The 121,896-nt window shown below is 36.9% G+C and overlaps 2 protein-coding genes, 1 long non-coding RNA gene and 1 other non-coding gene across 20 annotated transcripts; 2 read left to right on the top strand and 2 right to left on the bottom strand.

The window, feature by feature from the left end:
- Positions 1 to 2,920: 2,920 nt before the first annotated feature.
- On the bottom strand, positions 2,921 to 22,015 carry ZNF567 (zinc finger protein 567). Of its 2 annotated transcripts, none has more exons than XM_032488078.1 (6): positions 21,883 to 22,015; positions 20,557 to 20,661; positions 18,474 to 18,547; positions 9,019 to 9,145; positions 8,670 to 8,759; positions 2,921 to 5,293 (listed from the first exon to the last, which is right to left on the bottom strand). In XM_032488078.1, exons 3-6 carry the CDS (start codon positions 18,480 to 18,482, stop codon positions 3,573 to 3,575), a joined length of 1,947 nt encoding a protein of 648 aa, XP_032343969.1. In that variant the 5' UTR covers positions 18,483 to 18,547; positions 20,557 to 20,661; positions 21,883 to 22,015; the 3' UTR covers positions 2,921 to 3,572. The 2 variants fall into 2 exon arrangements, with proteins under 2 accessions (XP_032343969.1, XP_032343970.1); XM_032488079.1 differs by having other exon boundaries at positions 8,670 to 8,756.
- A 133-nt stretch (positions 22,016 to 22,148) lies between these two features.
- LOC116666062 lies at positions 22,149 to 59,043 on the top strand. 5 transcript variants are annotated; one of them, XR_004322936.1, is made up of 8 exons: positions 22,149 to 22,287; positions 23,186 to 23,255; positions 36,104 to 36,408; positions 37,960 to 38,050; positions 41,255 to 41,380; positions 42,741 to 42,836; positions 48,859 to 48,930; positions 56,043 to 59,043. It is a non-coding gene; the product is annotated as an uncharacterized LOC116666062 (long non-coding RNA). The 5 variants fall into 5 exon arrangements; XR_004322935.1 differs by lacking the exon at positions 56,043 to 59,043 and adding an exon at positions 50,801 to 50,851; XR_004322934.1 differs by lacking the exon at positions 56,043 to 59,043 and having other exon boundaries at positions 48,859 to 50,792.
- On the bottom strand, positions 22,279 to 117,202 carry LOC116666059 (probable G-protein coupled receptor 158). Of its 12 annotated transcripts, none has more exons than XR_004322922.1 (5): positions 115,832 to 117,202; positions 88,210 to 88,315; positions 28,730 to 29,444; positions 23,063 to 23,208; positions 22,279 to 22,499 (listed from the first exon to the last, which is right to left on the bottom strand). XR_004322922.1 is itself a non-coding variant. In XM_032488104.1 (3 exons), exons 1-3 carry the CDS (start codon positions 116,521 to 116,523, stop codon positions 22,362 to 22,364), a joined length of 918 nt encoding a protein of 305 aa, XP_032343995.1. In that variant the 5' UTR covers positions 116,524 to 117,202; the 3' UTR covers positions 22,279 to 22,361. The 12 variants fall into 12 exon arrangements, 5 of the variants coding, with proteins under 5 accessions (XP_032343995.1, XP_032343994.1, XP_032343998.1 ...); XR_004322927.1 differs by lacking the exon at positions 22,279 to 22,499 and adding an exon at positions 104,398 to 104,564 and having other exon boundaries at positions 22,636 to 23,208; positions 28,730 to 29,308; XR_004322924.1 differs by lacking the exon at positions 23,063 to 23,208 and having other exon boundaries at positions 22,279 to 22,481.
- On the top strand, positions 108,974 to 109,045 carry TRNAT-AGU. The gene has a single exon. It is a non-coding gene; the product is annotated as a tRNA-Thr (tRNA).
- Positions 117,203 to 121,896: the final 4,694 nt, after the last annotated feature.

Below are 121,896 nucleotides of genomic sequence, written 5' to 3'. Positions count from 1 at the left end.
TGAAATGACCTGAGATCAACAAAAATTATCCAATAAAAGAGGGCGAGAGAGAGGAAGAGAGAGAGAGAGAGACAGAGAGAGAGAGAGAGAGAGAGAGACAGAGAGACAGAGATTGAGAACAAAACTCAACAAAGCTTCTGAGACCTGAAGGACAATACCAAAAGGTTTAACATTTGTGTCACTGGAATTGGGAAAGGAAGACAGTGCCTTGAATAACAGAATTTCTCATCAGAAAGTACAAAGGCCAAAGGGTAGTGAAACATTTTTTAAGTGCTTTAAGGAAAGAAATGTCAACTCCAGATTTTGTCCAGTGAAAATAATTATCAGGAGTGAAGGGTAAATAAAAGATATTCTTAGATAAAGGCAAACCAAGACAGTTTGCTACCTGCAGCTAAATGAAGCTCTTTGGATGAAAGGGAAATGATACCAAAGGAAAACGAAACTTCAAAAATAAGAGCAACAGCAATGGCAAATTGCCATGTAAGTAATAATTTTTTCTTTTTATGATTAAAATATTTACTGTGATAAAAAGCAAGGTGTGTTAATATTGTCTGATGGGGTCTGCAATATATGTACATATAGTATGATAATCGTAACATTTAAAGAGGGGAAGCTAAAGGGAAATACATGGTGGTAAGATTTCTTTATTCAACATGCAATGGTAAAATGTTAATTCAAAATATGTTGTATTATAAATTTTATGTATTATGTGTATTATAACCCCAAGGAACCACTAAAGAAAATAAACAGAGAAATAATAAAAAGCAAAATAGATAAATTAAAGTGGAATAAAAAATATTCAAATGAAAAAAGGAAACAGAGGAATTGAGAGAGATGACACAGAAAAGAGATGTCATCTAAACTAAAACCAAACATATCAGTGTTACCTATATCTATAAAATGTAAATGGTTTAAAACAAATATTAAGACACCATCAAACTGGATTTTTAAAGACCCTAACTAAATGTTGTCCATCATAAAGTGGCTTTAATATAGAGGCATACTTCAGACATGTTTTGGGTTCAGTTCCAGACCACCACAGTAAAGCAAATATCAGCATACAGTGAGGCACACACATTTTTTGGTTTTCCAGTATGTTATGTTCATACTATAGAAGTTATGTTTCTACTATACTGTAGTTGAACAAGTGTGCAATAGCATTATATCTAAGAAAACAATGAACATACCTTAATTTAAAAATGCTTTAATGCTAATAAATGCTAACCATCATCTGAGCCTTCAGTGAGTTGTAACCTTTTTGCTGGTGGGGGGTCTTGCCTCCATGTTGCTGACTGATCAACATGGTGGTGCTGGTTGCTGAAGGCTGAGGTGGCTGTGGCAGATGTCTTACAAGAAGAGAAGTGAAGTTTGCTGCACCAATGGACTCCTCCTTTCATGAACAATTTCTCTGTAGCATGCAGTGTTGATAGCATTTTACCACAGTAGAACTTCTTTCAAAATTGGAGTCAGTCTTCTCAAACCCTGTCATTGAAATGTTTATGTAGTATCCTAAATCTTTTGTTGTCACTTCAACAGTCTTCACAGCATCTTCACCAGTAGATTCTGTCTTAAGAAACCACTTTCTTTGCTCATCCAGAAGCAACTCTTCATCCGTGAACAATTTATCATGTGATTGAAGTAATTCAGTCATATCTTCAGGCTCTAGCTCTTTTGCGCCAGTTAGCCAAGTTGTGAATGCAAAGGAAAAATTCTTGAAGGAAATTAGAATATAGATCCTGTAATCTTAACTTACTTGTAGCTGTTTTATTCTAATATGTTCATCCTGCCTACACTCAAAAAAAAACAAAACAAAACCTCTAGACATAAATACTGTTCATCAAGGCTAAATTTCACAAAGTTCTGTCCAGTCAGACAAAGCATTTATCTTTTACCTTATGTCCCTTTCAAGTCTAAATTTTTATCATGTCTGATTTCCCTCATCACCCACTGTTCTGTTTTTAGTCTGAAATTATCTGCAAGACCAGGACTGACAAGTGTTTCCATTTACCATCCACTGGCAGTTGCTGCCCCTTTATATAGGCCAGGGGGCCTGTTGACCAGCCAGTTCCCTACTTACTTAGATAGTTTACAGTTCTACTGAATGGCAGGGGTTGGGTGCTTATTTAAATTTCTACTGAATTTTAGTGCACACAGTAACTCCATGTTCATAGTAAATACTGGTTATGAATAATCCTCAAGAAGGGTCTTTAGTAACTGTTCAAATTGCTGATATCATAGAGTTATAGATGGTATTTATCTTAGCAGATTTCCAATTCTTATACATCAAAATCTCCAGTGACTTTTCACTTGGGATTTTCAGAGACCCACATCTCCTGTGAGATAAATCAAGGTATAAAATGCCCATTTTATATAGGACTACATTATACACAGGCTTACTTACATATATTTTTCCTAATTCTATTAGACTGACTCCTACACTCCCAAATTTTATTTAGCTATGCAACTTCTCAACTTCTTTTTCTTTAGTATAAATTCTTTGACGTTGAATAAGGTGTAAGCTATTGCTAAAAGTACCCCTATAATCGTAACTATAGGGTTCCCTCCAATATGAATTTTCTGGTTTTGTGTAAGGCTTAAGCCACAGCTGAGGTCTTTCTACATTTATTACACTTAAATATTCATCTACAAGTCTTCTCACAATCGTAACAGTATAAGGATTTCTTTTTAGTAGGAATTCTCCAGTTGAATGACTGTTAAAAGACCTGTCTCCACTTGAATTACAGAGCTGTTACTCTCCAGAGTGAATCATCTCAGTGTTGAGAAAAGTCTGAGGGATGTTTGGCAGTATCTACTATAACTGAAAAATCTTTACATATACCTTGGACTGAGTAGCTGCAGTCTTCATATAAAATCAACAGAAATATAAACACACACACAAATGCACAAAGACATATACAAGTATATTTATAGCAGTATTTTTATTACAACACAAAATTATAAAAAATAGAAATAACTATCAAGAGGATAAATAGCAGTATATTCCTAAAATGAAATACTATACAGAATGACAATGGATACACTATTGCCACATGCAATAATGCATGAATCTTAAAAATACTGAGAGAAACAAGACACAAAAGAATTCATAATGTATCATAAAATATATATTAAGTTTAAAGCCATGCAAAAACTACTTCATGTTAAAAGCCAGGGAAGTGGTAATCTTTGGGGAAGTAACAACTACTTTTTATTCCAGAGTGCAATGAGAAATATACTTCCTATTTTTTTCCTCTTATGGAGACTGATGCTTATAACCATTTTGTATCTTGCCTCTGTATTATATAAACATTTAAAAAAATAAACTGAGTCAGCAGGAGAACCTGAAAACTTAAAAAATTAGCTTCATTGCTGATCGATTTCAGTATCAATAATACCCATTTTATATGCTAGTAAACAGTAGATAAATAGTTATGTGGTGTTGTACTTTAATAATTATTATTACATTTGTGGTTAAAATTACCTTATTAACATGTTTAAGCATGCTTTTTTTTTTAAAAAAAAAACTAAAGTTTTACAATAATTTAGGCTTCACAAAGAAATCATATCATTTATTATTGCATTTCCATGTTTTCTCCCTTGTGAGTTCTCTGATGGACAATGAGGTTTCTCTTATAACTGAAGGACTTCCCACACTCATTACAAATATAGGGTTTCTCCCCTGTATGAGTTCTCTGATGTACAATGAGATTCGTTTTCTGGCGAAAGCACTTTCCACATTCATTACACTTATATGGTTTCTCTCCTGTATGAGTTCTTTGATGATGAATGAGATATGACTTCCTGCTAAAGGCTTTCCCACACTGAGGACATTCATAGGATTTCTGCCCTGTATGTATTTTCTGATGTACGGTGAGGGTTGCTTTCTGGCGAAAGGACTTCCCACACTCATTACAAATATAGGGCTTCTCTCCTGTGTGAATTCTCTGATGTAGATTGAGATTTGTCTTCTGACTGAAGGATTTCCCACATTCATTACATTCATATGGTTTCTCTCCTGTGTGAGTTCTGTGATGATCAATGAGGTAAGACTTCATTCTAAAGGCCTTCCCACAGTGAGGACATTCATAGGATTTTTCCCCTGTATGTGTCCGCTGATGTGCTACGAGGGTTGTCTTCTGGCGGAAGGATTTTCCACATTCATTACAAATATAAGGTTTCTCCTCATTATGAGTCTTCTCATGAAGCGCGAGGGTTGTCTTCTGGGAGAAGGATTTCCCACATTCGTTACAAATATAGGGCTTTTCCCCTGTGTGAGTTCTCTGATGTACAGTAAGGTTTGCCTTCTGGTGAAAGGACTTCCCACATTCTTTACAAATATAAGGTTTCTCTCCTGTATGAATTCTCTGATGTAGGGAGAGTGTTGTCTTCTGGCGGAAAGACTTCCCACAGTCATTACACTCATATGGTTTCTCTCCTGTGTGAGTTCTCTGGTGGCGAATGAGGTGTGACTTTAACCTGAAGGCATTCCTACATTGTGGACATTCATATGATTTCTCCCCTGTATGTGTTCTCTGATGATCAGTGAGGGCTGTTTTTAGGCGGAAGGACTTGCCACATTCATTACAAACAAAGGGTTTCTCTCCTGTGTGAGTTCTCTGATGATCAATGAGATATGACTTCCTTCTAAATGAATTTCCACATTGATGACATTGATAGGGTTTTTCCTCTGTGTGAATTCCCTGATGCAGAATCAATACTGACTTCCTGCAGAAGGACTTCCCACATTCAGTGCATGTATGCTTTTTTTCAATATTGGTTACTCTTCTCCTTTTAGTATGTTCAGATGGGTTTTCCCTTCTGTAAGCTCTATTATGTGTAATTAAGCCTCCCTTTTTAAGAAATGATTTCTCACAGTCACTATATCCAAATGACTGTGCTGGAGTTTCCACCTTATGATGTTGCATAAGCACTTCACTATGACTGACAGTCCTGGCACGCTGATTATAGGCTTTGACTCCAGAGTGAGCTGTCTCTGGCTTTGTAATGAAGAGTGATTTCCCATATCCATTATACTCACTAAGTCTCTTCCGTGTAGGACTTAGATTACTGATGATTAACTCTGAAACATTTTTAAAAATCTTTCCATGAGTGTCATATTCAGGAGGTAGATTTGTTGAATTAATAGGGTTTTTGCTTGATGTAAATGTCTTTTCATAGGTATTACTCTTCTCCTTAATCAGTTTTTTGTGGTTGATTAATGCAACTGATCTAGAATACTTATCTTGTTGTTCCTTGAATTTCACTAAAAAGTCTTCAGCTTTCCAGCTTTCTTCTAGAAAAGAATATAATTAATAACAGTCTGTGAATCTTCACACAATTGCCATGGAAAGGAATTGCAATAGGGTCTAGTATATGAGGCCAAAAAGGACCAAGAACAAATTATTCCTTGCCTGGGAAAAGACAAGAACCAAAATAAAAACTCTTGCTTCATTGTGAAAAAAGATGAAAAATAAGTAATGAACACCAGGAACATTTCCACCTTGCACCAGAACTTCACACAGAAAGTGAAACAAACACAAGAAGCAGTGAGAAGACAAAAGCATGGTGGAAGAAGAATTCATGCTTGGGTAGGCAGACTCAGAGGCAATCAAAGTGAACCTATCAAGGGCATTAAGCTTCAAGTAGGATGAACAAGAGAAAATAGCAGAAAAGCTTGTTCAGGGAAACTATTAGAGGAAGGCTTCTAGAGGATACAGATCACAGCCTTAACTTTTATACATTCATCCCTAGATTGTAAGGTAAAAAACATCCAGCTGTTCCACCACCCGGTTCCACAAAACCATCAGTGGCTGATAAATCTTTCTAAGCATCAATTGTTTCCTAGTGTTTAGAAAAAACTCCTATAGGCTCTAATTCTCCATATAGCTGGGGGTCATCTTCTGTTGTGAGGAAAGTACTAGGAAAACACTTCCATCAGGAACTTTAAAACAGACTAGGGGCATATTCACTGGTGTATTCAGACTGCTGTTACTATCAATTCTTTCAAGATTGTTCAGTAACAAAACTCTCATGACCATTAATTATAACTATCCCTCTTTTCAATTGTTAACTTATTTTTTCAGATTTAAAGAAACACAGGTTCAAGTCTTTTCCCAATACAGTAACATTCCTTAATTCCACTTTTCCATATGGTGGGCCAGAAAGATTGTTCACTCTGGTTCTAGCTCATTCATTAACCTTAACCTTTATTTTTCTTATAAATTTATAACTATTTGACTCTGTAACTTTGCAATCATCCACCTCTAGTCAAACAATGTTAAAATCTAGGCTCAAAAATATGTTTCTTCCTTGAGTCCATTACCCCCAATATTAACATACAAGGTATTTCTCCTATAAACAAAACTTTACAGCACCCAGACTCATTTTGTACATTCAAGTAAGTTTTCAAGGTTGTCCACAAATCTGACAAGTCTCACCGTAAGGCCTAGTATTTACTGCCCTATAAATACCTCACTTCTTCTTAATCACGTGCTTTGCTCATGTTCTTTTAATCAGTTGACTTGCCTTCCAGTCTTATTTCCATTCATATTTAGAGAATCTTCAAGAAAAAGCTACCACTCTGTGATATCAAAACCCTTCACATATATTCCACCATCACTTTAAGCACTATTTCTTTATAACTTGAGAATAATTATGGTCTACAGAAATCATTTCAACAAATCTTTTCACAAACTTACACTGTGTCATAAATATTTCATGAAAAATGCAGACTTCAATGATAATCCTTTCTCATAAAGAAATGCGTTATTGGTCATCTCCTTTGTACTTTTCTGAGTTTACATTTCAATCCAACCATTTCAATGAGAACGTATAAAGCCATGGCCTGAGTAAGTACTTCTGAAAGGACTTACCAGTACCTGCTTTGTGAATGGAGGAAAAAAGATACCTCCTCTGTATAGCTCCACAAACAAAAAGAAAAGGAAGCAACTGCTGAGTACCTAACATGTTGTATACTACGGCAAGGAAGATTCATAGGATCTTACCTTTGAAAGAAAGAGTCCTTAAACATAAAACCATGTACAATCATGTATCAAATGATATATAGCCAGGAGTTGTGTGTGTTACAGCTAGTAAGTAGCATGGCAACTCAGCAAAAGGAAAGGTGGATATGATGGGGAGCCATCAAGAAACAGAAAGGAGAAGAAATCTGAAGTCTTAAAAGATATATACTACATGCAGGAGTGAACACAACACAATGAAAAGTACAGACATCATGACAACTCCTACGTGTACAGGGAACATTTAGGAGACCAGAGCAGGTGGAAATTAGCAAGAGTTTTCCACAAAAGAGAGAAATAAAGTCAGAAAGACCAGATGTGGGTTTATTATAGTAGTCCTTGTATGAAGGAGAATTTCAATTTCATGTAATAAATCATAAAGAATAAGGAACAAGTAATAACGTATCTTGTCAGGAAAGTAACAATATAAATTGAAAAAAATTAGGACAAAAATTATAGCAAAGCCAAATTTTAATTACAGTATTTAAGACATGAAATAAGAGAGTTGTCATTTTGTATGGTGTCAGTGAAAAATGAAAATATGGGAGGATGTAATTATCTCCCACAGGCTGATGAACACAAATTGTGAAGAGATCCACAAGAGATTATGACAGGGACAATCAAGCTGGTATCATGGCAGGAATAAAATAATCTGGAAACAGTTAATGGGAAGAAATTTAAGAGCTAGGAAAGTTGGTGATTTTCATTTTCAAAACACTGTCACAAAATAGGTGAGACATCAGAGTGGAGGACTCTTGAAGGACTAGAGTGAAGGTGGGAGAAATGTGCCAAGCATGTCAGCGTTAGAGGCATCCACGTGAATCAAAGAGCTAAGTCCTGAGAATGGATGTGATTACTATAATTTAAAAGTGTATCCCTTGAGGACAAATTAGAGAAGTAAGACTGAGAGTCCAGTGAAATAATATACATTAAAAAATTTGTGTGACTGTTATGTACGAGGCACTGTTCCAGGCAACAGGGTCAGAGCAGCAAAGAAAACAGACCAAGTTGGAAATAAATAAGCACTCAGAGAGTTAGTGTTTTACCTAAACCAAGGGTTGATTTCAGGAAAGATGATCAGCCATACAAAATGAACCATGAAAATTTAATGGAAGAAAATGGTAGCTGTGGCATTATTAGTGTAGGCCAAGGCAAATGAGTTTTAAAACAGCTAGATTTGTGGTGAGAATGAGAACTTAGACTTGGCATAGAAAACAAACCTGAAGTAATATAAAACAAAGAGAAAGAAAGAAAACAGAAAGCAACTAAGAAAAAAAATATTAACCAAGAATTTTTTCCCTTAAAGATAGATTTAAGAATGCCTAAAAGAAATCTATACAATGCAAGGAGATAAGGAACTGAGAATGCTAGAAAAAGACAAAAATTGAGAAAAAAGATCTAAAAGAAGGAAGGCTTATAGGACATTTTGATCAAGAGGGACAATTATCTTGGATAATATCAAAAAAATTAGGAAAGTCTATTATACAGGGAAAGCGATATTTGAAAGTTTAAGTTTTTTTGTAGGTACAATGGTCCTTTCAAAGGTTAGGAGCCTTTAAAAAAAAACTATGAAAATACTTCAAAGTGTCACCCACCACTTAAAAATGTATTTTCCAGTAGATTTCATCTGCCTGAGAGTCAGAAACTCACCTAAGCAGGTATGACCTGTACATGATGTCCATGGCTCTTCTCCCCGCTCCAACTTGAGGATCACATCAGGCTTGGTCATGTGACACCCTGCTTAAGGGAAGATTTGGATTAAGTTGCTCAGGCTTCAACACATTTGAAAAATTAGTAAGTGAATTTTCAATACTGCAAATTAAGATATTCCTTTGTGTAAGTCAGCTTAACACCTTGTACTAGGCAAGTGAAGACACAGTCATCCTTTCTGTCAACCAAAAGAATTCATCACCATCCTTGAAACTCAAGATTACACATAGAGTGGGCACTTTGAAAGGAAATGCACACTACTGTAACTTTCAAAGAGAGTTTTTCTCACCCACAGAAATGAGATGGCAATAGTTTTCCAACATCACATCCATGTATAGTGTCTTCTGAGCAGGATCCAGGTGCTGCCACTCCTCCTGAGAGAAGTCCACAGTCACATCTTTGAATGACACTGATCCCTGCAATGGTTTGGAACTGTGATCAGCACAAGCTGACTAGATATTGAGGACTAGCTTTAATCCTGTTCCTTTGTGACATTCGTATGAAAACTTGTAAAGAAAGCCTACCATTCTTCTTGTTTTGTGATTTACACTGTAAGGAAAACAAAAATCAAGGCAGAAGTACTTGTCACCAAATTTAATTAAATAACTCATTCTAAAAATATTTACTGTGAAGTCACTCTGTACCCTAAAACTGCAATAGTTTACCAGGGTGCCACTGTCGCTGTTAACAAGAAGTTATAGCCTCAAAGAATGTAACATATACCTTCAAGATAGTATGTGTCAACACAAATCTACAAGAAGGTGTTATGGTACTACAACAGAGGTATGCGCAAGATACAGTGTTTTACAAGGGCAGAACAATTTGTCAGGCTTCACTGAGGAGGTAAATTTTTTTCCTTTTCAAGATTAATGTGTTATGCAGGAGGAGTATGGTTTTAAAATGCAGGAGAGTAACTTTCGGCATATAGCAATAATAGAGTGAACTGGTTAAAAAAACAATCCCTCAGGTAATTTTAAAATCTGTACACAACACAAAATAAATAACTAATAGAAGGCACCTGGAAAGATACAAAAGCAAGCAAAATATGGAAGAGAGTTTATCCTTAGAGGACAGCAATGAGTAAGAATTGTTAAGTTTGTGACTTTTTTTTTGCATGAAGGTACCCCAAAGCCCACAGCTCATCAGGCAGAAAACCAGTATGCTTTCTCAAAGGTGATAGAGGACAGAATTAAGGGCTGGCAGATGTGCAGGAGATTTAGAAATAAATTCTGGAAATGAGAGAACTACAGAAAGAACGAGACCCAAAATCTGAGTATAAACCCTGTCAGTAGTCCAGGTTGATAGTTAAACTAAGCAACTGTTGGAGAGATCACAGGAGGCTTAGCAAAAAGCAGACAGAAAGATACCAGAAAGACTTCTGAAAAGCAGAAGTGCGCCAGTGAGATCTGGAGATTTCTCTATTTTTGATTAGCAGCATTCCACAACCTGCTCACAGCTTAAGCAGAAGAAAACCAAGCCTTACTGGACTGAGGTGTCAGAAGGTGGGGCTGACAAAGCAAAATATATTCTGTCTTTAAGAGACACACTTTAAATACCATAGTCAGAAACAGGCTTAAAATAAAAGGATAGAAAAAGACATACAAACATCAAACATGGGAAAGCTGATATGGCTATAGTAAAAGCAGAACAGATTTCAACTTGAGGAGTATTACCACTACAGACAAAGAGGGACATTTTCTGATGAAAAAGAGTAAATACATCAGGAAAATATAACAATTACAAATATATTTGTACATAAATAACAGTTTCAAAATACATGAGGCAAAAACTGACAAAAGTAAAACGAGATTTTAAAAAGTCCTAAACCATGGTTAATGTTTATGTTTGTCAGTAATTGTAGAGAACTAGACCAAAGGGGGAAAAATCTGTAAAGATTTAGAATCTCTAAATACTGACGAACACCCAACTCATCTGATATCTATAGACCACCACTTTCAATAATTTCATAACACATTTTTTCAAGACTAAATGCACTAAGAACATAAACAAATCTCAATAGCTTAAAGATAAGTCATATAAAATATGTTTTCTGACCACAATTAAACTAGATATCAATAAAAATAACAGATCAGGGTAAGTCCTAAATGTTTGGAGAGTAAACAATACACTTCCAACTAACCAATTTAGGGTCAAGGAAAAAAATGTTTTAAATTTCATAAAATATATTAAACTAAATACAAATAGACCAAATTTTGAAGATGCACTTAAAATAGGCTAAGACAGAAACATGTTTAAATGCTTATATTAGAAATCAAGAAAGACTTACTATCAATAATTTAAACTTTTATTTTAAGAAGCTTTAAAAAAAAAAGAGTAAGTTAAAACCAAAGCAAGTAGAAGGAAATAAGATAAAAGCAAAAACCAATAAAATAGAAAATAAATAAGCAACAGGGAAAAATAAATGAAACCTAAAGCCAAATCCTTGAAAGGATCAATAAAACTTAAAACCTCTAGTTAGATTGATTAAGAAATAAAGAGGGATGTCACATATGGCCACTATCAGATCCTACAGATATTAAATAGACAACACCTGGGCAAATATACAGAGGGAACCTTAATTCAAAAAGATACACGCACCCCAATGTTCATCGCAGCACTATTTACAATAGCCAAGACATGGAAATAACCTGAATGTCCATCAACAGATGACTAGATAAAGAAGCTGTGGTATATTTATATATACTACTCAGCCATAAAAAAGAATAAAATGATGCAATTTGCAGCAATATGGATGGAATCTGGAGATCAGAGCAGAAATAAATAAAATAGACACTGAAAAAAAAATAGAAAAGATTAATGAAACTAACAGCTAGTTCTTTGAAAAGATAAACAAAATTGATAAACTTCTAGCTAGACTCACCAAGAAAAAAAGAGGGCCCAAATCAGTAAAACCAGAAATGAAAAAGAAGTTACAACTGACATCACAGAAATACAAAGAATCATGAGAGATTACTATGAGCAACCATATGCCAATATAATGGACAATCCAGAAGAAATGGATAAATTCCTAGAAATACACAATCTCCCAAGACTTAAACCAGGAAGAAGTAGAAAATATGAACAGACCAATTCCCCATAATGAAATTGAATCACTAATAAAAAAAAAAATTCCCAATAGCAGGGTGGGCATAGCTCAGTGGTAGAGTGCATGCTTAGCTTGCACAAGGTCCTGGGTTTACTCCCCAGTACCTGCACTAAAAAAGAAAAATTCCCAACAAACAAAAGTCCAGGACTAGATGGCTTCACAGGTGAATTCTACCACATATTTAAAGAAGAGTTAACACATATCCTTCACAAACTGCTCGTAAAAATTGTAGCGTAAGTAATGCTTTGAATTTCATTCTACAAGGCAGCATCACTCTGATACCAGCTACACAACTAGACATCACACAAAAAAGAAAATTACAGACCAATAACACTGATAAATATCAGATGCAAAGATCTTCAAAAAAATATTAGCAAATTCAACAATACATTAAAAGGATCTTACACCATGACCAAGTGGGATTTATCTCAGTGATGCAAGAATGGTTCAATACTGGTAAATCAATCACACTGATCAAACTACACCAACAAACTGAAAAATAAAAACCACACTATATAATAATTTATTTATAAAACTATAATTATAAGCAAACCACACTAACTGAAGAATACAAACCATATGATCATTGCAATAGATGCAGAAAGAGGTTCTGACAAAATTCAATACCTATTTATGATTAAAAAAATCTCAAGAAAGTGAGTATACAGGGAACATAATTCAACATAATTAAGGCCATAGATGATAAGCCCACAGCAAACATACTCAATGGTGAAAAGCTGAAAGCATTTCCTCTAAGATCAGGACAAGACAAGGATGCCTACTCTCACCCCTTTTACTCAATATAGTACTGAAAGTTCTAGCCACGACGATTAGATAAGAAAAGAAATAAAAAGGAATTCAAATTGGAAAGGAAGTAAAACTGTCCTGTTTGCAGATGACATACTATACATAGAAAATCCTAAATCCCGGCACCAGAAAACTATGAGAACTCATCAGTGAATTCAGTAAAACTGCAGGATACAAAATTAATATACAGAAATCTGTTGCATTTTTATACACCAACAACGCATTTTTATACACTAACAATGAACTATCAAAAAGAAAAATTAAGGAAACAATTCTATTTACAATTGTATCAAAAAGGATAAAATACTTGAATAAACTTACCTAAGGAGGTAAGTCTTATACTCAGAAAACTATTAAGGCACTAATAAGAAAGTGAAGACAACACAAACAGATGGAAAGATGTACTGTGTTCATGGACTGGAAGAATTAATATTAAAATGCCCATACTACCCCCTGGCAATCTACAGATTCAATGCAATCCCTATCAAAATATCAATGGCATTTTTCACAGAACTAGAGCAAATAATTTTAAAACTGTATAGAAACACAAATATCTTGAATAGTTAAAAGAATCTTGTGAAAGAACAGAGCTGGAGGTATCATACTCTTTGACCTCAGATTATACTACAAACTTACAGTAATCAAAACAGTATGCTACTGGTATAAGAACAAACACATAGATCAATGGTACAGAATAGAGAACCTAGAAATAAACCCATGCAGTTATGGTCAGTTAATCTGTAACAAAAGGAAGTAAGAATACACAATGGAGAAAAGACAGTCTCTTCAATAAGAGTTGCTGGGAAAACTGGACAGCTACATGTAAAAGAATAAAATTAGGACATTCTCTAACATCATATTCAAAAATAAACTCAAAATGGATTAAAGACCTAAATGTAAGACTAGAAACCATAAAACTCCTGGAAGAAAATACAAGCAGAACACTGATATAAATTGTAGAAATAGTTTTTTGGATCTGTCTCCTAAGTCAAAGGAAACAAAAGTAAAAGTAAACAAATGGGACCTAATTAAACTTAAAAGCTTTTGCAGAGAAAAGGAAACCATCAACAAAATGAAGACAACCTACAGAATGGGAGAAAATACTTGCAAATGATATGACCAATGAGGGGTTAATATCCAAAATATATAAGCAGCTCATACAACTCAATATTAAAAAAAATCCAATTAAAAAATGGACAGATCTAAATAGACATTTTTCCAAAGAAGATATACAGATGGCCAATAGGCACATGAAAAGATACTCAATATCGCTAATGATCAGGGAAATGCAAATCAAAACCACAATGAGGTATCACCTTACACCTGTCAGAATGGCTATCATTAAAAAGATCACAAATAATAAATGTTGGTGAAGATATGGAGGAAAGGGAACGCTAGTACCCTGTTGGGGGAATGTAAATTGGTGCAGCCACTGTGGTAAACAGTAAGGAGGTTTCTCAAAAAACTAAAAATAGAACTGCCAAGTGACCCAGCAATTCCAACTCCTGGGTATACATCCAAAAAAACCCAAACTCACTAATTTGAAAAGATATACGCATCCCAATGTTCACAGCAGCACTACTTACAACTGTCAAGATATAGAAGCAACATAAGTGCCCATCAACAGATGAATGGATAAAAAGATGTGGTATATATGCAGTGGAACAGTACTCAGCCACAAAAAAGAATAAAATTTTACCATGTGCAGCAACACAGATGGACTTGGAGGGCATTATGCTCAGTGAAATAAGTCAGACAGAGAAGGATAAATACTGTATGATCTCACATATATGTGGAATCTAAAAAATACAAACTAGTGAATACAACAAAAAAGCAGCAGACCCATAGATATAGAAAACAAACTCATGGTTACCAGTGGCGAGAGGTGGGGAGAGGGACAATATAGGGATAGGGAATTAAGAAGTACAAAACTACCATGTATAAAATAAATATAAATAAGCTGCAAGAAAATACTGTATAGCACACGGAATATAGCCAATATTATATAATAACTATAAATGGAGTTTAACCTTTGAAAATTGTGAATCACTATGTTGTATACCTGAAACTTACATACTATTGTAAATCAACTATACCTCAATTTTTTTAAAAAAGGAGATACTCTAGATTAAAAGACACTGAAGACATATCAAAAAAATTAAAATTATAAATAAATACTAATTGTAAGGAAGCCAGAATGACTATAATAATATCAAACTAAGTAGATTTCAGAAGAAAAATATCATCAGGGATTAAAAAGGCATTTTAGAATGATTGGGGGAGGGGGGTTCAATTCATGAGAATATATAACAATCCTAAAGGTGAATGGACCTAAAAACAGAACTTCAAAATACAGTAAATAAAAACTTACAGAACTGAAAAGGAAAAATACACAAAACCAAATTTATAGTTGAAGATTTTGACTTTCCTGTCATTGCTTTAACAAACAGACTGAAAATCAATAAGTATATAAAAGACTTTACCATCACAATCAACCAATCTGACATGGATATTTAGAGACCACTCCACCTAGTAACACTAGAATATACATTCTCTACAAGTGCACACAGAATATTTGAACTATGGTCAGGTTGAACTACGATCCATGCTACAAAAGAAGTCTCCATAAATTTAAGAAGAATGAAGTCACATACAGCATGTTCTATGTAAACTAGAAATAACCAAAAGCTACCTGGAAAAATCTCCAAATATTTGAAAATTAAACACATTTCCTCTAAACAACCAATGCGTCAAAAAAGGAAATCATAAGAGAAATTAGAAAATATTTTCAACTGAGTGAAAACAAAAATACAACATGTCTGTATTTATTAGAAGGAAATTTACAGCATTAAATGTTCTATTGGAAAAAAAAAAAGGTCTCAAATCAATGATGTAAGTTTCCATGTACAAAATAAGAAAAAGTTAATTAAAGTAATGAAAAGTATAAAGTATAAGAGCAGAAATGAAGAAATGGGAAACAGAAAAACAATGGAGGAAACCAATGAAACCAAAAGTTGATACTCTGAAAAATCAGTGAAATTGATAAACATCTAGGCAACTGACAAAGGGGAAAAGTAAGAGTCACAAATTACCAGTAACAGGAATGAAAGAGGCACATTGCTACAGACTGGACAAACATCAAATGGATAAAAAGAGTAGATTTTGAGCAACTTTATGCCAATAAATTTAATAACTTGGATGAAACGGACAAATTCCTTGAATGACATAAATTATAAAAGCTCACTGAAGGAAAAAAAATTGATAGCCTGAATAGCCATAATTCTATTAAGGAAACTGAGTTGCTAGTTAAATACTTCCTGACAAAGAAATCTCCAGGATCAGATGCCTTCACTGGTGAATTCTAACAAACACTTAAGGAAGAAATAATATCAATTCTGTAAATATTCTTTCAGAAAATAAGAGGAGAGAATACTTCTGAGCTCAATTCTATAAGGCAGCATTACCTTGATACCAAAACCAGACAAAGATATTTACAAGGAAAACTATGGACCAAATTCTTTATGAACCACATACAAAACAATTCTTAACAATTTATTAGTAAATTCTTCAAGCACCATATGAAAAAATGATATATCATGACCAAGTGGGGTTTATCCTAGGGCTAACCTGATTTAATACTTTAAAATCAATCAATATAATTCACCCTGTCAATAAGAAAAAAGAGAAAAGTCATATAATGCAGAAAAACTAACAGATGCAGAAAATCTTTTGAAAAAAGTCAACATCCATCTGTGATAAAAACTATCAGCCAACTAGAACTTCTTTAATCTGATAAATTTGATAAAGAGCATCTATGTAAAACTTATCACTAATGTTACTCTTAGTCAAAGACTAAATGCTTTTCCCTTCAGTCAGGAATAAGGCAAAAATATCTGTTCTCACCACTTCTATTCAACACTGTACTAACAGTTCTAGACAATGTAGTACAGCAAGACAGAAATAAAAGGAATACAGACTGGAAAGCAAAAAGGGCAACAGTCATTATTCATGTATGACATGACTGTTTATGTAGAAAATCGTAAAGAATCTACCAAAAATTACTAGAATAAGTAAGTTTAGAAAAAATGCAGTTAATATACAAAAATCAATTGCATTTTCACATACTAGCAATAAACAATGGGAATTTGAAATAAAAATGAACGGCATTTACACTAACATAAAAAAATACCTAGGGATTAATATAACAGAACATTTGCAAGATGAATACACTGGAAATAAAACATTACTGAGAGAATTTAAAGAGCTAAATAAAAGATGTGCATCATATTCATGAATTGGAAAACTACATTATTATTATTATTATTAGTGATTACTATTCTTGAATTTAAACTGTTAATGAGTATTTTAATATTTTCCTCTCCCCTAATGGACTGTCTTAAACATTCTTAGAAGCTTCGGGTCTGATGCTATGAAAACTCTAAGAGTTACTGTTTAATGTTACTACAGAGTTGCTGTTTGGGATGTGAAAATGTTCTGGAAATAGATACTAGTGATGGTTATACAGCATTATGAATGTACTTAATGGTACTGAATTACACACTTAAAAATGGTTAAAATGATAAAATTTTATGTTATGTATGTTTTATCACCCCCCCCCCACACACACAGTTAAACAGAAAAGTGTACAAAACACAAACATCTGTAAGTGAGCACTGGGGTGAATACTTGGAGGACTGGAAAAGAAGCAAAGATGTTAATTGTGAAGACAAGTTGTCACAATGAGAGACACCCATGATGATATCAGTGGGAATGAAGGAAGAAGGTTCACCACTAAATGGTCGTGCAGTGGAAGAAGAGACATTTAACTCAAGTTAGCTGTGTTTGCAGGTGGGTAGGGGCTGGGGCTATAAGTAGACTGGGGGGAGGGGAGAATAGAATGGGCAGGAGATAATGAAGTAAATCGTGGGCATGTGCTGAAGTTATCTGTGGAAGACACACTTGGTGATATCTAGCCAGAGGCTAGATACGGTTTTGACACTCAGGGAAGAGTTCTAGGATTAAAATTATTTGAGCAGACTGAATAAGAACAGGGGACTATAAAGTGAAGAGAACCAATTCTGGAGAACACCAGTATTTAAGAGGTCCAAATATAAAGATGAATTTTCTTAAAGAAAGAATCAGAAGAATAATATCTTTGAAACCAAGAGCAGAATATTTGAAGAGTTACACTACTAGTTTAGTATGGTGATCTGAGTATAGACAGTTACTTCTGTATCTGAACATAAAATTAGAAGAAATGTAAAAATAGGAATAAATCTATAACACCATTTGTATTAGCATACTGTGGGAGTGTTACAGGCAGGTCACAGATTTTTAGGAGTTGTTAGCAGCTATGAGCAGAACTGAAGGATCTGAGAGGAGAAATACAGTATTCTCAGTTTTTGTTCAATCTGCCAAGCATAGCTCTATTCTCAAAGCCTCAAGACAGGACTTCTTGCCCCTAACTAGTAGCAAACTGTCAATTCCATCTCCATCTTGACTGTTTTTATCTTTGCAAAGACAAGTTCATGCAGTAATATATTCTCATTTAATATGAGGAAATGCATTTTTTTTTTGCACTTTTTAGCATTGCTTCTGGGTGAAGACTGAGAAAGATTTTGAATGATTATAGTCACTTAATGTGTGAACCCTGGTTAAAATAAGAAGGAGCACTTAAGGAAGGTAAAAGCTGATCTGACCAACATAAGAACTGCTTCCCTGAAGGGGAAGATAAGCAGGAGGATTTTAGTACAAGAAAGGCAAATACTCAAATATCCTTTAAAAAAAAAAAACAAACTATTTCAGAAAGGAGAGAGGAACCATCACCTCACCTGAGCCATGGTTTTGAGATTTGCAAGAGATGACCAGCCTTCCTCTGGGCTCCTCTTTAGAAAAGGGACGGTTCCTAAGAAGGCAAAGCCGAGATGAAAAGAAGCCACATGACACCACATAAGCTCTCTTATGACTTACAACTCAATTAAAACTGACTCCATTTCCCTTGCTTTGGCCCTTGTCCACCCTGCACATCCCACATAAATACAGGGAGAGAATGAACTAGACAAATCTTATTTTATCCCCAAAACTAGAGATACAGGCTCCTGGTGGCAAGAGGTTAGATTTTGGGCAAGCTCCCTTCCTCTCTAGTACCATCTTTTCTCTCCTAAGCTGCCTACTGTTATTAACTATTCCCAAGCTGTTCTCTGTTAAGGCTCTACCACTTACACAGGGACCGCAATACATGCAAACACCCATCACCCCATATTCTGATGAGTACCACTGATACAAACTTCTTGATGCTTGCCTATCTAACAGATATATATTGTGATTCTAGTTTTAATTTTTCTTCCTATGGGAGCAGATAAGCTTCTATTCATAAGCTTAAAAAAACTTTAGTTTCTTATCTGTGAAAGGGCTCTTATAATTCTTTCACTTTTCTATTAACTTATTTTTTTCTTGATTGAAATTAGATCTTGTTTAAAGGAAGGAAATTAATCCTGTAATTACTTAAAATAATTTCTTTATAGTTTTCCATTTGATTTTGTGTTTTTCCCATGCAAAAAATAATTTAAAAAAAAAAGATTATTGGTGGGGGAGGGTGTAGCTCAAGTGGTAGAGTGCATGCTTAGCATGCAGGAGGTACTGGGTTCAATCCCCAGTACCTCCTCCAAAAATAAAAAAATAAATAAACCTAATTACCTCCCCTGCCCCCCCTCTCAAAAAGATTATTAGGCCATTTGGTTTAGTAGCATAAGGGATTCAATAATCTGTATCAAATCACTCATCAAAACTGCCATCTTTATTATATACTTTACTTCCTTTACATACTTGAGTAAATCTGGACTTTAGTTCCACTGATCTGTTCATTTAACTGCCAAGATTACTCTGTAGGTATTACAGTTTTAAAACATACTTCAGTATCAGTAGGCCTACCTCCTCTTTTATTACTTTTCTTCCAAAATGTCTGGCTTGTTCATTTTCTCCTAAGAAAATTAAAGTAAAAAAATTTGTTGAAATTTTAATGGAACTCCACAAAATGTTAGGGAGTCTTAACACTATCATGTGTCTTCTGGTCCTTTTATTTGAGTCTTTAATTTTTGAGTCCCTTAGGAACACCAAAAATTTTTTTACATATCATGCAATCTTTTGTAGCTTATATTTTTGATGGCCACTGGCCACTTTCCATAGGTCCCTGATACGTATATACACATATGCATGGACACACGTATGTGAAGCCTATTGATTTGTTAATGTCTTTTCTAGCAAATCTCTGAGTTTTCTAATTGTTGTCATTGTTTTTTAGCAGGATGGTAACTTAGAAATTTTTCTGCCTCAGTCTCAGCAGATGTCCCAAAGATGGTGAGCAAAACAAGCTTCTAATTGTCTCTCATTTTAAAATAAAGTCTTGCAAAGCAGCTGACTATAAAGTTTTGCTACCATTAATTTAACTTCTACTTCAAAAGGCTGGAGAAGCTAAGAAAGGGAATGTCTTTTTAAGAGAGCAAATTATTTTTAGAACATAGTTTTATAGAGGGTAGAAAAGTAGGTGCTTCTGCCTTCCTTATATCAAACAAGGGACCCCTTGGACACTGATGCCACTATAAATCAAAGTGTTGAGAGAATTTGGGGGGGAAATGTACATGTTTCCAAGATTTGGGTGGGAGCAGGGGTGGCAGTGGTGACTGAGGTGGCTAATTCTCACCTGAGCTCCAGATGGGGAACCCATGGATGGAGCCTGGCTAGGTTGGCTTGGATCCTGTCCAAGAGAACTGATGGGAGACACAAGACCAGCCAGAGTAGGTGGGCCACTGCATGCCAACAGGAGGCAGCTGATGAAGTGGCTGTGCCCAGGAAAAAGGGAAGTGTATCTGGAAGTTCCCAGCAGTTGGTTCTCTCAGAAGGTAAGATATAACTTACACTAAATTATAATGGTATCAGTCATGTTAGCCTCTTCTTGTCCCTGCCTTCTGACTTCTCTTCCTTTTTCCAGCTCCCAATCCATTCCAGCTGGAGACTATCCACCTAGAGGGAGTAAAGATGGGACAAAATACAGGTTGAGGAATTAGAGAAGAAACTGATCATATAGTCTTTCACACAGCAGACTTCCAGCAAGGAGGGAGAGTTTCTGCTTTAAGATAAGTTTGAAGTATTGATTACTACAGTGAACATTTTATTTAGCTAAATAAGACTGATCTTGTGTTTAAATGTTCAACAGATAATTAAAAATTATCTTCACAGTAACTGAAGAAATTATTGAAACTATATCGTCCAGGAATCCATCCAGCAGAAGAAAAAAATTCACCCAAACAGACATTTTTAGAGTGGCAGTTATGGGAGAAAGTTTTTTGTGTGTGCGTCCAATGGTGTTCTACTTATGACAACATACTGCTCATTAGTCAATATTGGGGTTTCCCAATACACAGTTGTACCGTCTGGAAACTATTTTAATTTTACCTCTTCCTCTGTTTTAAAAATCTATTTTTTTCACCTGCCTAACTGCCACAGAGTCAGATTTTACAGGCAAATACATAATATTCAGATAATCCAAACAATACATAGTACTTAACTGGTCTTGCACCCACTCTCTTAGGTGTTTACTCTCAGTCACACAATGAGCCAGCCACATTCACAGTCACCGTGAATTGTGCACACAAAATACTTCAAAAATTGGACACATTCACAGTATATCACCCACTACATAATCACAATCCCACAGACATAAGTAATGCATCATCTCAGAGCCCATAACATACTTCCACACAACGCAGCAAAATTTTAACTCACAAACCCCTTACTGTCGCCTCTCCAAAGTCGCACAGTCTCAGACTTCGCACCTAACCTAAAATCAGACGCACGCAGAGACTCTTACTGTCATAAACAATCGAATCCATAACGTCACAGACTAACACACGTCAAAAAACACACAAGGAGAGGCGCAAAAAGCTACGCAAATGGAATGCCTGTGTGTGCGAGGCCGAGCTCGCACCGCCTGGGGCTCCCGGTTCCCTCCTCGGCGTTCCCAGCCCTTGGCTCCCGGTTCCTTCCTCTGCCTAGGATCTCGCTTCCCTGCTCGCTTTCTCTAGGGCCCGGACGCTCGCTTTCCTCCCCTCCTTCTCGGTCCAGGCTCCCTCTTCCTTCCTCGCTTTTCCCAGCGCAGGTTCCCGCCTCGGTCCTCTGCAATGCCCCCGGCTCCCACCATCACCAGCCCACCCAGCGCCCGCAAGACCCACCAGCCTCACTCACCTTCGACTACCGGCCGGCCGGCCGCGCCTGCGTACTCCCCCGCGGGCCGCGCCTCCCAAGCGTCCCCGCGGCTCCGTCTTCGCCGCCGCCGCGCGCCTTCTCGACATCCGGGCTTTTGCGGCCTTGAACTACATTTCCCACAGCCCCTGGGCCGCTTTGGGAAAGGACTTTGGTCCCCGGTTCGTCTCTAGTTCCCCTCCCAAGTCCTCAGAGTCGGGCGCGGCGGGCACTCACGGAGAGGAAGCCCCGGCCCTCTGGCGCACGCAGGGTGTGGGGAGCCGGGCGCTAAGGCCTGTGCCGGCGCGCTTGTGGCCACAACGAGGTGGGGTGTACGCGCGGTCCTGAGGCCGCGACAGGTGCAGGATGCGGGACCCTTCGGGTGACCGTGGTCGGCGGTGGTGTGAGGTATGAGGGGGTGGGATTTGAGACCGCCCTTCAGAAGACAGTGCTGTTGTTACTCAGTGTGGTGGACGAGGCTTTTAATTCTGTGACCAGGCAGGAGTTTGGGTCACAGGGTAGAGCTTCATTTCTGCTGTTCTGGGCTTAACGTCGGGACTGAGGGGGTCTGTTGAAGATCTCACTTGAGAGGGTATCTGTGCCTGTGAAGACGGCGATGCCTGTATTAAGCAGAGTCGCAATCTAAGCATAGCCTGAGTTGCCTTTGTCGGGGCACCCCCACCTCTAGTGCCCAGACTCCAGTGCTTAACACAAAGTGGGTAGCAAGGTAGTGAGGGTTGCCCGCCTAGGGGCCAGTTTTAGGTTCTATCCTTTCTTGGGATCTTTATTCCTGTATCTCTGCTTCCTCTTTTTTTCCCACTTTATAGCCAGGACCCCAGCTACAGAGAAATAGTCACCAAAATGGGAGTCAGATATTTGAGTGGTAGGATTAAGGTTACATACAAGCAAAAAGCACAAAGCTGTTTTTGGAATGAGTTTTAGGTTGGGAGTCCTAGAAAGACATGGGGAGAGCCCAGGAGTAGGATTCCTTCCTCAGAGGATCTCCCTTGGGAGCTGAGGTCAAGTTCCATGTTTCAGAACCATGAGATTCCCAAAGCTGTATCCCAAGGGAACTTGCTGTGAAAGTTTCAGCTCTGGATACAGTGACCCTGGCCTTTCCCTTTGATACTGAGAAGGGTTAGCAGTACTCCCATCTCCCCTTTATTTCCATGTAAGTATGTACGTGGTAGATGATGTGAGCTTGTGTAGTATTGAAGAATTTCTTCCAGTTTAGCCAGTCTGTACTCTAAGAAAGGTCTGGTGTTCATGAGTCCTTACTACTCTCCTTCTCACTCTTCTCCTGCAGTGCAGTTCTTGGAGAGAAGAGCCCTGAGGAAAGGAAAACATTACAGAACATATCTGAAAACCAAGCTCAGGTCAGGGATTTTGTTGTTGTTGTTATTCTCTTTGTTTTTGTTTTTCAGAAAAGGGAAATACTCACTCTCCCCCTGAAATGCTTGGGTTATTATTAGGCAGGGGCCTAATATCTTGAAAATATTCCATAACCGTAATTTTTTCTACAACTTTGCATTTGTCTATGTATGTGTTCTTTTACATGGTTATTTTATAATTTATCTAACCAATAACTTTCCCAAGCAACTCCTTTTTGCTGTCCAGCTCCTCTGTCTTCACTAACTTTCTATTCCCTTTCAGGACCTTAAGGGGAACATGGGTTCCTGTTATTTCAGGGATATGCAAACATAGAAATGTGGCATTAACTTCTGCTGAGTGCAGTATAGATGACTCACCCTACTCAGGAATCTGTTCAAGGGTGTGATATAGTACTGATATACATTTAATTAACTAATCAACTGGTTCTCCCTGATTATAATATCTCTTCTATTTTCCAATTCAAAATCTGCATTCTGGGGCCATCTTAACTCTCATCACTGTGACTCACTGGGGAATGTGACTCGTTAGGGTGCTTAGCTGTCTGAAATACTCATTTAACATTCTTGGAGGTGGAAATGGGCATCCCTGCTGTGTTATTTCAAAAGTGTCATCCTAATGCTTGATGTTACTTTTTCAACTTCCTTTCTGCCTGATGACCAAGGAAATGGTCTGAATTAGCAACATCAGGCCTAAGTCCCATTTCTTCTCCTATAAGCAGGTTTTATTATTAATTAATTCCCAAGGAAAGTGTGATTTCCTTGTTGAAGCAATGGCTAGTGGAGAGGTTGGCTAACAAGAGATCCAAGCCTAGGTAAGTGAGGGGCAGCCAGTAAGAAGAATCCACTGTGTATAAAATCTTCAGACTTAAGATTTAGGACCTTTAAGGTAGTATTTGAGTCACACATTTGAAAGGCTTCATATCTATGAAGAAAGTTCTGGCCTCTTAAGCCAGAATTCAAACCACTACAACACTACATAGTGTATATTCATATCTCCTATTATTTCTTTTGCTCTCAAATAGGGAGAGATAGCTCTTATTATTTTTTTCTGATTATAAAATTAGTAGATTCTTAATAAAGAAGTTTATAGAGAATACAGAAAAGCTTAAAGTAAAGCTCACCTAGAAACAGCTTCTTTGAACATTTTATTCCAAATCATTTTACCTATTGCTCTGTGAATTAACACATGGATATAGGCATATAGGATTTTTCTTAATTTATTTTTCCTTATTTTTAAATTTTATTTTTAATTTTGTTGGGGGGTGTGTGGCATTTGGTTTATTTATTTATTTTTTAGTGGAGGTACTAGGGTTTGAACCCAGGCCCTCTTCCATGCTAACCACCACTGAGCTATACCCTCCCACAGGCATATAGGATTTTAAAATTCAGAACAAGTACACTGCAGTACTGTTTTATGAATCCTTCTTCTTCATCTAGCAAAATATAGTGAACAATTTTTCATGTCAACAAATTACAAACTTGCATAATTTTTTTACTACGTTGTTTGGATATACTATAATTTTTTAACTGTTTCCGTATTATTGTAGGATATTTTAGTTCTTTCCAGTGTTTTACCACACACTTCTTTTTTTTGTGCACATGTGTAATTGTATCTTTTGGACAGAGTCTCAGAAATACTGTTGACAATGAAGCTTTCATAGTTAAAACCAGATTTTCAGCAATATACAACATACTGTGAGACTATATAGAGATATCATCAGTCTTTTAAATCTACCGATCTAGTGGAAGTTGTGTTTATTTGATTAAATGAATTATGCATGCTCAGGTTTCACTCAGTGTAATAAAATCTGGGCTTCTGAGGCAAAAACCAGAATTGAAAGAGAACTGCTTTTGTAGTTAGAGAACTATGGATTCAAAACGTAGATCTGCCATTTACCTGAACATGAATTATTTCTTTTCCTTCATTTTTAATAGGATTTTTGTACAACATAGAGTGCAGATCTTAAAATCATAGCTTGGCAATTTGTTTTTTAAACCCATACAAGCATTTGATAAAGATGAAACTTTTCAACATCCTAGAAGGCTCCCTTCATGTCTCTTCCCAATCAGCATGCCTCAAAATTAACATTGTTCTGACCTCTATCACTATAGATTTGTTTTGTCTGATTTTGAGCTTTATATAAATGGAATCATACAGTATATACTTCTGTACTCAACAGTATGTACTCTCTTACTCAACATTTTATCTCTAAGAGTTATTCATGTTATTTTATATAGTTTAACATTGTATAGTTTTATATTGTCTAAATGCACCATAATCTATTTATCCATTCTCCTGTTGATAGGATATTTGGGTTGTTTCCAGTTTTTGGCTATTATGAGTAAAGCTGCCTTCATGAATGTTTTTGTACTGTCTTCTGGTGTACATATTAATTCAGTTCTGTTTGCGTTATATACTCAAAAATAGAATTGCTGGGTTAGAAAGTATATATAAATTTAGCTTTAATAGATATTGCAGAATAGTGTCTGAAAGTGGTTGTTCCATTTTATATTCCCACCTGCAACGTTTTTAGGATTCCAATTGATCCACATCATAGGCAATATCTTATCTTAGTCATTCTAGTGGGTGTGTAGTGGTACATTTGGATTTAATTTGGATTCTCCTTGTGACTAATGATGCTACAAACATCAGTTCCTATGGACAATGGGATAATTTGATTATCCATAGAGCTGGGAATGAACAAAATTGAAATAAGTGAAGTTTTACAATAAAAAGTAAGTACAGAGCTAACCATACAACCCAGAAACGCCACTCTTGACCATTTATCCCAGACAAATGAAAACCTAGGTTTACACAAATACCTGTACATGAATATTCACAGCAGCTTTATTTGTAATAACCCAAAACTGAATATAACCTAAATGTCCTTCAATGATAAATTGTTAAACAAACCATTGGTTAAAATAAATGGTTAAACTATACCATGGAAAAACACTCAGCAGTAAAAAGGAATGAACCATTGAAACACACAACTTGGATCTCAAGGGAATTTTGCTGAGTGGAAAAGAGCCACTGTTTGTAAAATTACAAACAGTATGATTCCCTTTATAAAACATTCTTTAAAACGGCAAAACTATAGGGATGGAGAACAGATTAGAGGCTGCCAGGGGTTGGAGGGTAGAGAGGAGGTAGCTGTGACTACAGAAGGGTAGCACAAGGGATCCCTGGGATAGAACTGTTTTAAATCATGATGGTAGTCAGGGTAGTCACATGACTCTGCACATGTGATAAAATTGCATAGAATGAAATATACACAGAAATATACACACAAATGGGGCATGTAAAACTGGCAAAATGTAAGTAAGTACTGTGTATGATATGAATATCAAAGTCCTGGTCATGATTTTTTTTTTTTTACAGGAAGTTACCATTGAAGGAAATTGAGTGAAGTTATGTGGCTTATCTGTATATTATTTCTTAAACTGCATATAAATCTACAATGATCTCAAAATAAAAAGTTAAACTATAAGCATATAGCTGGGACAAGCAGTTTGCCATCTGGAAAAAAATAAAGTTATATCTGTACTTCATATCATACCACAAGAATAAACTCTAAATAGATCAGGGATGTAAACATTATAAATGAAACCATATAAGTCCTAGAAGAAAGCATGGAATGAATTCCTCTTTAACCTCAGGGTAGGAAGAAACTTTCTCATTATGACTCAGAAAACAGACACAATAAAAGAAAATATTGAAAATTTTGAAATATTCAAGATTTGACTACATTAAAAAAACATAATCAAAAGACAATTTATAAATTGGAAGAAAATATCTGTAAGATTTATCACAGATAAAGGCTAATATTCCTATATTAGTGTGCTAGGGCTGCCATAACAAAATACCACAGACTGGGTGGCTTAAACAACAGAAATTAATTTTCTCACAGTTCTAGAGGCTGGAGGTCCAAGATCAACATGTTGGCAGGTTTGGTTTCTCCTGAGGTCTCTTCTTGACCCGTCACTGTGTCTTCATAGGGCCTTTTCTCCTATGCTGGCATCCCTGGGGTGTCTCTCTCTCTGTATGTCCTAATCTCCTCTTCTTCTAAGGACACTAGTTAGATTGGATTAAGGCCTATCCTATCAGCCTCATTTTAACTAAATTACCTTCTTAAAGGCCCTATCTCCAAATACAGTCACATTCCAGGGTACTGAGGATTAGGGCTTCCACATATGAATGGGGAAGGGAGAGGACATAATTCAAACCATAGAATTCCTAATATTTAAAGAAGCTCTTTATTTCACATTGTATACCAATATTGAATCATTATGTTATACATCTGAAATATAACGTATATGTTAATTATACCTAATTAAAAAAACCCTTAAAATTGAAGGAAAGACTAAAAAAGCTTGACTGAAAAAATGGATAAAAGAAATGAATAAACAATTCACAAAAAAATGTAAAAGTGACCCTTAAATGTATGAAAAGAGAAATGCAAATTAAAATGATACTGAAATCATTTTTTCATCTATCATAATGGCAAAAATTTTAAGGTATAACGACGTATTTTGTTAGTAAGACAGGGGTGTAATGGGCTGAATGGTGACCTCAAAAACAGATGTCCATTTTGTAATTTCTGGTAATTTATTTGGAAAAAGGGTTTTTGTATGTCTACAAAATGAGGAATTCATCTTGGATTGTCTGGGTGGACCCTAACTAATCTAATGACAAATACCCTTGTAAGAGTGAGACAGAGAGAGTTTGACAGAGCAGGAGGAAGTGGCAGTGTAGCCATGGAGGCAGAGATTGGAGTGGATGGGGCTACAGGTAAAGAAATACCTTCCACCAGAAGTTGGAAGAGGCAAAGAATAGATTCTCCCCTAATCTCTAGAGGGAGTCTGGCCCTGCTGACACCGAGATTTTGGACTTCTTGGCCTAGAACTATGAGAGAGAATAAATATCTATTGTTTTAAGTTACCCAGTTTGTGATGACTTGTTACAGCAGCCATAGGAACCTAATAGGAGATTAGTCTCATATATTGCTGGTACAAGCCTTATAGTGGGGAATTTGGCAGCATGTATAAAAAGTATCTACATGTTTACCTGTCATCTAATTTTAGAAATTTACCCTGAAGGTATGCCTTCATCTTTTCAAAAATACAGCCATTATAGTGGATGCACTAGACCTTTACCTATTGGCATGGAAAAATGTTCACTAGATTTAAGTAAGGAAGGTATGTTTCAGAACAGCAACATTTAGCCAATTTTGGTTTTGAAAGGAAAGTCTATGTATAGAAGGAGGGTAAAGAGATTTACAATAAAATGTTTGCAGTGGGCAATCATTATTTTAGGATTCTGTTTTCTGAATTTTAACTTAGTGTCTATTTCTTTTATAATCATAAATTCTGAAGGCTAATCCTTCTCTCTTTGGAACTGGAGGGAATTACAGAAGGAGCTATGGACACAGTGACACATGGGGATGATGGTGACATACCTTTGGGAACTCAGGCTGGAGGGACTTCAGTTCTCTCTGCTGGCTTCTGAGAAGTCTTCTCAAACAACAACTTAAAGTTCTGATTCTTCACACCAGCTGAGCTTTTATTGCAATGGCTTCCCTCTTTCTGGAGCTGGCTTACTCGCTGCTTTCTCTAGCATTCAGGGCTGTCTCCTTTTTAGCAATGGGGAAATCACATCTCCCTTAGAGATACAAAGTGCTGTATTTAGGAAAAGAAGTGGGACTTGGATCTGCTGTGGTGATGTCAACCAAGGAAGAGGAAGAGAAGGGCCAGAGCAAGACAAGGTCACCTTAGGTGTCAAGAAAATGAAGCCTCAGTAATAACAGTTGTTTGTTTCCAATTATATAAACGTCAAATCAGTTCTCCAAAGGCTCTCCAGAGAGTTGTAATGAAGCAAAGTACTTACAGCAGGCAGATTATAAATAATGAGGGGAAATATTCTCAACTGGCAAAACCAGACTCCAACATCAGATCCTTGTGGTTACATCTCTGAGCATGGTTCAGGCATTTACTTTCCGTCTGGGAGAACTTGATAGACATCTTCAGAAGTGACAGTCCTGCAAATGACAAAAACACTCCAACTCTGGAAAGCCTAGTCCCATGTGAGCCTGGGAGAACAGGGAGGGTGGGCCAGACACAAGAGCTTGGCAGCATGTAGAAGGAGTTTCTCTGGCATGGTTCAGCTTTCTGAGTCTGGAATAAAGTAGTTTAATAAATTCCAGAACTTCCTTACAACAACGTATTAAGTGGTCATTAAAAATTAAATTGTAGAATAACTAAAAAATACAGACAAATTCAAAATGTACTGACAGTGGCTAAAGCAGGTTACTACACAATATGTACAACAATCCCATTTATCAAAATCTACATATTACAGAGGGAATGTCAGACATCAACAATAAAAGAAAAACATCTGGATTTATACCTCTAAACGTTAACACGTGATTTGTAGCTTATGACAGCATCATTTTTTTTTTGGTTTAAGTATACTTCCACAAACTTACATAAATTTAAACTTAAGTATACTTCCTATTGTCTTTACAAGAACTAGGTACTTTAGGATATAGATTTTAAGGAATTTTATTAAAGGGAAGTTCTTTTTTAAAATAGATGAAAATACACAGTTGTAAATCTTTAGGTTAGATTCACAGCTCAGGATATTCTAAACACAGCTGCACGTGAATGATTTCTTGTATGTTTCTTTCCAACAAACTGTTGGTTTCTAAGCATGCCTGTGGGTGTTCTGCCTAGAAAAGAAAAGCTAAGAGGCTCAAAGTTTGGTCTTGCTGCTTTGTTTTATTTTCTTGACAGGATTTATTTCATTTCTGAAAAATTAGCCATAATGCCATGTATCCTGTGAGAGAATCGCCTTACTCCATTTGTTTCCCTTTGGACCCAACATCAAGAGATTCAAAACTATAAGACATTAACTTGACTAGAAAAAATTCATTTACACCCAGAATTCCTGTGAATTCACGATAATTTGGACATGGAAGCATGCAGGACACAGAGCAGAAGGCATAGAGTTGGAAAATAGTAGAATCTAGCAATTAAAGACTGAGGGCTATGGAATTTAAATTCTGGTTCTCTCTCTCAAGAACTCTGTGACATTTCACAAGTTATTTCAGCTCTTGATGCCTCATTTGTCTCATCAGTTTACTGGGAATGGTAATGATACCTCCCTCATAGGGTTCGCATGAGGATTAAATGAGATAATATATGTAAAATACTTGGACTAGTGTATTTGTCAGGGTTCTCCAGACAAACCGAACCAACAGGGTATATGTATATGTGTGCATGCACACGTGTGCGCGTGTGTTTGTGTGTGTGTGTGTGTGTGTGTGTGTGTAGAGAAGGAGAGAAATTGAGAGATTTTAATGAATTGGCTCATGAGATTGTGAGAGGGAGAGATTTTAAAGAATCAGCTAATGAGATTTCAGAGGCTTGTTAAATCCAAAATCTGCAGGACAGACCAGCATGTTGAACACCCAGGGAATAGTTGTAGTTCAAGTCCAAAAGCTCTCAGCTGGCAGAGTTCTTCTTGCTCTGATGAGGCCCACCCACATTATGAAGGGTAATCTATTCTACTCAAAGTCCACTGATTTAAATGTTAATCTCATTCAAAAAACATTTTCACAGAAGCATCCAGAATGATGTTTGACCCAATATCTAGGCATTATGGCCCAGCCAAACTGGTACATGAAATTAACCATCATAAGTCCATGCCTTGTCAGCTTGGCACCTATATGCATCTCCTTAAGCCGTATTTAATCTCTGAGTAAAGACAATAACAAGGTCCTACCTCCACCTTACATCATTCAACTATCCTGCATACAACCAAAAAATACACCAACCCTTTCCCCAGAAGAGGTTGCAAAGTCCTTGGGTGATGTTTACTCTTCTTGATATCTCATAACTTAAATATTACGATGTAAAGTTAATAGTACTTAAACAGAAAAGATCAGTACCTCTTATGTTACATGATAAAAGGATAAAAAAGGGAAGAAGACAAAGATATTTCCTATACACATATACACCAATACAACAAAATAAGCAAGATGACAGTTACATTCCTCATGTTTGAAACTGGTCACACAGTTGTAGTTGGCATTTATAACTACCTTCTCCCCCTACCCATACCGTATTCCCTTTGCCCTCAGCAAGCACCTCAGCTGGTCATGGTTCTTTATTTGATGGGGTGACCCAAATATTCATTCTTGAAGAATGTAACCCATCAGTCATCCTGCCTAATTAGTGTTGTGATTTTCCATTCACTTTAATCATAGGGCATGTTAATACTAGGAGATGCCCCAAAAGCTCTCCTATACTCAGGACATACTTTTCCTTACCTCCCTTGTAGAGTAGCAGTACAACTTCCCCTTGGTAGTCAAGATCAACCACCCCAGCCAACAGAGTAACTCCCTTGTTTGCCTGTTGATTCAGAGGGTTAAGGAGCCCCAAATGGCTGGGTAGCAGCCTTAACTTCCAGTTCAATGGAATCATTTTGTTTCCTGGTGGAAACATTCCCCTGAATGGAACTAAAGACCTCTGGGCAGCAGAGCACAGGTTGTGGGGACAGAAAACAAAAATTTTACTATTGGGCTACTAGGGGCAATAATGAGTGATTGTCACTCCCATTTCTTGATTCCTGGCCTTGTGAATCCCGGCCATGGGAGAAACAGCACCAGATATTGGATGCTGATCCAGAGCATATACAGCCTTCTAGAGAACCTTGCCTCAGCCCTGCAAGATACGCCACCCAGCTGGCATTGTAAACTGGGTCTTTAAAAGGTCATTCCATTGTTCTGTCAGGCCATCAGGATGGTGGAAAACATGGTAAGACCAATGAATTCATGTGGACAGGCCCCTTTGCTGTTTTTCATCTGCTGTGATACGAGTTTCTTGATCAGAAGCAATGCTGCATGGAATACCATGACAGTGCATCAGGCATTCTTCAAGTCCACAGATGGTAGTTTTGGCAGAAGCATTATGTGTAGTAAAAGCACACATCTGTATCGGGAGTATCTATTCCACTGAGAACAAGATGCTGCCCTTTCCATGATGGAAGCAGTCCAGTGTAATCAACCTGCCACAGGGAATGGTGCCATACTGGGGACTTACCGTTGGTCTCTGCTGTTGACAGATTAGGCAGTCAGCAATGGCTATAACCAGGCACAGCCTTGGTGTTGAACCCATGCATAAACTCCATCATTGGCACCATGACCACTTTGTTCATGAGCCCACTGGGTGATGACAGGGTGTCTGAGGAAAGAAACTGGTATCCACAGAATGGTCATCCTATCCACTTTATGAAAATCCTCCTCTGCTGAGTTCACCCATTGATGAACATTCACATAGGACACATATCTTCATTTTATTCATTCAGAGAGGTTTATACCTCTGCCAGACTTCCATGTCACCAACTTTCCAATCATATTCCTTCCAAGTCCCTGACCATCCAGTGAAACCATTCGCCACAGCCTATGAATTGATATATAATTACACATCTGGCCATTTCTCCTTCCAAACAAAATAAATAACCAAGTGCACTGTTTGAAGTGCTACCCAATAAGAGGATTACATGTGCCTTCACCGTGTGCTCAGCTCAGTCAAAATACCACTTTCATTTGATGATGAAGTGCTGCTATGTGCCCTCAACTTAATGGCTTGGTGGGTCAGATTACATCCGGTTCATGATGGGCAGCTCAGGTTGTGTGGTAACTTGGTGGCCCTTGGATAAGTGTTCAAGCTCTACAAAGGCCCAGTAGCAGGCCAAAAGCTGCTTCTCAAAAGGAGAGTACTTAACTGCAGAGGATGGCAGGGCTTTGATTCAAATCCTAAGGGCCTATGCTGTGATTCACCTATAGGTTCCTACAAATGGCCCCAAACAGCATCCCTATCTGCCATTGATACCTCAAGCACCATTGGATCTGCTGGGCCATATGACCCAAGTGGCAAAGCAGCTTGCAGTCGTCTGGACCTGTTGCAGAATTGCAGAGCCTTCTCATTCTGGGCCTTACTTTTAGGGGCCAGTCAATAAATGAAGGGAAGTAACACACCCAGGTGAGGAATATGTTGCCTCCAAAATCCAGATGCTTACTAGGCTTTGTGCCTCTTTTTTTGGTTGGGGGAGGGCCCAGATGCAACAACCTATCCTTCACCTTAGAAAGGATATCGTGACATACCCCACATCACTGAATCTCTAGAAATTTCACTGATGTAGAAGGCCCTGGAGTTTTTTTGTTGGATTGATTTTTCCACCCTCTGACACACAAATGTCTTACCAATAATTCTGGAGTAGTTGCCACTTCTTGCTCACTGGGCCCAGTCTACATATTGTCATCAGTGAAGTGGACCAGCATGGCATCTTGTGGAAGGGAAAAGTAGCACAATCCCTTTGAACTAAATTATGACACAGGGCTGGAGAGTTGATATACCCCTGAGGTAGGACACTGAAGCGGTATTGCTGACCTTGCCAGCTGAAAGCAAATGTTTCTGGTTGTCGTTATTAACAGGGATAGAGAAAAAAAATTGCCAGATTAGTTGTCGCATACCAGGTACCAGGGAATTTGTTAATTTGCTCAAGGAATGAAACCATATTCGGTATAGCAGCTGCAATATAAGTCACCACCTGGTTAAGCTTACAATAATCCATTGTCACTCTCCAATATCCATCTGTCTTCTGCACAGGCCAGATGGGAAAGTTGAATGTGGATGTGGTGGGAATCACCACCCCTGCATATTTCAAGTCCTTAATGGTGGCACTGATCTCTGCAGTCCCTCCAAGAATGCAGTATTTCTTTCGGTTTACTATTTTATTAGGCGGAAGCAGTTCTAGTAACTTCCACTGATCCTTTCCGACCATAATAGCCCACATTCAACTGGGCAGGGAACCAATGTGGGGATTCTTACAGTTGCTGAGTGTGTCTGTCCCAATTACCCATTCCAGAACTGAGGGGAAAACCACAGGATGGGTTCAGGCACCCACTGGGCCCACTGTGAGATGGAATTGAGCTAAAACTCCATCGATCATCTGACTTCCATATGCTCCTACTATGACTGGTAGGCCCCTGTGATGTTTTGAGTCTCCTGAAATTAGTGTCAGTTCAGAGTCAGTGTCCAGTAATCCCTGAAAGGCTATTTCCGTTTCCTCAACTTATAGTCATCCTGATAAAGGCTGTAGATTCCTTTGGGAAGGCTTATGGGGATAATTAACAATATCAATTGTTTGCAGTGTACCAGGATCTCTCATTCAAGGGGTTCTAGGTCTGTACAGTGGGTCAAGTCTGGGAATTGATTGAGGGGCCATGACTCTGTTTTTATTACTGAAGTTAGGCTTTTGTTCACTTGACCTAGGACTCTTCTACTTATACAGATCAAGTTAGGAATTTAGTAGACTTTGCATCTATTCACTTCCACCAAAGAATATCAACCAAACTCCCAGTTACCATATAACAGAGATTAAAAAAAAAAAAATCTTTCATGGTCATTTTGTGTTCTTCATCACAATAAATTGTTTCATATTTTTAAAATCAAGTTTTAAGTATTATTAGATTTTAAAAAATTTCCCTTGGAAATTTAATGTTCAAGTAAAACTGATGCTTCAGGAAGCTTAACCATTATCTTTTTAGAGGTAAGTAAAGTGAGGTTTAAAGTAGGTATCATCATCTCATACTCAATCTGACACACTCCTAATATTGCAGTCTCTCATATTCTTAGTAAATTCAGATCATAGCCACATACACTATCTTCCAGATTTTAACTTTGATGTATCGCATTCTAACACACACAAACACATTTACCAAAACTCTCACATGACCTCTTACTCAGTCATACTCAGTTCAAACAAGCTCAAAGTCACAGAGTTATAATCACCAGCCCTTTCATTGTCATACAATTCATCCAGAGACTTGGGTACTGTGGCTAACCACCTTCACATACTTCATATATTTCACTCAATACCCTCTCCCAAGTGCAAACCATTTCACATACATGGATCAGAAACAGAAGCACAACTACATGTACTCACAGATACTACATTTCTTCACACTTAAGAGATGGGGTTTCTGGCCTCTCAGAAAGGTTGAAAATCTTTACCATAGATGTGTCCCTTCTGGCAGATAATCTGTACTAGTTTCCATCCCTCTCAGTTAATTCCAGCCTCTCACACACACCTAGACACACAGTCACCTCACACCTCTCTCCCCCAACCCCCACACGTAAGGCTTAGAACCAACGTGACCTGCCTCAGGGATCTGTGATTCATCCACCTGGGTCCCTCTTAGTCCCGACAGACCAACTTCCTCCATTCTCCCGTGGAATTCACCTGCAGACACTCGCCACAGCCAAAGCCTCCGGGTGGTCAGAGGTAGACCCAGCACAAACAGCCTTCCACCAAATGTTACAAGGTCACTGACGGCGTAGCCCCGTCGCGCGCAAGCCTGTGTAATCAATTACATGGTCTCAAACCACTCACACATTAGTACCATCATAGTCACTGCGCGTGGCAGCTCACCTCCTGAACCTACAACAGTAGGCGGCCCATCCACTAAGTCAAACGGTCTCAAAACCATTTCACGTACTAATTTCCTCATGCAGGACACCTGCACAGTCGGTGTCATGTAATCCTCTCTCGATCTTTAGACGCACCCTCGGACACGTACGGACTCAATACACATCTCGCATCACAGCCGCACAGAACAGGCCGGATCACTCCGCGTCAGACAACCGCAGTTCTCTGAAGCCGGACTCCCACGAGTGTCCACGTGGAGAGGGTGGGGACAGCCACCGTGTTGGGCCTGAAATCCGTCCTCAGAGAAACCTGAGGTCCCAAATTTATATCCCCAAACCAGGTGTTAGCCACGCAAACTGGGCAGTTGTGGCGTCACTCCAGGCCCAAGTGAAATAACGGAGGTGCAGCCTGAAGCCTGGAGGAAAACACACCTCGTTAGCCTCCCGGACTCTTTCCTCTCGGACTGCGTTGCCCGGGGGACGCAACTGGCCGAAGCTACTTCTGGTGGGAGCGTCGTTTGAATGGTCGGCCGCAGAGGCAGCTGAGGGCTTCCCAAGACCGGTTGAGTTGGCAAAGCTCAACGTGCGGCCTCTCCTGGAATTGCAATCAGGATATGGACCAGAGCTCCTCCTGAGGATGCTGAATGTAAGGAATTGTGTAGCCCCAAGGCCAGGCAAGTGGAGTGTCTGGAGTGTTAGGCCTCTGAGTGCAGGAGAGGGAGAGTAGATTAGGTTGTTGAGTGCGTGACGGAATTTCGTCTTCAGACTAAGTGTATTTGGCTGTTTGTTGTGACAGCAACTGGATTTGTGCTTTTGTGACAGTGTAATTGTGTGCATGGCCATATGTGTAAATGGAGTTTGTATGTGATTGTGACCATGATTGCGGGTGGCTATTTCTGTAAGCCCCATTCACTTAGATAAAAGAAAATCACATTTACCAAAGCTTTATACCCAGACAGTTAGGGAGATTCTAGTAGCCACCTGTATTCATACATACATCATAAAGCCAAAATCACATAATCCACCTCGTGTTTATCATCATCACACCACCTCAGACAAAGCGACATATATAGTAAACAACCCCCCCAAACCCAAAAAACTACCATTATTCCTACTTAGGCCTCATCCCCAACAATTATCTGAAGAGTTAACACACATCACCAAGAATCACAGGAGCATAGTCTTCATGGCCAGACAGCGTCAACTCCGTATCACATTCAAGGTCACACAAGGTTGAGCTTCATGAAAAGCCTAGTATCTCATAATTTTTCTCTACTTCACTACTTCTGCCATTCCCTTTTAGAAAAACACTTAAAATATAGTTGGAAAGAATGACACTGTTGCACATCCAAAAACTGTCTTAAGATGACTAGGTGCTGCTTTTTTACCTGATTGTTCATATTAACCTTAAAAATTTCTTTGTTATATTGCTTCATTTAAAGTAAAAGTTATCTATAATTCTTCAACTACTCAGAACATTTTATTGCAAATGCTTTCAGCCTCCTTATGTACGCATATGCTTATGTACATTAGTCTTTTTTCCCAAAGATTAGACTACAATACACATTGTTTTGTAATTTCTTATTAAAAGGTATTTAGGTCTTTTTTCTGTACTTAAGGATAAATTTCAGAAGGTTTTCTGGAATGTGATTCTTTAATTTTCACCAGTACTTCAAACTAAAGACTCAAGTATTTATTTTGCCTTGGAAATTTTTGTTCTATTTATTTCTTCTTTTTTATTGGTGTTGTTTTTGTCTCTATTTTTGAAATTCCTATTACACATGCATTAGGTCTTTTGAGTCATTTTCTATTTCCTTGATCTTTTCATAATGTCCATTTCCTTTTCTTTTTCCTCTTAATTCAGTGAGAATCTAGTCAGGGTAGGTCTGAGCAGGCCAGTTGGGTCCATTTTATCACAGCGTTGGGACGCTGGCCTGCCTCTCTAAATCCTTCCTGCTAAATCCAGTATAGATTCAAGAAATCCATACTGGTATAGCTGAATTCCTTCCTTGTTTTAAGTAAGTTTGAGATTTGCCCAATTTCTCTTCAATCTTTTATGTATGTATGGGGTCTAGAGTAGGAGACATGAAGTGGGGAAAATACCATTCTAAATTAAAATTAGTACATTGCAAATGGAAGCTCAGAGGCAAGATCATCTCATTCATCTCTTGTTTTTTTTTTAAATCCCCTTATTCAGCAACACCTTCTTTGGACTATGAGTTTCTTCTAAAGTGGAACCAAGAAGAGGACTAATAAATACGTTGAATTCTAAAAAAGCTATGGCCCATGTAAGTTGGTGTTTTCTTGTTCCTCATTGAAAGAGCCTTTTTTTTTTTTCTATAGGTCACATGAATATCTGCATTCTTTATCCTGATATTATTACCTAGCTGAATGTCATACAGTAACTTGCCAGTGCGTGAGTAAGTAATGCTGCCAGAAATTCAGGGTCTTCCTTTTTTGTTCATCTCCTCTCTAACCAGTGTTCATATTCTCATTCAATAAATCCTTACTCATTTCCTGTATGCTCAGTCTTCTGCCAGAACAAAGAGAGAACAGAAACGGTATTCTTTTGAGGGAAATAATTGGTTTGATGAAGTGATTTAACAAATATTGATTAAGCACCTACTATGTGACAGGCACTTTTCTAGATAACTAGGAATAAATTAGTGGGGGAAAAAAATCAGACATACAAATCATTCCTTGTGGAATTTGTAATGAAAGAGACAGAAAATTAATGACTTATATAGTACAAGGCTTAAGATTTAAGACACAAATAAATATATATATACACACATGTCTGTGTGTGTGTGTGTGTGTGTGTGTGTGTGTGTGTGTGTGTATGTGTATGTATATGTATATGCAGTCAGCTCTCCATATCTGTGGATTTCACATCTATGGATTCAACCAACTGTGGATTGAAAGTATTCAGGAAAAAAAAATTTCAGAAAGTCCCAAAAAGCAAAAAACTTGAATTTGGTACATGCTGGCAACTATTTACATGTCATTTACATTATATAAAGTATTATAAGTAATCTAGAGATGATTTAAAGTATATGGGAGGATGTGTATAGGTTATACACAAATACTGTGCCATTTTATATGAGGACCTCGCACATCTGCAGATTTTGATATCTGCAGAGGTCCTGGAACCAATTCCCCATGGTTATCAAGGGATGACTATATATATATAAAATGAGCGACTTAATTGTATGGTAAAACTAAGACCAAAGAGCAAATATATGTCTTATCAATAACTGTATTTGAGCTTTAACTCACCTACTAAAAAAAAAAAAGGCTTTCAGATTGAGTCACGAATTAAAACTCAACTCTCTGCTTCAGACATTTAAGCAATTCAGAAAGTTTAATAAAAGAATGGACAAAGTATACCAGGCAAATTGAAACTAAAAGAAAACACACTAAAATTCAGGCCACATCACACTATTAAACATGGCAAAGAAGAATAGACACTACATAATTCTAAGGTGTAAATAGCAAAATGAAGATACAATGGTTATGAATTGCACATATATCAAATATTATAGCAGCAACTTTCCTAAAACAAACAGAAGAGCATATAGAAGAATAGACACTTGCCAGCAGTAGGGGACATAAATTAACCCTCTTAGTCAATGTCAGGTCAAGTGGACAAAATTTAGTAAGGATATTGAAGTACAAATTTACATACTCCATCAAACCTACCTTACTGATACATGTTAAATCCTAATAATGGTGAATATGCATTCCTTTCAAGTGTTTATGAACCATTCAGATAAAAATGACATATTAGGCCACAGTAAAGTCCAAAAAGTACAAATGATAAGCAATATTCCCTGAACACAGTGAAATACAACTAGAATTTAATTACAAAATCAGAAAAATAATAAAGCTATTCTTACAGCAGTTTATAAAATTTGTCTTAATAACTCCTGGATCAAAGAAGAAATATAATCTAAAAGTAAAGGATTTCTAATAATGTGATAGCACTACATATTGGAACCCATGGGATTTAGTTAAAGCAGGACTCTAAGGGAAAAGTCATAACTTTAAATGCTTCTGAAAAATAATAAAAATATGTAAGTTAAAAGTAAGTAGAGGGAAATCTGGAAGGAATTTACAAAGATAAAAATTGTGTTAGAAAACAGGAAAAAAATTTAATAAGATAAATCAAGATAGATCACTAATCTTTGAATATTAGTGATCAATGAAAAGGGACAAATATACAAAATGAAAAGTGGAAAATCCATAGAAACAAAGGAAGTTGAAAATCTTGAAAAAAATCCTTCATTTGATTCTTTGCAAATACATTTTATTTATTCACATGTATACAATTTTCAATTGCTCTCTCTTCTTGAGATCTGAATTTCTTTTTAGCCTGAAGATCTGCCCTTAACATTTTCTATACTTTGTGTCTTCTGATGACAGATTCCTCTTAGCTTTCTTTATGTGAAAATATCTATTCCACCTTAATTTATAAAATAAATCAGAACATGCATTGTCCTTTGTTTTCTGGAAGAGGTTTTTTTTTTTTTTTAATAGAATTAGTATTATTCCTTAATTGTCTGATAGAATTTGCCAGAAAAAACATCTGTGGCAGGCAAAATAATGACAGCTCCCCCCAGAGCTATCTATATGCTAATCCTAGAACCTGTGAATATGTTACCTTACATGGCGAGAGACTGTAGATGTGATTAAATTAATGCTTTTGCGATGGGGAGATTATCTTGGGTTATCTGAAGAGTCAGTCAAAAGAGGATGTGAGTATGGTATATGCATACTTCTGTTAGAGAAATGCAACATTTCTAGCTTTGGAGATGGAGGAACAGGGCCACGAGCCAAGGAATGTTAAGTAGCCGCTAGAAGCCAGAAAAAGCAAGGAAATGGACTCTTCTCTAGAGCTGCCAGAAAGGCACACAGCACTGCCGACACCTTGATTTAGTCTAGTAAAACTCCTGTTGGACTCCTAACCAACAGATAAAAAAATGTTTTGTTTTAAGCTACTACACTTATGGTGATTTGTGCTGCAGCAGTAGAAAACTAGATCACCATGTGAGTTTAGAGTTTTCTTCATAGGGAGACTTTAATTTCTTAATTTCCTTAATTTATTATTAGTACAAGTTACTAAACTGATTAAAGAAAAAAAAAATAAAGCCCCTCAAAGACCCTTATCTATTAATTTGTACCTTTCAGGGAATTAGTTTATTTCAACTTAGATGTCAAATTTATTGGCATAAAGTTATTTATAATACTCCCTTATTTTCATTTTAATGCCTGTCAGATCTATATAAATGCACCCGTTTTAATTCCTGATACTGATAATTGAAATCTTTTCTTGTTATCATATGTCACCATAGAAGGTTATTATACATAGTTATGTCCTATATTCTCCACTCTGTACATAGCAATCATCTCTCTTTCCCTCTACCTCTCACTTCTTTCTTTTGAAAAAATGTTTCTTATAATTTCAAAAGTAGTACTGTAATTTGTCATTTTAGGAGATGGTGGTGTTCAAAGATGTGGCTATAGATGTTCCTCAGGAGGAAAGGGATTGTCTGAACCCTGCGCAGAAGACTTTATAAAAGATGTGATGTTGGAGAACTATAGGAACTTGGTTTCACTGGGTAAAGTTATCTGCCTCTAATAACTCAGAATCTGTTTCTTGGAATTTCTGCTTTCTCCACTATGAATTTTAGGTCTACCTTTCAAACAACTAGATGAATTTTCTCTTTGTGTAGAAATGAGCACAGCTAGATGGAGGTGCACCTTCATTGTCTCCATCCTCACACTTTTCTCTTATCCTTTCTTATAACTGACTTTCTTCCTTGATGATTAAGGAGCAGTATTGGAATCCTGTACCATTAAAGCTTAACGTGGTCAAAGAAACCAGGCTTTGTCTTTTGTTTCACTTGCACTGTACTAAACATGCAGGTTGCACTAGCATAGATAAAACTAAACACACAGGTCCTGGTGTGAAGCTTTTTAGCCTTCTCAATTAACATCGTAATGGAGTGGATTAAGAAATTTCATCTGCTTTACATGTAGCCTTCATGGATCAAAAAATAGAATCCTGTTCCTTGTCTTCTATAGAGACTTTTACTCTTTATTTCTTAAAGAAAAAAACAAAAAACCCACAAGTGAGGTACAAGCATACCTCTGAGACATGGGTTTGTTTCCAGACCACCGCAATAAAGTAGACAAGTTTTTTGGTTTCCCAGTGCATATAAAAGTTATGTTTACACTATACTGTAGTCTATTAAGTGTACAATAACATATGCAAAAAATGTACATATTTTATTAAAAAATACTTGCTAAAAAGTGAGTTGTAATCTTTCTGCATTAGTAACATCGAAGATCATTGATCATAGATCATCATAAAATATTTAATAAAGAAAAAGTTTGAAATATTGTGAGAATTACCAAAATGTGATGTAGACACAGAAAGTGAGCAAATGTTAGAAAATGGCACTGATAGACTTGCTTGACACAAGCTGTCAATTTGTAAAAAATGCAATACCTACAAAGTGCAGTAGAGCTAATAAGAACAATAAGACGTAATAAAAAAGTGTCATCTACTATTTACAGCTGAAATGAACACTATTCCATTTACTACAGCAAATGTACTCTCTTTTAAACAATTTGCATTTAGAAGTTACATCCTAAGAACTTTGCATTTAACATGGGAAAATATCTGAGAGTATTTTGAGAAACGCCTTTTTTTCCCTCAAAGAAAAATAAAGAGAGAGCTTATATAATTAAAATTAAATATTTAATTATAATATATAATATTCTATATTATATATACCCCCTATTTGTTTGCTTTGTTTTTTATGATCCTGAGTTTATCTGAACATGAGAATTTGACCTTTCTTTCTTCTCTAGACCTTATCAAGTACCATCTATATATTTTTTTCATCAATTCTGAGTCACAGTATTTGGGTACTTTCACTTCCACCTCATTTCCATTTCTTTCCTTATAACTAGGACTTTCTATTTCTAAGCCGGCTGTGATCTCCTCATTGGAGCAAGGGAAGGAGCCCTGGACGGTTGTGAGGGAAGTGACAGGAGGACGGTGCCCAGGTGAGTGAGCTACAATCAGCAAGCAGGAAGTTCCTGTTGCAAGGAGTAGGTCAACTGGTGAGAATGTTGGGCTGGTAAGGTTACTGTAGAACAGAATAATTAGGGAAAATCTTATTTCAAAACTTATTACGTTACGGTAACCAAATAATGTGGTACTGGCATAAAGACAGACATATAGATGAATGGAATAGAATAGAGAGACCAGAAATAAACCCTCAGATATATGGCAAAATTATTTTAGACAAGAGTGCCAAGACTATTCAGTGCGGGAAAGGACTGTACCCTTAACGAACGAAGCTGAGAAAACTGGATACCCACATGCAAAGGAATAAAGTTATATCCTTACCTTCTGTCATGTACAAAAGTTAACACAAAATGGATCAAAGTACCAAATTTAAGACTGAAAACTATAAAACATCTAGGAGAAAACATAGGGGAAAAGCTTCATGAGTTGGATTTGGCAGTACTTTCTGGGATATGACACCAAGGCACAGGTAACCAAAACAAAATTAGACAAATGGCAGTACGTCTTTAAAACTTCTGTTTATCTAAAGATACATTCAACAGAGTGTACAGTAACTTAAAACAATTTATTCAAGTTGCTTTGCTAGGTGATGGGAATACATTTTTAAAGTGTTATAAACACATTTTCAATCCAGTAGTGGGTCATGAACATATGCATATATGTTCTAATAGAATAGTTAGGAAAAATTAAGTTGATTAGAAACCATAAAGTTAAAGAAAATGACTACATTTAGGAGATAGTGATGGTAGAGGGATGATTGGGAAAGGAGTAGAACCCTAGGAAAGTATAAGGTCCTGAAGGCCAAGAGCGTGTTCATTCCACAAGTTAGAGTTCTTTGATGATATCTGTAACTCATTATAGTACTCCAGAACTGTGCGAAGAGTGTATTTCTGCTGTTTTAGGCCACCTAGTTTGTGGTACTTTGTTACATCAGCTCTAAGAAACTAATGCAGAGGGGAAACATAGGAAAATGATATTTACTCTCCTAAGTTTTGCATTCATTTAAAGATGTTATTCTTTTTTACCAACCTTTGATACCTGGCCAAGCCTTTGCTTTTGCATAGTTGTGGTGATTTCTTTTTAAATTTTAAAATTTTGAAATAGTTATAGATTCACAGGAGGTTGCAAAGGAATATACAGGGATGCCCCATGTATCCTTCCTCTAGCCTCCCCTGATGTTAAAATCTTGCAAAACTATAGTACAGTACCATACTGAAAAATTGACATAGTTACAATCCATAGAGCTTATTTGAATTTCACTACTTATAATGTGTGGGTATAGCTCCATGCATAGCCTTGTATTACTATTTCAACAGTCAGAGAGAGTACCATCACCACAAGACTCCCCTCCTGTTATCTCTTTATAGCTTACACCAGTCCCTTTCTCCTTTATTCCTAACCTTTGGTAACCACTAATCTATTCTACATATATATAATTATGTTATTTCATGAATGTTACATGAATGGAATCCTGCAGTGTATATCCTTTTAAGATTGGCTTTTTTATTCTATCATATCATATATATGTATGATATATATATATATCTTCTATCCTGTCATATATATGCTATATATATACACACACATTTATATATAAAGAATATAAGGAATATATATATACACACACATATATAAACATAAGTTATATGTATATGTTCCTTACATTCATGTAAAAGTTTGTATTTGAAAATAAATCTGGGATGAAGCTCAAGCATGTAATTTCTGGATGGCATGGGAAGCTCATTTTTAGTTTTGAAAGGAAATGCCAAACAGCAGCAATGTATGAGTGATCCATTTCACTCAACTTCAGTCAGCTTTTGGTGTTATCAGTTTTTCATTTTAGCCATTCTGATAGGTGGATAATGATATTTCATTGTAGTTTTTATTTGAATTTCCTTAATAGAAAAGCATGTTTATTTGCATCTGTGTATCCTCTTCAGTGAAATGTCTGTTCATGTCTTTTGCCCATGTTCTAATTTGATTGTTTGGCTTTTTAGTGTTGAATTTTCAAAGTTCTTTAGATATTTTAGATTGGCCTTTGTTGGATATATGACTTAAATATATATTTTCTCCAAGCCTGTAACTTGTGTTTTTATCCTTTTAACAGGGTCTTTTTGCAGAGAAAAAAAATTAATTTTGATGAAGTCTAATTTATTCATTTTTTTAAATCTTATAAGTTGTTAGGAGATTTTGTTGTTTTTTGTTTTTTTTGGTGTCAAGTCAAAGAACACCGCTTAGTCCTAGGTCCTAAAGATTTTCTTTCTTTTTTTCTTGAAGTTTTATAGCTGTACATTTTCCATTTAAATCTGTAATCCATTTTGAGAGCTTTTTTTGTAGAAGGATAAGAGACTTTAGGTCAAAGTTCATTTTTTTGCTTATGGATGTCTAATTGCTCCATCCATTTACTTAAAAAGTTATCTTTCCTTCATTGAATTGCTTTTTCACCCATGTCAGAAATCAGTTGAGCCCATTCATGTTGCTCCTTTTCTGAGTTTTGTGTTCTGTACCATTGATCTTTGTAACTATTCCTCTGCCAGAACTGCACTTTCTTGACTACTGCAGTTATATAGTAAGCTTTAATATTGGAAAGGGTGATTCTTCCCACTTTATGATTTTCCACAAATTTCTGGCTATCCTTAGGGTCTTTTTCTTTGCATGTAAATTTTAGAATAAGCTTGTCAGTATCTATAAAAACTTGCTGAGATTTTAATAGGAATTATGTTAAACCTATAGATGAAGTTAGAGAATTAACATCTTCACTCTGTTGAGTTTTCTAATCCATGAACACAGCATGTTGCTTCAAGTATCTTTTTCTTTGATTTCTTTTATTAGCATTTTATAATTTTCATCATATATAATCTCTACATGTTTTGTTAATTTTTTTTTACCTAGGTATTTCTTTTTTTCAAAGCATTTGTAAATGGTATTGCATTTTTATTTTGGCTCCCACTTATTGCCAATGTACAGAAAGAGCTTCAGCTGGTTCTATATGTTAATCTTGTATTCTAGGACCGTACTCAATGCACTTATTAGTACTAGTACTAGTTTTTCCTTGTAGATTCATTCTTTCAGACAATCATCAAATAGAGCGTTCTTTTCCTTTTCCAATCTATGCTCTTTATTTCTTTTTCGTGCCTTATTGGAATGGCTAGAACTATGTCCTATGTTGAGGAAGAGTGGTAATAGTGGACACCCTTGCCTTTTCCCCAATTTTAGAGGGAAAACATTCAAGGGTTTGGTCTTTTGCCAGTAAGTATTATGATAGCTGTAAGTTTTTTTTGTAGATGCTCTTTATGAAGTTGAGGAAAGTCCCCTTTCTTCCTAATGCCCTGAAAGGTTTTTTTGTTGTTTTTTTTTTTAATCATGAATGGGTGTTAATATGATCATGTAATAAGAAGGCTTTTCTTTTTTAGTTGTTGATATGATGGATTACATTAATTTTTGAATATTGAATCAGCCTTTGCACCTGTAATAAATCCCACTTAGTCATAATATATTATTCTTTCTGCTCACTTTTGGATTTGATTGTTAAAATTTAATTGAGGATTTTTTTACATCTAAGTTCATGAGAGATAGTGGCCTGCAGTTTTCTTTTTTGTGCTGCCTTTGCCTGGTTTTGGTATCAGTAATAATGACCTCATAAAGTAAGTTGGGAAGTATTTGCTTTTCATCTATTTTCTGGAAGTAATTGTGTAAAACAGTGAATGTTTGGTAAAATTCTCCAGTGAAAGCATCTGGACCTGGATATTTCTTTTGGGAGATCTTTTAAATTATAAATTAAATTTCTGTAATAGTTATAGAACTATTCAGATTATCTGTTTCATCTTGACTGAGTTTTAGTAGTTTGTGATTTTCAAGAAATTGGTTGATTTCTTCTAAGTTGTCAAAGTTATGAGTGTGAAGTTTATTTATTATAATTTATTTACATATATCCATGTACATAAAGAATACATATATATATACATATATCTTTATAATCCTTCAAATTTTTTTTTCTTCAAGGCTTTCTCTTTCACCCATGGATTATTTAGAAGTGTGTTATTTGGAGTTGTTTGGAGATTTTCCTGTTGTCTTTCTTTTATAGTTTGATTCCATAGTGGTCTCATGTGAAAGTCAGAGGGACCTGTCCACAAGAATCTTCCCTCACTGACAGGTGTAAGGTGATACTTCATTTGTGGTTTTGATTTGCATTTCTCTGATGTTGAGCATCTTTTCATGTGCCTGTTGGCCATCTGTATGTCTTCTTCGGAAAAATGACTATTCAGGTCTTTTGTCCATTTTTTAATATCTCTTCAGTGTCCATCTAAATAGTTATATGGCTTTGATGGTTTGGTAGCATGAAGCAAAATTAAGTTTTTTAAAACACCTGCATTAAAGGGCTTTTAGATATATTAAAAGAGTGGGTCACTTTCTGACCTCAGAAACACATACTTATCTAACTTGGAGTTTGATAATTTGCTTTTCAGCTGTCACCAGTTTCCTTATGCTGGTCTGTATGTAGTGAACGCTGAGGGGTAAGCTGTTTTACACATCAGACACAATTCCTATGCTGTTAACTAATGTGCTATCTATTGGAGATGCATATAAGTTAATCTTCACATAAAATTATCTCCTCAATAAAGCTCTTCTATGCTCCCTGTATATCATTACTATTTCTTCAAATAGTAATAAATAGCTCATTTTAGAAGCAAGCTATTTTATCATCCACATGTTATATAGGATGTGGTTTGACCACATGAATTGCGTGCATGTGTATGTTTTCTGAAGACATGAGGAAACTAAATATCTACTAAAGAAAAACACAGTTTAGGAAGAGTTCACAATACAATCAAAACAATCATAGACATCTGTGTTTTATAAGTAACTTTAATAAAAAACGTTGACTTCAAAGGCAGAATAATAAACGGGCTAAGTGGAGACAAAAGCATCCCAAATGTAAAAGGTCCATCACAGAGGAAGTGGTGCACTACCAACTTGCCTCTTTTTCTAAACCACATATACTGGAGAAACATCGTGTTGAGTAAAAACCATCTTCTTCAGTGCATAAAGAAGGTACAGAAGAAGTGAACTGGGAAGCACTTCTCTTTAATTAGCTACAGTCCATAATAGGCCTGCCTGGCTAGACTTCCTGAAGTACTTTAGTCATAGTAGGTAGGAATTAACTCATCTTTTTACCCCCAAAATATGCTTACAGTAAAGGGAGTGCTATTTTCTACACATGATGGAAATCTTTACGTTGGTACAAAAGAGTTAAGATATTAATTCCCTTAAGAAAGTCCTTGAATATTCTCAGGACAGATTTTTCAACCGCAGATAAAATTAACTGCTTCTCTCTGTCAAATAAACTGCTTCTCTCTGTGTGCAAGTGAGAAGAATCTAGGTAGGCTGCATAATCTACTAAGTCATTCCCCTCTAGGTTAAGTGGTATTGCTAGTGATAATAAGGGTGCCAGAACTGGAAGTGTGACTGAAACAGTGCCTGATGAGCACATCCCACAAAGCAAACTAGAGAGGATAGGGAAGAACACAGGTGATAAAGCGGGGTACATCTCCAGGAACTGGAAAACAATACAGTGCTTATAAGCAGTGAAGTTTAAAAATAACCTTGGAATCAGAATATCTGAGTCCTAGTCCCAGCTATGACATGTTGTGTGACTTTGGATAAGACATGCCCTTCTTGTCTTACAGAGTCCTTCAGTGCTTAGGTTCTAGAATCCCATGAAATTATGATGTTGACATCTGCATGGATATACCTATAATTCTAGGAGCTCAGCCTTGGTTCAAGGCAGTCCCGGATAAAATTTTAAGTCTAGTACATCCCCAGATAACCTTCCTCTTGTGTTGTAATTTGAAGGAACATTTGCTGTTCTATTTCTTTGCCTCACAAGCAGCCAGCATTTTTCCTCCAAATAAGGCTTCCCCTCCCCATCTAATCCCTGATCACTGTGTTTATCCTAGTGTATTTTGACTGCTTCTATTTCCATTCCATTTTCTACAGGAGGACCAACTTCTGTCTTGACGAATGAATCTCCTGAGAGAAGTAATCCATTTTTATAAACATTCTAGTAAGGTAATTTCCACTCAAAATATAAAGCTGACATTTGTACATATTTCTGTCTACATTTATAAATTGACTTGACCATGAGAGCACATAAATAAGAGATGGGGTCTTGAGATAGCTTAAAGAAAAAAGGGCTAGAGAGAGGAGAGCAAAGGAGGAAAGGAAAGCAAAAGAGAGGAAATAGAAAATAGGAGAAATAACAAAATAAATCATCTGTCAGAGCAGTGAGACATTATGCCATCTGTATTATCAGAATAAGCACCAAATCAAAAATTTTCCTGGTTAAGAAAATGTGACAAGAGAACAACAACAACAACAAAAAAACAAATAAGCAAACAACACATTACTAAATATAACACTTCAGAAGTTTTGCAAGAATTTGGAAAACTCAAGCCTAAATAATTTTAACTGTTTCTCAATACCACTAAATTACATTACGACTGGAATAAGAGGCTACATTATTCTGTAGTTCAGAAATGTTTCTCTGCCCTCTGAGTATCTGATGCCTTCATTCATCACTGTTCATCTGGATTTCAGACAGCTACCCTCCAAGTTCTTTGATGACTAGAAGTATGTGAGCTGGTTTGAGATGACCTAGGAGGCATTCATTATCCCCAAAAAACAATTGGGGGCACTACTAGGCATTTTTGGTCAAAGTGAAACTTACTTTGATAGTGTAATATCATATCTGTCACTTACCTATTTTTTGGAATAGAGCTTTGTAGAGAGAGCATTCAAGAGTCCTTGGTTTCTGCAGCCACACTATAAAGCCCTACCTTCACCTGCCACCTAACAAATGTGTGATCAGGGTGGATGAACCAGAGTACGCTTACCATCACTTCAAGGTACACCGCTTAAAACAGACAACTCTCTGAAAATGGGGCTGTATGTAAATAAGATGTCTTCCTATAATATCATTTCTTTCATTCCTTCAATGTTTAAGTCACTGTTAAGCTAAGCATTGTGCTAAGAATTAAAGATAAAATTAGGAGCAGAACAGACACATGGAGCTTACAGTTTAATGAAAGAAACAGACACAAGTAAAATTATCACGTAAATAAATATATAATTTAAAATTATTAGAAAACTATAAAGAAAGATTTGGCATGACAGCAAATAACAGAAAAAAACAAATCTAGCCTGAAGTCAGAAGCTTCTCTAAGGAGATGCTGTTGCAGCAGACTACTGAAGGAAAGAATGAACTAAACAGATAAACTAGATACAAATGGGAGAAAGATATCCAAGCAGATTTAAGTATCCTGAGGTATGAGACAGCATGGAACTTCGGAGGAGCTAAAAGAAAGCCCAGCCATTGTCAATGGGCCAAGAGTAAGACCAATGAGATGAAGATAAAGAAGTGGTCAGGGCCGAAGCATGAAGGAAATTATAGGCCATGATAAGGATTTTGGACTTCATCCTAAAAGCAGTGACAGCATCAGAACTAAGCAGGGGGATGGCATATCAGTTTCTTCATTCTCTTAACTATAGTGAAGAGAGGACAACAATGGATTGAAGAGATCTATTAGAAAGCTAGAGTTCTGGGTAATTTTGAATTACGGCATTGCTGGGTAGTTGTTAAGTATACAAAAATATTTATGAAGTAAAATCAACAGGAGTTGGGTAAGTTGATGAGGAAGAGGGAAATGTAAAGGAAGGCTTGTAGATTTCTGGCTTGTGCAAGTTGGTAGATGGTGGTGTCATTCATTACATAGGAAGCATGGAAGAGGACCAGATTGGAGCATTTATTTTATAACTGGATGTTTCCACCTTTGGACCAACCATCTTCCTCAATTCCCCCTCCCTCCTCTAGCCTCTGGTAACCACAATGTGATCTCTTTTTCTATGAGTTTGGATTTTGTCTTTTTTTTTTTCCTTCCAGATTCCATATACAAGTGAGATCATATGGTATTTGTCTTTGTCTGACTTGTTTCATTTAGCATAATGTACTCAAGGTCCACCCATGTTGTCTCAAATGGCAGGATATCCCCATTTTTATGGCTGAGTAATATTCCATTGTGTGTATATATGTATATACGTGTATGTATATGTGTACAAACATACACACACAACATTTTCTTTATCCAGTCATCTGTAAATGAACACTTAAGGTTGTTTCCATGTAAATTACATTGCTATGAACATGGAGGGGGATGTAGATATCTCTTCGACACAGTGTTTTCCTTTCCTTTGGCTATATTACCAGAAGTGGAATTGCTGGATCATATGGTAGTTCTATTTTTTTTTTTCTGTCTATATTTTTTTTTATTGAAGTATAGTCAGTTTACAATGTAGTGTCAATTTCTGGTATACAGCACAGTGCTTCAGTCATACATGAACATACATATATTCATTTTCATATCTATTTTTAATTTTTTGAGGCTCTTCCATACTCTTTTTCCATTGTGGCTTTACCACTTTAGAATCCCACCAACAGAACACAATGATTCCCTTTTTTCCACATCCTCACCAGCATTTATCTCTTATCTTTTTGATGATGGTCATTCTGACAGGTAATGGGATAATATCTCATTGGATTTTGATTTGCATTTCCCTAACAATCAGTGATGTTGAGCATCTTTTCATGTACCTGTTGGCCATTCATATTCATATATCTTCATTGAAAAAATGTCTTTTCAGGTCCTTTGCCCATTTTTAATTTGAATTATTTTTTCTTTGCTATTGAGTTGTATGAGTTCTTTATATATTTGGGGTATTAACCCCTTATCAGATACAAATATTTTTCCCATTCCATAGGCTGTCTTATTACTTTCTTGATTGTTCATGTGGTTTTAAATAGCAATTTTCCCCTTTTACCCTAAGTGTGTAACAACGAGCAAATTAATTAACCTTTATAAAGCTATGGTGGAGTATACCAAAATTATCTTATTTTACACCTTGATGAATATATGTTTAAAATCTAAAATGATCAGAATGTAACTTTATGTTCCCCCATTTTCCTACATGAACCATCTGCTGTATTCAAACTAAAATTAATCCCTCAATAAATTAACTAATATTATTAAATATCAGAAATTCATTGTTTCATTCAAAAAAATAAGCCGTCAATGTACTAGGTCTTAGGTCAGGGTATAGAAATGTTAAAGTATATACAGGAAGTAATATGGTCTTCATTTTATAGGTGAAGAAAATGAGATAAGAACTCTTCATTAGTTTAAAGTCACAAGTATTTGCTTACACAAGTTACTGGCAAAAGGCCAAACCCAGGTTTCTTGGCTCCCATCTATAAATCATCAAAACTAAATAACAAAAGGACATATGCATCGCCTTAAATTACTTAGAAAGTTCCTAACATAGCTCACAGATTTTTCTAAAGTATAAGTTTATTTGAAAATAATTTACTGAATACCAATGATATTTTATGGACCTTATTTGAGCCTCATTGTCAAGGCAAAGACTGATAACATTGTAATACCTTATGACTAACCTACTCCTCTATGTCCTACCCTAGTTTTGCCTCCATTTCCATGTGAACTAAATCAGCACACAAAAATAGAAGCTATTTTGGTGACATTCTAGAAGGAAGAGCAAACTGGAAGAAAAAGGTTCCACCTAGAAGATACCTTTAGGTGTCTTGCTGTCTGCATTTTATTTTTTAAATGCCTTTCATTGGGAATACTGATTCACAGCTTTTTGAGGCAGGGTCAATTTAATTGAGATATAATTCACATATAAAAATTCACCTATTTTAAGTATATAATTCAATGAGTCTTAACAAATATAAATTTGTAAGGTTTAGGGTCATAGATTTCATTTATGAATCTGATCTAATCTATGAAGACTCTCCCTTGAAAAATGCACATATACCAAATATGTTACATAAAATTTCAAAGACTTCACAGGTATCCTAAAGCTTATCCATGCATCCTCATAGATAGAACCTAGGTTAAGAAACATTGATCAAGAAAGTGCCTAAAAGGAATTATAGTCAAGTAAACATTCTTTTCAGGTTGAACACTTTCTTCTTTATCCTATTCATAACATAAAGAGTATTCTCTTATCTCACTTGATCTCTAACATATATTCAGAAAATTGTTGTATGTAATACTGAAATGTAGATCAGATTACATATAAAAGATATACTCCACTTAGAGATACTGCTTGCAAAAAACATACTTATGCTTTGGTTTTGTCTCACAAAAACAAATAAACAAAATATCACTGGATTTAAGTATAATTTATTTCAACAAGATACACTGAGAGGTTGATAAATACCAAACCAAAGCAAAAGAAAAGCATCCTTATCTTGGGTAAATGCACCTAAGATAGGGTTAGGCTTCTTGAAATATTAAAAATAGGTCACAGAGCCAATTCTATTTTCAAGCAAGCATGAAACCCATGGATAGCACTGGAAACTGGGAAGGGTATTCTTTAGATATCATTGTGACAAGTTTTAAGAACATCATCTTGGCATATGAAGGATCTGCCTGATACTACCAGCAAACGTAACCCAAATGAAGAAACACTATGACACCAGCATAGCAAACAGTGTCAAAGTCTTCAGTGCCCTTTGTTTTTTTCTGCTGTGTAACAAATCACCCCAAAGCTTAGGGGCTTAAAACAAGAGAGCTGTGTTCTCTCTCACAATTGTGTGTATGGATTCAGGTCAGCTGGGCATCTCATGCTTAAGTTCCTTTATGTACTTGCAATCAGATGACAGCTGAGCCTGGAGTCATATGAAGGCTGGTTTGGACACCTAAGATGGTTCTACACTCATGTGTCTGGCACTTCAGGTGGGATGGATGCAATAGCCATGAACTAGCCAAATGAATATATATATATATATATATAACTTAATAATTATATATATATATATAATGTATATAACTATAAATACGTGTACATATATAGATATCTTTCTATGTGACCTCTTCAAATGCCTTATCTGAGTAACCTTGCAGCATGGAAATCTCAAGGTTAATTGGACTTCTTACATAGCAGGTGGCTTACCCCAGAATAAGCTTTCCAAGAAATCAGGGCAGAAGTTGCAGGGCTTTTTATGAACTGTCTTCAGAATATGTGCAGCATCAGTCTGGTTACAAAGAGCCAGCTCAGATTCAATGTGTAGAAGACAGAGAAGGGCATAAATACCAAGAGGTGTGATTCACTGGAAAGGCAGGATCTTTGGAACCTAGTCGCCACATAACTAGTTTGCAAAATAAGAGCCATAGGTCAAAAATACCTGATATGTGACAATTAGGAATGGTTTTCTTAAAAACAAACCTGTGATATATTCAACAAGGTGAAAATTCAGGTCTCCAAATACCAAAAGATAGCATTAACCAACAGGCCACATTTTATAAAATTTATTGTGCCATGTATTGGACCTTATAGCCACTTCTAGGCACATACGATCATCGCAGCAGCAGAATTTTTGAAAAATAGTAATAAGCAGCATCTTTAAACAGGAAGTGAAATTATAATAGCTTTTTTTAAAAGAAACTAAACCTATTAACAAAATAAAATGTCAGAAAATTTATTTCACAATCTGGAAATAAAAGCTTTGCTTTCAGGTTTCCTTTATCCATGCTTATTTTATCCTGATACTCAAATGCAAAATACTTAAAAGTTACTCCAAATGTCTCAGATTCCAAACTGCATTGCAATCATTAATTAGTTATTCCACACAACGTTCCCTGGAGGAAAATAATGATAATTATCCATTACTATGGAAAGCAGTAGCAGGCTTCTAAAGACCAGCTCGCCTAAGTGATACCTAAAGAATGTGGCTTTTCTCTAAACCTTTCCAGACCTCACCTTTCACCATTAAATCCTAAGAAGTCTGCCTTTCCTGGTTAAGCCATCTGTTCACTTGGGAAGGTATCTTTTATCTTGAAGACACTAAAATTAATGTGTTAAACTAATCATTTGCTAATATTGTAACTAGATCACTATTTACTTAGTCCCAAGCCCTAATAGATATATAAGAAAGCTCCAACTTGTTTGACTTGCAGGAAATGTCATCATTATATCTCCAGAAGAAATAATTATAAATTTATAATGGTGTCACATTTTTGGATGCGCTAGTATTACATTAAAGACAGCCATAAAACACACCATTCTAATAACATGCTATGATCAATTAACATACTCTGACCTAGAACAAAGTATGGTGACCGCCCTACCTCTCTGTTTTGCTACTGCTGGCCTCGCTGCTCCTGTCATTTACCGTCTCCTTTTTTATTATTAGCTCCAAAGGGGAAAGGGCTATGGCAGTCATAATGGTTAAAAGCCCAGATCATCTTACAAACAAAACAGAATGCTTTTCTGAGCAAATCTGCATTATTCAAAAAGATAACCGACTCTGCCATGTTAATTGACTCTAATTTATTCCATGGAAATTACTTCATTTTCTGTGCTAAGCTATTCATAATCCAAGCATGTCACATACTGATTTGCTGAGACTATGAAACTAGTCTATCAGAATTAATTAGCAAATTAAGAGACTTTGCACTAAAAATTTCTCAGCAGAGGAAAACGAAATTGCATAGTGTGAAAGATGTAAAAAGAGAATATAGAATGTTGCAAAGAAAAATAAAACAAGTTGAATGTTTTCCTATTCAGTTGACCACAGATAGAGTAGATTTAGTTATACAGAAAGCAAATCGGTTTGAAGGGGGTCAGGAGGATTAGAAAGTTAGTGTTTTATGTACATGTGGTCACCTGGCCTCTGAAAGAAACTATTTGGCTGAGGAAATTCAAAAGACAGGTGAACAGGAATAGACATGAATCAAAATGGGCAGCTAGAGTCTAAGGAGTTGTTCTGAACCTTGGCTACACGATGGAATCCTGTGGGACCTTTAAAAATTACTGATGTCTCAGAGATTTTAATTTACCTGGAGTGTGGCCTGATCATCAGGATTTTTAAAAGCTTCTCACGTGGTTTCAATGTGCAGCAAGCTTTGAGAAGGACTGATGCAAATGTTACTCATGGTCAGGTGGGACAGAGTTCAGGACAGGAGGCTGTCATCATGGGTAAAGTCTATGGGGAAATACTGGTTTTGGCAACACAGCAGAAGAGGTTTTCACCCCCATGTGGTATAGCACAACTAAAATGCTAGATAAAATATTTTAAAACATTTTTTTTCTGATGCATTTTCCAGCTGACAAGAAATTAAGATAACTTCTCAAAGGTCAAAATGAAAAGAAAGCACAAGTCCTCAGAAGTCAGTAGCATGGGAACTGGCAGCTGCTTTGAAGTCTATGACAATTCTTGCTAACCTGGACCCTGAGTTTTAATCAGCTACATGTGGAGAACAGATGACCAAGCCAAGTCCCTTTAGAGTGAAACAGCAGATTAGAGATGCTCCCTTATTAAACCTGATGCCTTTGAAGGGTGACATCCTCAGAATGTGAAAGGCAGGATGGGTGGACAAAAACAAAGATAAAAAACAACCAAAAAAACCTGTCCTACTGAAAGAATAATACAAGTCATTCTTAGCCTTAACTCTGGATTCTTTTGAAGAAAGGGAAGAAGTCTGTCCTATGTAGGAATTCATATCAACCGTGTGGCCTACAAAGTCTCAGGCCAAAAATTTAGTTGAAGCTGTCCTAAGACAGTGGTGACCATACTAGCAGAAGCAGGCACAATTCCTCTCTGAAAGAACACATTTTGACCCAGACCTAAAAGAATGTGCAGATGATGCTCTGAGAAATAGAGCCTTGTAGTACGTGGGAAAAATAGGCCTCTCTGAAAGAGAGTCATAAGGGAAAAAAAGGAAAAGAATCAAATAAAAAACTATAATTATCCAGTATTGAGGGGAAAACAAAGTAAATTCCTTGACCTAATAAAATATATCTTCCAAACAAACAAAAATCTATCACGAATATCATACACAGTTAAATCATTTTTTAAAAAGCAGGGAAAATACAAGGATTCTATTCTCATAACTTCTATTCAACATTTTACTGGAGGCTGGAGTCAATGGAATAAAATAAGATAGATAAAAAGCATGAGGAGTGGAAAAGAAGAAAGGAAACTGTCATTGTACATAGACAATAAACCTCAAAGAAAAATATTATAATTATTAAGAGAGTTTAGCCAGGTAGATGTAAATAAGATCAGCATATAAATTTTTCCTGAAATTTTACACAATTTTTAGAGAGATACCATTTACCATAGTAACACAAAAATAAGGTAGGTAGGGATAAATCTAAAAAGTGATGTGCAAGGCCTTAGAGAATATTATAAATGTTAGTTTAAGACATTAAAAATGACCCAAATTAAAAGAGATATACTGTGCTCAAAAACAGGAATACAATATTCTAATCTCAGTTCTCCCCAAATGGATATAATACAGTTCGATCAAATTCTAAGTAGAGTTTTTGTAGAACTTGAGAAGTTGATTTTTAAGCTTTATGCAGAAGAGGGAAAGCCAAGAAAGGCCAAAGCACATCTAAAGGAGAATCAGAGGGAAGAATCAGGGCTTTCCTTGCCAGATATCAAACCTTATAATAAAGGCTACAGGAATTGGGAAGTTGGATATGAGCACAGGGACAGACAACTAAAACAATTTTTTAAAAAACACAGAGCCTAGAAACAGACTCACACATACATGGAAACATTATGTAACAGAGCAGGCACTGGACATCAGTGGAAAAAGAAAGACAAAAATTTTTCTGAGACAGTTAGCCATATCAAGGGTTGGCAACTGCAGTCCACAGGCCAAATCCAACAAGCCTCTTGCTTTTATAAATAAAGTTTTATGGGGACACAACCACACTCATCCATTTACAGCTTGTCTTTGGCTGCTTTTGTGGTACAATGGCAAAATTAAGTATATTACAACAGGGACCATACAACCTGAGAAGCCTAAAATAGTCACTATCCTATCCTTTACAGGAAGTTTGCTGACCCTTGATTGATACTTTTAAAAAATTAGAATGAATTCCTACCTTCTGCCATAACATAAATCAAGTCCAAATACATAGAGAATATAAATGGGAATGGCAAAAACTTTAAGGCCCATGGAAAAAATTACAGAGAAATATTTCTATGATTAGGGGGTAAGGAAGGGTTTGTTTTAAAAGATGTAAAAAACAAAAATCATACAGAATGTTTTTTAAAATAATAAATTAAAATTCAGTTCCTCAAAAACACTATAAACACAACCCACAACTTGAGGTAAGATATTTAATCACATTAAGCCACAAAAGGATTAAGACACACAACATCTAATCAAATCCTGCAAATCAGTAATATGAGCAACCTAAAAGACAAATAGAAAAAGGAAACCAAGACAGTCACACCATGAGGTAGAAACAGGGATGATCAATTAACATAAGAATAAAAAGTTTATCTCATTAGTAGGCAGAGAAATGAAAATTGAAACCACAATGAAATGCCATTTCACATCCTCTATATAAACCAAAATTAAAGAATTAGACAATATCAAGGGCCGTGGATGTGGCAGAACACTGGAACTCGCAGGCAGTGCTGATGGGAATACAAATAGGTACATCCACTTGAAGAAACAATCTGCACTACAGATGAAGTAGAGCATGCATATAGTCTATGGCCCAGCAACTCCATTCCTTAGGGGAATTCTTGCACACATACACCAGAGATATGGCTAAGAATACTTATTGAAGCACTGTTCTGATAGAAGAAAGAAAGAAAAAACTGAACAACATAAATGTTCACTGACCACAGAACTGATAAATAAATTATGGTATATTCACACAGTAGCACAGTACACAAAACTGAAATTGAATAAATGAATAGAGCTGCACACGTCCAATTAGAATGAATATCAAAACTTTACATGATGTAAAGTAAATATAAATTGCATTTATAAAGTATTTTTCAAAAATAAAAACTAAAAATGTTATTGTTTAGAGATACGTATGTATACAGTAAAACTATAATGAAACAGCAAAGAAAGGATATGTAAAAGATCTTTTAAACTCTCTAAAAAGAGTTCTTTCATTGGTAGGTAGTAGCAGGAAGATGCATTTTGGGAGATAACCAAAGGAGGCATCAAACATTTAGAAACAGAATGGCATTTACATGGGTCTTGTTATTATTATTACTATTACTAGTATTATTAACCCCATTGATATACTATATACAGTCACTTATATGCAGGACATATTTCAAAATAAAAAAGGAAGAAAGGTAGGAAGGGAGCGAGGAAGGGAAGGAGACCAGGAGGATGTCAGCTAGTCTAGCAGCCATATTTAAAGACTAAGAGGTTCAATGGACACTGATTATACTGAAGTATTTTTACTTTTAAGAAAGAAAACTTAAGATACAGGAATTATTATAGTGCTTATAATACAATTAAGTTCTGTATTAATTTTTGAATGCATCAATAAAAGAATACATTGAATGAGCAAATGCATGCACACACAATTTACATAGAGGTGATTTAATACCCTGAATGAGCAGTTTCTTACACTTAGTGTAAAAACCTACTTGAATTCTTTTATCTTAAATGTCTTAGACCTCTCTAGGTGGTCTAGGCACCAGGTGAAACTCTCTTGTAGTTAAAAGTATCTCATAGAAATCATTTCCAAGAGAATACATTATTTTTATTTCTTAATAGTATGTAGCCTTGGAATCAACTGGTGAAACCACATTTTATTCCTGTTTTGTAGAAGAAAGGCATTCACATGCCAAAGAGTCAGAAGGGGTACAGGATGAGCAACAGAGAGGAGAATTTTTCATCCTCTTCATTTTTCCTAACCCTCTTGGACAGGCGATGATGCTTGGTTCAAGGACAAGAAACCAGTATAACAAGCCTAATTGTATAAGTAGAAACATTCATTATGTAAGTAGACATGAATATGGACTTATATAACTTGCAAACTTAGCCAAAAATTAAGGGTCTTTCAAAATAACTAGATACAAATTAATGACATAATAAGAATACAAAGTGATTTATATTTAATAAGCAGAATAAACAAAATAAGAATATATAAAGAGGTATCAAAAATGTTGTCAAATGTTGAGAAATTATTTTGGAAAAACTAGAAAAGAGAAAAAAGACAGCAGATGTGGTTTACTTACTCTGTTGATAAGAAGATAGAGCAGAATTATTTCCTCCCTTATTTCTAAATTGAAAATCAGCCTTTTCTGGCAGCCACATACTACCATTGGCTCACATAGAACTCAATATTAACCAAAATTTCTAAGACTTTCTCACACTTATTAAGAGGTATACTAAGCCATCTATTCACCAACCTGCACCTGAGACACTGTTTTTTGTTTAGGGAAAAGAGTAATGCAGGGCTTTATATTTATCCCTGTCAAAAATTATCTTGCTAATTTCAGCTGATTGCTTTTATTGTTAGAATATTTTTGGATCTCAGTTCTGTAACTGCAATACATTTACTAATGCTATTAGCTTTGTCTCATCTGCAGATTTGCTGAGCATATCTCTATGTTTAACTAGGGCATGAAATAGGACAACCAAGGATGACAGTTAAAGCACACTACTTTTAAAGATCAGATTCTTCATGTGGAATGCATAAAGTATACTGAACTCCAATAGTTTATTGGATGTCACCTCTAAATAAAAACATCTTCTTTTTCTAAATATCTTCATAATATTTTCAGGTTACGACAGTAATTAAAGAAGGTGTTTAATATTTATTTTGCTGCTAAAAATAGGGTTAAAAAAACTAAAGTATTCATTAATTGTTTGGTAAAGGTTACTGAGTAATGAATGCGAATGGTAACCACAGGCTTACTGTGGCTATGGAAGGCCTTTAGTCACAGCACTACCTAGTAACACACCTACAAGCACACTTTGATCTTGGACAATGCTGAAAATAGAAACTCATTCTGAAAAGACAAGGCATATGCAGTAGTCAGGATGCTAAGATGGCCCCTAAGATTCCCATTCCCTTTTGCACACATTCTTTATAATCCTCTGCCCCTTGAGTATCAACAGGTCTCTGAATATGTCAGATTTTATTCCCATGATTACGTTACTTTACAGGACTAAGATGAAGGACTTTTGTGTATGTTGATTTTGAGTGAGTCAAAAGGGAGATTATCCTGGATGGGTCTGACTCAATCAAGAGTTACTCAAAAGAGACTGAGATTTGAAGTAAAAGGGATTCTCCTGCTGGCTTTGGAGAAGTAAGCCTTTATGCTGTGAGAGAACTACGTGGCTAGGACCTGAGACAATTCCTCCAAGAGCTGAGAGTGACCTCTGACTGACAGCCAGCATGAAAACAGCAACAACTACTGAGGCGGGAAGCCCCATTAAAAAGACCGGCAGGACCCCCAAGGAGGGCCACAAATCTCCTGCCAGCACCATCCAGTTCCCTGGCCCAGAGGCTCTATATCTCACTTTTTGCCTCTGAAACAGCTTACTTACACCTAAAATTCTATTAGTTCCCTGAGCTCACTCCTGATTGGTTATTTCCCTCCTGATTGGTCCGTTTCTACAAAGCTTGTCCTTAATTAGTCAACTTTCCTTATACTTCCTTTAAATATGATGTTGCAAAGTGTAAACTGGCAGCCTATAAAAGCCGGTGTAAACCTACAAATGGGGTCCAGAGCTTGGAGTGTTAACTCCTCTGGGCCCACTGGTGTAATAAACCTGAGTTCTCCAACTCTCTGAGTACTGCTTGGTCTCTTGCCCGGATCCAGGTTGCTGTCACAACTGAGCTGTAACACCAAACTATAATACTGAGATGTAACATGTTTTTCCACAACACTACAACCACAGGGAAGTAAATTCTATTAATGGTTTGAATGAGCTTGGAAGACCTCACATTCCTGATAAGAACACAGCCCCAGCTAACACTTGAACAACTGCTGAGACCCTGGGCTGAGGGCCCACTTAGGCTGTTTCTAGACTTTTAACCAACACAATCTGTGAGATAGCAAATTTGTGTTCTTATGAACTCAACTTTGTGGTAATGTGTTATGCAGCAATACAAAATTAATACAGCATATAGGAAACAAGGCAGTCATTCTGGTCCTGTCATCCAACAAAGTGATCTGATGCACAAAGCCGAACTGAGACATACTGAAAGCTGTAAGGGATCCTGAGAGAAAAACAAAACTCAACTATCATTACTAAAATTACGTACTGGGAGCAGTATTGTGTTAGTTTTGCTCTCAGTAAAAGAGCTATTTGCAGAGGGAGACAGACAGAGAGACAGACACAGAGAGAAGACAGAGAAAGCCTGGGGGGTGGGGAGAATGAATATGAATAATTTACATAACTGGAGAGGCTGATGAAAACAGCGTCCAGGAATAGCAGGGAGTCCAGACCCATAAAACATTTGATGTCATTATAACCTACAGCAAGAATTTCCAGGAAGTAACAGACTCAGCAGGACTATATCTAAGACTTTCTATATTGATTTCCAGGACTGAGTATTAAAGTAGTTGAACATCCAAATTAGCTCTCTTGAAAAAGTAGATTTAGAATTTATCTGGTAGTTGGATATTTTTAAAAAAGGAGAAAGTTAATTTGCAAACAGCTTTAGAAATAATCAGTAATCAAACACATTACACCAAAATGCTTTCAAATGCATTTTTAGCCTCCAAATAATCACACACTCAACTTTTCTGTAACAAAAATACCAAGGTATTCTGAAACTGGATCTTCAGAATCTGTTTCCCTTCCCATTACCCTTCTTGACATTCTTTGTTTTCTTGTACATAATGTAACATGATGATATTAGTGCAGTCAGAGTAGTGGAAGTAGAAGAATTTATTTTTTCACTTCTGAACTATTTATTATTTTATATTTTAGTGACCTCCTATAAACTCATTCCTTTATGAGCCTTTCAGAACTTTCTGATTCAGTGACTATGCTAAAATATTTAAAGAAAACTTTAACCAACCATTTTTAAAAGTAAGCAAATAAGAATTCTTCAATAACAATACAATTTTAAACTAAAGCAGTTATTTTTTTGTCTTGTGATAAGAGGCTTTGCTCTTCAGGATTTGCTACATCATACAGTGTTTTTATAAATACATTTTTAGACTTCATATAGGCTCATATGGTTTTGTAAATCAATTTGTTGTGTTTTACCACACAGAAAAACACTTTTATCAAGGCATCTTTGTGAGAAATGAAATAATTAACAAGTATAGGCAGTCTTGGTTTTCTTAAATAGTATTTTACAAATTCTACAAAGATCCAAAAAAAGCCCTAAGTACAAGTGGTAGCATAAACCTTAAAAAAAAAAAAAAAAAAAGTTCCTTCGTTCTTAGCCATAGTATTTTTTAATGATCTAAGAGTGAATGGCACATAATAGTCAAAGCTCTTGGATTCATACACATATTATCTTTCCACTGTAAAAACAAGCTAAATGCTAATTAGTTAGACTTGAGACAACTCTTTGGAATTATCAAGAATAGAACCTTTTTTATGGTTTCTACAATTTTATCACTCTGATATATTGGTTTTATATTTACTACATTGACCAAGAGCAGTGGACAATATCTAGTTCACTGATTTTAAACTTTCTTCCAAAAGGAAAACTTTTTGTAGGTAGTTATCCCATAACCAAATGAGAACCACTTTGCACATCATTAACGGCAGAACAGGCCAGAAACTATCAATATATACACAGATACACACAAAAAATGGTTTCATCATGGCCTATATGCTTACAGAGCATCATTCATCGGAAAAACTTATCAAATATTATCAATATCTTCTACACAGTAGGCTTGTGAAAATTAACATACTTTCTATAATTATATTCTTCCTTTGTCAAAGAAGATTGAGTGGCATTACCCATAATTATCAAATTTCTTCCAATCTCCTTAAAGTTGAAAGTAGAATCACAGATTTAGGACATCCTTTATTCAAGCTTTCCGTGAATATAAGGATGATTTTTCATAGCTCTTTTAAGATCTTAGTGATATCTCCAATAAGTAGTCTGCTCAAAGACAGACCCCCTCTCCCATTATTCTAATGAAGAAATTAAATTTTAAAATCATTATAGATTGTTGAAGAAATTATTTTGTACAAGACTAAATTCAAGGTTCAAAGATATTAAGGTAATAACTTGATAATATAGTTGATGCAACAACCATTTTTAAATCAATAAATAATAGGTTGTCATGTGAATGGAAAGTCAACAGTCCAAATGACCTTTCCAGAAAGAAAAGAATGGCTCCAGTTAGTGCTAGAATGGTGGAAAAATCAAATAAGATCTTCTGCCATCGTCTTTGTTATATATTCCCCTAAATTTTCAAGCTGGCTAAAAGGCACCACTGACCATCACCAAAGCATCTCAGGCTTACGAAGAAATGATTTCAGAACAATCAGTTAATTTGAAGACCATTCTTCAATACCTATTAACAAACATATAAGTTTCCTCATTAATTGACCAGAATGCCTATCCTGAACATATCAGCACATATTGAAGGCACTACGGAAATTATACTGTTTGCTAAACTACCACAGCCAAAATTTCTCATTTATCAATCAGTTGCATAAAACAGTAATAATTTAACTTATAAAAATAATCTTATTTTTTGAAGGAGTCACTATTAAGTACTTTATATGCCAGGTCACCTAGTATTCAGAAGTTTCTTTAATCATCATTAATTGCTTATGTGTTACTTGCTCCAAATCTGCTCCCTATCCCCACTTCCAGTGAAACTTCAAACTCCTTAAAGGCAGGTATCATGCTTTTACCATTTAATCCCAACAGTTCATGGTCTTTCACTGTTGAATTGAACAGTGAATATTAAAGCTTTAGTGTTTAATTTTTCAATTTTTCAACAGTCAGAAGTTCTGAGTGAAGAATTGAAAAATTATTTCTGAAATTAAAACAAATTTTTAGAAAAATCCATTGTAGACATTTTTAAAATCACTGTAAATGATATTTTCCCAAGGACAGAGTAGGGTAAAGGTTTTAAATGGAGCTAAAAGGACTCATTCATCATCTTTATTAAAAGACTGATCCTTAAAAAAAATGTATCAATTTAGAGTAGATTCGTCATCAGAGGAAACAGAGCTGTGTAGTAACGTGAACCCTGCCTGCTTCTAATGGGCAAAATTGAAGCAAAACCACAACAAACTTCTATTTTAAAATAAAAGTTCATATTAGCTTTGGTGTATTTTTCAATAATAATAATGCCTAATTTAATGTCTATATAACTACTGTAAATATTTCACAATATTTATCCATATCTGATATAGTTCTTTGATGTTTTCAAGATTTAGAATTTATTTCACAATCAACACCATATCTCACTCTTCTCAGTATTACTTAAAAATTATAAAAGTTAGGCATGCTATATTTATATTTCAAATGTAATATCCAAAATCTCAGAAGAAAAGGTAGACTAGGTTCGAATTGATTAAACTATACCTCTGGCTACTCTCTAAAAAGTTCCATGACAGGGACTTAGTAAGTAAATGCTTTTAATTTATAGGCTTTTTAACAAAAGAATTTTGCCACAGTCTTGGAGATTGTCAAAGCTGTCACAAACCAAGGTTGAGAATCACAGTCTTACACCCACCCACCCCACACACACATTTGCATACACAATGGAACTAGAAGTCAGTTTCAGTTGAAGAAAGGGTCCTATTCCAGAAATAGATCAACCGTTTCTAAGCTATTTATGGTTTTTAAAAATCTTTTCTGCCTCTTCTCTGAACACTCTACCTTACGCACTAATAAAAAGGAATCATCAAATCCCATGATCCTATGACTCATTCACAGGATTCACTGACAGGAGCCATGGCCTGAGTCAGTTCCACCCTTGAAGACCTTACCTAGGATGAGCCTCTTCAGCGTGTCCCTGGGACAGGTTTTCTGGCCAACAACTACACTGATTCCCCTCTTGGACCCCTCTTTACTTGCCCTTCAGTTGAACTAGCATTGCTTTTGAGTATCTTGGTGGACAAAGCTGCTTTTAAAGACATTTCCATGTTTATATACAGAAGCAATTGCAAAACTGGTAGTTAAGGGAAAGTCCGGTTCAGGGATGAGAATTCTAAAGCAATGACTGAGATAGGTAATGTCCAAGGAGCCAATTAAATGTGCGATGTTATTTCAAAGTTTACTGAGAACTAAAGCATTAATGAATCCAAGTGACCAAAGCAGGCCCAATAGCATTTGTGCCTGCCAAAAGAAACATACATCTCTGGTTAAGTAAATCAAAAACCCAAGAGAAAGAAGGTTAAGTACAGAAGTATTGGCTTCAAGAATAAAAAAGATCTAGGGTGCAAAGAGGTAAGGATCCCAAGATGGTGACTACCTTCATTGTGAGGAGTATGAAAACTTTTCACTGGTAATTGTTATCTGTGACTCTCCAACATTTATCCAGGATGGTGTTGGGGTCAAGGGCACCCCTCCATCTCAAGCCTCTCACTAGATCAGGGCTGACGACTGGGCTGTCTAGCACGCCTGAAGCTGAGCTTGAGATGTGGAATGAGAATTCAGATCTGCTTTTAGGTTTACCCTTTGGCCTCTATGAAGACAGGCTGACAGAAAACAAGGAAGCAAGTAATAGTGGATACTTCCAGATTCCTCTGGGTTTCCACCTACCTTCCCTGATCTTGTTGGATGTCACCTTCCGCATTTTAAGATATGAATTATACCCACATAGGTACCACTTATAGAATTTAACTTCTAGCATATTTATTGTACTCCTATCTTAGGAGCTGATAGGCAGAAAAAGATCATATAAAGAAAAAGCAGCTTCTGCCCTAGGATATCTCTGCTTTTACTTGAAAAATGGGGCACAGAGTCCCAAGAAATGACTGAAGAACATATAAAGATATTCAGTGGTTACTATCTCCAAAGGCTGAGAGTGATAATGACACAGTGGAGCAATCCACTGGAGCCTTTTTATTATGAGCTTAGTGGGGTTGGGGTGGGGTTATTTATTTATTTTCTCAAGCCTGGATAATTAAAGAATGAAATTTCTGTGAATATGTGGATAGGGAGGATAACTTACTCTAATGGATGGGGCAAGGTTCAAATTGTTGAGATCCAGAACAGGAGAATTAGGCCTCCAAAAGCCTGGAAGCATTTACTACCCATCAAGTCTTCTCCAATGGTATTTAGCATTTCTTGTCTCTTTTCTTCCTACTTTGCCTGCTAGAGTCACATAGAAACAAAGGAATAAATAATTATTATGTCTCCTATATATAAACATCGATGCTAAACATAAAGGAAACCCTCAAATAACTTAATCTTACTGGAGATGGAGGATTCACAGTTTCAAACAACTGTTAAACAAACAACTTATTGATTACTCACTTTGTGTCAAGTAACATATCTCTGGCTGGTACTGGGGACACATTGATGAACAACTTATATAGACCAACTAGAAGAGCATGATATAAAAGAGGGATATAGACACAATTAAATAAAGTCTTACGTGCTATGAAAATATTTTCAGTGTTAGGAGAACTTATATTAAGGGATATTGCTTTGGGATCAAAAAATGTCTTCCAGAGCAAGTGATATTTAACCTAATTTGAAGAATGAATAGACATCAGGTAGAGAATGAAACAGGATCATATGCACTAAGTTTAATTAACTCTTTGCTAAAGAACATCACATGAGGGGTAGGCAATTTGGGAAAGGCCTGCCAAAAAAGATCTATTTAAAATGGGCTTGAAAACATATGCAGTAATTTACAAGCAGAATGCATGATTAAAGGCTAACTTAAATGACATAATATAGAAATCTTCCATTTTAGAGCAAAGTATAGCTTGCTTCTGTTGATGATCAATGAGACAATAGGTCTTGAACTGGGATTTGAAAAATGAGTAAATTTAACAAGGGTGAAATAATATTGTAGGCTGAGCGAACACAGTAAAAGCTGGAATTTTTTTTTTTTTTTCCTTTTCCCTATGGAGAATGCATCAAAAGGAGCTGAGGTAGGCTGATGAATCCCCCAGTCTTAGGGATGGACATATGACCAGATCTGGCCAATCAGAGAGGTCCTGCCTCCCCATCTGCTGTGATTGTTTCAGAGATGAGCACGTGGCCCAGGCTGTGCTAATGAGTGACATCCCTGGTACCTACTGATGGAGCTATGGGAAGATGCCCCTTCTGCCATGGTTCATAAGCTGGGAAAATGTTATCCTGGAAATCTAGTGGCAGTGCCAGCTATGTAATCATAGGCCTAGTACAAAATGGAAATACAGGGCCTCTTGCTCAAAAAGCAAGAAAAAGTGCCATTAATGGTACCTAGAACACTTTTCCTTTTTCCTTTCTTCCACAGGATCTCCACTTGTCATGCCTTTTTTTTTTTTTTTTTTTTTGCTATTTAATGCCATTCTGGGAAATGAAAAATAAAAATTTTAAATGATTAACAAAAAAATTTTTTTTTTGACATGTGAAAGACCGTACAGCTTGAGAAGGTACTGGATGGAAGGTTAATTAACTAAGTTAGGTAAAATCAGTGAAGATGGCCTTGAGGGCCATGAAGACATGATTGCACTTGATTTAACAGCAGTAAGAACTCACTGTCTGATGCTGTTTGTCTTTTGTCTCTATTTCAGTTTTGTAAACTATGCCTGGGACTTGTCACATGACCAGGGCTATGAATTCCAGATCTGGTATGTGAATTGATATGGCCATGAATTGAGAATCCAATGGAATAATAAGTGAGACTCTAGGCTAAATTCTGGGAGATGCAATGGGGAACAATGTGCAAACCCACTATACATATTTGTTTGGATGAGTCTTAAAACTGCCCACATAATATATATTTTCTGAGATTCCCTGCATATGACAGTAACTTTATGCTAATTCATATTTCATTGATAAAAACTGTGGGGAAAGAAAGAAAAGAGGGAAAGAAAGAAAGGAAAAGAGACAGAAAGAGGACATATAAGAGTTATTGACTTAAAACAAATGAAGTAATTTTTCTTCTGTGAACTTTTATAGTATTAGTCTTAAGGAAAATCTTGTCTATCTCTAAAACACTTCAAATCAAATGAAGGAAAACATTATCTGAATAGAGAGAAGTGAGTGAGAGCTTATGTAAATGTCAATCCCAAAATTTCTGTTAACACTGCATTCTAATAAATGTTTTCCCCCCCCTAGCATTAACTATCCCCATATACCCCATTCACTTATCTGTCAGCAGAGAAAAAGGAGATTAAGAATTATATGGAGAAATCTCATTCTCAATCCAGCTCTCCCCAAGGAATTCAGTCACTCAGAAAATACTGAGGTTTCTATTTGTTGGTATAACTTAATTTTTGTTTTTAGATTTTTTTTAAAGGCTATGATTTTAATTCATGGTTATATATTTCCATGAAATTAATGGTCACCTTTTGTACTTGCCAGATTTTGAAATTTTATTTTGTTCCATCTGATGTCTTCTATCAAGCTTCTGATACTGTTTAATGAAATGAAGATTCACCAGGTCTACTGCCAATATTTGTCCACATCTGTGAATTAGTTACACTAAGTGTGACCTACGTTGTTTTATGCTATCCACAGCTGCTGCCTCTTCTTCCTTGGTTTTCCTTGCAAATTCCACAAACTCACATAGCAACTGAGAGGTTCTTTGAATTGGTAATTTTCTTGGAAAATTGCCAAGTTTGGTTTATATAAACATTTCATTCATTCAAGCCATTCATTTATTCATTCAGCCAATATTTGTTAGATATATACTGGGGATTGGCACTCATTTTAAGTACAAAGCACTTAAAATGCCTCCAATGAGATGCCTCGTCTAAGGAGCCTAGGTACAGAAAAATGTCTTTGAATTGGCTAGCAACCATCTGAGTGCCATAAGAATTCAACAGCACCAAATTCAAAAATTCTAAGTTTACTGATGTGCAACAGACCATGTAACAAAATAAAGCAGCAGAGGAGAGTTGTTATCTGACTCAATATTAAAATAGTAAAAATTCATCACTGAATGGTAACTGAGTTAAAAGTTACATAGAGAAACAAAAACTCCAGAAATGTCCTTAGCACCAAAAGTAGCTATAATCCAAATATTATTTTCAGAATTCATCACTTTTCCCTACCCTCTTATTGAAAGTAAGAGGAATCCATTTAAAGGAACTTCACTTAACCTCTTAACAACCAATGATAGGTTAAAAAAATGTTGAGAATGGTGGTCAAAATCAGTAATTAGCTAGGTATCTTTTTTTTTCTTGAGAACATTTAAGATCTACTCTCAGCATCTTTCAAGTATACAAAGACGCATTATTAACTACAGTCGCCATGCTGAATATTAAATCATTGGAGCTCATTCTTCTTATAACTGAAACTTTGTACACTTTGTCCTATATATCCCCATTTCTCCCTCCCCCCAGGTCCTGGCAACCACCACTCTATTCTCTGTTTCTATGAAACAGAGAGAATTATTTTTTTTAAAGATTCCACATATAAATGATACCATACAGTATTTGTCTTTTCCTCTCTGGCTTATTTCACTTAACATAAAGCCCTCCAGATTCATCCATGTTGTTTCAAATGGGAGGATTTCTTTCTTTGTTATGGCTGAATAGTATTCCATCACATCCATTTATCCACCAAAGAATTTTAGGTTGTTTCCATATCTTGTCTATTTTGAATAATGCTGCAAAGAATATGGGGGTGTAGATATCTATCTGAGATACTGATTTAATTTTCTATGCATATATATCCAGGTGTGAGACTGCTGGACCATGTGGTAGTTCTAATTTTGAGGAACTACTGTAATGTTTTCCATAATGGCTATACCAATTTATATTCTCATCAACAGTGCATAAGAATTCCCTTTTCTATATATTCTTACCAACATTTGTTACCTCTTGTGTTTTTTGATAATAGCCATTCTTCTAGGCATGAGGTGAAACATCTCATGGTTTTGACTTGTATTTCTCTAATCATTAGCGATGCTAAGCACCTTTTAATTTACCTTTTGGCCATCTGGATGTCTTCTTTGAAAAAATTACTATTGATGTCCTGTGCCCACTTTTTGATTGGATGATTTGCTTTTTTGCTACTGAGTAGTATGAGTTCCATGTATATTTTGGATATTAAGCCCTTATCAGATATACGGTTTGCAGATATTTTCTCCCATTCCATAGGCTGCATTTTAAATTAGTTTTCTTTGCTGTGCACCAGTTCTTTAGTTTGATGTAGTTCCACTTGTTTGCTTTAGTTTTCACTGTCGGTGCTTTTGATGTCTTCTCCAAGAAATCATTGCCAAAAGCAATGCCAAGGAGATTTCCCCTTAAGTTTTCTTCTAGGAGTTTTAGGGTTTCAGGTCTTAAAATTTAAGTCCTTAATCCATTTTTAGTTAATTTTTATGAGTGGTATAAGATAGGGATTCAGTTTCATTCTTTTGTCTGTAGTTGTCCAACTTTCTCAGTACTATTTATTAGAGACTCACCTCCTCCACTTTGTGTCCTTGACAACACTGTCAGAAATTAGTCGACCATATATGAGTGGGTTTATTTCTAGGATTTCTGCTCCATTCACTGGTCTATGTACCTGTACCTGTTTTTAATGACAGTACCATGCTGTTTTGATTACTATACCTTTGTAACATAGTTTTAAATCAGGAAGTGTGATACCTCCAGCTTTGTTTTCTTTCTCAAAATTGCCTTGGCTATTCAGGGTCATTTGTGGTTCCACACAAATTTTAAAATAGTTTTTTCTATTTCTGTGAAGTGTGCCACTGAAATTTTGGTAGGAATTGCACTGAACCTGTACATTGCTTTAGGCAGTATGGATATTTTTCACAATATTAATTCTTCCAATTCAAGAACACAGGATATTTTTCCAATTATTTGTGTTTTCTTCAATTTCATTCATCATTATCTTATAGTTTTTGGTGTACAGGCCTTTTACCTCTTTGGTTAAATTTATTCCTAAGTATTTTACAGTTTTTGATGCTATTGTTAATGAGATTGCTTTCTTTATCTCATTTACATTAATCTTAAACTCAACTGACTTATGTATATTGATTTTATATCCTGAAACTTTACTGAATTTATCTATTAATTCTAACAATTATTTGGTGGAATCTTCAGGGTTTTCTGTATATAAGATCATGGCATTGGCAAAGAGAGACAATTTTACTCTTTCTGATTTGGATGTCCTTTATTCCTTTTTCTTGCCTAATATCATTGCTAAGACTTCCAGTACTATGTTGAATAAAAGTAGCAAGAGTGAGCATTCTTGTCTTATTCCTGATCTTAGAGGAAAGGCTTTTAACTTCCATCATTGAGGCTATTGATAGATGTTACAGTGATACTATTATATAATATTAATTGTGGGGTTTTCATATATGACCTTCATTATGTTGAGGTGCAATCCTTCTATACCTAAATTTGTTGAGGGTTTTTAATCATGCAAGGATGCTGATTCTATCAATGCCTTTTCTGTATTTATTAAATATTCATATAATTTTTATCATTCTGTTAATGTGGTATATCACATTTATTGATTTGTATATGTTGAATCATCCTAGCATCCCAGGGATAAATCCCACTTGATGATGGTGTCTGATCCTATGCTCCTGAAACTGAATTCAAGAGCACAGGATTTTTTTTTGTTGAGGATTTTTGCATCTATGTTTATCAGGAATGTTGACCTGTCATTTTCTTTTCTTGTAGTATCCTTTCTCTGGCTTTGGTATTAGGATAATGCTGGCCTCATAAAATGAGTTTGAAAATACTTCTTCTTCAATTTGTTGGAGGAGTTTGGGATGATTTAGTGTTAATTCTTTAAATGTTTGGCAGAATTCACCTGTGAAGGCATCCAGTCCTGAAGTTTTATTTGTTGGATTGTTTTTGATTATTGATTAAATCCTTACTAGTAATAGATCTGTTCAGATTTTCTATTTCTTCATGATTCAGATGTGGCAGGTTGGTAAGTTATATGTGTCTAGGAATTTATCCATTTCTTCTAGGGTGTACAATTTGTTGTCATATAGTTAATTGTTTACAGTAGTCCCTTATGATCATATGTATTTCTGTGGTATCAGTTGTAACATATCCTCTTTGATTTCTGATTTTATTTATTTGGGTCCTTGCTATTTTCCTCTTGGTAAATTTAGCTAAAGGTTTGTCAATTTTGTTTATCTTTTCAAAGAACCAGCTCTCAGCTTCATTAACCTTTTCTATTGCTTTTTTAGTCTCTAGTTCATTTATTTCTATTCTAATCTTGATTATGTTTTTTCCTTCTGCCAAATTTGAGTTCAGTTTATTCTTCCTTTTCTAGTTCAAGATACAAAATTAGGTTGTTTGCTATCTTTCTTTTTTCTTAATGCAGGTATAAACTATCTGTACATCTGTATAAACTTTCCTCTTACAACTGATTTTGTTGCATTCCATAAGTTTTGATATGTTGAATTTTCACTTATCTCAGATATTTTCTGATTTCCCTTTTGATTTCTTCTTTGACCTATTATTGGTTATTCAGAAGGTGTTATTTACTTTCCACATATTTGTGACTTTTTTAGCTCTTCCATTGTTACTGATTTCTAGTTTAATACCATTGTTGTGAGAAAAGACACTTGATATGATTTCAATCTTCTTAAATTTGTTGATTAGTTTTGTAATCTAATATATGATCTACCCTGGAGAACGTTCCATGTGTGCCTGAGAGAATGTGTACTCTGCTTCTGCTGGATGGAATGTTCTATATATGTCTGTTAGGCCCATTTGGTCTAAGGTGTAATTCAAGTCTAGTGTTTCCTTATTGATTTCCTGTCTTGATTATCTAACCATTGTTTAAAGTGTTATAAAGTCCCCTATTATTATTGCACTGCTGTCTAGTCTTGCCTTCAGATCTATTAATATTTGTTTAATATATTTAGGTACTCCAATATTGCGTATATATATATATATATTTACAGTTGTTATGTCTTCTTGATGAATTGACCCCTTTATATATATCACGACCTTTATACATAGCAGCTTTCTCTCTTGTTAGTTTTTGACATAAAGTCTATTTTATCTGATATAAGTATAGCTATTCCTGCCTTTTAAGTTTCCATTTGCATGGTATCTTTTTCCTTCCCTTCTCTTCAGCCTGTGAGTATCCTTAAATCATAGGCAGCATATAGCTGGGTCTTTTTTTTAATCCATTCAGCCACTCTGTCTTTTAATTGCAGAATTTAAACCTTTTACATTAAGAGTAATTAATATTAGATAAAGACTGACTATCACCATTTTGTTAACTGCTTTCTGATTATTTTGTAACTCCTTTGTTCCATTTTCCTCTCCTGAGGTCTTGTGAATGGATGATTTTTTTGTAGTGGTATGCTTTGACTCTTTTTTTCTTTATCATTTATTTATCTGTTTTAGGCCTTTGCTTTGTGATTACTATGAGGCTTTCAAAATACATCTTATAGTTATAAGAGTCTGTTTTAAGCTTATTAACATGTTAACCTCAATTGCATTAAAAAAAGTATGCAATCAACTGTGGTAACACCCTACTGATAGACTGATTTTCAAATCACATTTGCTTATTTGGATGCTGACATTGGAATAATAATACAAAAATAGCTGGAAGAGGAAGACCGATTCAAACATTCTTTCCAAATTAGAAATAAATTTAATTGTAACTGACCATAACATGCCCAAAATTTAAAACTCTGGAAAGATGTTTTAAATTTTACTGTCAGAAACATTTCAAATAAAGATGCTTTAAAGTTTACTGGCATAAACATTTAAACAAGGTTATCTTTACAAATTATTTATGTATACCTTCTCTAGAAGAGAAAATATAGGGTATTATGTGCCAACCAAACAAGGAGATAACAGTATTTCTTGGATCATAACTGCTCTATTTGAGGTTGGTTGCTGCTGCTGGTCCTTTCACCTCTGTCTCTCACTCCAAACCTCCTTGAATTTGATAAAAGGAAAAGAAAGTAGCTCACCTCATCTTTTCTCTCCCACCTAGAGAAAAATCCAGATTAGCTCTTTATTAGTAAGAGTTGAAGAAAGTTAAAATGAGTTCACTTCAGAGGCAGGCTTTCCCTTCCAACTTCCCTTCCAGTTTCTTCACTCCATAACCACTCCATGCCCTCCCTCCACCACTGACTCTCACCTCCACAACATGCAGAAGAGTGTGCATTCTCAGAGGATAATCTTCCCAGTTATGAATTATAATATGTGATTGACATGTATTATTAGACCTCATAATATTTTCCTAGGGCTCTTTTTTAGTTGTAAAACTCAAGAAGGATCAAATTTCCTCGATCTTCATGCTCACAACACCTGTAAAATATGTGAAGCTAAATGTGTGAAGGAATTCAATAAAATACATTCTAATTGTGGAGTCCTGAACATGAGACCTAAACGGGATTGTGTTCTGAAGGACCAGCTGAAGGAAGATGTTCTGCTGTTTTGATATTTCACATGGCACACGTGGAACCAAATCATGTTTTCTAATACACTCTATTCCTGGTTTGGTTTAAGTCCTACATGCCTTTTTAAAAGCAGAACGAGATGAGTCAGAAAGTAAGTTCCCAAAATTCTCTGAAAGTAGGATATAACCAGCAGCTCATAAACCTCTGGAATCATGGAGTCACCTCAAGAAACCACAACAAGCAATCATTCTAGTTTAAATTAAAAACATGTACTGACCATTTATATCTTATTTTTCAAATGTATAGAAGGCAATGGTAATAAAATGATTCATTTATTATGTTTTCTCAACTAGCAGATATTAAAAGCATAACCATACTTTAAAAGATAGGCAATCACTACTCTGGGAATGCTTGGGACTCCTAGAACCTTGGCCCAAGTTGTGCCATTTCTTAGCCCAACATTTACTGGAAATTAAAACTTCCACATTTCATTTTCCTTTCTGGGAATTAATGGAAATTTTTTAAAGGAGGGGAAAGAAAGACAAGAACAGGAAAGGGGAAAAGAAAGAGAGCAGAGGAAAAGGAAAAGGAAAAAACAAGAATAAAGAAATAAGGAAAGAAGGACAAATGTAGAAACAGAAGGATGGTAGGGGTGATTGGAAGGGAAGGCCAAAAATCGACAGTTTTTTTTAAATTATACATTTATATACACTGAAAAACTTTCTATCAAGAAAATAATCCAATGTTTAACTTGGTGTTTTGATTTTGAGGAAGGGTTTATATGGATTTAGCTGAATAGTATTTGTAAAGCTCTCTGTTTTTATGTCAGAGAGAGAGAGATGCAGTTTTTAAAAGCATCATGTGTTCATTCATTCTTTCAAATCTAGATAAGTGACAAAAATACTTGACAATGGTGAATTGAGAATAATCACTCGTCAATTTGTAGAACCACCTACTCTGAATTCTTTACACCCTTTTTCCAAAATGCATCTATCACAAATGAAAAACTATTATAGAAACTAAAGCACATAACTAAGTCATTATGGCATGTACAGAGTTTTTATTTGATTCTAAAAATAGTAGTAGTTGATTTTAGTATTTGTGATAATAGAAGTTCCCTAAATAAGAATTAAAATCATCAATTTTAATTGAACTCCTATTCGTTTTTAATTAGAACTGCTTATAATGAGTAAATGAAATAAATGAAGTAAAATATAAAACAAATTAAAGTTTAATCTAATTATCCAAGAAAGTTTTCTGACACTAGGAAGAGCATCACGAGTAACTAGGCTGTGCCTGAATCTTCCATTCCCAAAGGAACACGGAGTACCTGGCAAGCAATGGAAGAATGAATCTAAATCTTTCTTTTGGGCGTGATACGGTGATAAAAACTGTCACTGTAAGAGATGCTCTATAACACAAATATATTATGCATGAACTTAAACTACAAAGAGCAGCCGTACCAATAAGATGTGAGTAGCCACAGCCCTTGCCTCAGGGTACTCTTGCATCAGCAACTCATCAGTCCAAATTCCTAATTAAGATATAACCTATATATTTTTTTTAAATAGCTGATCTTCCATTTCCTCATCCATAAAATTGGAAAAATAATAGGTATTTTCCAGGACTGTTTTGAGAATTAAATTCACATAAACATATATATATATATATATGTTTATACACATATGTATGTATACACACACATATGTAGAGGACGTAATAATAGGGCAGGCATCTGATAAAAGTAGCTATTGAATTAATATTAATCATTTTAATATAGCATTATAGGTGTTAAAATTAAAATATGTACAATATACTATAGTGGCACATAGAAGAGAACCAGCTCTGCCTGAAGTGGGGAATAGGCTGCCAAGGGGTCACAAAGGAGCAAAATCTAGGACTCAAAGGATAAGCACGTGGCCAAAATGGGAAACAGTATGTTATTCCAAAGGAAGAGCATGTGCAAATAAATGCATGCATGGAGAAATGAAACACCACAGTAGAATCATGTATGGCAAGTAGCTGGGTATTGTAGAATGAAAACAAATGTAGATTTGGAAAGTCATGTATATAAGGTGGGTTTCATCTCAGAGATTAAGGAGAGTCACTGAAAAATATGAAGTAGTCAACCACAAATCTTTGTGAATGCCCTTATTGGACACCTTGTTATGGCACTTGAGATACAATGTGAACATAACTGATGTGGTTTCTGCCCTCATGAAGCTTACAGTTTAGCACAGAAGATAGACATAAATACATATAAATAATAATTTCAAGCATACAAAGTGCTATGGAAAATAGCTAATATTTATAGAGACTATATATGCAAAGCAGTTTGCAATCATCATGGAATAATTCCCATTTAAAGAAGCTGGAGGCACAGAAAGGTTAAGAAACTCAGGCAATCTGAATCCAAAGCCAGCAATTTTAACTACTATGCAATACTGTCATAAGAAAAAAATACAGAACAATATAATTATCATATCAATTTTTTAAAAATCACATTGGCAGCAGTGCAGACAATGAGTTGAAGAATGAAACTGAAGACAGGAAGAGAGTACTGCAAAAGTCCATGCAAGAAATAACTTGGATCAGAACTAAGTCAGCTGTGGCAGTTGCAGTATGAATGAGAGAAGAAAAAAATTGATGAGATACTGAGGTAGAATTGACAAGAACTCACAAGTGACTGGATGTGGGAGTAAGGAAGAGGGAAAGCTCGACACATTGCCACCAGAGAGACCTGGCTACAAAGCACTTTTGTAACTCAAGAGCTAATCAACCCTGATGGAGGAAAAGAGGTGCAGGATTTCACTTGCAGTCATCCTCACCTACTATCCACCCCCGTCTCCCATTAGATGCAACACATGCATCATTGTTGCAGAAGTAACACAATATTGTACAACTGCCAATCCAATATTGAACCTGTTTAAAGAAAGCTCTGTGAAGTCTTTCACTTAAAAAAAAAGATTCTGGGATCTCTGGCTATTTCAACAAAGGAATAAAACACTAAATTAACTTTTCATTTTACACGTACATGCTATTCATTTGGTCCTAAGAATATCTTGATTGAACACACACAAAAAATATGTTTCCTGAATTCACAGTTCATTAAATAAAAACAAAAATTAAATAGTTGCTGACCAGCTTAACAAATTATAGGAGTAAAATTTCAGACCAATCATAAGAAAATTTTCAGGCATTACCTGCACTAGCTAAGCAGGCACATTAGTCTTCATATATACTTAACAGCAATAGAATTCTATATAGTTCTCCATGCTTAACCTGTGTAAATGACCTTTAATTTACACTTAAAATTCCAATATGAAACCTGAACGGTAGAATACGGTATCTTCTTTGATACTTTGGTCAAAGCTATTAAAAAATAAAAATAAAAATCCTAAAAATATCTTTCTTATTCAAACTAATAAGTGAAATTGTACATGAAGATTTTAACCTGTAATGCAGTCACTATAGTTAGAAATACATATCAAACTCAGTATGCGAAATTTTATTTTAGACAGATTGCCATTTTTAACTAATGTGAATCTGAGGCTGAAATTGTCAGGAGGGAAGATGAAAGGGAGAAGTAGGGGGCAGAAATCTGTCAGTAGGACCATCAGGGTAAGGAAGAGAGAGAAAGAACAGAAACCAGGAAGTGGAGTCAACATCAGAATCATGCAGGAGCTGATGAATGCACTAGATTGGACCTCTCAGATGTTTTGGCCTTGAGACCTCTTTACATACTTGAAAATTACTGAGAATATCAAAGAGCTTTTATTTATGTTGGTTATATCCACTGATATTTACTATTTTAAATATTAAATGGAGAAATTTCCAAAATATTTAATAATTCATTTAAAAATACCAACAAGTTCATAACATATTAACATAAAAGTGTTTATGAAAAATAACTATATTTTCCAAAAATAAAAGACTTAGCAAGGAGAATATCATTGTTTTACTTTCTGCAAATCTCCTTTAAGTCTGGCTTATTAGAAGACAAGTAGATTCTCATATTTCTTTCTGCATTCAATCTGTTTCTATATTATATTTTACAAAGCCTCTGTACACCCATAAGAGGATAGAGTTCAAAAGGCAAATATTGTCTCTGAATTATTAAGAAAATAGTTTTAACTTCACAGATGCCTTTGATAGGGTCTTGAAAACCCCTAGGGGTTCCAGGACCACACTTTTTAAAAGGTGGCAAATGAAAGTGATTTGCAGACCAGCATAAAATTAAGGTCCATAAACAAAGGGGCTTAGCTTCTAAGTCTAAGAATTCTGGGTTTCAACAGAATTAGAATTATAATGGAACCAAGCTTGTAGAGACAATTTTCCACTATCCTATTTCCAAATGTAAATATAGAATCAACTCTATAGACTTTCCTTCAGGTAGTCATGGAATTTTAAAGCAGGAAAAATTGCTTTTGCATGTATTAAAGATTGTACTGACAAGCCAATAGTAAAGTTTACTGAATAATTACATAATTAAGATTGGATCATAGCTTTACTTCATTACAATAATTACGGTAAGATGTTAGAAAGCATTACTGAGGGACAGCTCTCTTTTCTGAAGAGCTATTAAAAAATGAATATCCACATATTTAGAACAGTATAAAAAATATTCCTTTCTGGAGACAGAACATGAACTAAAAGCCTTTTAGAATCTCCTTCAGACTTAAGTGTCTCTGAGTATTTTTATCCCATTGAAATGAGCTCTGACACATCTGATATTTCTGCCTTTACATACTTTTCTATTTCACATACAATAATTGCTGTAAACTTCTCCATTTACAATTCTTCTTTGTTTTTCCTCTTAATTCTTCTCTTTTCAGTGTTTTGGCTCCAATTCCAGCCATGACTCTCACTCAGTTTCATTCACTGTTCCCTATACTTTTCCATACACCTATTAAGTCAGTTTACATTTTGAAATACAAAAATATAATTAAATGTTATACATTCTTCTGCATTATAAAGACAACAGCAACTCAAACTATGAATAAGTTGAAAGAGAGGTGAAAAACATAATGACTTCCAATGACAAAAAATTTTGAAATAGACGCTTGCACATTACTTTGTACGCAAAAGCATTTAAGTTATTTTAATACTTTATGTTCTGCTTGTATCATCAACCACCCACTTGTTCTTTCTCAATCTATAAACCCCAGGGAGGGAAAAACAATGATAAATCGAAACTTGTCCTGGGTGAATACACATAAATGACCTGGTAAAGATACCCCAAAAATAAGAAGGTGGCAAATAAGGCTTTTTTTCTTAGGAAAAAAAAAATCAAGGAATAGAGTTTAACTCTTGTATAATACAGTCAGTTAAAGCTTTCTAAATCAGCCAAAGGTTGTAGCTAAGCAACATGATTCTTCGCTGTGCTCAAAAAGGGGGCTGCCAAGCATCGGTAGCCTCATTTCTCACTGAAAGCTTTGACAAGTTTCCACCATATTTTATGTAATTGTAGCAGAGGGAGTGCCAGATTAGATCTGATTTGCTGTCATAATGGGATTTTTTTCCCTCATAAGTTAATGATGCACAGCTATATTTAACCCCTAAAAAGTCACCCCCAGGCACTCACTGTATATTCTGATGGCCTCTCATATCTAGAATTGGACAAGTAGCAATTTTTCTGCTACCGAATATGACAAAAGCAAAGGTTTAATAGGTAGAGATTTTTTTCCTGATTGACTCCATTATAAATTTAGCTACATACTCCAAATCTGTTCACTAACTTCATATTTCATCAGATGCTCTCTCATCAAATTGCAATCTCATCAAGAAATCTAGGACTTTGAGTTCACATCCATTGTTGTATGTTAAGTCAGTCTTCCTGCCCCAGCCCCTCTCTAGCCTAGCTGTGTGTGCTGATCTCCCACCTTTAAGCTCAGCCACATTTTAATCCCAGGTCACAGAGAAGTTTGGGAGTATTTTAGGTGTTCTGTCTTCAGCAATAGTTAGAATCTAAAATGTATCTATATATTATCATAAACACAGTAGATCACCTTGGCATCCCTGCTCCCAGTGAGTTCCAATCTTCCATAGCCACCTTTGTTGTTTTATTCCTACATTCTGATTTGTATTCTAATTCCCTGCTAGGAATGGGTCCCTTTCCTTAACACCTGCCATCTTAACTGATGCCCAGACAATGTGTACAGCCCTTGCCAAACTCTACCTACGGTGATGGATCTTATCACTTGGGTCCAGTCCTCCCACTGGACATTCCTACCATCCCCAGTCACTGCCAGGCATTGAAACAAGAGTACTACCACTGGCAAGAAACTTCTGCTGCTGCCACTCACATACCTACAAGATGAAAGCCTGCTATATTGATCCTAATCCAAATTTCTATGTGAGCTTGCCATACGCTCTTGGAAATTTGTTTTGGCCACCTAGAGCTAGATCAGTTCTTCTTGATTGGTATATTCCTAACCAATTAGTTAAGTATAAGATTCCAGCATGCCTCTTGGCTGAACTCCTATGGGTAAAGTCACAAGACTAACAGTATCAGCCCATAGGCTGTTACCAGTCAGTGATTCTCTCTCCAAACTGCCATATGTCACTCATAGTATCTTTGTATAGTTTAAATTCCTGAAATACCACTTCTACTTTCACGACCTTAATCAAGTTACTTAAACCACTCTTAAGTCTTAGTTTTCTCATTTAGAAAAGAGGAATAATAATATATAATTAAGTCTGAGATGGATATGTCTTATTTTTTATTACTAAATAATTATTTTCTTACACACAGATTGAAAAACAAACTTATATCAAGAGGATACTTCACTTCTGGTGTCTCATGGACTTTTCAGACTTGGGCTAAAGAAAACTCAATTATTAGCAAATATTATCAAAAGTGCCTTTACCTACACCACTCATGAGAGATCTTATAAATAAGATCTTGTAAGGGCTTTTTTGAAAAACATTTTATGTAGTCCACGAAGTTGACAAAGTAGAAAGCTATAAATTAAGATTTAATGATTCAAAGTACTGCCAATGCAAGGATAATCAGAGCATTGCTTTTGGATGGAAATACCTTTTAATTGTTCCCTTTAACATACGTCAAAAGTATAAAATCTCAGGGTTGCAAAGAAATTTAAGAGGCACCTAGTCCAACTGTACAGCCAATGTTGCATGAAGTTTTTATGAGTCCTGCAAAATTCTGTCAAGTTGTATCTTTCATGTTGAAAATACTAAAGCTGGTAGCATCCTCACCAAGTGGTCATTTAGGCTATATGTGATGCCACAACTCTAATACATAACTTTACAATTTCCTTTTTAAAAAAATATATATTCAATTTTTGAACAATTCTGATTTCTATAAAGTTCCACTTGCACTGAGCTAAACAGAGCCTTTTGCAATCCCTGTTGGTTTACTTTTAAGTCACAGCTTAGCCCCTGGGTCCTTTCAGTAAAAGTATAAATATCCATATGCTAGCTATTTTCATATTTGAAGACAGTTGTTAGATCAACCACAGGTCTTCTCTTCCCTGGAAAAACATTCTCAATTTCTTTGATTCTTCAAAATACAAGGTGTCAAAGTCCTTAATAATACTAATTTTCTCTTCTGAATGGACCTCAATTTCTATGTTGAATTGCAATTCAATATATTGAATGTTTTATATATGTTCTATAAATTTCTATATTCCTTGTCACACTATTTCAGGTGTTTTCTGCTGAGTTGAGAATACAGTGAGATGTTAACCTCCCAAAATCCAGAGAACAACCTAAGACTAAGTTGGCTTTCACTACTGTAGTTTTGCAGTCACACCACACTGTTGACTCATATTGAACTTTCAACTCTTCTCACAAATATTTTTCACATGTGCTACAACTCAGCCATACCATTCTTCCTATGCTCAAAAGTTAGGTTATTTGATTCATTCAGGATCTTTCTTTTGTTCCTATTAAGTTTCATCCTGATAGATATGTCAATTTATCTAACTCAGCAGTATCTTTTTAGTCTGATTTTTAACTTCAGATGAATTTATTATTCTTAATTACTTGCTTTCTCGTATCATTATTCAAAGAACTGATGAACATTCTGGCCAGCACAAGGCCGCAAATAAAACCCTATAATAAACTACTTTTCTAGTTTCAAGACAGAAATATTGACAGTGGTTACTTGGTTCCTACATTTGCTTTCAAATTTCAATGTATTACCTTTTACATTTGACCATCTATTTGGATTTACAGAGTATATTATTTTAAATTGTAAAATATTTACCAATTCTTCATAGTAAGATGGTCTGTGACCTAGAAAATCTTCCCCACACAAAGATTTTCTGATTATCTCAAAGCGAACTACTCATTTCTGAACTTGAAGATTGGTTATGCATCACTCTTTACAAAAAAGGCAAATGTTCCAAATATGCTGACCTACTCTATGATGACAAGTGCTTGTCAGTGGTGTCTATGAAGCAGGTATTTTTTTTTTTTTAATATATAAGCTATTCCTTCAAAGTAAATGTGACATTTTAATAATCCATGAGGAAGCCTTTTGAAGTGAGCATTTTGAAAACGGATATTTGGAAATGTTTTCAGTATTATGTGGTTTCTGTTGCCAAAAGCTATAAATACTCACATAGCCATACAATTTAAACTTGGAAATAAAATTTCCTAATCTGTTTAAAAGTATTCTCTGTGAAAGTTTGAGTGGACTTTTAACCTATTCTTTTAAAATATTAACATGCCTAGCTTTCCAATTAGTTTTCAGGGACCATTTGACATTAGGTAAGATGAAAAACTGCCAGCTGTATTTCTGAAAAAAGACAAAACAAATGGAAAAAAAAAAACACCTTTGCAAAATTAGTAGTTGAGACTGAAAAATGAACATTATAATTTAGCAAATACAGTCGACAATTTATTTTTTAAATTTGGACTAACATATACTTATGAGGCATATTTTCAACTATGACAGACATTAAAACTAAGTATAAAAATAAACTGAACTTAGAGACCTCTGAGTCACTGCATTACTAAGTATTAAACTAAAAATTTTTTAAATGATGAAGCAGAATCATAACACTGTCCCTGAAAATTTTTCAAAAATTGTAACTCAGTCAACTACATTGCTCTCATTAAAGATATGTTTATTTTTACAAGATATAATCTACATTAAAATATCATTTCATCTTTATCTCAACCCAATTAAGTTTCCTGATTTATAATATACAGAATATATAACAAAAGATGCATATACTTTGTAGACTAAAAATATACAAATACTCTGGGTGGATGCTTAAGGCATTTTTACTAACAGAGTATATTCAAATAGTTTCAAGACCACTGTCCTAATGTTTCCTATTTCAAATAACGACTTAAAAAAAAAATCTTCTAATGGAAACAAAGCAAAAGAAAACCTTTCAAACAAAAATGAGTAGCAATTTATTTGAGTGTTTTTAATAAACTATTCTGTAGGAAAGGATTTTGTGTACTCAAAGCAAACAATGGTATGGAAATAGGTCAAGAATTATTTAAATGGATACTGAAAATATAGGCAGGTCCAGGTAGCAGTGACCTGGATCAGTTATGAAAACAGCCAGAATAATCCTGCAATCCAGCTCAGGGTGTCAACTCAAATCTTATTTTACTATGCCCTTCAAAAAATACTTAGTGGCCTCCTAGACCCTATAACAACCCAAACTTGCTGAGAGATAATTTTCCTCACCAACTCTCCCATGCCTTTCTAAAATGCTCCTGAGGCTTTGGTCATTGGTTTCATACCACTTAGCTGTTTCTGACATCAGACTTGCTGTACTAGTTTAAGATAACTTGGAGGCTGAAAAGTCAATACACTGGGGAGAAAATTTTTAAATGAAAAGTTTGCCTTAATTATAACTTTGAAATTGGTAATTCCCTCAAGTATTTATAAGAAAATAATGTTAAACACTGGCAAGATAAAATCACAGTAAACATGATGAGTGCCCTTGTTTCTTATAATGTGGATATTCATCAAGACAGGCCCCTACACCCAATGATCCTGGGGTCTATAACAGAAGATTTGTGACAAGGAACAAAGGAGATGAAAAATGCCCTGGACAAAAGCTTTTCTTTCTGTTTTCTCAAGCAGTAAAAAGGTCAATAGAAGCCAGTTCCTAGTCTCCAGTTCACATCACTACAGGGAACGACTGAACTAGTCACAAGTCTGAGGATGTGCCCTGAGTGACCAGCACCAACTACAGAAGCTTAGAGAAGCCCAACAGAAAAGTATGAAGAGTTCCAGGCCAGCCCCATGCAAATCACACGACCCACCAAGGGCCTCATGGGCCCAGCCTAGGACACCAAGATCTCTTCCTCCCAATCCCAGGACTGGGCAAGGAAAGGGGTGGAGGGATCCAGAGTTCAAGTCAAAACATGCATTTTGTAGACTCAGTGTTTGTTGATGTTATTTTTTGATCACTGAACCTCTTTCTACAACATATTCAAATGAGATTCATTGAACTGTCAGTTGTCTTACAGGATATGTTTTTCCTGTTTCTCTTATAGGAATTGAATAAATACAATGCTCCCATATATAATGCAAAAAGTTAAATATTTCACCCTAATTTTTGTTAACCAGAATAGAGGGTAATAGTTTATCTTGAAATAAATTAGTTTATCTGAAAGCTTTAAAGAGATGGAACACATAGAAAATTAATAATCCTGATGCAATGAAAATAAATCAATATTCCAAAAGGAGAAAGAAGTTCTTCCAATAAGACCATCTAGTCAGATAAATAAAGAAGAAAAAACTACACGGAGATTATTAGAGGCAAGCAGCAACTGTAATAGACTGATAAGTTAATATCTCCCTGTTTCTAGACAGACTGCTTATTGAACCACCCAGGAGCACCACTCAAACAAGGCTATACAGAAATGAGCACATACAGAATAATATCCACAATAGACCCCCATGCAGAAAAAAATTCCACTCTGGCTGAAAGACAAAGCTACATGGCTATATGCCATTGGCATGGAGATAGGTAATCCGGGTAAAGATATTTACCAAATCAGTGAATGAAATTTGTATCTTTAGAAATGTCAGAATCACCCAAAGGGAAGTAGAAACTCAGAAAAGTTCAAAACCATAAGAACAGATAATAAAGGGAGGTGAAAAGATCGTGACTTCTGTGACTTGACAAGACAGAAACATCCTCTCTACATAATCGGGTCCCAGTTTGGGGTGGGAGTGAAGGAAGTGAGGGCTGTGTGGAAGGCTGGCTACATGGAGGTTGATGGAGATGTGAGAGTGGGTGTGGGGGTTGTGGGAACATGGTGGGGATGTGTGATGGCTTAGAGGATGTCAGTGATTGTGGAGATTTTTAGAGGGATTAGCGGGGGGGGAAGGCTGAGGGATATTGTGGTGGGAAGTGTGGAGGGCAGGCACAGGTATGTGTGGAATGTAGGGGGGGTGTGGGGAGCTGTGGGAGATTATTTGGGTGGTGGTGGCCTATAGGAACATGTGGCTTATGTGTGGCAGGATAGTGGGGCGTGCACATGGGAAACATGCAATGAGCATACGTATATGTGTGCACATCTGTCTATACATCTTTTTGTGTGTAATGGCACAGATAAGTGCTTCCTGTTAAATTTCCTTTTGATTTAAAATTCCTAACCTTACAATTGCACTATGTACAACCATCTTTCACATGGGCAAAAATTCAAATGGAAGATGTAGATTACTCTATTTATGGGAATAGCCCCTATTTTAAAAGGCAAAAGATTTATACAATCTGAAGAGAAACCAGAGTATCAGCCCCTATTTTAAATAAATCAAGCTGACTTTTCTCATAAATTCATGGACTCAAAGTTGAGAAAGCCCAAGTACTCAAGGTCAGGAACTTTATTGTACATTTGTTTCAGAGAATTTGGGGGCCTCACAGATAGATTACTGAAAATGAAATGAAGATGGAATCACAAGTCCTCTTTGAAATGACAAAAGACAAGTGACACTAATTTAAAAAGACACATGCACCCCAGTGTTCATAGCAGCATTATTTACAATTGCTAAGGTATGGAAGCAACCTAAGTGTCCACCAACAGAATAATGGATAAAGAAGATGTGGTATATATATACAATGGAATACTACTCAGCCATAAAAAAGAATGAAATTTTGCCATTTGCAGCAACATGGATGGACTTGGAGGGCACTATGTTAAGTGAAATAAGTCAGACAGAGAAAGAAAAATGCTATATGATATCACTTATATGTGAAATCTAAAAAATACAACAAACTTGGGAATATAGCAACAAAAAAAGCAGACTCACAGATATAGAGAACAAACTAGTTATTTCCAGTGGGGAGAGGGAAGCGGGGAGGGGCAACATAGGGTTAGAGGAACAAAAAGGGTTATTATGGGATTACATGAAATTATTTGTATGAAACTTGGAAACTATAAAACACTATAGAACTTAAAGAATATTTCATTAAATAGAAAAATTAATTACTAAAAAAAAAAGTGACAGTCTTATTTCTAGAAGTATGATCTCTATGCCTGTTCCTCACCAACCAGAGTCGTGTGAAATCAAGTATGGATAGGAACTGAAAGTTGGGAAAAAAACACATCAAATATACACATTTCCTTTCCAGGTTACTATGTAGAGTTTTCTCCTTATTTTCAAAATCACCCTGCCATACTTTCTCTTTTGCTTCTCTAGCAGATGGCAGGGTGTCTGAATGAATACCATCAATGTTTCAACAAGCATCATACTCCATAAAAATGTGCATAATCTGGTTGATCCCTCCTGGGACTGGTTTCTCACTTCATGGCTATTTTAATTTCCAGCCCATTTTGAAGAATAGGGTCAGCCTTCTACTAAAGCCAAACTTCAGAAATAATTTTAGTTTCAGCCTTCTCTCAGTCCCCAAATGAACAGTTATTCTGCACAAATTTCATTTTCTAATCTTCTTTCATTTCATTTGGCAACATTCACACCTGCATAGGAGATTTTTTTCCCCCAGAGATGCCTCTTGTTCACTTTTCCACACAAATACAATATATTCAAAGGTAATATATTTCTGAGCTTCCGACTTCAGAGAACTTTATCTCCATGTTCTTACCTCTGAATTGTTAAGGTGACACTTGTGAGTTCCTGAAAACCAGCCATCACTTGAACACTGGTCAATGTCCACTTTCTGAAGATTTATGTCAACTTTCATGACACCCCTTAAAAACAGAGAAAGACAGAAAGAACAAATTAATCTGGGCTTTTGCAATTTCTAACTCTTTATTCTACCCTAGAAGTCAGACAAATCAGCATAAAGAATGCACTAAAAATTTTCAAATTTCCCACTCATATTCATTGAACGGGTACCAACTGAAGATAGAGACACAACAGAACAAAATCAGCAAGTATTATTTTTATATAAATCCCAAAGGTAGGGGCTCTATACTTTTCACTGTCTTCAACCCCCTGTATAATGACTGGCACCCCGTAGGTGTTCAATAAAGATTTGTTGATTGACCAAACTTGGGACAGTATTGCTCCAGACATGGTAGCAAAGTTGACTCTGATTTAATATCTGTACCCAGTACCCATTCTATTAAAGTAAAAAAAAAATTAAAGCTCTTATTTCATTTCTTTCTATTTCTAGTTCCCAACGCAAGGCCAGGGATGGGGAAGTTGGGACAAGGTGGCAAGGGTGCTTAATTAGGAGAAAGACAGTGTCAGAAAATAAGCATCTCTTTCCTCTGATCTTCTATCACAGTCATTTTAATCAGTTCTTCAGGTCTTCCAGTGTTGCACACCAGAGATTTGCATCATCCACAGAAGTACTGATTAGTATTTATTCTTTTAAGGCTAGAAAGAAGAACACTGCATTTCACTTACCCATTTGAGAAAAGTCATTAAGAAAGAGAACTCACAAATTCAGAGCCAAAAGCAAAATTGCAAAGGAAGTTCCAACTTTAAAATTCCTCCATTTTTGCCAACAAATATCCCTACATTATCCTAAGATCGCCCTCTTCTATTTTTCACCACCACCAGCATCCCTAGCAGTAGAAGCAACAGACATACCTGTCCTACACTGAACTACTGCAGCTGGGCTTCATTGAAATAATTTTTCTGTGGACTGGGCCGTGAAGTCCACAGCTCTGTAATGTCTTTTTTCACAAACTTAAATAAAGTAGAAACACTCCAATAAAACTCACTAAACATAAAAACACATGTTCAAGGTCCCATGTTCCCCACTGAAACTATTTTCATTATGATATTATTAAATGTGTACAAACATAAAGGTAGGCTCAAATTCCTTATATTATAGCTCTTCCAGCTACAACATACACATATACACAAAATAACAAAACAAATGCAAATGAAACTGTTAAGCCAACAAATTTGAAATTTAAAATATTAATTTAAAAACACCAATGATTACATTTTTCCACCTCTCAGAAAAGGGATATGATACCAACTGCTAGCTCAGCAAGCCTATTTTACCATGTTATGACTCATTTTTCTCATCTCTTTTCTCCTTTCAAGCTACTGTGAAATCATCTGACAGAGTGGCTTCACGTCATTGGGGCTTCATCTAGAGTGAATAAATCATTTACTTCTTAAGGCTGCCTCTGTTCTTGCTAACCTGTGACAAAGTATGTACTACACCACATAGTGCTAACAAGCAGGCACGCCAAAACCTCCTGTCAGTACTCGGATGTGCAGGCAACCCAGAATATGTGTAAGTTCACTTCTCAGGGGATCACTGAAAGGAAAACCCAAACGTTTACCATAAAAAAACTTACAAATCCTTCCGAGAAATAGCTGCAGTTTGCAAAACATTACTATTGTGGACCATAATTCCATAAAACAAATGCTATTCATGTGATAAATAACTGAACTCCCAAGTAACTGAATGCCTTGACCCAGTTCACTCCATCACTCTTCCAACAAATACTTATCACCTGGAATGTGCATAGCAACATGAGAAGCCATGAAGGTGAACCATACAGGTCCTGCCCAAGCAATCCCAAAAGGTTTAAGATGTCTTAAAAAGTATCAGAATGTTTCATGGAGAACAGATGCTAAATCCTGGGGGATGTGGAAAGTTACCATTTGGGGTAGAGCAAGAATTCCATAAATATTGGCTGACTTGTTGACTGCCTTCACCCACCAAGATTTCCCACAGAACTATGTTCTATCAGGTCCTGCCAATCATGCAAGCCCACTCTCGGCTCTACTCATGCTCTTCGGAAAATAACATTCTTTTTCTAATTCATTCAATACATCACCTATTGAGCACCTACTATGGGCCAAAATTATTCTTGGTCTTTGAAATACATTAGTAAGTCAGAGGGAAAAAAAAAAAGTTCCTGCCTTCATGGAGCTCATCTCCAGTGTGGGACAAATAATAAATCATGGCTATAATAAATAAGTAAATTATGTTACACATTACAAACTAAAAAGAGCGGAGAAAAAAAAATTCAAGCAGGTAAGGAGGATGGGTGGGAACAGAGGGTAGGTTATAAAAAAATTTTTTTAAGGATGTCAGGATAAGCCTCACTGAGGTGAGATTTCTAACCCAATGGTTCAAGGTATAATCATAGCAAGTTTGTACTCACACACTTCTTCAAGGACACAAAATTTCCCACTGGACTAAGCACAAAATGGGATTCATCCCCAAAAGAGATCTGTGATTTCCCTAATGTTCTCTCTCCATCAGTGGGCTTCCATCCATCCAAGTCCATAACCTGTTCATTCTGAAACTCACCCCCTGAATGAAAACAGTTGCCAAGTTCCTTAGATTCTACTCCCTGTCTGCTTCCTGTATCTCGACCCGTACCCACCATTTCTGCTGTTTCTGCTCGGTTCAGGCCTTCATCTCAGGGAGCTAAAAAATTTTTTGTAATAGTTTACTAATTTAGACCTGTCTGACTTTGCTCCAGGTGAGGATCTCAGTTTGTAGGTCCTGACGTTTATACAGTTTAGGGTCCTTCTTTAAGAAACAAATACAAAATCATGAATATAAATTTATATCACAGTATGACCTTTGGCCCTACATCTTTGTGTTATAACTGCTGGATGGGTTGTAAGATCGTTACCAGAAGGTATTTCTATACTAAGATGGCTGGCGGTAACTTAGCTATAGACAGATGTGACTATAAGCTATTTTAATATATGTTACTAAATAATGCAGAACTGATCCTTAACCAATTTCCAAAAATGCCCACAGCCTAGGAAAATGTAGTGGAGGGAGTTTATAGTAGAAAGAGACCATTCAGTTAAATCTTCCTTTTGCAAATTTTACAAAAAACAGTTGACCACAAAACTCGTTAGTGCCCATTCCATGACTTTAGAAAGTTCCCATACAAGCCAGCAGCCCTAAAGCTTAAGCATCAAACACTGCTGTCTGTTTAATCTTTGAAACCTGTAAATATGATCCTCATAATTCCCTGCTTAAAATCAGTATTTCCCACTTTTGTAAAGAATAAAACCCAGGCTCTCTGGTGTAACATTATATCCAGGCCCCTTCTACTTCCAACTCTCCACTCACTCTCTTGCATACATTCACTTGTTCCAGACAATTCAGAACTACACGTGAGGCCCTAAATAATTCATGCTATCTCAGAAAATCATTCTTTTATAGATACCTTCATACCTAAAGCCCCTTTGCCTAAGCTGTGCTTTACCCATCATAGCTCCTACCCGGTTCCTTTCTAAAGCCTTTCACGAACTCCAAGTCTCATTTATAAACTAACTCTCTATTCTCCCCATTAAACACTGTGCTTACCTTCTTTATACCATTAGCACTCTTTACTATAATATTTGATTTTTAATGATGTTTTTCTCACCAGACTAAAACTTCTATAGCCCATGTCTTTGTAATATTTTCCGTCAACTCCTAAATCTGCCCACCCCCAAAATTAACCCTGAAAAAACTGCAGATACTAGGGAGATGCAAATGGTAGCTACAATAACAATGACCAAAAAAAGAAGAGAGAGACAAAGAGAAACTAAAAACCATTATGAACTTATATGGGTGAATGAATGGAAAGAAAAACTAGATAGGTTGAAGGAAAGTTTTGAAATCCTGCTTTTGTTTCTTCACCATGTTACCTTGGACAATAATTTTCCTTCTCCATCACTCCAAAAAATTGACAGTAACAGCCCATGTAGTCCTTTGTTAAGACCTCAGAAAGATCTAAGGCAGTGTTTCATAGACTCTTTCAGCGAGACTAAAGGACTTCTGATGGTCATATGGGTATGCCTCAAAGACCTTCTCTGTTAAACAGAGATTCTAAGATTCTCAAGGCTTTACTGCATAGCAACCACAGGGCCTAAGATAGAAAACTTATCTTAAAAGAGATTTGTAAATGTCGCTTTCATCTAGTAGAATGAACTCCAGTAAGATTCATGGAAAACCCACATTTTTCAATGAACAGCATAGACAGGAGAACTATCATCTTGAATTAAAAGGAAATGAGTACAAAATTGTAAAAGATACCTCCCCCACCCCCACCCTTCTATGGGCATGAAGCAAACTGAGAAGGCCACCCAGCAGCAGAGTCAGTTTCTTAAGGAAAAGGAAGGCTAGCTCAGAGGAGAGACTCTAGAGCCCAGAGGGTAAAGCCAGGACCTTCAGAGAATTTTCCCAGGGAGCAGGACTGGTTCTAATCAAGAGATTGGTGGTATGTGTTGAAGTGAATTTCAGAACTGCCATAGACTAGTAACTGCTATGTGCATCCTGCTTCTTTAACTGAAGTGTTATTGTAGTTGTTCAATCTCTTAACCACATTTGGATGTTGAGGGGATACTGGGGAGAGGGGACAGATTTAATACTTCTTTATAGGTCGTCAAATTGAGAGGTACTATATGTGAGGAACCATACACATAGATACTCATGCCCATCTGGATCTCATTCAAATCCAGACTTTTAAGACAATATCACAATGAAATGAGACTGAGGGTGGGGGACTTGAGAGGGATAGGTGTATTTTGCATATAGGAAGCTCAGCTACCCTGAGATTATCCTGCGGTGAGTAATACAAGATGCCAGGTGGAGTAAATGTGGAAGGAGAGTTTACTGAGCAGTTCCCATACATCCCCCAGCTATTCCAAACATCCCAGTCCAGTTGCCAGATATACGAGTGCATAAGCCATCTTAGAAGTGGATCTTCCAGCCTCAGCCACCCTAGCTGATACTACATACATTAGAAACAAACTGCTTAGCCAAGCCCTTCCCAGATTTATGATACACAGAACTGTGAGAACAATGAGGGGAGGGTATAGATCATTGGTAGAGAGTGTGTTTAGCATGCAGGAGGTCCTGGGTTCAATCCCCAGTACCTCCATTAAAAAAAATTAAATAAATAAACCTAATTACCTACCAGCCCCCCAAAATAAGAAAAAAACTTCACAGAACTGTGAGAATAAAATGCTTGTTTCATGCCCCTAGGTTTTCTCAGTAATTTATTATGCAGAAATAGGTGACTGAAACATCTAACCAATATAGATACTGTGTATTGGGAAGGAAACAGTAGATTAAGAGAATATAGCCACCAAGAACATAAACGCACCTAAGTGCATGCACGTGTGTGTTTGTGTCTGTGGGTGTATCATCAACAATTGACATAACAAGAGAAATAAACAATTGTATTTGGAAATTCTGACATACCTCTCTGAGAAACTGATAAATCAAAGAAGCAATTAGCAAATATCTCAACATTATAATGAGTAGACTTAAACTATTTAGGCATATATAAGGTACATGGTCTTCACATGACAATTCATTTTCTATTTTAACATGCACAGAATATTAACTAAATATTTACCAAAAATAAACCAGCGCTATTTCAGAGAGAACCTTAGATTCCAAAGAATCAGTGTCATACACACTATGTCCTTTAGTCATAAGCATTAAATTATAAATTAAGTTTCTTAAAAGGATAGCTTAAATACACCCTGCATGTTTGGAAAATAAAAACAAATTCCTAAATAACCCTTAGGTTGAAAAAGAAGTTAATGAATACTTGGATTTGAATGGCAGTGAATACACTACAAGTAAAACAGAATCCTGGAACAGGGTTAGAAAAATGAATGAACCTAAGCCTGGGGCAGGGAATATGCAAAATACGACTAAAGCATCATTTTCAGAAAATAAGAACAAAGGCATGTCAAAAGGACACAAGCCAACTTAAGAGAGTTCCCAGTTGTGAAAGTTGGAGCAATCTGAACCATGAAATAAATTATAATATTGGATTCAACACCTAAAATAAATATCCCTAAGTCCATACTCATATAAATAAATGACTAAGTAACTACATGAGGAAGAAGAAACAACTCTTCATTACAAAAGAATTTCATCTCATACATTTAGAAGGAATGAGAGAAATAGGAAATCATCACTATTAAATGTTGCAGGCAAGACCTGCTGATAAACCCTAAAATTAGTGGGGAAAACATTAAGAAGAAACAGGATATTTGAATAAGCTCAAAGTATCTCACCTTCTCCAAAACATTCATTCATTACTGTAGTGGTTTTAACATGTATCCAAAATTTGTTGATACTCCTCCCTCCAGGAAGAAGTTAATTCACTTTCCCTCGGGTATAAGCTTAACTTAGTAATTCACTTAGAATAAAGAATGGAAAGGGGAAAATAGTAACTTTAGAGTGGAGAAACGTGGCAGGCATCACACCAACCAAGTGATTAAGGTCTCCATCACCAATAATAAGATATATAATACTGTGTACTCTGGTATGGTGCAATGAGAAGGGCATTTACCCTCTGTTGTATTCTTCCGAGAAGTCCAAAACCACAATCTAATCATGAGAAACCATCAGAAAAATCCGAACTGAGGGATATTCAACAAAATATCTTCTCCGCACACTTCAGAAGTGTCAGCTGATAGTTGATAACGTAAGAGAATATTGTTTATAAAGACAAGGAAAGGCTGAGAAACTATCACAGACTTCAGGAGACTAAGGAAATATGAAAAACAAATGATATATTAGTTTGCTAAGGCTGCCATAACAAAGTCCCCAGACTGAGTGATTTAAACAACAGAAATTTATTTTCTCATAATTCTGGAGGCTAAAAGTCCAAGATCAAGGTGTCACCAGATTTGGTTTCTTTTGAGGCCTCTCTCCTTGGCTTGTAGATGTCTGTCTTTTTACTGTGTCTTCACATGGTCTTCACTTTGTGTGTTCCTGTGCCCTAATTTCCTCTTAAGAGGACACAAGTCATGTTGGATTAGGGCCCATCCTCATTTTAACTTAATTACCTATTTAAAGATCCTGTCTCAAAATACAGTCACATTCTGAGGTACTGTGGACTAAGACGTTGGCATGTGAATTTGGGGGAAAATTCAGCCTATAAGATATAATATCCTATTTGGATCCTGGAAGAGAAACAACATTAGTGGAAAAACAGGAAATCTGAATAAAATCTGTAGTTGAGTTAATAGGGTTGTACTAATATTAGTTTCTTTCTTTTTTTCTTTCTTTCTTTTTTTTTTTGGTCTAATCAAAAACATGCCTTTATATTAGTTTCTTACTTTTGATAATTTTACATAAGATGTTAATGTTACAGGAAGCTGGAGGAAGGGTATGTGGGAACTTTCTGTATTATCTTTGCTAATCTTCTGAAGGTCCAAAAGTATTTCAAAATAGTTCAAATAAATTAGTTATAAAGAAACTAAATTTCTTTGAAAAGATAAATAAGGGAGACTCAAATTAAAGAGAAAATATGCATATAAACAGAAAATAGGCAAACAATACACAGAAAAACAGATACAAAGGAATGTTTGTAAAACTGGTATTATGACTGATTATTCTATAACAAACGTAAAGAACTAGAGGAAATCAATAAAAAGGATAAATTGATACAAAATGTAAAAGGCCAAATTTGCCCTAAGAGGGAATGTGAAATTTGAATACAACCATAAGCATAAAAAATTTTTAAATCATTCATTTCCCAGAAAAACTTCAGGCCTTCATGCATGATTTTGTACATGAATTCTAGCAAATTTTTAAGGAACAGTTCTCTTATTGTTACAAGTTCCTAAAACCAAAAAAGAACTAAAACCATCCAATTTATCTTACATGGTTTTGCTTCCAAACCACATAAGAACAATACTAAAAAAAAAAAAGTAGTCGCATTTTAACTATGCATATAAATCTAAGAATCCTAATCAAAATATCGGCTAAGCAAATATTAAAATAATTAAAATAATTACACTTCATGATCCACTGGAGTATATCTCAAGAATAAAAGTATGTTTCAATATTAGAAATAATATCAGTGAAATTCACAGCTTACTAGGAGAAATGAGAAAAAATTATGTTGTTTTAACCAATATAAAAATGTACTTTACAAAGTTCCAACACCTAACTTTTTTTTAATGGTAAACTAGAAATAGAAGGAAATTCTTAACTTAATAAAACCTGCCTCTATCAACCCTATACTTAAAGGAAAAACTTAAAAGATGTTCCCTTTAAATCAAAAACGTTTACTGTCATTGATGCCATTTAACACTTACTAAAAGTCACAACTAATTCTATAAGGAAAAAAGTGAGATGTAAAGATCAGAAGAGAAGCAATTAAACTGTCATTATTTGTAGATGACATGATCACTTATCTAGCAGTAAAATCAACAGACAAATATGAGAACAATAAGAAAATTCAGCAAAGTTGTTAGATACCAGATAGCGTTTCTCTATACCAACAATCTCCAACAAAAAGTCAGCACTAAAAATATGCCATTTAAAATAGTAACAGAACTTATAAATTCTCTAGTAATTAAGAGTACACATGGTGGGGGAGAGTATAGCTCAGTGGTAGAGTGCATGTTTAGCATGCCTGAGGTCCTTGGTTCAATCCCCAGTACTTTCATTAAAATAAATAGATAAACAAACAAACAAACAAACCTGCTTACCTCACCCCAAAACAAAAGCAGAACAAAAAATGAATAAATAAAATATTTGTTTAAATACACATAGAATACACAAGGTACTGGGGATTGAACCCAGTACCTCCATTTAAAAAAAATAATTTAAATAAATAAAATAAGTAAATCAAGAATATATGAAACTTACAGAGAAATTTTGTAACTCTAATGAAGGACAAAATAGATCTGAATAAATGGAGAGACATTTTATGTTCTGAAAGGGAATAATTTTACTGTTTTAAAAATGTCAGTTCTCATCCAATGGAGCTATAAATGTAATGCAGAATCAATCAAAATTCTGTAGATTTTTTAGAAATTTGATAGCATACTTTAAGTAGAAAAATAAGAGTCAGCTGTGAAAAGGGGAAAGAGATAGGCTTTCCCCAAGCAAATACTGAGACATATTACCCAACCACAGCAATAAAACATTATAGTGTTGACAGGAGAACAGACATGGGAAGTGGTTGAACAAAATAGAGAGCTCTGAGACATACATGTGCATGTAAGGCACTTATATGTAAAATAAAGGAGGATAGTGTTGGGAACCTGTCTCACTAAATATAACTGAATCCCTACTCAATACCATGTATAAAAGCGAACTCCCAATACACAGCCTGTGAAAGGTACAACTTTAAAGATACTGATGATACTTATATCATCAGTAGTCGATGATATAAGAGAATGTTTTTGTGGGAAGGCATTGAGAGTTCCTACATGAAACCCAAAAGCATAAACTGTAAGGCCAAATTTTGACTAAGTAAATAACATCAGAAAGTTTTAAAAATTCTGCTCAAGGGAAAATATTACGGGCAAAGTTACCTGAAAGGTGACAGATTGGGTGACACTGCAGTTCTAAAATTGACAAGGAAACAGTACCTAGAATACAACAGGATCTCTTCCAGTACAACAGAAATACAGGAATCATAATAGGAAATGGGCAAAAGCTATGAACAAGCAGTTTACAAAAAAAGTAAACCCAACAGGCTTACAAGCACATGAAGAGATGCTTAATAAGCTCATTAGTAGCCAGAGAAATGCAAATTAAAGCAATAGTGAGATACCACTTTACAGTCATTAAACTGGCAAAAAATTAGAAAGCTGTGTAGTGCCAAGTGCTGGCAGGGATGTGAGGCCATAGGAGCCAGTACGCCATGCTGGTGTGTGTGTAGACTGATGCAGCCTGTCTTGAGAACAACCTTGCAATATTTTGTAAAATCACATTTAGCACCCCCTGTGACCCAGACATCCTGCATTTTGGTTTATCTTTCAAGGAAATTCTCATGCAGGTCCATAAAGGGGCATTTAAGCTAACCACAGTGTTATTGCAATGGCAGGGTAGTGAAGACAATTTGGGTATTTATCCCTAGAACTGGACATTTTCCACACACTATGCAGCATTAGAATATTACGTAGTAGTAGAGAAATGGACTGATTGTATGAGTAGTAGCAGAAAGATTTTTAAAAGAGATTTCTATAAATAAAAAGCAGAAGCATGAGATATATAGCAATTATTTCATTAAAAGGATTTGCACACAAATAGCACATGAACAGAAAAGCATACTTCATAGTTGCTAATGGGGTGGGATCAAGAAGAGACTTTGTACAGGGGACAAAGAGCAATTTCCTTTTTGTTACCATCTAACTGTAAAATACTCTAGAATCATGTTTCAGTCATCTTTGGGTAACTTCCTCACTTGGGTCCTCTCGTCCTCAGAAAACACTGCTCAGAAAAGCATTTCTCATTTAGCTCAAACCCATAACTACAAAAAGTACAGGAGAACCAAGAACACAGTCTGATTCCCCTCTAGAAAATCTAGAAGAATTTGACAACAGTCAGTCTTAGGGCAAGAAAATGTTCTCCTCCCCCACACTACTTTGCAACTGACATGTTGAGAGAAGCTTGCCAAAAACTTTACATAGTGACAAATGTCTTCCATCTGTCTGGCTTCTTGTTCTTGGAAGGCTTTTTGGCAATCAAGTCACACCTTCCTTGGGAAGGTCTATATATTTTGTGTGGAGAAAATAACTCGTTTGATTTTAAAAAAAGAGAACCAATAAATATAAAATAAAGTAAGGTCAAGCAGGAGGGACATCTGTTCTCCATCCACAAGTATACAGTCTTTCTATTTTGGGGCTCCTGAAGGTGATACTTTCAAAGTCAATTGCAACACATCTCTAAAAGCACGCAGGTTTAGAGTTCCGTAACAAATGATTATACCCCTAAAAAATATGTTTTGAGCTTGCTGCTTTTGCAGAAGTCACTGACTAATGTCTCATTTTATGGTTTTCCTTCACTGGAATAATTTTGAGCTACATTCTCTTTCAATTTTAAATGACAAGATGACAGTTTATTTTATCAAACACATCCACAGTCTTCCTCATATAACCTCTTTGAATATGACCGTTTCTAAATGGAGTGACACAACCCTTGTCAGGGAACCCAGTACAAAGCAGTCACCTATTTTGACTCATTTTATTCAAGTAACAATTCTATAAAGGAGGAAGTACTTTTCTTATTTTCCAAATAAAGAAAATAAGGTTCAGAAAACTTATATAATATATTCAAAGCCATACCTTAATTGCTAGGAAATAAAAAATAAGAACAAAATATATCCTGTTAGAGAAAATAAATGTCTATTGTGAACACTAATCTGTCTTACAATATATAATAATGATTTTATACCTTGAGTTTCCTGATGATTTCATTAAACAAGTCATTTATATTAATGCTTGGCTACAATATCTAAGTGAAAATACTCTTTTTCATTAGTAATTTTTTAAATCACTAAATTTCCCTTTTTTTCTGTTGGTCCTTATTCATATAGCTCTTCAAGTCAAATTACCATCTGATAATCAGCACAGTTTTTTATTTTAAATGACTTTTTCCTCGATCCTAATATTCTATACAGAAGGTACAAGTCAGACATTCCTTGTAACTTTTCAAAGATACATAGCTTGTGTCAGGGAATTCTTCTGATTTAGAAATAATAAAAGCAGATAAGGTTATAAAGTAAATTTAAAATGTTCCCATTGGAATTTAAAATAAAGAGCTTTGTTAGATACCCAAGATATGAACTAAATTTAGGCTTTTCTTGTATGCTTTACACCCTGTGTTTTACATTTTCATTTAGCAAGTGCTCATTAAGTGTCTGACATTATACAATACACCCTTAAAATATCCTCACTGAAACTGTTATGTGACTGGTATTAATCTCCCTAATTTATATCACAACTACATATGGCCAATATCATTCTCCCTAAATAATAGTTGAGAAATTTGGGACACAAAAAGGTGAAACGGCGTACCTAAGGACACACAGCTAATACGTTGATCACCACATCACCCAAATCTGGGAGACAGTTGTGTTTCCTCAGGGGCACCCTATCCACAATGGGCGATCAGCATGGTAATAACTAAAAAAAAAAAAAAAAAAAAAAAAGACTATGATGTCCATATCTTAGGTGTAATGGTAAGAAGACTGGTCAGAAAACCTAAGTTTGAGTTCTTGTTCAAGTTGGTGAGTTGAGCGTATGTTTCTCTACCTCATCCCTCCACATCCAACCATAATGGTAATGAATAAATACAAGAAGGAATGAGAAGTAGTTGACCAGAGATTTGACATAATTCTCTATGATCATACTGATGGTAAGCCAGAGTGGTGGAGCTAAACCCAGGACATGCTCAGGAGAAGGCTGGAACAGAAGTAAACACTGCTTTTTAAGCAAAGTTTATAGAAGGATTTTAGGCTCCAAGTCAGTATGTATGAAGAGTGGAAGTAGAAGATGAGGCAGACATTAAGGTGATGAATTGAAGGATTTTTTTTCTTCTAAGCAGTTATACAAGCTGGCACATCCTCTGCATTCAATGATGACACTTACTCCCAAGCTAAAAACCAAGACCTATTCTGTAAAGAGACTGAAAAAAATGCCTGGGAAGAACTAAAACTTTTAAATGGTTATTAGTTCTCCCAGAGTAAAGGTCTAGAGTGAGCCAGAGATTGCCAACTGCCTTCTCAGGCATGCTAGAGTGAATGAAGCCTGACAGTCGGGGTAGGGGGGCACTGAGGAACTAGGCCTTTACATCTGCCACAAGCATCCTCTCCCTGTAGCTGTATACAGTAACCTAGCCCTTCTGACATAAAACTGATGACTAACGAGGGTCAGATTTGAGATGAACTGGCAGCATAAAGGAGAACTGCTATGAACAAGGGAAATAACTGAACCTGAAACAAACAGCAATAATTCAGGGAACAGAAGACAATTTCATAGATATCTTAACTAATATCCTCAAAGAGATTTGAGAAAATGAACATATAATTATGAAAAAGAAACAATCAGAGCAAGAAAGAGTTCATGGAAAGTAAAAGAGATTTCCAAATGAAAACTAATTTTTCAAAAAGGTAGGAAAAAATAAAAATAAAGATAAAAAGAAAAAGAGATGGAAAATGAGAGAAAAGTTAAGACATACAGACATCAATCCAGAAAGTCGCATATCTAACTGTAGGAGTTCCAGAAAGAGAAAATGGATAGGCCAAAACAGTTTTAAGCCATCATATAAGGAAATTACTGAGTGGAAAAGTCTAAAAGAGCCAATTAAGTGATGAGGTTGATAAATTTTAAAAAATCACATATAAGCACATCATCATGAATATTCAAAACCCCAAGGAAAAAGAAAAGATCTTAAAAGTTTCCATGAGGAGAAAAGATTACCTACAAAGGTATAATAAATCAGGCTAACATTAAATTATTCACCAGCAACAGTGAATGCTAAAAACAATATAACAATATCTTTATATAATTCTGAGGGCAGAATGACTTTGAACCTATAATTCTGTATTCAGACAAATAATCAATCATGCATGAAAACAGACTTTTTCAGACATGGGGAGATGTAGCAACTTTACCTTACACAGAATCTTTCTAAAAAAATATTTTAAATTGTGATCAGGGGGTGGGAGAAAAAAGAATTCTAGAAATAAAGAGGACCAGCATCCAACACACAATTGGATCCAAAATTTCAATAATTTGAAAATATTTCTACAATAGTTATGGCTGCTGAAGGCCTAAAGCAATTTGTACAAATTTTGAGATTCCAAGAATATCTTCAAAAAAAAAATACATTTTTTTTAGCAAACAATGATTAAGAAGTTGGGTGATCTTAGAAATAAGAAAACATGGTTTCTTTTTGTTTCTTTCACATGAAAAAGAAATTAGCAACTGCATGAGGGGGAATTATGTGAAAGGTCTTGATGGAGACATGCACAAACTAAAGGTAACATGGTTCTAAGCAACGGATCTAAAAAACAGGAAAGATAATCCATTGGTCCCTGAAACCTGGAACATTCTGAAAATGGCATAGATTCAGATATTCAGATTTTAATTCTTAGCTGCAACTTATAGACAAAGGACAGAAGTGGGTTTTGTTTTTTTGTTTTTTTATTTTTACTGTTCTGACAGACTGTAAACGTTACCATCTTTAATTATCTAAAAAATATTGGAATAGGGGTAACAGGGTAAGGAAAGAAAAGTAAAGGACAGAAGACATCATTTAAAATTTATGGGTATAAAAATCAAGGTAACCAAAAGAAAAATTTAAATACTATTAATAATACAGTGGTGAGAGTAGAGAAAGGAAACATGAAATATAAAGAAGCTAAATTCCACATCTGTCATATCAGAGAAGCTAATGATGATTTTATTTCCTAAAACTTATAATCCCAAGTTTCCACTGATGATGCTCTTCATTGGAGATGCACCCCTGCCTATATACTTCCTTTCCTATGGTGCAAAGTCTCCCTCCAAATTCACGTCCAAACGTTTGCAATGTCTCCTGACTCTTCCAATCTCACTTCTGTATCCTGTACCCCTAACTGGCAGTTTCTGAGCAGCCCCTGACCTGACATCTGAGCCCTCACCATAAGAGGCAACAAAGTGTGTCAGGAAATGCCAGATGCCAAGACCTGCCAGCCACCAGCTTGAGAGAGGTCCAACCTGCAGAATGTCATCCCAGGCACACCGGTGAGGAAAACAGTGCTTTGCCCGTGAGTTTGCCTGTGGTGCCTCTGCCCTCAGTCTCCTGCTGTCTGTGCCCGGGAAGGTTTTCCCTGTACAGATCTCAGCCGGGCAGCAGAAAAAGCACCCAACTGATCTATGCAAGAAATTCTAGATTTTTAGTCTCCACTTCCCTCACCTCTCAACTGTTCCACTTTATTCATTCACATTCAAGAGTGGGGCAACTATAATTAGCTTATTCTTTGACTAAAATCTCATTAGAGAATTTGGAAAACCCAAGCTCCCAGAGCTAAGGGAGGCAATGGGCAGGAAGGAGGAAAGAAAAATGGAAAATAAAGAAAATAAAAATACATCCACAATCTACATATTACTACAGGCTAGGAATTCTTAAAGCACTTAACGTGTTTCTGTATTTTAACCATTTACTGAACACCTTCTGCATACTTTACTTATCTTGTCAGCCCTCCTCTGGCTGCATTCTAGTAACATTGACTTCCATTCTGCTCTTAGAGCATTTGAAGCTCATTCCTATCTCAAGGGCTTTGCTCTTGCTGCTCCCTATCTCAAGGATGATTGCCTAAGCTTGTTTCTTTCTTGTCTGTCTGCTTCTCCTTCATTTAACTCAGTCAGCATTTTAAGGAAGTCTTCCCTTATAACTGCCATATTAACTGCAGCCCACCTTACCTCTCAGCCACTCTTTACCATATTATCTTATTTATTTCCTTACAGCATTCATTTCTACCAAGAATTGCTATATTTTGCTTGTCATCTATGTCCCCCACTCAAAAAATCCATGAGGATAGGGATTTTTGTCTGTCTTTTTTACTGTTATATTCTCAATACCTATACCCCTAGCCTGGTACATGTTGCATACCACATTTTTTAAAAAAGAATAACACATTCCAGACATTATGCCAAAGTCTTTACATATATAAGATCATTTACTCTTTACATTGTGCTCTATGCCCTTTACATATAAAGAAATTCAGCCACAGAGGGAAGTAAATAATGTGCCTAGTATTACACAGGAAGTAAAGTGGAAGCTCATAGATTTAAATCTAGGTTTATGTCCCCAAACCCTTCTTCTTAGGCACTATTCCATACTTCCTGAAATATGCAGGCAATTTCTAGAGGCAGTGAATATGAGAGGTCATGAAATGTGATCCTTGCCCCTGAAGGACATGTAGAACTAGTTGAGGAAACAGGATGTTTACATAAAGAAACAAATTGTAACAAGAGGCAGCTGCTCTCACGATAGTCCCTGTTTTAAAGGTGAGAAATCAAAATATAATCCAAAATAAAATGAGGGAGAAACAGCATACAGCTCAGTGGCTCACCACTCCAGTGCTCTTACCTGTGATCTCCTTGCCTTCATAACCTGCTAGTCATTCTGCCTCTGCCAAGGGTCATACACAACACTGGAATGCTTCGGGACCCAGAATGGCCTGCAGCCAAATGTTTTCGATGACTAAAACTGAAGTTGCAAAGCATTTACAACATTCAATTCTCACTCTTAAGACCCTGTAAAAGGAATTAATTATATGTACTTCAACCTTATCAAACACTGTTTACTTTTTCCCAAGTTTGCTTCTAGATTATAAAGAGTTTTGTTTTTGATATAGACTTCTGAAACTATCCTTACATTATCTCATTCCCAGGGTCTGGAGAGGACCTAGGAACTTACCAGCAGGCTTTTTAGGTGATCCTGATACCCAGTCGAGTTTGGGGTCAGTGAATAATGAACATAACTTAAACTTTTACTTGATGACCCAGGGTCTCTCCGTACCTGTTATTAAACTAAACATTCACTACAGCCATAGCTAGTGCAGGTGATGGTCACCACTTCCCTGGGTCTCAACTTCCTCACCTATAAAAGTAAAAAGAAATTGGATTACATGATCTCTAAAATCCTTTTTACTGCTAAAATTCTAATTCTTCAAAAAGGAGCTTCCCCACGACATTTACTAGAATATTGTTTATTTAAAGAATGCCCCAATTGTTATTTGCCTCTTTCTCAAAAACAAAAGTGGAAAGACAAATACATTTCTAAATAACTGTCAGAAGGCCGATTATGAGGGCTTTCCCTCAAAACTAATTATTAAGTCAATACCTAAAACAGCTTGCTCAAAAGTTTGCCTTATCCAGAAAAATAATAATCTTCATCCTTCTTTTCATGGGCCTTGGACTCATCCTTCAACATTCCCAGCATTGTCTCTCATTTCCCTGTGGTCAGCACAGTGTACAGCAGCACGCTCCTCATTCCTTGCCCCTGCGGCTCACGTATATTACATGTTTATGGATGGCATGGGAATAAGTAGTCATGTATCAGTTTGTGCTAAGGTAATTTGCACTGTGAAGCCTTAACATTCTTTTCCATCATGCAGTCATTGTTATTTTTAAAGATTTCTTCTGACTTAGGATTCTAGACATTACTAATGTTAAAAACTATGTCTTTAAACATGTTAAAGCCTTAAATAATGTTTATGTAACACGTCACTTTAATTATTTTTTCCTAAGAAATTCCATTTACAATACATTCAAACTACGAACAATTTCTAGTCAAATCAATAAGGTCAAAGTGGCAAACAGAACATCTTAAAAATATGTATTGTAATGTACTAATATTCCTTTAATGGGGTAAGCTCTGCATCAGCCTGATTATACAGCTTTGACTTCCTGAAATCTCTGAAATGCATGCACAGTCAACCTGTTTTTATGATGATTAAACCTTTAGGGGCTTGATTCCTCACTACTTACTGAAAAGAATAATTCAGTTTCATCAGAACTATGAAAGTGCTCAGTGGGAAACAGAGCTTCATGAAAAAGTAAAACACAATTCCACAGCATCACAGATTGCTAATTGTTTTTCATCAGTTCATTCATCTCCATTTTCCCCTGTCCCGTCCCCACTCTTAATTTTTCCCTCTCTCCTCTCTTTGCCCTCCAGAGATTCATGCATACACATACACACATTTTCTTTTCAGGATGCATCCTTTAATGGGAAATCTTAAATATAATACATTTAGCTATACAAGCAGTAAAAGCATGCTTAGCAACAAATTCTGCAAGTAATTTGGCCAGATGTTCTTTTTGAGCCCCAATGATATGAAAACGTGAATTAATATTCCACTGATCTACCAAAATTTTCCACTTCTCACTCTTGTCTGAATTCATGTAAGTAATGATCTTATGTTCCAGACAAATAGAAATGTGATCTGACAAACTCATACACACACACAGAAATACATATAGAACCCTTGAAATAAGGACAGCCATAGAATAGCATTTTTATATACGTTCCCTCTACACCAGCAGCTTTCAACCAGAGGCATTTTTATCCCCTAGGTGATACTTGGCAATGTTTGTAGACACTTTTGATGGTCACACTGGGCGGGGAGGTTGCTACTGGCATCTAGTGGGTGAAAGTCAGGGGTGCTGATAAACGTCTTACAATAAACAAGACATCCCCTACAACAGGGGATTATCTGGCCCCAAATTTCAGTAGTTCTGAGGTTAAGAACCCCTACTCTACACAGTGGTCTGAGGCATCAAATAAGGGGAAAACCAAACTCTTCATTCCATTCCAGGCAGCTGTCTAGAAAAGAAACGAAAAGTAAAGTAAAGTAAAGTAAAGTAAAGAAAAGAAAAGAAAAGAAAAGAAAGGAAGAAAGGAAAAGAAAGGAAAAGACAAGACCACACTTCCACAATTCCATTTAAATCTCTTTAACCAAAACTAGTTACATGGCTATACCACACAGCTTTTACTTCCACCCTGAAACCTCTAAGCACTTTAGAATGGAAAGACAGATCTGTTCCCTCTATTTTTAGTTTATAAGTGGTCTTTTATTCTCACTGTCCTGGACTTTCCCCCACAGCATGAGTGAAATGCTTTGCCAGATGGTGTGGGAAAGATTTTGATAATCATTACTTCACCGATTATGAAAATAAAAGTTTCTGCAGCTTCTGGCCCAATGTTTTGTACATTTCACATGTCTTGAAAAGAAAGTGTGGTTACAGGTTCTAGTATAGCTTGTCTTTTTTAACAAAATTATTCATGAAGACCAATAGCAATCTAATTTATATACAGCAGTGAGGTGTAGGTCTAGATTTTTTTTTTGTTTCTATATATGCATATTTTGCTGCATCTGGAAAACTATAGATGATAATAGAACTTTTTAGCTCTAGAGACCATGGAATATGATTTCCCATTTTCTAATATCACAGGTCATCAAATAGAAGATGCCATTAATTTTAAGATGCACTATTATTACATTGCATACCACTAAAAGAAAATGTGCGCCAATTGGAAATGATGTACCCTCAGCCATAAGACATATCTCAATTTGAGAGACATCAAAATGTGGAAAAGGCATATCTTAGAATTGATAAAATACATTATTCTGTATTACTTTTTCCTATTTCTCAGAGAAAAGTCATGTGTCATGTTATTCTATAAAAATCCTCCCATAATAATGTAATAAGGTATGCACATTGGACAAAACACATAAATAGTGAGAAAAGTAGGTTAAGGAAGTAAGCCAAAATTGTATATAATTCTAAGTTTCCTTTAGGTTATAGGTGAACTGGTGGACAAGATTTTTTTTAATCCTATGTTGTCTTTTTCTTTTTTTTTTTTTACTTTTTTTTATTGACATACAGTCAGTTTACAATGTTGTGTCAATTTCTGGTGTACAGCACAATGCTTCAGTCACACAAGAATTATGGGGAAAAGTTACAACAGATAGCTGTAATGAATGAAAATTAACTGGATTTCAATTACTTATGAGTATTTGTTAATGGTAAAAGGGAAAGAGACTGCCTTCTTTGATAAAAAGGTAGGAAATCGATTTTTTGTTGGGGAAAATAATCTTGGGGTCACATCACATTTAAGCTAATCTGTGTTTTCTATAAATTCTACCCATAATAAATTCTTTCTATAATTCTACCTATACAATAAAACTAGATGAATCCTATGATTGCTTAGAGGCACTATAATATCCTTTGGTATAAAAAAGAAAGTCATTGTCCTTATACTAAATTTGCTGTTTTAGAAAATGGGTTGGGGGGCAGGATGAGAAAGACTTTTAGCCAAGAAGATTAATTTTTTCTTGAACTGAAGAAGTATTTCATAGAACAGCTTATTCACCGAAGTTTTTTCATAGGTCCAGTTTTAGGAAGAATGACTTATTAGATAAGTAAAATGCCTAGTCAAAGTAGAAATTACACCTAGAAAAGGTTTTTTGCTAAAAGCTGAAAAGTGATTAAGACTAAAAGATCAGGAAAAACAAGGCAGTGCATATGCCATAGCTGTGCTGGGCAAGAGCCTAATAGCTGCAAAACCTCCCAAGCATAGTTCCAGGGCCGGTGAACTCCCTATTTGCACGTAGTGGCCATCAGGCTGCTGAAGTTATCAAAATTCCAATGTACCATTTTAGTAATTCTGTTTAACCCTGTGAACATCAGTGCAGAACTGAAGAGAGAAAACATACAAGGCGCTAATGCTTCCTTATCAACCAAATGCAAAATAACACCAACATACTTCTCAGCATCCCGGTATATTACAAATTCAATAAAACACAGTGCTTGTTGGAAAAGGGTAGCCTTAAAATCCTCAACACTGAAATCCTCAACAACAAACTGCTGCTTTTCTGAAGTTGAAAGTAAAATTTGACTTTTCCGGGAGCTGAGTCTGTAAAATCACTCTAGTGAGGGCATTAGTTCCCTCTCCGGAGGGTAGGCCTAAACTCTTGTCATTTACTTAGCAGTCTTGGAAATCCCATTTCTGCTTCCGAATGCATGTTCTAGAAAGTGGCAAGAAAATGCTGTACCACTGTTTCATCACACTAAATAGCCTTCTTTGAAGTTGTAAAGCCAACCAGAGAGGTAAATCAAAGACAGGTTGTTCTTTTAAGAGTAAGGAAAGAAGAGGGGAGGGTGTAGCTCAGTGGTAGAGTGCATGCATAGTATGCATGAGGTCCTGGGTTCAATCCCCAGTACCTCCATTAAAATAAATAGTAAACATAATCCCTCCCTAAAAAATAAAAAAAAAAAATTAAAAAAGAGTAAAGCGCTTTAGGATGCCTAAAGATTGGTACCTTGAGGGAAATTACACAAATATATTGAGGCCCTTTGTTCAGAAACCTGTGAAACAGCTTCTTGTTGAATTTTAAGTAAATTTATTCTTATTTTGAAATGGAGTTCTCATTTCCATTAGTATATATACTTAATTCAGTGTACATTGAGAGGGCTTTCTGTAAATATCCTGTGAATGAATGACCATGATAAAGTCAAACATTGAATATATATGAACATGATCCCCATTTAAATGAGCATACATTAACTGATTTCAGCATTATAATCAGAACTTCACAAGTTAAAGTGACACATTTAATTATGTATATAGTCACAGTATTTAAATTGAAAGGAACCAACAAGTAACCTAGTCCAACCCCTTTTAATTTACAGATGAGGAAACCAGTTTAGAAAGGCTACCTATGGTAAGACCATAGTCAAGAGTGTGGTCCAGGCTAGGGCCAACATCTTCTGTCTTCAAGGCCAGTATTTCTTCCATGATCCACTATCATTACAGGCCATCAAAATAATTAGGAATGAAACTAAACCATTATATACATTATGAATTACTATAAGTCATATGACTTTAATACAGCTAAACTAAGAAAGCGTATGTTTGGATAGGGACAGTATTTAGGAAGATAGAAGCTATGATACAACATATATACTGAGCTTTCTGTGTGATGACAGTTCTTCATTTAGTCTTTATCGAATCTCAAAGGAGATACACTTTACTATTCACAGTTTACAGATGAAATAATTGAGACTCAAAAGTCTCAATAGCAAAAGTCCATCTAAAAACTCTTTGATCCGTTACCCAGGTAGACAACTCTGTGCTGTACCTGCAGGTTACCTCTTCAACCACTACCAGTACCCACGAGAGACATAAGACATGGTTGGCCTAGAGCAAGATGGTAATTTCTCTAACACTGTGTGAATCATCCTCTTTTGCTGAAAGCAGAGATCTGTACCGGAATCTCTGATGGAGGTGTGTGGGCATATATTTGTGAAGGAGAGAAAGTGAAGTGACCCCTCAGGAGTCAGTGACTCAGTGACACCAATGTTCATTACATTAGTTTCTAAAAAGGGGTTTCCACACTATTGTGATCTTTCCTTCATTACCCGATTGCCTTTTTTTTTTTTTTTTAACCAAACTGCAGGTCTGACATTCACTTGGTTTCCTCTTCTGCACATTACACTCCTATCAGTATCATTTCCACAAGATACTGCATTTATGTGTATCGGCACTGTTTCCAGAGCCGCCTTGTGGCCCATTTGGATAGGCCACTTAAGAACTCATAGAACAAGGAGTTATAAAGGTATCTGGATATCATCAAGTCTATTTCCACATTTTAATTGTGCAGAAACTGACTGTCAGGTAACACAGCCACTCAGAGACAAAACTGGGACTTGAGGCAAAGTTGTAATTCAAGTCTAATACTCTACTCTCTATATAACATACTTGATTACATGATTGGCCTAAAAGAACAAGTGTCTTACCACTTATTTGGCCAAGTACGTTAATTATTTCAAGCCAATACCATGTTACATTTTTTAATAACAGAATAAAAACAAAATTGGTGATCAAGAGATAGCGCCATAGGGTAGTAGAAAGTACAGACTCATGACTAGGTAGATCTAAATTTGATTCAGGCTCCCTAATTCACTAGCTATGTTCCCTTAAGCAAGTTGCTCAACTTTTTGAAGTTCTAACTACCTGAGGATACTAAAAATTGAATGCAGTGGGATTTATATCTAAAGCATCTGACATGTAGTAGATGCTCAATATGTATCAGTTCCCATTAATTCTAACACATCCCGAAGAGCTATGCCACCCTAGCAAATTCCTTCAGCCCTTTGGGTCTGTTTCTCCACTGTGCAATGGGAAGAGGAAAGGCATCAAATGAATTCCAAAATCCCTTACTGCTCATCAAGTAAGAATTAAGTCTCAAAGTTTCCTTTACCTTAATTTAAATTCAACAAACACTTGTATTCATCCTAGGCACTGAACATTTCCAGCCACCACCAGGAAGGTAACTATGGTTTAGCAAAATGAGATTCAATTCCATAGTACTTTAAGTTCCACACAGAACAATTCATATGCAAAACTAAAGGAGTTAACTTTAAAGAAAACTCTACCAAGACATCACAAACCTAATGTGATAAATAAAAGTAATTTAGGGTATACCTTAAATTATTACTCTCACTTTTTTTTTTTTTGGCTGGAATGGAAGATGAGGCCTAAAATATTTACACTGTTAAGTCTATAACAAAAGACTCATGAGTCTTTTAGGTAAAGCAACTAACGCCACTTTTGGGGGGAAGAAAAAGAAATGAGCAGTAAATTTCTCTTCCCATGGGAGTTTTATGCCAGGCCTTAGAATTTAAGAAACTTGTATCATTCTGAAACAGAGGGGAATAAAATTTATTCTGAGAGGTGTTTTACAGTGATAAGCATAAATATAAGATGATAATTGAGCATGTTCTCCACATTACTTTTGAAGTTCATGTATCGGATTTATACTCTCTAAAAATAAAATGTAATTTAAATGCTTGAATCTTGTATGCTAGACCTGAGGAAACTGTAGCTGAAATATTCACTGAAATTAAATGAAAATCTTAACTACAAAGTTTCTTCTCTTCTTCCATGAGGAAATGATTACCGATAGATTTTTTGATACTGATTTTTAAAAGCCTTATTTTTGCAAATAACATTCTAGATTCAAAATGTATTTAAAATCATGATTAAGAGCTCCCATGGCTTCCCAAAAATTCATTTGTGGCTTACCCTGTTACCATACCTGTCACTATACTATTCACTTACATTATAAAATTTTAGAATACACATCTTAGATGATAAAACATCAACAATATAAAAAACCTTTGCCTTTTATGAGTTTGAAGAGACAGAAAGGACACATTGAAATATTTTTTCTTAAATGTTTGAAGTAAACAATATAATATTTTTTAAAAAATCAGCAGCTGTATAAACAGCTCATACAACTTAATAAGAAAACTAACCATCCAATCCAAAAATGGGCAGAAGACCTAAGCAAGCAGTTCTCCAAAGAAGACATACAAATGGCTAGTAGGCACATGAAAAAATGTTCAATATCGCTAATTATCAGAGAAATGCAAATCAGAACTACAATGAGGTATCACTTCACATCAGTCAGAATGGCCATCATTAAAAAGTCCACTAATGATAAATGCTAGAGGAGGTGTGGAGAAAAGGGAACCCTCCTACACTATTGATAGGAATGTAGTTTGGTGCAGTTGTTATGGAAAACACTATGGAGATTCCTTAAAAAAACTAAAAATAGACTTCCATATGACCCAGCAATCCCACTCCTGGGCATATATCCAGAAGAAACTTTAATTCGAAAAGATACCTGCACCCCAATGTTCATAGCAGCACTATTTACAATAGCCAAGATGGAAACAACCTAAATGTCCATTGCCAGATGACTGGAGAAAGAAGTTGTGGCATATTTATACAATGGAACACAATTCAGTCATAAAAAATAATAAAATAATGCCATTTGCAACAACATGGATGAACCTAAGATTGTCATTGTAAGTGAAGTAAGACAGAAAGAGAAAGAAAAATACCATACGATATCACATATGTGGAATCTGAAAAAAAAAAAAAAAAAGACAAACTTATTTACAAACAGAAACAGACTCACAGACATAGAAAACAAACTTATGGTTACCAGTTGGGGAAGAGCTTAGGAAGGGGTAAATTGGGAGTGTGAGATTTGCAGATACAACTACTATATATAAAGTAGATAAACAAGTTCCTACTGTACAGTACAAGGAACTATATTTAGTATCTTGTAGTAACCTATAATAAAAAATATGAAAATGAATATATGTATGTATATGTATGACTGAATTATTACGTTCTACACCAGAAATTGACACAACATTGTAAACTGACTATATCTCAATTAAAAAAAAATCAACAGCTGTGTTATATAGGCTTTTTTTTTTTCTTTTTGGTCCTAAAAGATGATAGAGAGTAAGCTATGCCCCCAACATAAGTTGTGTGCAGAGGCCCAGAGAGCCACAGAAATGTGCTTTAAGCATATATTTATGGCAAGCATAGTGTGAACCAGAGGCAGAAGTCCTGGATCCTATTTCTGTTGTTAAAAACTTGATATGTGATTTTTGGGCAAGTCACTCCACCTTTCTGATCTGCTCCTTTATCTGTGAAACAGGAGGAACCATCTGACCTAGGATTTCTTCCAGTTCCTATAATTAACATCTGTGTGAATCCTCAATACTGCACCTGAGGGGCACGGGACATGGGCAGAAGCACTCACAGGAGAGCACTTACTCTGCTGGTCATGCATGCTGCCAGGAGGGGCCAGATCCTGTAGAGAGCCAGACACTAAATGGCCTGGCTTCATGCCTTGGCCAAAGAACACCATCGATGACTATGAGGGCACTTAAAGAGACTCAGCAAGAAACACACTATTTTCTGAACGTAGTCCAAGAACTAGGTAGGGGGTATGTGAGCCTTCACAACCTCAGACCCCTTGTGTTTCCAGCCTTTTATCTTGGCTAGCAGAAGGCCTGAGTCCATTTAGGTGACCTGTACTTTCTAAGCCTTAAGAGAAAAACTTCTGAAAATAAATGGTTCTCATCCCCAGCCCCTTGTCTGACCCTTGAAAATACATATATTTTTATACAGCAGCTATAATACATGCAGCACTCAGGACACCTTCATTAGACAGGTTAGCATAGTGGTTAAAAGTATGAAATGAGCACAAATCCTGGCTCTACTACTTAGCTGCTTTGTGATCTTGGGAAAGAAACTTAATCTCTCTGTTCTTCAGGTTCCTTTTCGGTAAAATAGGGAAATTAATAAAACCTAATTTCATAGAATGTTGTCAGGATTGATCACGATAATGCATGCAAAGCAGTTAGCATGGAGCACAACATAAAATATATGTTAGTAAGAGATAGATAGATAGATAGATAGATAGATAGGATCCATCTTTCAATCCTGGGACCCGGGACTCCCTGAAAAGGCTTATGTGAAGGCCAAAAGCAATTTTCTGGAAGTAAATGGCATCTGCTAATCTTTCCTCTTCTGAGCAAACAATATGGCAAAGATTCAAAGCTAGGCTCAGCTCTTACTAATAGGATCCTGCAGGAATCAGGAGGAAATGAGATTATCCTTAAAGTAGGAAAGAGTTATGCTGGTTTCAGACAAGATCCTTGTGAAAGAGATAGGACACACACACACACACACACACACACACACAAACATTTAATATGGTCCTACAGAATTGAAGGAAAGGGGTTGCTTTTCATTTATGCCTTCTCAAGCATTGCCAGTATTAAAAGCTGCAGAATTTTATAACTGGATGGCTCCTTCGAGACCATCTAGTTTAACTCCCTTACTTGATAAGTAGCTGAGGCCCAGAAAGATAAAGCAACTTATTTGAGGTCATTCAGCAGTAAATGACAGTGCCAAGACAAACCAGTTTTCTGACTCCTCCCATTTGCCACCCAGTGCTCCTCCTGGTATCTTTCACCAAGTCCTCATCCTGTCCTTGTGCCAAAAGGGCATTAAAACGCGAGCGCACACACACACGTTTCTCACTTTTGCCCAGTTTCCCAAGAGGTAGAGAAGCAGCTCAACCCCTAAAACCTTCTTCCCACTGGGATTTGAGGAGGATTCCAATCTATACCCTCTCCCAGGCCCTCTTTGGAGTTTCTGCTCTCCTTTCTGTTCACGTTCACTCTTAAGGGCTCTTAGGAGTTCCTCACCCCAAAGATCAGGCACATCTCAGAGCATAAGTTACCACCTGCTAATTTGCAACTTTGCACCTTCCCACAAATGCTATACCGTGAGGCAGGAAAATACAGAACTATTACTGTTTCCTCCAAGCTCCCTAATTGAATTCAGTGAGAACTGATCCCTACCTCCCTAGGATAACTCAACCAGGTTTGTTTATATAGTGTCTGTCTGTGAAGGGCAGGAGAACCCTTAGGTATGCCTAATTCTGAAAGCAGAAGGAGGGCACCAAGGAATAGGAGATGGATTAGGGGAAGAAGGGAGATGAGTAGAAGGAACACAGCGACCAAACTTGCAAAGTCTGGATCCTGGGGACAGCTATACTGTGAGACTGACTCACCGCTGAGGAGACAGAACTGCCGAGGGGATTGCACTGTTTTCATTATGCGCTCTGGTAACTGACTAACAACAAACTGGCGCCCCCAAACTACACATGTAGGAGGAAGCGGGCAAAGGCTATCCTGAAGTAGCAGAAACAATGAACTCTTTTTCCTCCCTCTCTCTTCTCCACTCTCATGAGAGGCTTGTCACTCTGCACCTTGCTGCGTACCCTGAGCTCACCAGATTTCAGTGCATCATCCCTGTCGGGGAACTCCTCTCTCTGATCTCCGGAGGGTTAGAGAGAAACAGGGCATATCTCAGCTCTACCAAGAGCTGCCCGTCCTTTGCCCCTTGCCAAGGAACTGACTTGAGAGAACGGCTTTCACAGATTGTTTGAAACTGACAAACGCGGGGCGCTTCTTGTCTCTAAGCACATACGCCTGCCTGGGGTGTCCCTCAGCCTGGGTCTCTGCTTTGAGAGTGGGAGGCGTTAAGTGTCACAGCCATGCATTCCTTCCCCACACGCTCAACTAACCACGAAACCGGAAGAAAGACGTTGCTTTTATCTTTTTTCCCTCCTTACCTGAATTCCGGGACCAGGTTAGGCTGCAACCTGTAGAAAGCAGCGGAGAGAGTGACCAGCCACCCGGGCTTGTAACTCCCGTTCTCGCACTCCAGATAAGGCGGGGACCAGTTGACATGGCTCTTGTCCCCGCTAAGCCCGTCCCTGCGCCGCCAGCTATGGCCCAGGCCCCGGGGCCCCTGATTGGAGCCGCGGCGGTGTAATGGGTCCTCCACTTGCGCCGGAGGCCGTGGAACCACTCGGTCTCCAGCGTGGCGTGCCGAGGAGGACAAGTCCTGGAGCAGTATGCGACTCTCCTCACGTGTGGCCTGGAGGAAGACCTGCGGGGCCGGCGTAGACAGCGACTCCGTGCTGAAGGTGATGGCCGCCCGGGAGATGCTGGGCTCACCCTCCAGGAGGCTCCGCACTAGTGCCCGGTACCACTCCAGGTCATCCTGCAAGTTCTGTTCCCGAGACTTATTTCTGTGCAGCATCATGTTGAGGAAGTTGGTGGCGTGTGTCAGCGTGTCCAGCGCCCCGTGCAAGGAGGGATGGGAGCTGGCTAGGGCAGGCGACTTTCCCGGCAGGCCCACCAACTTGTGGCGACTGGAGCAGTTGGCTCGCTTCAGCTGGTGGGAGTTTCCGGTGTAGAGGTAAGAGGGCCACGTCCATGGGCACCTCCTCGGCATGTTTCTGTGCCAAGATGGTGCCATCGGTGGAGCGGCTCCAGGGAGCTGAGGCGTCCGAGGCAGAGGTTCGAGCTCACTGTTGGGAGTGCTGCTTCGCCCTCAGGGTGCTCTCTCGAGGGGAATCCAGCCGACCCGGAGGGTCGCGGCTAGCACCAACAACTCCCAATCGCAGATGAACGAGCAGGAAGCAGAAGAGTAAGGGGTAAGCCATGGCTCCCATCTGCCTCGCAGCGCGGAGAGGAGGTAATGGGAGGAGTCACTTTTAAAATTTTGGTCGTCAGTCTATCAACAGTACGAGTTTTACTAGGGGTCTTGCCCCTGCTCCAGATGGCACCTAGTCCAAAAGGACTTTAAAGTAAAAATGTACGAAATATGCCTGGCTGACTAACCTACCGTCACAGGAAATCAAATCACCTGTGGCAACGCTGGCATTGGGTCCGCTCGGGGTTACGCACCTCGCAGCCTTGAGCCGAAAAGGTTACATCCCCTCTCGCTGCCACCAGCTATAGTTAGCCTGCTTACGTCTTTCTGCTCAGCAGCTTCCACCGCCGCTTTCATTGAGGTGTGTTCGAGAGCCGCTGCTGCCCTGCCGCCGCCACTGCTTGCCGCCGCTGCCAACCTGCCGCCGCCGCTGCTTGCCGCCACCGCTGCTTGCCACTGCCCTGCCGCCGCCGCTGCTTGCCGCCACCGCTTGCCGCCGCCGGTGCTTGCCGCTGCCCTGCCGCCGCCGCTGCTAACCTGCCGCCGCCGCTGCCCTCCCGCCACCGCTGCTAACCTGCTGCCGCCGCTGCTTGCCGCTGCCCTGCCGCCACCGCTTGCCGCCGCCACTGCTTGCTGCCGCTGCTAACCTGCCGCCGCCGCTGCTTGCCGCTGCCCTGCCGCCGCCGCTGCTTGCCACTGCCCTGCCGCCGCCGCTGCTAACCTGCCGCCGCCACTGCTTGCCACTGCCCTGCCGCCACCGCTGCTTGCCGCCACCGCTTGCCGCCGCCGCTGCTAACCTGCCGCCGCCGCTGCTTGCCGCCACCGCTTGCCGCCGCCTCTGCTTGCCGCTGCCCTGCCGCCGCCGCTGCTAACCTGCCGCCGCCGCTGCTTGCCGCCACCGCTTGCCGCCGCCTCTGCTTGCCGCTGCCCTGCCGCCGCCGCTGCTAACCTGCCGCCGCCGCTTGCCGCCACCGCTGCTGCTGCCGCCGCTGCTAACCTGCCGCCGCCGCTGCTTGCCGCTGCCTTGCCGCCGCCGCTGCTAACCTGCCGCCGCCGCTGCTTGCCGCCGCCACTGCTTGCCGCTGCCCTGCCGCCGCCGCTGCTAACCTGCTGCCGCCGCTGCTTGCCGCCACCGCTTGCCGCCGCCTCTGCTTGCCGCTGCCCTGCCGCCGCCGCTGCTTGCCACTGCCCTGCCGCCGCCGCTGCTAACCTGCCGCCGCCACTGCTTGCCACTGCCCTGCCGCCACCGCTGCTTGCCGCCACCGCTTGCCGCCGCCGCTGCTAACCTGCCGCCGCCGCTGCTTGCCGCCACCGCTTGCCGCCGCCTCTGCTTGCCGCTGCCCTGCCGCCGCCGCTGCTAACCTGCCGCCGCCGCTGCTTGCCGCCACCGCTTGCCGCCGCCTCTGCTTGCCGCTGCCCTGCCGCCGCCGCTGCTAACCTGCCGCCGCCGCTTGCCGCCACCGCTGCTGCTGCCGCCGCTGCTAACCTGCCGCCGCCGCTGCTTGCCGCTGCCTTGCCGCCGCCGCTGCTAACCTGCCGCCGCCGCTGCTTGCCGCCGCCACTGCTTGCCGCTGCCCTGCCGCCGCCGCTGCTAACCTGCTGCCGCCGCCGCTTGCCGCCGCCGCTGCTTGCCGCTGCCCTGCCGCCACCGCTGCTAACCTGCCGCCGCCGCTTGCCGCCACCGCTGCCCCTGCCGCCGCCGCTGCCAACCTGCCGCCGCCGCTGCCCTGCCGCCACCGCTTGCTGCCGCCTCTGCTTGCCGCTGCCCTGCCGCCGTCGCTTGCCGCCACCGCTGCTGCTGCCGCCGCTGCTAACCTGCCACCGCCGCTGCTTGCCGCCACCGCTGCTGCTGCCGCCGCTGCTAACCTGCCGCCGCCGCTGCCCTGCTGCCGCCACTGCTTGCCGCTACCCTGCCGCCGCCGCTGCTTGCCGCCGCCGCCGCTGCTGCCGCTTCGGCCGCCGAAGACGCTGCTCCATCATCTCACCCGTGGCAGGTCATTTCCGCCTCCCGGCAGTGGCTCCTCCTCATTCGCTTCGCCCCAAGGCGCAGAACGCGCGCACACAGACCCGCACCGCGAGCGCAGCAGCGAGTCCCAGAGAGCAAGGGCTTCTGTTAAGACGTTTGTCTCTCTTGAGCCGAGGGGGCCAGTCAGCTGGCTAATTGGAGCCTTTAGGTTTGGCCGCAAACCGCACTTCTGCCTCTCCGTGCTCTCGGGAGGAAAGCTGGTTTAAAGAGGCAGCTTGGCCGCAACCAAACCCTTGTAGGGCGGTTTCGGTTTCGAGTTGTCTTGCTCCCTGTTTGGCCGGCTTCGCTGTCAATCAGCCAACTGCCATTTGATTGGGTTGGGCGGGAGTCCAGAGCCGAACCCACGGAGGCTCGGAGGAGGCGCAGGAGGAAGCGGTGGCTGCGGAGTGTAGCCGCGCTGATTCCTTCAACCTGCTCGCGTTGTCTGATGACTCGAGAACCCGAGTGGCGGGGGGAAGGGTGGGCGGGAGTGAGGGGATAAGCAAAGCTTTGCTGGCTCAGAGCGAAGGAAACTTGCGCATACTGAGGAGGAGAGTGCTGGCGTCTTGCATGCTTAGTTAAAGCAGCTTTTTTTTGCCTGGAAAAGAGGGAGAAAGTAGTTTCATTGGAGACTTAAATCGGAGGGGAGGGACGTAGGATGGAGACATGTCCTCCCGAGCATCTGCTTATTTTAGGCAACTTATCAAATCTTCTTCCTTGTTGTCGGTTAAAGAAATGATTAAACCCTGCTTGCCGAGGTCTTAGCTATGAGGGAGTAATGGAGACACCTACATGCTGAACTTTAAGAAAAAGTGCCATATTTAAGGAACCTCTGAAAGGGATGAAGGGGAACCTGTGAGCGTGCACATGAGGGAGACAACATGGGCAGGGTCAGGACTCGGACTATGAGAGAATGAAAGAGAGTGAGTCTGTGTTGAGTGAGAAGGGAAGGCGTTCTGACTGGGAGTTCCTAGCATTAGTGGATGTAAGAACTGAAACATCTGGTTGGGGTATCCCAGCTGAAGAAAGAAAAGCTGAATAAGTATGCCAAGCCCCCACCCCCCCAAAGTGATTGGAAAATCCCTTAACACAGCCTCATTGTTTTATTTGAAGCTTTAAGAGTGTCTTCTAACATTTTCATTCTGGAAATACTAATTAGTGCTGGATAGGTAGTGTTTTATGCCTTTGCACCTTCCATATACGCCTCCATTTTCAAATTCCCCAAGAAAAGCATATAGAAAAATCTCAAATTCACTTCAATTCCCAACTTAAAAAAAAAAAAAAAAGTCACCTGTGGCATTTTAAGGTAGCTCTGCTTAGATTTACTTTGCCATCTTATTTTGTTCTCCTTGTTGAGAAAATACCTAAGCATGGAAATGTAAGCTCCAAAGAGCAAAGATTTGTCTGCATTGGTCACCGTAGTATCTTGGGCACCTAGAACACACAGATGGCTGGCATACAATAGATTCCAAATAAATGTTTGCCAAATTAGTGAATGAACCAGAAGATTATGATGATGATGCTAATTATTTAAAAATCCTTCTCCTTACCGAAGAAGAGAAGTCTGATATGTCAGTGGTGAGGGCTTTTGGAATAAGTCATAGCAATCAGTTTTCCAAACTGCAATGTATGGTCTCCAAGGGAGTTTTTATAGCTATGCAAATAGTCATTATTAGATTTGTGTTTATTTACAAGTAGGTTTCATGTTCATATTTGACTTCTTTAAATTTTGCTTTGCAGCATATACTCCTTTGCTAAATAAAGGTCATCTCATTTTAATCCTCTACTATAGTACATGTGGCAATAATAACAGGAATATCTGTTTCTTTAATTTATCAATGTATACAATATGATTTTCTCTCTATTTAATCATCTGAAGACTGAAGTGTAATTTCCTTATTAATTGATGTTTTTGGAAAGCCTGCATAACTTATTAACAATTCTTTAAATTTTTCTAGTATTACATTTTAAAAGGAAGATGTACTTTTATTAGTAGGTGCTTCTGTAAGTAATTCAATGACTCAGTATTATTGAAGGACCTGGGTTCTGGTCCCAGCATTATTTTAAGCAACATATATGACCACTGGCAAGACATTTAAAGTTTCTGTGTCTTGGGACACGAACTGTATGTTGGCCTCATGATTTGAGATTGAGGGAGTCCTGAAATGGCACCTGAGCCACTCTCCAGAAGTGCCAGCCCTTCCCCTAGCACACATCTAACAAGAGTGAAGCAGGCTATGAAAGGCTCTTGCAATTTTGGCATTCCCTTCAGTGGGTCACCTTCAGTCTGCATGGCCAAACAATAGAGGTGAACTAGTTAGGTCTAGAACATCACTGCCCAATAGAAATATAATGTGAGCCGCAAATTTGATCAATACATGTAACCTTAAATGTTCCAGTAGTACATTTAAAAAGTAAAAAGAAAAAAATGAAATTAAATGTAATAACATATTTTATTTAGCCTAATGTGTCATTTCAATAATTAAACAATATAACAATTATTAATGAGATATTCTATCTTTTTTGTACTAAATCTTCAAAATCCAGTGTGTATTTTATACTCACAGCATATGGCACTTCACACTAGTCACATTTCACATGCTCAATAACCACCTGTGGCCAGAGGCTACCACAGAACTCAAGCTCTGGAAAATAGTGCATCATGATCTAGGATGCTCTAGACAACATAGATCCACTCAAAATAAGGTACTACGGTCCAAATGCTCTTGGGGGTCAGGAGTCAAGCTAACTGAGTAGGTAGACAACCCTATGTCTATGTTAGTGCCCATCCCTGAAGGAGATAAATCAAAAGAAGTTTTTATAAGGGACCAAGATATAACACATACTCATACCCCTCTAAGCAGACTGTAAAATTCCACACAAACTCACAGACATATTATTCATTCCACAAATGCTGATTGAACTACGTATCAGGTGTTGTGCTTAGTACAGGGACAAACATCTGCCTGATAGACACACGGACCTTATATGTGTCTTAGGTGGATAGAGAGATAATAAAAAAGCAAACAAATAACTTTTACAATTACATATGGTGATAAGTGCCATGAAGAAATAAACACTGTAAAGTTACAAAGAGTGCATGGTATGGGGGCAGGGAGATTCTTACATAAAAAGATAAAAAAAAGAAAGAATTCAATGAGAAGTTAACACTTGAAGTGAGACCTAAAGAT

The sequence above is a fragment of the Camelus ferus genome, chromosome 9 (genome assembly GCF_009834535.1).
Source record: "Camelus ferus isolate YT-003-E chromosome 9, BCGSAC_Cfer_1.0, whole genome shotgun sequence".
NCBI classification, from domain to species: Eukaryota; Metazoa; Chordata; class Mammalia; order Artiodactyla; family Camelidae; genus Camelus; species Camelus ferus.
This window is presented reverse-complemented; position numbering and strand designations above follow the sequence as displayed.

Bases quoted from the DNA above. Each gene is read 5' to 3' on its own strand.
- ZNF567 (XM_032488078.1), bottom strand. The intron at 8,760-9,018 runs GTGAGAAAAACT...TCTTCCCTTAAG, and splicing joins TTGCCATCTCATTTCTGTGG to CAGGGTGTCACATGACCAAG. The intron at 5,294-8,669 runs GTGAGTTTCTGA...ATTCTTTTCTAG, and splicing joins TACAGGTCATACCTGCTTAG to AAGAAAGCTGGAAAGCTGAA.
- LOC116666059 (XM_032488103.1), bottom strand. From the start codon at position 116,523: ATGGCACCATCTTGGCACAGAAACATGCCGAGGAGGTGCCCATGGACG. The intron at 88,316-115,831 runs GTAAGGAGGGAA...TCTGTTTTTAAG, and splicing joins AACCTGGTCCCGGAATTCAG to GGGTGTCATGAAAGTTGACA. The intron at 32,527-88,209 runs GTAAGAACATGG...TGTGGATACCAG, and splicing joins GTCACCTTAACAATTCAGAG to TTTCTTTCCTCAGACACCCT.